Source organism: Peromyscus maniculatus, chromosome 5, assembly GCF_049852395.1.
Source record: "Peromyscus maniculatus bairdii isolate BWxNUB_F1_BW_parent chromosome 5, HU_Pman_BW_mat_3.1, whole genome shotgun sequence".
Taxonomy (NCBI): Eukaryota; Metazoa; Chordata; class Mammalia; order Rodentia; family Cricetidae; genus Peromyscus; species Peromyscus maniculatus.
Genome location: NC_134856.1, coordinates 130,110,393 through 130,232,288, shown reverse-complemented (window position 1 = coordinate 130,232,288; position 121,896 = coordinate 130,110,393). Strand labels below are relative to the sequence as shown.

At 49.9% G+C, this 121,896-nt stretch overlaps 1 protein-coding gene across 1 annotated transcript; it reads left to right on the top strand.

The window, feature by feature from the left end:
* The first annotated feature begins 5,297 nt into the window (after nucleotides 1-5,297).
* Phf2 (PHD finger protein 2) lies at nucleotides 5,298-77,204 on the top strand. The gene is made up of 22 exons (XM_076573275.1): nucleotides 5,298-5,474; nucleotides 40,971-41,056; nucleotides 44,480-44,594; nucleotides 48,333-48,493; nucleotides 51,443-51,584; nucleotides 54,199-54,385; nucleotides 55,963-56,125; nucleotides 57,157-57,244; nucleotides 57,634-57,740; nucleotides 58,144-58,235; nucleotides 59,353-59,442; nucleotides 59,932-60,300; nucleotides 61,262-61,381; nucleotides 61,747-61,862; nucleotides 63,808-63,986; nucleotides 64,072-64,142; nucleotides 64,782-64,942; nucleotides 70,955-71,226; nucleotides 72,956-73,051; nucleotides 73,512-73,621; nucleotides 74,168-74,549; nucleotides 75,257-77,204. Exons 1-22 carry the CDS (start codon nucleotides 5,377-5,379, stop codon nucleotides 75,343-75,345), a joined length of 3,294 nt encoding a protein of 1,097 aa, XP_076429390.1. The 5' UTR covers nucleotides 5,298-5,376; the 3' UTR covers nucleotides 75,346-77,204.
* The last annotated feature ends 44,692 nt before the right edge of the window (nucleotides 77,205-121,896 follow it).

The following is a 121,896-nucleotide window of genomic DNA, read 5'->3' as shown; positions in this document are numbered from 1 at the left end:
AGGGGAAGCTTCTGAACCCATAGTAGGGTCACTTCTGCTCACCCAGAGCCTATACGTACCCCCACCCTGCACCCTCCGGCTTCTGGGATTAGAAATGGCTCAGGGTAGAATGTGAACAGTTTTGTGGTTCCATAGAGAATGAATATACCTAAGGAGCCAAAACTACAGTGGTCATGTTTTTGGACAAGGGGAGATGGGATTTCAGGCTGAGGGTCTGAACCATAGTGAGCCCCGCACAAGCACCCCCAAACCCATAGATCAAAAGGCCCGATTTTCCCTAGGTAGAGGGATACCCATGCAGTCTTCGATGCCCTGTCTGGTCACTCCAGGAGAGTTACAGGGCTGCAGAGGGCACAGTTCTCTGCGGCTGGGAAACGTCACCTGAGTAGGGAGAGCAGGAGCAGTTATACAAACACACAAGTTAAAAGGAATCCATGTTTAAGAGAGAGAGAGAGAGACAGACAGACAGACAGACAGACAGAAGGGGTAGAAGGTTCCAGGAAAAACAGCAGAGTGAATGAAAACTTCCAAGGTACCAGGTAAGCCACACTAGGGGACACTCTGGAGGACAGGAGTTAGGCAGAGTGCATGTGTCCAGGATAGCTCTAAACACTATACGTGCATGTGTGTGCACCCTCACACAACACCTTTTGTTAAAATACATGACTTCAGTAAAGAGCAATATACAAGATCAACATGGAAAGTCAGTTTTGTTTCCATACACTAACAATGAATAGCCTAAAATAAATAAATGAGAATTCTGATGCTAAAGATGTAGTTCAGTTGGTAAATTGTTTTCCTAGGATGCATGAAGTCCTGGGTTTCAGTCCCAGCATACCAAAAGCCAGGTGTGGTGATACATGACTATAAGCCATAAACTCAAGAGCTAGAAGTGGGAGGATACAGGGTTCAAGGTCATGTTCAGCTACCTATTAAGTTGGATGCCAATCTACATTACAAGAGACTTTTTAAGAAGGGGGGGGATGTTGCTGAAGTGGTGGTTCTGTGGTTAAAAGCATTGGCTGCTCTTCCAGAGGACCCAGGTTCAAATCCCAGCACCCACATGGCAGATAACAATAGCCTGTAACTCCAGTCTGAGATCCAACACCCTCTTCTGGCCCCAATGGGCACCAGGCACAGAGCTGATGTACAGACATATATGTAGGCAAAACACCCATACACATAAAAACTAAAAAAGACATATATACCAGGCAATGGACCAGTGTAATGGCTCAGCAGATAAAGGTGCTTGCCGCCAAGCTTGATGGCCACTTGAGTTTGAACACTGGGATCCACATAGTAGGAAAGAATAGACTCCTCCAAGTTGTCCTCTGTACCCCCCCATGCGCACATACAGATATATACACACACACATTAAGTAAATGTTAAAAATGAATGTAATAGTTAAAAAAAAAAACCTCAAGAATAAACCAAGGAGGCAAGGCAAATGACCAGATTTGCTCAGAGTAATTAAATGGAAAGACAGACTGTGTTCACAGATTAGAAAACTTCACACACAGCCACTTAAAAGCACTGTATAGTGCTGTTGAGATGCCTCGGCAGGTAAAGGCATTTGCTGCCAAGTCTGACAACCTGAGTTTGATCCACAGGCTCCATAAAGTAGAACAAGAGAGTAGTTGTCCTCTCCAAAATAAATAGTAATTAATTAATTAATTAAAATCTATAGCTTTTCCTATCCATAGCAAAATCTCATTTTTTTTAAAAATAAGTCTTTGGGTGGTGGTACCGCATGCCTTTAATTCCAGCACTCGGGAGGCAGAGGCAGGCAGATCTCTGTGAGTTTGAGGCCAGCCTGGTCTACAAAGCGAGTTCCAGGAAAGGCACAAAACTACACAGAGAAACCCTGTCTCAAAAAAAAAAAGTATTTATAAATCCTTTGTGTGTGTGTGTGTGCACATGGCATGCACCCATGTGGTGATCAGAAGATAATTTTGTGTAGTTCTCTCATCCACCTTAATGCAGTTCTGGAGAACCTATCAAACTCAGATTGCCAGCTTTTCATGACAAACACCTTTACTTGGCCCCAGCAAAAATTTAAGGAAGAAAAAAATCTATGTTCAAATTCATTTTGTTTGAATCTTTTATTTTGTTTGTTTGTTTGTTTTTGGTTTTTGAGACAAGATTTCTCTGTGTAACAGTCCTGGCTGTCCTGGAAGTAGCTCTGTAGACCAGGCTGGCCTCGAACTCACGAAGATCCGCCTGCCTCTGCCTCCAGAGTGCTGGGATTAAAGGCTTGTGCCACCACTGCCCAACTCCTAAGGAAACTTAAGGAACCACAAATAGCCATAGAAATCTTATAAAAGAGTTAGAAGATTCACACTTCCTGGTGACAAAGCTTACTACAAAGTACGGTAATGAAAACTATGTAACATCAGCATAAAGAGATACATTGACAATCTGGATACAAGGAAGTGCCCAGAAACAACCCACCCATGTCAGAATTCTCAATAAAGGAGGGGCCAGATAAGACGGCTCAGCCAGTTCCGTGCTCGCCACTAAGCCTGACAGCTTGAGTTCAGTCCCTGGAACCCACATGGTGGAGGGAACTGGTGACTGCGTAGTTGTTCTTTGGCCTCCAGGCACACACTGTGTCAGATGCATGGTCACACACATACACTAAACACATAAATGGGGTTGGGGGAAAACCTTGACAAGGAGGCCAGCACTATTCCAGGAGGAAAGGTCCATTTCTTTAGGAATGGTTCTGGGAAACCCGGTATTTACAAGCAAAACAATAGAGTTGCTCAGTGTGCCTCAGTGCGGGGAGGCTTGTCTATGCCTAGAAGTTGAGGTTCTGTGCGGTAGCAAGGTCATGGTGCCACTGGAGTGCCTGGGTACAAGGCTGGTGTGGGGATCACATAGCCAATGAGCCAGTTCCCCTTACAGGGCCACAGGCCAGGCCAATGGGGATGAATGGTGGTGTGGGAACCCAGGCACTTAAGGAGTGGAGGGGGTAGAAGCGCCAGTAGAGGGGGCCACCAGATCACACTGCCCCTGCTCTGGAGCGCCTCTTCCTCTTGGCCAGCAGGAGCATCCCACTGTGGCCTCCTTGTCCCCTCTCCTGGGTCATGCTCTCAGAGGATGACTCACCTGTTCAGCCTTTCCATGCTTTCCTCCACTGTCTACTCAAATTGAAAGTCCATCCCTGGCTCTCTCTACTCCACAGTGAACAGGCAAGCTGACTCTTCTCAGCTCTGATGTAAAGCTGTCAGCATACAGTAGGTGCTCAATAAACATCTAAAGATAGGAGGTGGGAGGAGAGGTGGAAAACAAAGAACAGAAGTTGGAGGCAGAGGCCTGGGATGGGGTCTGTTTGCTGCCACACAGTGCAGTAACCCCGGAAGAGCTCCGAGAATCAGGAAAATATCTGGCCCCCAAGCACAGGGACAGCTAGAGTGGGCACAGCCGGCTGCCAGAGAGAACATCAGAAGGTAGGGAGAGTAGATGGAGGCATCGAGTGGCCAGTACCCCACAAGGAGGAGGACAGGCTTTCTAAAAGAAGAGTGAGGTGAGAAGCACAGGTTCAGGACTTCCCTCTGCCCCAGCCCTTGGCAGGCCACTTCTCACCTGCATTAAACTGCTCTGAGCTTCAGTTTTCACTTCTGCTAAATGGCATCAGCACCACCTCTTGGGAAAACGGAGGGTCCCTTAGGTAACAGGGTAGTGTCTGCCCCTACCTGGACTCACTCTGGGTTTCCTATAGACCTTTATTTGCGGGGAATTCACACCTGGTGCTGATGCTATCCAGGGACAGTGGCTTAATAGTTATTCCTTGCCTTCTCATGAGAAGAACCACCAGGACAAAGGAGACCAAAGGTGACAGCTGGAATTCAGGCAGGTGGCTTGAATTGAGTTCATTCTGTATAGTTTTGAGGGGTACCCTGCCTGGCCCCAATTTCCCAGGTTGTTTTTCCTATCTTCCCTTCCACATGTGTGCCCTTAGCTAACGCACTGTTTGTCCTGGTCCAGATCCTTCCTGAGTTCACAAGTTTGGGGAGGGGAGGGGGTGGCTGAGGGCAGATTCTGGCTCAATGAGATGATTTCCAGCAATGGAGCAAATGGTTGCTTGGCAGCTGCAGTTTGGGCAGGGATGTTGAGGACTCTGCCTTGACAAGGTAAGCAGAGGCCTGAGACTCTAGAGTTCACTTGCAGAGACTAGCATCTCCAAGTGTTATGTGGGGACAAGCAGAAAGGAGGCAAATCTAGCAGATAGGTTTCTTACTGGGTATGTGGCACACTGCTCAACAGGGACGATCTGGGTAGGGGATAGAGGACCCCCCACTCGAATCCCACCAGCAAATGAACAAACAAGCCCTAAGTAGGACAGGTGAGACCAGAGAGCCAGTTGAGGGCAAGGCTGCAGGGGCGAGAGTGACAACAGAACCCCTTGTCTTCTCCCCAATCCTGTGGCTCAGATGCGAGTCACTGGACAGTCCTCCGCCCCTAAGGTCGGAGGGTCTAGGGGCTGTAATGAGGGCTCTGGGCGGCACCAATGCCAGGTAAGCTGTGTCCCACAGTAGCTCGCTCTCGGGTCCCCTGACTTTTGTCCTCCACCTCTGGGGGCCGGAGCATCAGGAAAGTTCACCGGATCGCGCGAGGGAGCAAGGCAGCCCCCAGTTAGGGAGAAGGGGAAGGGGAGGTTGTTCAAGAGCCAGCAACTCAAACGGAGTTCGGGATGGGAGGGAAGCTGCCGGGCCCAGGAAGAGGAGGAAAATCCCCCTGTCCATCCCACTTCGGGGTCAGAAGAAAGTTAAGGCCAAGGAGTTGCTTCTGGCTGAGGCAGGGCTCTGCGGACTGTGCCCACGCAGCCGGAGGCAGGGGGCTCCGCGGCTCGCCTCCCCTGTCGTCCCGGGGCCACCTTCTCCCCGCCGGGTCCCCCCCGGCCTGGCTGCTGGCTCCCCCGGGCCCGCGGCCCACCTTCTACCGCGGCCCGCCTTCCCGGCGGCGGGAGCGGGGCCCAGGCCGGCGGGCGGAGGCGGCGCCACCCGGGGCGCTGACGTAGCGGCCGCTCGGCGGCCGGGGGTCCCTTCGGTGGGGCCGCGGCTCCCCGCCCGCCGCCCCCGCGCGTCCATTCGCTTTGTGTCCCGCGCGCGGCCGGGCCCCCCGCGCACTCTCAGCCTTGCGCCCCGCGGCCCGGCGGGCGGCTCCCGGCGCGGCCCCAGCAGCCCGCGCCGGCATTGTGTGGACGCGCCCGGCCGCGAGCGCGCGCGCGGGCCCAGCCGAGCGCCCCCGGCCCCGTCCGCTCCGGCCGCGGCGCCCGCGCCCGCCGCCCCCGCCGCCCTCGCCGCGCGGCCCCCGGCCCGGCCCGGCCCGACCCGGGCAGCGCAGCGGCGGGGCGAGCGGCGGCGCGGCAACATGGCGACGGTGCCCGTGTACTGCGTCTGCCGGCTGCCCTACGACGTTACCCGCTTCATGATCGAGTGCGACGCCTGCAAGGACTGGTTCCACGGCAGGTGAGCGCGCCGCGGCCCGCCCGGCCCACCGAGCCCCGCGCCCCAGCCGCGCGCCCGGGGCCCCGCCGGGCACCGCAGCCGTGTTCGGCCGCCGGGCCGCGCGCCCTTTTGTGCCCAGGGCGGGGGCGTACGGCCGCGGCGCACAAAGCGAGGCCCGCGGCCGGGGCGGGCGAGGGGCGCGGGGAAGTTGGGGCTCCGGCAGCTATGGGGCTGGGACCCGGCCGCCTGACAGCGGGGCCGCAGTGGCCGCGGAGGCCCGGAGCCGGACGAGGCCCAGGCCCGGGGGCCCCCGCCGCCAGCCCCCTGCGAAGTTGCAGGAACTTTCCCCGCGCGGGCTCGGGGCGGCCGGGCCGGGAGAGGCGGGCGCGCGGCCCGGCGCGGGTCCCCCGAGAGGCGCGACTGGCGGGCTCCGGAGCTGGCAGGGCTCGGGCAGACCCGGGGACGGTAGCGAGGTGGTGGCCGATGCCCCCAGTCCCTGCCGGAGCCGGGAAACCTCCCCAGGACCTTGTCCTGCTGGGCAGGACCCCTCAGGGGACCCTGCGCGCCTACGGCCCGGGCTGGCCTGCGGGCCTAGGCGCGAGTGCAGTGACAGACCGATGTGAGTGTCTGTCTGTGTGTTGGGGTGGGGGTGTTGTGGCTTGGCCACCTCCTTCCTGGCCTGCTCAGTTCCCCATTTTCCTCCTCTCCTCTCCAAGCAGGGACACCCCAGTTTTGACATGACCTTATGCTCTTTAAGGAAGGTGGGGAGGGGGAAGGAGGTAAGCCCGGAGATACTAAACCCGCCCTCTCGGCCCTTGTCGGTGGCCATGACCTGGCCTTGTGCCTACTTTTCAAGAGCCTAAGTCCCTTCCTACTCAGAAGTAAGAGGAGGAGAAAGAGGTGATCATCCTGCTTAAACTGCTCCAACAGGTTCTCTTGTGTCTGACTTTGCCTGTGGGATGTGCTTGGGCCTCAAGAGGGTTGGCCCGAAGCTGGACAGGTCTGTCTGTCCCCTGGGTGTGAGTTTTTAGCAGCTAGTAGCAGGCTGGAGGGAGAGAAGCGTGTGTAGTTCTGGATGGTCTCTGACCTTCCTTCCAGAGAGAAGACCCTCCTGTTTGCTCACATCCAGGATCTTGAGTAATCTTAAAAGAAAGCTGTGGCCTCTGATCTAGTCAAGTATGGGGAGCTAGGAAGCAGGGATGCGATGGGCCCGCTCACATCTGTAGGCCCTGGGACAGAGGCTGACCCTCATGGGGTAACCTGACTGGTCTTGGGAGGGGTGGCCTTTTATGGCTTGCTGAAATCTCTTGAGTATCCTGTGCTGCCTCCCCCAAATATTTAGGGCTGTGGAGAGCCCTCAAAGCTGCGTGACCCCTGGATTCTGTTCCAAACAGGGCCACTCTAAACAGCAACCAACTGATATCCATCTCTAAGGGGCTGTGGACAGATCACAGTGGGTAAGAGCCTAGAGGCCTCCCCAAATGCAGACATGCTGGAAATCTGGTCCCGAGTAGTCCCAAGAGTGGTGGAGCCCCTTCTTCCTGTCTCAGTCCAGGGCCTGCAGTTGGGTACCTGTCAGCTGGGCTTCGGCACAGGCAGGCAAAGAAAGGGGAGATTAGATCAGTGACCAGTCTTGGTACTTTAAGAGATTTGTTGTCTGTTTTTGTTTTGTTTTTGGAGGCCTAGTCACCTTACTACTTCTCTGAGGATTTCAGTTTGATCCGAGACAGGCAGTTCATTAGCCCAGATGCATTTACACCTCTTTGGGCTCTGGGTTATAAAAGGGCTCAGTTATGGCAGGTGTTTTCTTATGCTCAAGTGCACCCTGAGTGGTGCCTATTCGTGGGTTTAGACCTCTGGCTAGCTCTGTGCAGGGTCAAGGGTTGGGGCCTAAGTGAGGCAGGGAGAGAAAGGCCTGGGTCTCTTCCTGTTGTAGCCTGGGACAGATCCCTGGGCCCCTCTCAAGTCTCCCTTATCCAAGAGTGGAAGGCATGTGGTCAGCTCCACATGTGTCTCTCCCTCCAGAGATTCTTGGAAGACCCTTGATGATTCTCTTCAGAGCTTTGTAGCACCTGGATTGTTAATTCCCTCAGAGTTTACATCTTACCTCACTTTTAAACAGCCTTTACACTTTTGGTCTTGAGGAAACAAGATTTACTGAAGAAAATTTTAAAGCAGTATCCCCAGGAGTGGTAGAGCATACCTATAATCGCAGCACCCAGGAGGTGGAGGCAGGAACATCAAGAGTTCAAGGCCACCCTTGGTTATACATCACGTTTGAGGTCAGCCTCCGGTATACAACCCTGTCTCAAAAGTAGCAAGCAAGGCTGCTGAGATGGCTCAGCAGATACAGGCTCTTGCTGACAAGCCTGCTGACCCCAGTTCCATTCCTAGGACCCACACGGTAGATGCAAGCTGTCCTCTGATGTCCACATGTGCACCACGGCGTGAGCTTCCCTCCATACTAAATTTAAAAAGTAGTAAAAAATGCACCCAAACACCAATAACAAGAGAAGGGTAGAAGTTTGCTGCACATACCCTCCAATCCACTTCTCCTAAGGGACTTAGTTGGCTATGCCAACTTTGAAACCAGGGCGAGAACTTTGGCTCAATGCTAGGGACTGAACGGCACACTTCACTCAGACTTCTTTAGCCAGATTTCGCTCCTTGAAGTACTTTTCCTGTTTCCAGATCCCACACGGAATTGGATTCCTTGCCCTGGCAAATGTTTCTTTTGAAAGGAAACTTTGTGTCATTCTTCAAAATGGAGCATTATTGTAACTTGCCATACACAGTAACCATAAAAATAAACACAGTAGCCAGGCGGTGGTGGCACATACCTTTAATCCCAGCACTTGGGAGGCAGAGGCAGGTGGATCTCTGAGTTGGAGGCCAGCCTGGCCTACAGAGTAAATTCCAGGACAGTCAGAACTACACAGAGAACCCGTTTTGAAAACAAAAACAAAACTCCATAGTAACCCAAAAGCCTCAGTTTGTCCTATCTGGGGTCACATTACACATTTCCAGCAAGCCTTTGGGGACAATTGGAATGAGGATCTCTTAAGACACCTATGCTTACAATAATGGGATGTTGATTCTCGGTTGCTTCTGTGGCCTAGAACTTGCTTGGGATGGCTGCTTACTAAAGCCTAGCTTGATTCCACGACGAGTGTGCTCTACAGCACCCTTGCAGGCAATCTATATGGGGACAGTCCTGGTGGAATGGGATGAGGTGTGTGCCACACTGAAGATGGTTTATCCTGCATTTTTTGGAGAGGATGGTGGGGTTTGGGGAGCATGGGTAAGGACCCTCACCTTTTAGTCCATGACATGTATTGGCTGAGTCTGAGTGGCCTCTCCCTAGGCCCCTGCAGGATTCTTCATCCAATCCTGCCTTGGCTATGATGACTCATATCCCTTTGCTTTCCTGGGACCTCTGTGGTGCCTGAGATTTGGGGCTTGGATTTAGAAGGGATGGATTCAAAGGCAGGACCCTGTAGGAAGCAGCTGGAGGCCAGTTGCCCCCCAGAGGTGTCATGTCTGGTCCATTTGGTAGGAACCTGGAGCCCTACCGAGGCCTTGGGAACTATCTTCTTTAGAAGTCTCACCCTTGTGCAGAGCCTCTGGGGTCGAAGCCCCAGTCCTTCCTCGTGGGGGGACGGGAGCAGACCCCTGTGTAGCACTCCTGCCTGCCACATGTGTTGGAGGACCCGGCCCCTCACTTGTCACTGCCTTGCTTGGGAGAATTTTGACCTCTGGGAGGCAGGGATGGCTGCATTAATTCATCCAACATCTTTAAGCCTGACCCTCTGACCCTCTTATGGGTGCTCATTCCATCAGAAGGTTCCTTGGAGGCATTGCCAATAAAATTGACGTCAGAAAGCTAAAGAGATGTGCAGGTGACTTAGCGACAAAAGTCTCGCCCGTCCCTCAGGAAATGTTTGTCCTGTGTTCTAGGAGGGGCTCAGGGATGGCGGTGAGACCTCCGCGACTGGCCAGGGGGGCCACTTGCCTGTCTGTCCCTAGGCTCCTGTGTGTGGTGTAGACTTGCAGATGGACTTCCAGCTTACTCTGGGTGGTGGGGTGTCTTGTCTCAGAGTGACAGTGAGGTCTGTGGGAGCAGAGAAATGGGAAGGGAGGCAAGGAGGTCAAGGGAGAGGGGACTTAGGTATAGGCAGAAAGTGCACCGTAGGGCCAGGCCGGGGACCGGGGCCGGGGACCTGGGCCAAGCAGTGGCTGGAGCAGGCTCTGAGGATTGCTTTTGTCTTCTGTCAGTCTGTCTGTCTCTCTTCACCTCCTCCTCTTCTTCCTCTTTTTTTTTTTTTTTTTTTTGAGTCAGGGTCTCACTGTGTGTCACTCTTAGGCCAGCTTTTAAGTCTTTGTCCTCCTGCCTCAGCCTCCTGGGTGCTTCACTTAAAGGTTTGTACCACCCTACCTGTTGAGACAGGTTTTGTCAGAATCCTAGTGATTGTGTTAGGACAGATGCAAGGTAGGGGTAGGGAGCCACCATTTCAGTGAGAGGGTGGGGCTCCTGGGGACATCATGTCTGTCCCCCTGGGCTCTACCTGCCCTCTTCTTGGGGGTTCTGTTTCTATGTCCAACTCCCTCAGACTGAGGTGGCCTGTGTGGGCTTTCCTTGTGTCAGCTTAGGCTTCAGGTCCTTGGAGCAGAGCTGCATCTGGGGTACCTGGAGACATGGAGGGGGCTCATGGCAGTGCTCAGCATGCCAGCTCTGTTGTTGGCCAGCAGAGTCCATGTCCCACAGGAAGGAACACAGCCAAGAGCTGTCTGGGCTATCAGAGACGCTGATACTGAATATGGGCAAGAGACCCTCTCCACTGAGATGGCATGGAGATATATTTAGGAGTAACAATTCATCATTTTTGTTAGATTTATTTATTTTATATGTAATGAGTTTTGCTTGTACATGTGTATGTGTACCATGTACATGTCTGGTACTTATGGAGGTCGGAATAGGATGTCATATTCCCCGGAACTGCAAGTATGGGCGTTTATGAACTGCCATATAGGTGCCGGGATTTGAAACCTCTGTATTCTTAACCTCTGAGCCGTCTCTCCAGCCACTAACCCATCGTTTTAAGACGAGGAATTCTCCTTCTGTGAGTTTGCAAAGTTCTGGAAAAAGTGGGAAGAATGTCCACTGTATCGGAGGAGACTAGGGATCTTAGTTGTGTTTCCTGAGAGGGTGCAGATGTCTGGAGAGGAGCAGCTTGGTGTGAGCCTCATCCTAATCTCCATGATGTTTGCTTTTTTTTCCCTACTGGAAATATCTGGCTGGCAACAGGCATGGTACAAGCACAGGATTGCAGCCCATATTTGTTTGGGGCCATTTGGGCACCAGGCGTAATTACAGATGGCCCAAGATCTGGGATGCCCAGTGCCAACTCCACTATCCCGGGCCACCTTCTTCTCTTTACCATCTCCTCATAGTACCTCACACTTGCCAGACTCTGATTTAGAAAGAATGAAGGGATTGCTGTTGGAACCGGGCCACTGTCTAATGCTGCATGGGGAGGTGCCCTGCAAGAATCTACTAACTTCTCAACCTCCGTTGTGAGTAAACAAGTCTACCAGCTGGGTGCTCAGACCATGATGGTGACGGTGAGGCTGCAGGTGCTTACTGTATTTAGGCCATGCGGAATGCCTGTGGGACTCGGCACGCCTCATCCTGTCTGGTCTCCACACAAACTGTGAGTGGAAGAAGTCTGGTCTAGTAGGTCACAGTGTCAACTTTGTTCCCAGCGCTGACCTAGAGGCAGCCAAGTCTCTGCACGTATGGCTTTCCTGACCCCAGCAGTTGAACTGTGAGCCAGGGCAGGTAGAGGTGTTCACCTTTAAGATGCTGTGGTGAGGAGAGGTGCCTTTTTGTGCTCTTCTCGGTCAAGGTTGGAACAGACACTGGGTGCTGATAACCACATGAATTCATGGATGTGGCAGTATGGTGTGGTGTGGGCCCCACGGGAGAGTCACAGGCAGTGCTGAGTGTGGAGAGGTCCCTGTCCAAGCAGCCGTCCAAATGGTTCCTGCTGGGTCTCAGTGTATCCCTACCTCTCAGGAAGGGGCTGTCACCTTTGCCCCCTTCCTTCCCTGCTGCTCATCTCCAGTTCCCTTATTTCTGGTGACTTCCACTTTTAGTTTTGTGGTTCGGTGGCCCTGGACTTCTATAGTAGTCCGCTGCCCGTATTAAAGCACTGAGTTTAAAGAGACAGAAAAACCTGTCTGGAGCTTCAGCTTGGTTGGCCGTCATCTCAGACCCTGATCTCAGATCCCGTTTTCAGGCAAGTGGAGTGGTCAGCCTCTTGCCTCTCTGAAAACACAGAGGTGAAATGCAGTTAGTGTGAAGCTGACCATTTTAAGGTAGACAGTTTACCCCTGCACCACCCAAGGAGGAGTTCAGTGACATTTAGTGCGTGTGAGCTGTGTGACCCTCCCCTCTATCCAGCAAGCAGCCCTGCCTCCTTCCCTGCCTGTCCCCATCCCCACTGACTGGGCAGCCTTCTAGCTCTGTGGGTTACCCACTCAAATATTTAGTGTGGACAGAATCATACAACATTGAACATTTTGAATTTGACACTCATTTCTGTTTCTGAGGCTAATATTTTTGAAGTTCAATTGTTAGTGTTTTTATTTTATTTTATTCAAGACAGGGTTTCTCTGTGTAATGGCCCTGGCTGTCCTAGAACTAGCTCTGTAGAACAGGCTGGCCTCAAATTCAGAGAGATCAACCTGCCTCTGCCTCCTGACTGCTGGGATTAAAGGCGTGCGCCACCACGCTTGGCTCTGAGTGTTTTTTTAATGGCTGAATAATATTCTACTGCCTGGGTGACTAGGCCACAGTTCTCCATTGTCGGTTGGGTTGGGTTATCTCCACACGTGACCGTTGTAAATAGTGTTGCCATGCACATTTGTGCACAAATGTTCGCTTGAACACCTGTTTCCAGTTTTTCTGGGTATACTAACCACATGTGTTAGCGCTGAACTGCACCCCCGGCCCTATATTTAACTTTTTGAGTAACCAACAGGGTATTTGCTGCAGGGCCTGCCCCATGCTCCCATCGGCACCAGTGATTGCTGTTTTCCCGTCTTTTTATTATAACCATCCTCACGGGTGTGAGTGCGAAGTGGTGTTTGCTGGTGGTTTTGACTTGTTGTCCCTGATAATTGATGGTGTTGGGCATCTTGCCTCTGCCGGCTGGTGTTTTGGTCCTTGGCTTTGAGAGACGTCTACCTAAGGTCCCCTGTCTCCCAGTGCTGGACACGGAGTCCAGAATTATGCACTTGGTAGGCAAGGAGTCTACCACTGAGCCACACTCACTCCCAAAGCCCCATTGTCCACTTTATTTAATTATTTATTGATTATGTGTGTTGGGCTGTGTGTACATGCCCGTATGCCACAGCAGCATGTGTGTGGGCAGAGGACAGCTTGCAGGAGCTAGTTTTCTCCTTCCATCGATTGGATCCAGGGCATCAGCCTGAGGTCGCCAGACTTGGCAGCAAGCACTTTTACCTGCCACGCCATCTTGTCTGCCCTTTCCTTTTTCTTTTCTTTTCTTTTTTTTTTTAAATTGGATTGTTTCTTTTTATTGCTGAGCTTTATGTGTTTTAGCTTTATGTGTTCTAGCAATTACACCTTCATCAGATACATGATTTGCAAGTGGTTTTTTTTTTTGTTGTTGTTTGTTTGTTTTCTATTTCCCTGGATTAACTTTTCATGTTCTTTCCTTTCCTTTTCTTCTTTTGGTTTTTTGAGACAGTGTTTCTCTGAGTAGCCCTGTTCTTGAACTAACTCAGAGATCTGCCTGCCCCTGCCGCCCAGGTGCTGGGATTAAAGGCACGTGCTGTCAGCACCCCAGCTACTTTTTTGTGGTTTGATACCATCTGTTGGTGCGTAAAAGTTTTTAGCCTTAATTAAATCTAACTTACTTATTTATTTATATTTCTTGTTCATGCTTTTAATGTCCTAAAATCTCTTGTCAAATCAACTGTTATAAGGTTTACCCTAGTGATTTTTTCGAAGTTTCATACTTTTAACTCTTTATTTAAAAACATTATTTATTTACTTATTTTGTGTGTGTATGCACATGAGCACATGCACACCATCATGTATGTCAGTGTGTGTGTGTGTGTGTGTGTGTGTGTGTGTGTGTGCTTGTGTGTGCATGCATGAACACCATCACATACATGTGAAAGTCAGAGGAACACTTGTGAGAATTGGTGCTGTTCTTTCTATCATGTGGGACCCAGGAATTGAACTCGTATTACCAAGCTTGGCAGCAAGCACCACTTAGCCACTAAGCAGTCTGCCTGGCCCTCAACTCTTTAATTTAGGTTTTAAAAATCTTTTATTTGTAGTTGTTGTTTTTGAGACAGGGTCTCACTATGTGGTCCTGACTGGCCTGGAATTTGCTCTGTAGACTAGGCTGGCCTTGAATCACTGAGATCCACCTGTCTCTGTCTCCTGAGTGCTAGAATCAAAGGTGTGTGCCACCAGGCTTGGCTTTTAAGTTTTTTTTTAAATTTCATTTATTTATTTGTGTGGCAGGAGGCACATGCCACAGTGTGTGTGTGTGAGTGAGAGAGAGAGAGAGAGAGAGAGAGAGAGAGAGGGGAGAGAGAGAGAGAGAGAGAGAGAGAGAGAGAGAGAGAGAGAGAGAGAGAGAGAGAGAACAACTTGCAGGAAGGAGTCAGTTCTCTTCTTCCACTGTATGGGTCCTGGGGATTGAACTCAGATCATCAACTTTGGTGGTAAGCATCTTTAGGTATTTGATCTATCATGTGAGGTAGGATCTTGGGATATTCCTTTTTTTTTTTATAGGCCATGTTCACTGCAGTGGTGAAATTCTTAAGGTAGATGCCTAAAGGATGAAAGGTTTTTGGTTCCTGGTTTTTGAGTTTTGTGACATAGTTACTTGGCCACATTGCTTTAGGCTTGTGTTATTCATGCTTTCTACATGTTTATGTGTGTGCACACACGTGTGCAAATGTGAATGTGGAGGCCAGAGGTCAATGTTGAGTAACTCCTATCACTCTCTATCTTTTTATTCTTTTTTAGAAATTTTCTGTGTCTTTCTGTCTAGACAGGATCTCTCACTGGCCTGAAACTCCCTCATTTGGCAGGATTGTCTGGCTAGCGAGCCCTCCTGTCCCCATCTCACCAAGCGCTAGGACCACAGGGTGAAATACCTCACCATGGGTTTTGTTTGTTGGTTTGTTGTTGTTTTAACATGGGCGCTGGGGATCAGAACTTGGGTCCTTGTGGCAAGCACTTTAACGAATGAACCATCTCCCCAGCCCCAGCTGCCCTGGTTTTTTGAGACGGTCTTGCTGTGTAGCCCTGTCTCTCCTCAAACTCATGGTCCTTCTGACTCATCTTCCCTAGTGCTGGGATTATAAGTGTGTGTCATCACTCAGCTTCCCATGGTATTTTGAAGATAACTTCTGCTCTATTGAATGTCTTCCCTTGTTGAAAACCATGTATATACATGGGGTTTATTTCTGACCTCTCAGTTCTGTCCTCTAGGTATTTATGTCTCTATTTAGGCCAGTGCCATGTGGTTTTGAGTACTGTGGGTTTGTAGTGTGTTCTGAAACCAGAAGTGAGCCTTTATGCTTCATCCCCCCCAGAATTATTTTGGCTATTTGGGAACAAGTATTTAGCCCCTTTCTGGTTTCATATAAATTTGAGGATTGACTGCTACATTTCTGCAACAATAAAAGAAAAAAAGGCAGCTGGATTTTGACAGGGATTGCGGTGTTTATAGGTTGCATATTGCACTCTTGACTTCTGACCGTGAGCAGGACGTCTCTCTCCGTTCATGTGCGTCGTCTTTAGTCATTCCCATCAGTGCTTTGTGGTGTCCGAGTCTTTGACTTCCTTGTCTTATTCCTAGATATTTTGAGGGTAGTGCTTCTGTAAGTCATTCACTGTAACAAGTCTTTCTCTGTCCCACCAGCCAGCTCCCAAATAATGACATGGAACTTCTCATTAATTATGAAAGGTTGGCCTGTAGCTTAGGCTTGTTCCTAACTAGCTCTTATAACTTAAATTAACCCATTTATGTTAATCTATGTTCTATCACATGGTGTTACTTCTCTTCCAGATTGCACCTCTTGTTTCCTCCCCATCTGGCTGGTTACTCTGCCCCTTCTTCCCAGTTCTCTTTCTCTCTGTCCCAAAGTCCAGCCTATACCTCCTGCCTAGCTATTTGTTGTTTAGCTTTTTTATTACACCAACCACAGCAATACATTTTCACACCGTGTACAATTATCCCACAGCAATTCACTGGTGGTGCCTGGTTTTATTTTATTTTTTATTTATTTATTTATTTTTCTTTCTTTACTGTTAGACATTGGGTCCAGGGCCTTGTGTATACTAGACAAATACTCTACCACTGAGCTATACCCAACACCATTTCTGGCCCTTTTACTTATTTTCTTTCTTTCTTTCTTTTTTCTTATTTTTTCTGAGACAGGTTTTCTCTGTGTGGCTTTGTGCCTTTCCTGGAACTCACTCTGTAGCCCAAGCTGGCCTTGAACTCACAGAGATCCGCCTGCCTCTGCCTCCCGAGTGCTGGGATTAAAGACTTGCACCACCACCCTTTTACTTATTTTCATAGTTCTCTTGTAACATATAACTGGATTTTTAGAATCACACACGTGCCCCAGCCCCCTTTGGGTTTTATGCCCATGCTGGTATGGCACACCCAGATACTGGGTGCACAGTGCATGCCCTCATACCTTTGAAACAGGGTTGCCATCTTCCTTTTTAACCACAAGCTTTGCTGGGCCCCTGTGCCAGGTGCAGGCCTAGGCACTTTTGTAGGCGTGGGACTCCTTTTGTATCGCGCATTCTGTCTTCTTGCACAAGTCTCCATCTCCTTGCTCAATTACCATCATCCTGGGGGTTGCCTTTATGGCTGAAGCCATGTTGGGGACCCCCAAGACTTAGGCCGGTGATGTGTTTGAGCTGTGCTGGCTGCTCCTTGCAGGCAGTGTGTGGCCTCACCAGCATGCAGGCTGCCCTGAGAGCTTGGTGGGTTACTCTTGCCAGGTGGACAAGCCAGCTGAAGCTTAGTGGGTTCAGATTGCTGGGTCAGTGCAACCGAGTACCATATGCAGTCTGTCCCAGGTCTCTGCAATAGCCCCCTCCGTCCACAGTGACAGGAAACCCCAGGCTTGAGCACAGGACCCTGTCAGGCAAGGAAGAACACGCCAGCAATGTTCTGGGCGGAAATGTCTGGAGTTAGAACTAGGCCGATCCACTGAGTGTGTAGGCCGGATAGACTGTAGAGTTTCTTCAGGGGCAGGCCGAGACATGATTCGAGGTGCTCTGGAGGGAGGGGTTCAGGGACCCAAAGACCTTACAGGGAGTCTAGGAAAGTGACGTCATTCCAAGCCTGTAGTAAAGTCTCCATTCTTTCTCATCTCTTCTGATGCTCCTCCAGGCTTAAAGACCCAAGTGAGGATCAGGGAAGGGTCCTGACTAGCTGCCTATTGTCCAGCTGCACCGCTGGAGAGAGCGATCGAGAGTGCAGGTGCTGCAGTGGTGGCCACGGGCAGGATGAGGACAAACTGCTGCCCGTTCTGTCAGTCTGTCTGTCTGAGGTACAGGCCTTCCTGTGTCCCAAGAGCAGCCCGAAGGAGCTGAGAGGACGGAGGCTGGCATGTGTGCTGGGTGGGGCTGTGTCCTGGGGAGCTCTGGGACACATTCTCTGACTGTGCACGCAGACCTGGTCCCACAAGTGGCCCATGTGGAGTGTAGATAGCTAACCCCGAGAGGGAATATAAGGCCGCCACGTATTCTTAAACCCAACACTGGGCTGGCCACAGGCCAACATTTGGGCAGGTGTGAGGGCTTGAGTGAGGATTGATGAGCCACACCTGGGGGGCCAGGCTGTGGCAGAGACCCTGGGCCAGTACTCTAGCAGTGTGGTGGTGGTGGTGACCTCGGGAGCAGACAAACACAGGCTGAAAGTCTGTGATGTTGCCTCTCCATCTCCTTTCCCCTTAGGAGTCCCACTGAGGCAGCTGTCTGTATTCTGTGACACCTTGGCAAGCATGCAGGGCAGGCGAGAGGTGCTCACGGGAATGCATGTTGGTCACAAGGCCCTGTTGTGGGACAGGGGGTCCTTTTCTGGGAGCCTTGTGCCCTGACTCACTGGCATAGAACACTACCCTGGAATTTAGGCCCTGTCTCTCTGTGGGAAGAACTGTGAACCCGAGTTCTGAGACCCTTGACATCCGGGAACTGTCCAGAATCTATTTTGAGCCTGTCTGTCTTGTAGAGGAACATACTGAGGAAGGGATGTGGTAAGCTTGGCGAGTGGGGAGGACCCGAAGTTCTCACATGCAGCAGGTCACACAGCACACGATGGCCCACCGGTGCCCTTCCCCTTAAGTGTGAGGACTTGTCACCATGAGCGCCTGTGCGGTCTCTGCCTAAAAGAGGACAGAAGTCTGCCACCCTCTGCCTAGCTGCCTGTGACAGGTGCTGTAGGACCGCCCCCTGGGATCAGCCTTTCCTGCCCATGTTTTGCATACGGCTCTGGGCACCTCTGATGCCATCCTGAGCTTGCAGCAACTTCCCAGTTGACCTTGGGTATGAGGCTGCTCAGAAGAAACCAGCCAGCCAGGTTGCCCTGAATCGTGGCCCCACTACTTGTGGTGGCCAAGCAAGGATCCTGCCGCCCTTGGCAGTGCCTGGGAACTACACGTCATGCACAGTGGTCCCTGAATCCCAGTGGGCACAGATACCCTGCATAGGCCATGCTTAGAGTCAGGAGGCGTAGTGGTAACCTGGCTCCTTATTTGTCTGTCCATCTAGATAGCCACATTTCCTGGGGTGAGGGATGAAGGACTCCCAGGGTGAAGGATGACAGTGACGGTCCTGAGTTGGATGACAGAGGAGCTCCTCTGTAGTAGAAAGATCACCTAAGAAGGTGTCTCCTCCTGTTTGCCTCTTGGTAGGTCTGAGTCTGCCGGGCCCTGTCCTGGTCTCCTGCCCACTAGTGTTCTTTGGAGAGTGGAGACAGTAGCTGCCTTTGGCATTGAGGTTCTCATGGTGTACAGTGTTCCCGGGTGAGCCACTTAGTCCAGTATGTGTATAACTGACCCTTAGTCTCCCAGCACTCTCCTGTCACTGGTGCCTGCTGGCCTCTCTGTTCTGTCCCCTGCCTGCTGGGGACCCAGATGGGGCCTTGGAATTGTGCCCTCTGGGTTGGAGGTAATCCAGCTGCTGGGCAGTCTCCTTGGTGGCTCCCCACGGCCTGGTAGCAGTCTTGTATTTGAGCCTTCCTCTCCCACTTCTGAACCACTGCTGGGGTGGGTCCCAGAGTCGCAGTTTCAGGGCCGTTTCAGACACTCCAGAGCTGCAGGATAGAAGTGGACAGCTCAGGTCTGGAGAGATGGCTCATTGGTTAAGAGCACTGACTGCTCTTCCAGAGGACACAGGTTCAATTCCCAGCACCCACATGGCAGATAACAACTGTCTATAACTCCAAGATCTGACACCCTCACATAGACATACCTGCAGGCAAAAGCACCAGTGCAAATAAAATAAAGATAATAAATTAAAAAAAAAAAAACAGTGGACAGCTCCAGGGGTGCCTGGTATCAGCCCTGGAGGGTTCAGCTCTAGCCTGGAGCTGTGAGAAACAACTGCCTTGAGACTTGAGAGATTGCTCAGCGCTTGAGAACTTATACTGTGCTTGCAGAGAACTCCAGTATCACTACCCAGCACCCATGTGGGTGATTCACAGCTGCCTATAACTCCTGTCCAGGGCATCCAACGCCATGTCCTGGACTCATGGGCATCTGTACTCACATGTACGTTCTCATCCACAGACCCAGACACATACACACGTAATTAAAAAAAATAAAATAAAAATCTAGAAAGGAAGAACAGGAAGGATAGACAGAAGTAAGGACATGTGGACTGCCTGGGCCAGATGCTGCCCTTCTCAACTTAAGGCACAGGCAAGTTTGAGAATAACTCAGAGTCAGGAGAGAAGAACCAGCTTGACGGATGCCTTTCCCTTCTCACCTCTTGAACTCTAATGCTTAATGAGGCCCTGAAGGCAGTTCTGGGAGTGGCTTGATGGGATTTATGTGCAGGGCTATCCCTGTGGATCTTCTGGGGTAGTGAGAGCCTGAGGCTGCTTCCGGGGGCCTTGGGCCCCTGGGCTGGGACTTCTGCTTTGTGCCTCATGCCCCTTGGATCTTCTTTTGGTTCCTCCCACAGAGCGCCATCTCATCTGCAGAGCTGGGATGAATCTGAGAGAACAGGTCCAAGCATGGAGATGGCAGGCTTTAAAAAGGAGAATTTGTGTTCAAGTTGGGAAGCTTTTAATAATTGACACTGCTCCTCCCCCCAGGACACCATCTAGGGAAATGAGGTCTATGGTGGACAAGGGATGCTCAGTTTTGTGCTATTGACTAGAGGATGTTTTGGAGTGGGGCCTGGCCTGTGCACTGTAGTACATATAATTCTGGTCTCTGTCATGCAGATTCTGGGAGCACCCCAAGCTGTGATAACCCAAGTATCTTCAGTCTTTACCACGGGAGGCAGACATGGTGGCACCCAGGGTCAGGACAGGCCCCACCCTAAAATACTCTCTCATCTTGAGCCCCGCAGTGCTGGCAGGTAGAGACGAGGACTTGTCCACTTACTTCAGTGCATGTTGGCAGGGGTGTGTGCCATAGAAACAGGCACTGAGGGTGCGGAGTCGCAGGATGGAGCACCCCAGGTTGTCAGGTGACCACAGGTCGTACTGATGCTGCTACACTCTGGCAGCTGAGCCTTTGACATCTGCTGCTGTAGGTTTATTTTGTGATTTCCTACCACTGCCATCCATTCACGTTGAAATCCTTCTTCGCCAGAGCCTTCTACCCACAGTCCTGATTTTTTTCTGATGACAAAGAGCCAGCAGGTTCAACGTGAGGTGTCTGGGCTGGCCGCTTCCCACCTGTTCCACTGCTGTTTTGTTTGAGCCTTGTCTGCCTCGAGGTCAAAACTCACTTGCTTTTCAAACCTTATCCACTTTCCTCCCTTCCCCCTAAGACTAGGTCTCATAAAGTCCAGGCTGGCCTCGAACTTGCTGTATAGCTGAAGATGACCTTGAATGTTTTCCCTGGTGCTTCTGCCTCTACCTCCCGAGAGCTGAGTTACAGGCATGTGACATCAAGCCCTGCTTAAATGGTACTGGGGACGGAACCTATGGCCTTGTGCATGGTGAACAAGTGCTCAACCAGCTGAGCCACACTCCAGTCCTTCTGTAAACTTTTAAGGTTAGAGATGCTTTAGATTTGCAGACAGGTTGTGTAGATGGCACTCAGTTTCCCTGACTGTTCACATCCTACACCACTAGAATAGGAGCCAGCATCATCATTGCCGTCCATGGTCCGGGCTGACCCCTCTGCTGCCCTCCTCACAGGCTAACACCACCCCTTCTGCTGGAGGCTAAGTTGTGCTTGTACTCTCTGCCCCTCTGGCTGTCACGGTGACCTCCCTGTCTCTGTCCTATGACTCCGGAAGGTGAGACAGCGGTGTAGGCTGGATCTGAGGATCCTTTTGCCTTTGAGGGGCTGCTTTTCCTCAGGTAGCCCCAACATACCCTGTGACACCTTGACAGCTCGTGGGGCCGTGTTAGGCCAGCCAGGTGGTAAGCTGCCGTGACCAGGGGAGAGATCCAGTGTCACTTGGCAGATATCATGGTGATATCAATATACACCTCTGGTCTGCTGAGATGTGGGTCATGAACCCACTCTCCACCTGTGACTATCTGGTTCTGACAAGTGGCCAGACTACAGTTTATGGGCCTGGAGCATTTCCTATTTACAGTTTCTTCTGCATCTCACTTTCTAGAAAGGAGAGAATTAACTCCATGAGTCTCATCTGGCAAAAACAGGACTCTGGGACAGTTTGGTTTGGCTGTGACTCTCCATTGGGTGGGACTCTTTGTTGGATGCAGGTTTACTGTCTTGAGACATTTGGTCCAAGCTCAGCTTCTAACAAGTGGGAAACCGGCACTGTGCGGGAGATGGTGACTGTGGGGACCAGGGTCCTTGCCGCCTCTTGTGGCCCAGGGCTCCTTCCTTTGAGCTGCTTTGCTGAAGGAAATCACTGTGACAGAAGTCAGCTTTCATCTGAGAACACCCCAGACGTGAGGCAGGCAGTGTTGGTTGGCTGCCCCAAGCCTGCTGGGCTGCAGCCATCGGACTGTGGTGTGCCTCCTGCCTCTCCTCTCCTCTCCTCAGCCCTGCTCCTCACTGGGGAGCCTGGGTCCTGGGTTTGTTCCTTGTCTGCAGTGATGTTGAGGGTCAGGCTGTGGGGACACAGGAACCACTGAAACTCCTTCGTCCGCTCTAGGTCTCCCTCACTTCCCACGGCCCTGGCATCTCTATATTTGAATGTTTACAGTGATGTTGGACCTCTGAGCTGGGGGACGCAGGAACCACTGGAACCCCTCAGTCTGTTCTGGATCCCCTCACCTCCAAATGGCCTCGGCTTTTGAACATTTGGATCTTTACCTAGGTAGAGGTCTGTATGTCAAAACCTTGGCCTCAGCCCTTATCCAGGTCAACTCAGAGTGTCCTCATTCTGGGAAAGCCCCAGTTCTGTCACCTTGGGGTGGGGGGCAGGAAGGGCTCTGTGGACCTCTCAGGTGTGCTTTTCTACTGGAGCAGCCTCTCTGGTTTAAAAAAAATTAGATTTATTTATTATTTTATTTTATGTGTGTGAGTATTTTGCCTGTCTGTATGTTTATACACACCACCTGTGTGCCTGGTGTCCACAGAGGTCAGAGGAAGGTGTCAGATCCCCCCCTGTAAATGGAGTTATAGACGGTTGTGAGCCACTTTGTGGGTGCTGGGAATCTAACCAGGGTCCTCTGCAGGAACGAATTCTCTTAACCACCGAGTCATCTCTCCAGCCCCACGCCTCTGCTCTTGACCCATCCGCTTTTAGGGATTTCAGGGTTTTTCTCACTCCTGGGGAGGTTTGTGATGGTGACGTTGTGAGACCACCACAGGATGGATGGTGGCAGTGCCATGCCTTGGTGACTGACCAGCCTGAGTGGACTGTTCACTCATGGCATTCAGTGTCCCCACCAACCCATTTGGAAATACTGTCCCCTGCTTGGTCCCTCACACAGTACCCCATAGCCTGTGGGCCCTGGTGAGAGTGTCAGCCAAGACAGTCCCTGAATGCCCCTCTGATGGCCAGGACTCAGGGGCCAGACCTTGTTCTCCTGCCTGCTGTGTGTGTCTACATCTGCTCATCATATGTCCCTTGGTGTTAATTACCTGATGTGTGGCTAGGTGTCTCACCTGCTGTCAGCCACCTGCTCCTGGCCCGGTGAGTGAGGCCATGTTCCCACCAACCACAATTATGAAGGCTGCAAATGGCGAGAGCTTTCCTGGGCGTCAGGAGGTTGCAGAGTCCTGGCCTATGCCAGCTCTCTGTTCACTGACTGTTGCTGTTCCATCCTAGAGATCCCCACCCCATCCTTCCCGTTCTAGGCTCCTGATTAGTCACCTTCTCATGGAATGAGCCACCAGAAGGCACCATCTCCCCCCTGTACCACCTGCTCCAGTCCTGAAGCTGTACCTCTAGTAGTCAGGGGCAGGCCCCATCTGGAGGCCCATTCTAGAGAGAGGCTCTCAGGAGCCAGGTCTCCACCAATCTTTGTGTTTCTTATCTTTCATGGCTTTAAAAAAGGTCAAAGAATAAGTGGTAGAACATTCTAGCAAGATGAGTCACAGAGCTCACCCTCTAGCATCAGGGATCTCTTGGGGCTGTCAGAGGTCTTCTGACTGCAGGGGCCACAGGACACAGCTGTCCCCAGGGTCTGTCCCTTGCCCAGGGCTGAAGAGAGTAAGCTCACCTCCCTTGTCCAGAGTCCTTATCTCTGTTAATCGGACCTTGGACTGCATTTGCTCTCCAGTCAGGTTTGTTTGCTGTCTCTGAGGGTTTCATCCAGGGAGAAGGCTTTAATTCCCAAAGCTTCTGGGAAGAGATATTTGCTCTACATCTGCATACAATTGGTTTCCTTAGAAACCACTGGAATAGATGCTCTGGAGCCTGCTTCAGATTTTTAAAGAGACCCTGTCCTATATCTGGAAGATCTAAAAAACCCAGAGTGATTTTAGAGTACATACAAAGACATTGTGAATATTCATTTAATAAATCAAACTCCTAGGCTGTGGAATGATAGAGCTGAGGAGTGATTAAATAAATGGCTATGTGCACGCACAATGGGAAATTATCCAGTTGCCAACAATGTGTTTACAGCGGGTTTAATGACTGGGGGAAATGTTTACAATGTAACACTAAATGACTTGCTGTATTTATTAGTAGGGTGACAGCTGCTATTAATTAGTTAAAATAGGCTCAAATTTTAAAATATTTAAATTTAATATTTTAGTACTAAAATTTTATTTTTTAAAATGAAGGGTTTAAAGGGTTATGATACTTTCCCTCAAGCATGTTTATACTTTCCAATGGGTTTTTCAGATCAGTTGTGAAAAAGAATGACTTGAGGACATGATGCTCCTAGGTGTGGGTTGAGGAGAAGGTTTGTTGTAGATACCAGAGAAAGGACAGCCGGAGGCATCTGGAAGGGTCCAGATTGAACCAGGTCTTGAGAGGAGAGTCGGGGAGTGAGCGAGGGAGAGAAGAGAGAATAACCTGGGAACCCAGAGACCCAGAGGCCAAGAGGCCAAGAAACTAGCGGAGCCACAATGGCTGGGTTATATAGGAATCAGGAAGGCTGGGAGAAGGGAGGCCCAGCCCTGGGCTGCAGAGTTGAGGGTCAGGGGACCTGCCAGGATGTCTCTGTGACTGGTATTGGCCATGCTGGGAGAGTCTGAGAGGCTGAAGGACAGTGTCCACTTTGATGTGTTAATGGGGACCTCGGCTGTTTGTCCTGAGTGTGAGACCTAACACTTTTATAGTTAGAAATTGAGTAAACTGGGTGTGGTGGTGCACACCGGCTCAAGAGGCAGAGACAGGAAGATTGCCATACATTTGTGGCCACCCTGCACTACATGGCGAGATTGCTTCAGAAAACTAAAAACAAAACAAACAAAGCAGAGAAAGAGAAACAGAGTAGGCAAGGAAATCAGCTTGCGGGTGTGTACTGTCGGGCTCCTTCTAGAGAAGTTTCTAGACGCTGGTGTGGGAATAATTCTCCTTGTCCCACAGCTGTTGGCCACAGGCCTCTTGATGCTGAAGGCTGAGAGGGGAGGGTAGCCCCACTCTTTTGGCACACCCTGTCCCTTTACCACTGTGACCTCACCCCCAGAGTACTTTAGCCTACTGCCTGCCTTGTCCTCAACCCCCAAGGGCCTGGTTGCTGCAGGCTCTGCCCAGCCTCGGGGGCTCCTTTCTTCCCCAAGACTGATAGATCCTCCCTCTCCCCTAAGAGCAGAGGCCACTGTGCAGAGCGGTGGGGCGGGGCCATCCTGTCACCAGCCGCACTCCTTGACCCAAGCGTGCACCTCGGGACCCAGTGCTAAGCCTTGCCACCAGCTAGGGGACTGAACGAGTCAGTTCTGGACATGCTAAGCACGGCTTTCCCCAGCAATGGCTCCTGTGTGGCTCTGGGGGTGGACTTAAGCTTCTGTAGGACTTGAGGTGCTAGGATGGCGTCCAGCGGGGAACCCACACTTGCCAAGATGACATGATTCCTCACAGATGCTAGGGTACTTACAGATACCAAATGGTTGCTGGCAAGCAGGTTCCCGAATACTTCCAGATGCCAACGACTGCTCACAGATATGGGCTCTTCCGAATACCACCCAGTTACTCCCTGGTACTTGGCTGTTTGCAGACACTGAACAGTTACGTGTAGGTATTCAGGTCTCAGTGGCTCTAAACAATTATGAGCAGGTATTTGAATGCTTAGAGAGGCTAAGTCATTGCTTGTGCATGCTAAAATGCTTTGGGCAGCTACTCCGTCTGGAAGCAGGGTGACCCAAGGCTGAAATGTAAGGAGCCTTGTCCATAGGGCCACTCTCCTCCAGGAACTGCCATAGAGAACTCGTCATCTGTTTGTTTGTTTTGTTTTTTGAGACAAGGTTTCTCTGTGTAGCTCTGGCTGCCCTAGAACTCCCTCTGTAGCCCAGGCTGGTCTTGAACTCAAGAGATCCGCCTGCCTCTACCTCCCTGAGTGCTGGGATTAAAGGTGTGCGCCACCACCACCCAGTGAGAACTTAAGAATTTTTATGAGCTTTGTGAAATTGAGGATTTTGAGACACAGAGAATATTTTCTGTCTACCTGCATTATGTTAACATAACACCCAACTCTGGAATAGCTTGATTATGCTTTAGAACCTTTCCGAGTGTGCCAGGCGTCTTTACCACCTTAGTTTTTGAGACAGTGTTTCTCACTGTACTGGAACATGCCACTTCTGCTAGCCTGGCTGGCCAGTGAACCCCTAGGACCTGTCTTTCTCTGCTTCCCAGTGCTGAAGTCACAGATGTGCCCCTTCGTGCCTCTTTGTATGTCTGTCCTAGAGGTCCCAACTCAGGTTCTCAAGCTGACGTGACAGGCACGATACCTACTGAGCCATCTCCCCAGCCCAGAGGCACATCCTGTGTGAACAGGTTGAATGTGGCTGGCTGCCTGCCCCCCTGCATGTGCATGTGTCCTTTACAGGTGTGTGTGTGTGTGTGTGTGTGTGTGTGTGTGTGTGTGTGTGTGTGTGTGTGTGTTGCAGTGGCCAGGTGATATGATAGGACCCTACCAGCCTTGTCTAGTTCTCTGAGATTCTGAGGGAGGTGGCTGTCATCTGTGGGTCTTGGCACCAGTCACTTCCTCTGGGAAGAAAGGAGCAGGACCTGAGGGGTGGACAGAGCTTTCTAGAGCAGCACATCTGTGATTGTCACCTGTGAGAACTCTACTGTGGCCACCTGGAGCCGCTTCTGTGAAGCCCTCCCTACATAGCGTTTTCTTGCAGTGTGGGCTGCCTTGCTCAGCCCCCTCAACTGGGGTCTGAGAGGACCCCCACCACCACCCCGAAGATGACTGTGACACCCTGCATGCCATCTTGTGGATCAAATCCCTGCCATATTTTCAGGACCAGGCAGGCAGCAGACATTCTGGGTTCACATCCCAGCACCCTGTTGAGCCCCAAGGACAGGGCTCAGTTCTGTCTGATGGCCCAGAGTGGCTGGGCCGAAGGAGTGGCCCTTCTCAGAAGCCCTTGCAGGCTCCACGGGAGGCTGAGCTGCTGCTGGAGGCATTTGTCCTGCCTTGGAATAGCAGCTAACTTGCAGCTTTGTGCTCTGGCTGTGCCTTTGAAGAGGGATGACCTCAGAGCACTGACAGGATTCCTTGTGAGGAAGTTGACAGGCCAGGGAGACACCGTTTGCTGTGGGAGGGCTTCCTCCTTGGGCTTCTGTTAGAGTTAGGAGAAAAGAAAAGGTGTAAAGGACAGGCACAGGACCCCAAGCTTTGGTCCCCGAGACTGTCCTGACTCCCCCGACTCCCTGCCTGCCCTTGAGCCCAGATGTCCTGCCTGTTGCCTGCATTTCCACCCCCTTGTTTCTTCCCTGGGGACTTTCCAGACTTACTGAGGACTGGGTGTTTTGTGGGGTGTTTGCCCACCTGCCCATGTCCCTCTGCGGGCTGCAGTTAGGGTGCATCTGGGCTGGAGGGAGCCATGCCAATGCCCATCACCCACTCAGTTCTGTGTGACCCAGTGCAGGCTCTCAGGGCACACAGGTGTTTACCCTTGGTTTCCACCAGGGTGTGCTCATGATGGCACCCAGGACTCGGGCCCAGCCTCCGCACGCCTGGCCCCTCTCTTCTTGCCCCATCATAGACCTGCTTCTCCTTCAGGAAAAGGAGTAGCTCTTCCCTGTATCTCCCACATTCCCAGCTGACATCTCTGCAGGTGGGCACACACAATGTTTTTTCTTCCCTTCCCTTCCCTCCATTCCCTTTTTTCATTTTTGGGAATTGAACCTTGGGCTTTGCACACACTAGGTAAATGATTTTGTATCGAGCTGTATCCTTTTTCACGTTTTTGCTTTTGAGACAAAACCTCCTAAGTTACTCAGGTTGATCTTAAACTTAAATTTGCCATCCTCCTGCTTCAGCCTCTTATGTAGGTGAGGCTGGAGGTTGTGCTACCAGGCCCAGCCTGACTTTTAATAGCCAAGTTTTAGATCTATTTTAAATTTATAAAAGCAGGAAGAACCAAGTCCCTGAATGCCGCCCCTCCCCTGCACAGCACCCGTTTCCTCGTGAGAATCTTTTACATTCATGTGTGTATTGGTGACAGTCGATGGACCAGCATTGGTGTTTTAGCACTAACAGAGTTGGTAGTTTGTTTTAGAAGCAAGTGATTCTTTGTTAAATTATTTTATTTTTATAAAATTATTATTTTTTATTATTTTATGTGTATGGGTATTTTGCCTGCATGTATGTCTATACATCACATGTGTGCCTGGTACCCGTAGAGGCTAGAAAAGAGTGTTGAATCCCCTGGGACTAGAGTTACAGACAGTTGTGAACTGCTATGTGGGTGTTGGGGAACGATCTCAGGTCCTCTGGAAAAGCAGCCATTGGTCCTAACCACTGAGTCATCTCTCCAACCCCTAGAAGCCATTCTTTCTATCACATATCCAATTTTTAAAAATCTCTTGTGTTTTTGTGTGTGTGGTGTGTGTGTGGTGTGTGTGTGTGTATGTGTTGTGTGTAGTATCTTTCATGTTTGTGTTTGTGTGTATGTGTGTGTACACGAGTGCTCATGTGTCGGAGGACATCCTCAGATGTTGGTCCACACTGTCTACCCTGCAGACAAGGCCTCTTGTTCACCACTGAGTGTGCCAAGCCAGCAAGCTGTGAGAGTCTCCTGTCCTCACCTCCCCCCTTGCTGTAGGGATGGATGCTGGGTTACAGACGTGCGGCTGCGTCTGGCTTCACATGCGTCCCGTTGATCCAAACGCGGCTCCTCACGCTCACACAGCAGGTGCTTCTCTGCTGAGCCGTCCCCCAGCCCCACCTCCTGTGGGGTTTGACCACAATGCCATGTGTCCACCTTTGTAGGACAACACAGAACAATTTCCCTGAAGCCTCTGTGCTCCATCTAGTCACGCTTTCCCCTAACTCCAACCCCTGGGAACTGTTGATCTTTTTTTCTGCCACCCTAGTTTTTCAGGGAGTCCTACAGTTGGAATCACACTCTGAAGACTTTTCAGACTGGCTTCTTTCACTCTGCAGCGTGTGTTCAAACTTTCTGTGTCTTCATTCCAGCTCACATTCCCTTTCCTGGGTTTCCCACGGTTCAGCAATTCATTCTCTTCCTGGAGAGCACTGTGGTTGTTTCTACATTGTAGTGCTTATGACTGTGCACAGGTTTTAATGGCGACATGGGTTTTCAGCTCCTCCTGGTAGGGATCGGGGAGAGCAACTGTGAAATCACATGGTAAGAATGAGTTCATTTTCCTGAGAAATGGCAAAGTTGCAATACTCAGTGGCTGTGACACCGTTGACAAGTGAGTGTCCCGGTCGCTCCCTTTCCACACCAGTGTTTGGTGTTGTCTGTGTTCTGGACCATCTTCATGGGCATGCTGTGGGACCTTGCTTTAATTTGCATCTCCCGATGACGTGATGTTGACAGCCTGCTCATGTAATGGCCGTCTAGAGATCTTCTTGGTGAGGAGCTAGTTGAGGTCTAGGGCCCACTTTAAAATCAGGCTTTTTTCTTGTTGAGTTTTAAGAATTCTTGCCAATTTTGGATACCAGTCTTTTAACAGATATGTTTTGCAAATATTGTCTCTGTTTGCTGCTCATCTTTTTAATTCTCATAACAGCATCCTTTTCAGTGCAGAAGTTTTAGATTTTAACAAAATCCAACTTGCCAACTCTTTCATAAATCATGGCTTTGGGGTTGCATCTAAGTCATCACCAGTGCTGGAGAAATGGTTCAGCAGGTAAAGGTGCTCACTGCAAAGTCTGGCGCTCATGAGCAGGTGGAAGGACAGACTGACTCTGCAGAGCCGTCCTCCATATGTGCTCAGTGGTGTGTGTTTGCTCTCATATGCATGCACACCCCTCCCCCTGCACATATTAATAATGCTAACTTTTAAAAAGTCATCTCTAAATTTAGGCTCATCTAGATTCTCTCATGTGTTATTGGAGGTTCATGGTTTTACATTTTACACGTGGCCCATGATTCCTTTTGCTGTGAAGTATATTCGGTCTCTGCTTGATTCTCTTTTATTCTTTTGCACGTGGATGTCCAGTCGTTCATCAATACTCTCTTCTCCATTGTATTGTCCTTGTTCCTCTGTCACAGGCAGATGATTGTGTCTGTAGGGTCTGCTCCTGGCTCTGTATTTCATTCCATGGGCCTGATCCTTTATGGCCACGTGGTTTCCATCATTGCTGCCATGGCTGGAGCTAGATGGTGCTTGTTGTCTGTTCTATTGTGGTAGCTGTTCTGGGCCCTTTGTCTCTCATAGAAACCTTGGAATCAGTGTGTTAATCTCCATAAAATGACGTGCTGAGGTTTCTCCTATGGCTCCTAGAGACCAAGTTGGGAATAGCTGACGTCTGACAGCATCAAGCCTTGCTGTCCATGAACATGGATTATGCTTCCATGTTTTTAGTTCTGTGATTCCCTTCATCAGTTTTGTGGTTTCCCTTATGTTTGCCTTCTGTAGAAATTTACACTTTTCTCATTTCATTTTGATAGTAAGGCCATGGAAAGGATGTTCCATTTCTTGATTTTAAGTGTTCATCACTGGCGTATAAAGGGAAATTGATTTTGTTAGCAACCTTCTGTCTTGTATCTTTGTCACATACTTATGCTTTAGCTTCAGGAGACAACCATGCATCTGTGAACAGTGACCATGGGATTTCTTCTTTCCCAGGCGATTTTCCTTTTCTTGTCTTATTGCACTAGTCAGGGCTTTCACATGGAATTGCTGGGAAGCAGCAGGGAGAGAGATGCTTGCTTCTTTCTTTTTTCTTCCTTTCTTTTCTTGAGATCATAATTTTCTTGATCTTGGCAGGATTCTGCTTTCTCACTGTGGGGTTTTTGGTTCATGGTAAATGTTCTTTGTCACAAGTTTCTGTCTGTACCCAGTTTGCTGAGAGTTAATCATGCATGAATCTTGCATTTTATCAAACATTCATTATGTACTTTTTTTCTCTAACCTGTTGATATATTATGTAAATTTACTTCCAAATGTTGAACCAGCTGTGCATACCTGGAGTTAATCACAGTTGATCATGGTATATAATTCTTTATAATGTTGTATTGAATTTGCTAGTATTTTGCTGAAATTTTTGTATCAATATTCAATATTCATGAGAGATTCTGGTCAGTGGTTTTCTTGTAACATCTTTGTCTGGCTATGTATTAGGGTAAGACTGCTCTTGTGGAATGTATTAGGAAGGATTCCCTCTGCTTTGATCCTTTGAAGTAGATTGTAGAGACAAGTGTGATTTCTTAGTAAAATACTTGATAGGATTCACTAGTGAGCTCATCCCCAGATGGTGCTTTCTGTTTTGTAAGGCTGCTAATTACTGATTGAGTTCTTCAGTAAATAACGGTCTGCTCAAATGTCTGTCTGTGTGTGCATTTTAGCAGAGTATATCTTTAGGGAATTGGTCCATTTCAGGTAAGTCAGTAAACTTTGAGTGCATGGAGTTGTTTAGTTTGATTTAGTGTGTTTGAGTCTTCACATACAAAGTAGGTTTCTGCTAGAACACAGATAGTTGGGTCTGCTTTTATCTTTTTCTTTTCTTTTCTGGTATCTATTCTACTGGTCTCTGCCTTTTGATTAGTACATTTAGGACATTAATATTTAAAGTGGTTATTGATATAGTTGGATTACTATTTACTGTTTCTATTACTGTTTCTTTTTTTGTTTTTCAAGACAGGGTTTCTCTGTGTAGGTTTAGAGCCTGTCCTGGAACTCTCTCTGTAGACCAGGCTAGCCTCAAACTCACAGAGATCCGCCTGCCTCTGCCTCCTGAGTGCCACCACCACCCGGCCGTGGTTCGGTGTGTCCCACCTGGAGCTCCATGGTGTCTGTTACTGAGGCTGTTAGATTTTGTGTAGTATGTTTCTATATAGAAATGTGGTATGTGTATGTGTGATGTTTGTGTGTGCTATGTCTGGAGTGTATTATATGTATGGCGTGGTGTGTGTGTGTGTGTGTGTGTGTGTGTGTGTGTGTGTGTGTGTTGCAGTGGCCAGGTGATATGATAGGACCCTACCAGCCTTGTCTAGTTCTCTGAGATTCTGAGGGAGGTGGCTGTCATCTGTGGGTCTTGGCACCAGTCACTTCCTCCGGGAAGAAAGGAGCAGGACCTGAGGGGTGGACAGAGCTTTCTAGAGCAGCACATCTGTGATTGTCACCTGTGAGAACTCTACTGTGGCCACCTGGAGCCGCTTCTGTGAAGCCCTCCCTACATAGCGTTTTCTTGCAGTGTGGGCTGCCTTGCTCAGCCCCCTCACTGGGGTCTGAGAGGACCCCCCACCACTACCCCGAAGATGACTGTGACACCCTGCATTAGAGTTGTACCCTAGGAAGTGTCTCTCTTCACACTCGACCCCTCACGTGGTGTGATGGTGACGGCCCAAGGAGTCAAGGTGTCCTGGGCGACCAAGTCTCTTGCTTGGGCTTCATGAGCTCGAGTCGCCAGCCAGAGGATTGAGCTGGATGAGTGACAGTCGTTTCCTTCGTGGCTCAAGAGCGCCCTGTTCTCGCTGCCTTGAGCCACTTTCTCTGGAAGCTCTGCACGTACCAGCACCCGCTTTGGCTTGCATTCTGTAAAGACTTATTTGTGAGTGTCAGAGAGTATGTATTTGAGACAGGGTTTCACTCAGTAGCCCAGGTTGGCCTCGAACTCAGAGATCCACCTGCCTCTGCCTCCCAAGTGCTGGAATTAAAGGTGTGCGCCACCACACTCAAACAGAGAGAATATTTTAAAATAAATGTATATATACTTATAAATTCAGATAGCTCCAACTGAAACAAAATCAGACTTTCATGATTAAAAATCTTTTAAGGGCTAAGGGTATAGCTCAGTAATAAAGTACCTGCTGAGAACGCATGAAGTCCTGGGTTCAAACCCTAGCATCACACACTCAGAGGTTTTACATTTCCTTGTGTGGATGCTAACAAATATGAACTTTGGGGGGTAGGGAGATGGCTCACTTGGTAAAGTGTGTGCTGTGTGAGCATGAGGATCTAAAGTTGAGTCCCCAGCACCCACTTAAAAGCTAGGTATATGCCTGCAACCCCACTTGATAGATGGTTCTCTGGAGTGGGAGGACAGGCCAGCCTACCGGAATCAGTGAGCTCTAGGTTCAGTGAGTGACCCTGTCAGAAAGGAAGGTGGAGAGCAAGCAAGCAAGATGTCTAGTAGTGTTGACCTCTGGCTCCACATGTATGCTTACACTGTACATTTACACACACACACACACACACACACACACACACACACACACACACACGGACATGTGCACACATATATACCTCATGCATACACAAACAAATAAAACGCCAGCTGTCCCCACCCATGAACTCATACATGGGCTCCTGCTAAGACTGATGCACTTGCTTGTTCTTCTACAACATCAGTGTTAACGTTTGGAGATTAACGTCCCCCAAGGGCCTGCATGTGGATGCTTGGTCGCAGCCTGTCACGCAATCGGGAGGTGTCAGAACCTCAAGGAAGTGAAAGCCAATGGAAGGAAAGCAGGTCTTTGGGGGTGGTGTCCTGGAAGGGTATGCCCACCCCTCCCCCATACCTCTCTCAGTCTGCTTCCCAGCTGTGCTGAGGAAGACAAGCTTTCTTTGCTACTGTTCCCACCTTAATGCTCTGTACCACAAGCCCAAAGTAGTAGACCAGTGACTCTGGACCAAGACCTCTCAAACTACAAGCCAGAATAAGTCTTTCCTCTTTTAACCCAGCGCTTTGATTTTCTCAGGTGTTTGCCACAGTGACAGAAAGCTGACTCACAATCAGCAACACCCTTTTAACTGCAGGTTCCAGTGAGCATTTCTGACTGTGGTGTGTCCTTTTCTATAACTGTAAATTACAACTTAGTCATTGGTCAGCCAGATACCATTTCCTCACCCAATTTTCTTACAGAAAATGGTCTTTTCACAGCTACATCCTTAACACACAGTTCAGCATAGACCAAAGCCTCTCCTAGGCACTTGTGACTCATTTGCAAGTGATCATTTATTTTGGTTCCTGATGTTTTCCATTGTCCTGAGTTGTCTTCATTACTGTGCTCAGGAGGGATGCAGTGACCCCATTGGGCTTGGGGGGGCGCAGTGTCGTTTGTCTGTGTCTGTGTGGGTGGGAGGGGATTGTGCTCTTTCAGGTACACATGCAGCCAGCCCTGACCTGGCTTTTTCATTTTGTTTTGAGATAGTGTCTTACCAGGGAGCTCTGGCTTTCTCAAAACCCACTATATAGACTAGGCTGGCCTTGAACTTCTGCCCCCAGAGTGCTGGACTTGCAGGTGTGCACACCAGAGCCAGCTCTCAACCTGGCTTTAATTAGAATAACAAGTGTGGGCCTTGCTGACTTCTTTCCAACAAATGCTGCTTTAAATAACCCTGTAAATGTGATTTTACACCTTTAAATGAGTTGGAAGTCAGATTTCCTGAACGCAGTCCTTAAAATTCCTGTCAGCTCAGTCATCATGAACATCCTGGCCCTCGGTGTCATGTCTACTCATTCTCCCAGCTCCGGTTTGCTTCAAGACCTGGGGACATCTCTGCTGTGTCCTGTAAGTGCAAGGATGGTGGCAGTGAAACTTGAAGTGACTTGAGGCTTCTCCCTTCCTCTGGGAGTGGTACAGCTGCCTCTGGGAAGAACTCAGCTCACCCTGAGTTTCTTAGAAAGGTCACAGCATTGTCATCAGGGATGTTTGAGAGTACCCAACAAAACACATGGCTTTAGAGCTGAGTAACAATAAGTGACTCACCTCATACTTAGGGAAGTGTGGTTTCTACCTACCCTGCTTGGGTTTTCTATAAGCAAATCCATTCTATAAATGGGTCCTACAGAATAGAATTCCCTGATAAGCAAGTCAGAGCCAGACCCTTTGCGCAGGCTCCATGATAGTGTGAATACTTCCTGGCCAGTTTGAATGCTCCATGGCTGGTGTGAATGCTCCATGACCAGTATGATGCTCTGTGGCTGGTGAGCGCTCTATGGCTTGTGTGAAAGCTCCATGGTTGGTGTGATTGTTCCATGGCTGGTGTGAATTCTCTGGCCCGTGTAAAATGTTCTGTAGCTGGTGTGGATTCTCCATGGCTGGTGTGGATACTCTGAGGCCAGTGTGAAGTGTGAATATTCTGCAGTTGGTGTGAATATTCTGTGGCCAGTGTGGATGCTCCAAAGTGAGTTTGAAGGCTCTATGGCACTGTGCCAATGTTCCTTGGTCATAAACTCACTTCCCATCAAGCTGCAACCCCAAATCCCTTCTTTTCCCACCCTCTGGCACCTAACTTGCCATGTGTCTCTCTAGACTTAGCTGTTGTAGATATTTTACCTGAGAGTTGTTATACAGTGTTATCACTGTGTATTGGGCTCCCCACCCCAACTAATCTAGTTTTTTCTATTCATATGTGCTGCTGAATATGTAAACTTTAGGTCAATTAATGTGTTATTTGTATGATCACATATTGTTGATCCATCCACCTGTCCTTGGATATGGGATGCCTTCGGTTACTGAACATCCCCCTGTTTTTGTGGATACAGCATTGAGGGGTACCAGTTCTTAAATCTTAGATATTTAGCTGAGTGAAACCACTGGCTCATATTTCATTGTACGTTTATTTTCTGAGGCAATCAATCTTCTTTTCCTGTGTCTGCACCATTTTACGTTTTTCTCAATTGAGGAAATTATGGAAGGGTCACAGTCTCTCCACATCCCACTGGGTGTGAAGTTGCATCTTGCTGGATTTTGATTTGCACTTCTCTAATGACTTGAATGCTCGGTGTCGTTTCATGTGCCTGTTGGCTGTTTACTCATCCTCTCTGGGGAAATGTCTGTTTGAGTCATTTGCTCATTTTAAAATTAGATTATTTTATTATTGAGCTATAAGAGTTCTTTCTGTATTTGGATGCTAGACCCTTCCTTACCTGATGTGTAACTTAAAATTTTCCTTCCATCTGTAAGTGGCCTTTTCTTTTTCAACAGTGTTTTTGATGTACAAAAGTATTTTTTAATTGAATTGAAAAAATTACTGGACAGCCTCCTACATATATACGATGAATTTTGGCCTTTTCCACACCCGCCCATTATATGTTCCCTTCCGTTCCCTCTCCACTGAAGCTCATCTATTTCCAATGAGCCCTCTCCTCCTCCTCCTCCTCCTCTTTTGAGCCACTGAGTTTAGCTGGGATTCCTCGCACAAGCATGGCTGAGGGGTTATTATCAAAGGTACAGTACCGAAGAAAATGGTGCTCCTGCCGCTGCCTGGTAACCATTAGCCGCCAGTGTGCCCTCAGGAAGGGGTGGGGCTTCAGGAGCCCCTCCCCCATCCATGACGAAATGTTGCCTGGCCCAATCTTAGAGGCACAAACGGTTTTTAATTTTGATAAAGCTCAGTTTATCATGTGTAGTTGCTGCTGCTGCTTATTCTTTGGGTGTTATTTCTAGTCATCCATCGCCAGATCCCAAAGCATGAAGATTTTGTTCACGTTTTCTTCTAACAGTTTTATCATTTTAGATCTTATATTTGGTTGATCAGTTTGTTTTCAGTCAGTTTTTGTGTAGGGTGTCAGGTGGACATTAAGGAGTAGAGACAGGCAGACCCTGAGAACTCACTGGCCAGCCAGTCTAGCTAAAATGGTGAGTTTCAGGGTCAGTGAAAGACCCTGCTTGCTCAAAGCAGTAAAGCAGAGGACAATGGAAGAAGACACCCACTGTTCAACCCTGGCCTCTCCATGCATGTGCACAGGTGTGTGCATCTGCAAACCCATGTGCATGCAGTATAACACACACACACACACACACACACACACACACACACACACACACACACACACGGAATAGTCTTTCCTTATTGAATGATCTTAGAACTCTTGTCAAAAATAAATTGACCAGGGTATGTGGGTTTGTTTCTGGGTCTAATTCTATTCTGCTGTCTATTTCTAGATAGATGCCAGGACCACACTGTTTGGGTTACTATGGCTTTGTTGTAAGTTGTGAAGTATATGTTCTCTTAACTTCATTTGTTTTTGAAGATTGCTTTGGTTATTTGGGGTCCTTCACAATTCCTTGTGAGTTCAAGGTCGGCTTTCCTCTTGTCTCAGCAGTGTACAAATCTTGCCTGTATTCGAGGTACATTTCCCCTGAATAGTTTATCCTGCCTGATGCCAGTGTCTAGAGCACGGCTGTGCTTGTGTGCTAATCTTGCATCCTAAAACTTCCCCTTTTATTTATTAGTGCTAACATTCCCCCCTCCCCCACCGGAGCTGAGGACCGAACCCAGGGCCTTGTGTTTACTAGGCAAGTGCTCTACCACTGAGCTAAATCCCCAACCCCAACTAACATGTTTTATATACAGGGCTTCCATGTGATTTTCTGAATATTTAAGCAAGTCATCTGCAAATGAAGATAATTTTACTTATTTCAATTGGAAGGCTTTTTATTTAGTTTTTGTTGCCTAATTGCTCTGACTAGTACTTATTATTATTATTATTATTATTATTATTATGAGATTTTCTATTTATTTTACATACCAACCACAGATTTCCCTGTCCTCCCTCCTCCTGCCCCCAGCACCCCCCAACTCACCCCCCCATTCCCACCTCCTCCAAGGCAAGGTCTCCCATGGGGAGTCAGCAGACCCTGGTACATTCCATTGAGGCAGGTCCAAGCCCCTCCACCCTGCACCAAGGCTGCACAAGGTGTCCCACCATAGGCACTAGGCTCCAAAAAGCTGGCTCATGCACCGGGGATGGGTCCTAATCCCACTGCCTGGGGGCCCCCTAAACAGTTCAAGCTAAACAACATTGTGTTGAGTAGAAGTAGCAATGGCTGACATCCTGCCTCATTTCAGATCTTCTGGGGAAAGGCTTTTGGTTTTTCATCATTCTGTGTAATATTAGCTGTGAGTTTTTCATATTACACCTTTATCTTGCTGAGGAAATTCCCTTCTGTTCTTAGTCTATAGATTAAAAAATGTATTATATATTTATATAAAAACATACACACACACACACACACACACACACACCACATATATGAAGAGCTGGGTTGTGGCACATGTCTTTAATCCTACCACTCAAGAGACAGAGGCAGGCTAGTCTCTGAGTTCAGGGCCAGCCTGGTCTACAGAGTGAGTTCTAGGTCAGCCAGGGCTACACAGAGAAACTCTGTCTCCCACCCCCAAGTAAAATAAATACAATTATGTATAGGTGTTGGATTTTGCCAAGTGTTTTTTTCTGTATAATTGAGGTGCTCACGTGGTTCTTCCCTGTGTTGTCTGAGGTGAGACCATCTTAGGGAAGATGGGGTTTGGGGAAGGACTGGGAAAGATGTGAACAGAAGTGTGAAGGAGAAAGGGCCACGTGAGCTGTGCACCTTGCCCTTTGCTTCAGAAGGGGTGAAACTTGCACAGTCCCTGCTGCTCTGTGGCCTCCAGGGTGGGGCCCCAGGGCACACTCTTCCCTTGTGCAGTGTGATGCTGCAGGGATTGAAGCACAGGTCTAGGTTATGTATGGAACTGTCCTTGCATTCCTGTGATAAGTCTCACTCTGTTGTGGAGTACCACCCCCTTGTACGCTGCTGGATTTTACAATATAGGCTTTTGTTTTTGGTTTTGTTTTTCCCCTCTGAGACAGGGTTTCTCTGTGAAACAGTCCTAGCTGTCCTGGAACTCACTCTGTAGACCCAGGCTGGCCTCGAACTCACAGAGATCCACCTGCCTCTGCCTCCCAAGTGCTGGGATTAAAGGCGTGTGCCATCACCACCTGAGTTACGATATAGTTTGCTGAGGATTTTTATACTGCTATTAATAAGAGATGTTGGTCTGTTTTTTTTTTGTTTGTTTGTTTGTTTTTTTTCTTTTTTGTATGCCTTTGTCTGGCTTTGGGATCAAGATATTATTGATCTCATAAAAGGAATCAGGAGGGCTGGGGATAAATGATAGAATCCTTGTCTAGCATATCCGAGGCCCTAAATTTCATTCCAGCATCAAAAGAGGGGGTGGGTCAGGAATATTACTTTCTTTTCTATTTGTTTCTGAGACAGCTTGGTATTATTTTTTATAGAATTCACTAGTGGTGCTTCTGGACTTTTCCTTTTTGTTACTTTATTACGTGCGTGCGTGCGTGCGTGCGTGCGTGCGTGCGTGCGTGCGTGCGTGCGTGCGTGCGTGTGTGTGTGTGTGTGTGTGTGTGTGTGTGTGTGTCGGTACACCCGGGAATCACACTCTCATTGTTAGGCTTGTGGTGAGTGCCTTTACCCCGAGCCATCTTCCTGGTCTCTGAAATTTTCTGAGGGAGGTTTTTGAGGCACAATGACTTATAGATCTGTTCACTTTTTCCTATTTTGTCGGTGTGTGTACGCTGGGTGGTAGGAATCAGTCCTGGCTTTAGATGTGCTCAGCAAGCACTCTGCTGCAGAGTTACAACTTACTCTGCTCTTTTTGAATTGCCTTTTGTAGTTTGTATGTTCCTAGGAATTTGTCCATTTCACCTAGGCTACCTAGTTATTAGTCTGTAAGTAAGTCTGGTTTCAGTAATCTTTCTTTTAACCCTCTCTTTGTGTCTGGTCAGTCTAGGTAAGAGCCTGGACACTTTGGTTTGATTACTTCTCTCTGGTGTTCCTTGGTCAGCTTGTACACATTCTGCTCCATCCCCAAGTCCTTAGTTAATATTGGGTGTGGTGGCGCTCGCCTTTAATCCCAGTACTAGAGGTAAAGACAGGCAGATCTCTGAGTTCCAGGCCAACCTGGTCTACAGAAGTGAGTTCCAAGACAACCAGAGCTATACAGAGAAACCCTGTCTTGAAACAACAATAACAACAAAGATGCCCTCATTTGATGGGAAAGCAAGCTGAGACACAGAGATATGCTGCCCCATCAGGTGATGTTTGAGGAACCAAGAAGTCAGGAAAAGGCCCTCCCCTTTTTTGCCCAAGGGTGGCAGAGGTCAACCTTGTCTGTTACTTCCTAGAAGACGATCACTTGTTTTTTGAGACAGGTTCTCTAATTGCGACCTGCAGCTCACTGATTAGGGTTGGTCATCCACCAGTGAGCCCCCTGGAAATGCCTGTCTTCACTGCTCCAATACTGGGTTATAAGTATGTGCCACGACTTCCTGCTTTTCTTGATCAGTTCTGGGGATCTGATCGCTGATCTTGGTGCTTGCCCAGCAAAACCTTAACTGACTAAGCCATCTCCTCAGCTCTCCTTACTCATTTTTAGTAGGTATAAAATTTATAGTGGTTCTCTATGAGCCAGTACACCATGAGCCCATATTAAAAAAAAAAAAAAAAAAAAAAAAGACAAAAGAGCACGTTTGAAAAGTCATGCTAAATACAGCTGGAGGCAGTCTGGGAACTTTGACTTTTGGTGGATTTGTAGAGCTTGCCCTATGCGAAAGTCGTCTGCAGAGTGTATGGTGGTGGCTTCCAGACAGCCAGTTCCCTTAGCCCTTCCTGGGTGGAGACTCTGTGGCTGCCCTCAGGTCATGCCACTTTAAAATATACAAGGTAGCTCCATCCATGCGTCTGTGCTGGCTGGAAGGTGGGTTGGTGTGTTCTCCAATCCAGTGATTTTTTTCCCATCTGTCCCAGCACCCTGCCCATGCACTGAATTCTCACCATGTCCTTCCGCTGCCTCCTTTACCTTAACCAGAGTGGAAGGGGTCGGAATAGAGCCCCATGCTTTCCTTTTGCTGGCCGTGATGTTAGAAACCTGTTGGTATTGAGGGTGGCATCCATTGATTCCGTCCTCGTTCCCTAAGGGGCCTTTGGCTGCCAACTGACTGGTGCCAGTGGCTGTCTCCTGGGCAGGTTTTCAGGCCTCGAAGAACCCTGGGAGGGAAGAAGGGGGGACACATGGGTCACTGTCTCTCAACCTTGCCCTGGCCTCCTGAAACTGAGTGGGGTGAGTGGTTGTGGTGTAGCTCAGGGTTCGCCTGTCTTCCCAGGTGTGTTCTGTTCCCTGGCTACCACCAGAGAGGCTCTGCCACTGTCCCTCCCAGGGTGATGATGGAGGTGGTCCTCATCGAGGCAGGCTTGCCTGATGAGTGGCACAGCGCTGGGTCCCCATAGCGAGCAGCTGCAGCTGCATGTGGATCCCACTGCAGATTCATGCTTGAGGAGGGCGGCTCTGCAGCCTTTCTCCCCTCCGTCCCCAAGGACCACAGTCCCACACTGCTCCCCTGGCCTCAGTCTCCGGCAGTGAGCAGGAGCTAGCCCTGAGCTTGTGGATGGAAGGTGCTGAGGGAGGCTGACTGGGAGTGTACTGATGTCTGTCTCCTCCTGTTTCAGCTGTGTTGGGGTGGAAGAGGAGGAGGCACCCGATATCGACATCTACCACTGTCCGAACTGTGAGAAAACCCATGGCAAGTCCACGCGTAAGTACCTCTGCCCACATGGAACACCAAGGTCACAGCCCGGCCGGCGGCTCTGGTGCTGGGGACCCCTCCAGCTTAGCTGACTGCCTTCTGCGACTCTTTCCCCTAGAGGCAGCCATGCAGATTCCACCATCACAAGGCCTTGCCAGGGCCACCCCTAGCACCTCTAGTGGGCAGGTTAGCCCATGTTAAGTGTGGGCTTGCGGCTCAGGTGATAAAGGAGGTGTTCAGGACTCCAGCTCACCCAGGCTGCACATGGATGTTTGTGAGTAGTTCTGTTGTCCATCCTCCAGGAGCTCAGCTTAGCCCACCCAGCATCCCCACCGGAAGTCTTTGAGGGTCTGGCTTCCCCACAGTGCCTGCTGCTGTGTATCCGATGCTTCTCCTTCCCACCCCTGTTCTCTGGGCCCTACTGTGCAGCAGGTGCTAAAGGAACACCCAAGGTGTAGGCTCAGCTCATACTGTGCAATTTCATCCAAGTAGGCTTGGAGCTCCAAGGCCGAGGCCTAGTTACAAGTAGGGAGCAGAGCTGTGGCCTGTAGGAATACAGGGACTGGACCTGTGTATGCGTGCGTGCGTGCGTGCGTGCGTGTATATCGCTGTCCTCAGGGCTCCTGCCTACGCTGGTGTTAGAAGTGCTCACATACACTACAGGTAGACATGCTCCGGCCGTTTCACTGTTCACATCCCGTGCCCGGGGCTGGACTGGGGGATCTGGACGGGTCAGAGGGGACTGTGTCCAGCCGCCATCATACTCACTGCGTCGTCCCCCTTTCAGGAGAACCTCACCCAGGTACTCAGTGCAAGCCGAGAGACCATATCCCCTGCTTAAGTGCTGTGAAGAGAGAGAGAGACGAAGATGGGGGAGATGCAGACAGTGGGGTGGGGGTAGTGAGGTAGGGATGCAGGCAATGGAAGAGAAACGGGCAACTCAGGAAGTGCGGGACAGAGGCACCAGGACTCAGTGCCACAGGGCTCCGGTAACAGTGGGACAGACAGTGGAAGGACATGGGCAACAGAGGGTCCACACTCCTGTCCAGTGAGCCAAGGCTCATCTGAGAACCTGGACTATTGGAGCCTGGAACTAGGTGGGTGGGCACCCCCTGTTCCAGGCTCTGTCTGCTGTCTCCTGGCCCTTCCAGGGCCTGGCCTATGTGCATTGTTGGAATGGTGGGGCAGCTCTGGTTTCTGGTCGTGCCCCAGCACATCCTTAGCACCTGCCAGTTCAGGACTCCTAAGGCACCTTCCAGACCTTCCCAGGAACACAGCACCTATGCCCAGAGTGTCTTGCCAAGGGGTCAGCTAAGTCACTGATGAGAAAGACTCTCCTGGTACCTTGTTAAGCTCAGGGTCTTCTTTATCTTTTTATTAGAAATGAGACAAACATGGAGAGCTTCTACCAGGACCCAGAGCTGTTCTGTGGGGCCTGGGAGGCTGGGTCACGGCCGAGCGGGGTTAGATCAAAAGACACCAGCAGGCGTGTTCTTAAGGAGGATGGGGTTAGGTCCCTAGTGAAGGTGATCTGGAGGATGCTGGGGTCACGCTACCCTGGATGGTTCATGGTGTGTCAGGGAGTCATTTCCAGGAGACTCCAGACTGGAGAGGAAGAAGTGGGAAACGGGGGTGGAGCCTCTCCCAGCAGTCACGAGTGTGTGGAGAGGTCCTGACTGGGACGCTCTTGCCTGAGTCTGCCCAGGGTGGAATGAAGGTGTGGTGCGGGGCTGAGCAGGTTGCATCGGTGGTGAACAGTCTGATTCTTTTGGTGCTGTCGGGCATCCTCAGAAAGAGCATTTGCACGGTGTCAACAACCTATGCACCGGGGAAGGCGTGCGTACCTGCCTCACCAAGACCCAGCCCCTGGGCTTGGCTGGGGTTTGAGCAGAGGCTCCACAGTCAGCCAGGAGCCCGGGTACCAGCTCCAGTTCCCATTCCCACCACCAGCTCCTAGGGGGTGAGTGACATGGTCATTTTACCTGTGTGCCTACATGCGTCTTTGTCTGGTTTTGCCGCTAGAACAAATGCCACAGGCTGGGATGCTTAAGTAGCAGGAAATCCATTTTGTGCCGTTCTGAGCACAGAAAAGTCCAAAGTCAAGGTACTCGCTCCTCCGGCATCTTCCCGCAGGGTAGAGGGTGAGGGAGCCTCCCGTGCCTCTGTCTCCACCACCAAGACTTCAGTTTCATGACTTAGTCTCCTCTCAGGTGCCCCACTTCCTAGTCACCCTGAGGACTAAGGATTTCAACATATGGGTCTGGGGCACAGACCAGTCAGAGCCTGCTCAGGTGTGTGTGCGCACATATGTCCATTTGTGTGTGTGCTCAGAGGGGGCTGTGTAAACACTGGGGTTTGGACTCACTGCTGTTATTGAGAGTCTTGTACTCCGTCAGACGCCATGGTCCAAAGTCCGAGCCGTTTCTCTCCCAGCATATGGTCTCAGTTTTGAGCTGAGTGCCTCTGAGCTCTGTGAGCAGTGCCTGTCTGTGACACTGGTCATACTTCCATCCCCAAAGCCTTGGTGACAAAAGGCCCTTCCATGCTCCTGGGAAGCTCCGGCCTGTGGCTGGTACTGGGAGCCCTCTTGAGGTTGAAGGCCTTCCTCCCCCTCTGTGTCCCTTCCACCCTGGCTTGGGGCAGGCCCTGCAATGGCTGGGTTCAGGGAAGAGCAGGGACCAGGGCCTCCCATGCTGCTTTCTCTTCCTTAAGCCACAGTGGTGTGGGTTGTAAGCCCAACCCCACACAGTCTCTCTGTGTTCTTTGAAGTGATTTTGGCCTGTGGGTCTTGGTCACGGCCATGAGACACGTTTATTCGACCAACAAAAATTTGGTACAGGAGTCTCAGGCTCCTAGACACGAGCCTTATGTGGCAGAGGCCAAAGGAGCAGTGTTGCTCTGTGGCCACAGCAGAGTCATATCCGTGGGAAGTGTACTCAGCTGGCTGACGGGACCCCCTCCCCGTCCCTAACTCAGGCTGGCACTGCATGACATCCCTGCCCTTCAGGCCATCTCCAGGGGTCTGTTCATGGGTACACTGACTGGGAGGTGGGGAAAGAGGGATTGGATAAGGAAGGTCCTGACGGAAAGGTGGTAGCTCTTCATGTGGAGGCCAAGCAGGATGTGTCCTCCCACTATGGTATGGCAAACACCTGGGCTGAGAACCTTCCAAGAGATGCCTGAGTGAGGAGGGCCAGGGCTGGAGTGGAAGCGTGACCTCCATTGTGAGAGGTGGGGATGAAGAGAAGGAGGTGTAGGTGTGGGCTGGCAGGCTCTGTGGGAGAGGTCTTGAGTTTGCTGTGTTGGGGACTCCCTAGCTTCCTTTCTGCCCGCTGTGGTGCCCAGCTGCGATGTCTTCTTATAGGTGTGGGGGCCTCCAAAGTTGGGTGGGAGTTGTGCTTGGAACAGACCCATCCCCTGTCTCCTCTATAGTCAAGAAGAAGCGGACCTGGCACAAACATGGCCCTGGGCAGATGCCGGACATGAAGCCAGTGCAGAATGGCAGCCAGCTCTTCATCAAGGAGTTGCGGAGTCGAACTTTCCCCAGGTGGGTGACCTTCCTCAGGTGGGTGGCCTTCCTCGGGTGGGTGGCCTTCCTCGGGTGGGTGGCCTTCCTCGGGTGGGTGGCCTTCCTCGGGTGGGTGGCCTTCCTCGGGTGGGTGGCCTTCCCCGGGTGGGTGACCTTCCTCGGGTGGGTGGCCTTCCCCGGGTGGGTGGCCTTCCCCGGGTGGGTGGCCTTCCTCGGGTGGGTGGCCTTCCCCGGGTGGGTGGCCTTCCTCGGGTGGGTGGCCTTCCTCGGGTGGGTGGCCCGTCCCTGTCCTCACCCATGTGGTGGTCCTTCATTGGGTGATTGGACCTTCTCCAGTTAACTGCCTTCCACAGATGACTGGCTTTTCTCAGCTGGGCAGACCTTCCACAGGTGGGTGGGCCTTCTGGGGGGGTCCAGGCTGTGCTGTCTAAGGGGCGGACCCATCCACTGAAGCCCTGGCTCCTCCCTCCATCTTCTGATCACCGCACCCAAGGCTGTGTGTACTGTCCCTTGGTCACAGGCCTTTCACTGGGGACTCCCATTGTCAGGAACCTGTTGTGGGGCTAGGCCTTCTGTAGACAGGTCACTTCTCTCCTCTGTCTGCATCTCTTGAGGACACTGGCTCTACTCTTGACCTTTCTTCCTCTGGGTGGAAAGTACCTGTCTCCGTCCTGGTGTCCGGCCACCTGCCCCATGCCCTTGTCACCTGGTGGAGGCCCTTGCCCTCCCTCTATTGCCTACACCCTGTTCTGTCTGAGGTCTGGCAAAGAAGTGGCCAAGAGCAGTCTCAGGAAGCTGTTCTGGGTCAGCCACAGCTGTGAGGCTGGTTCTGGTTGTCTGACGGAAATCCTTATTTCTCTCTTACTTTGGAAGGATAGTATGTATCACTGGGCAGAGAGTTTCCAATCGCTGGGTTTCTTTTGATGCTTATTATGTGGCTTCACATGAGCAACTGAGCTGCAGTTTACTTGGGTCCTCTGAGCCGGGCGCTGCTCCTCCAGCTCCCCTGACCTTCATTGAGAGGTAGTTCACTTAGTGTAACGCACTCATATCAACTTCAGGAGCTCTTGGTATGTGTGCGTATCTTCACAGATGTGTGCATGTTCACAGATGCGTGCATGTTCATAGATGCGTGCATCTTGACGAACGTTTGCATTAGTCAATTTCAGAGCCTTTCATCTCCACACAGAAACCCTGTCACCTCTCTTTCCCCATGGCCCTGAGGAACCACGGGCACCTTTACCTGCTGAGCCCATTTTCTCATGTGTAAATCTGCTTGCTGAGACATTTCCTAGAAATAGAACCACCCAGGATTTGGGTGGCTTCTTTTATTCCGATTATTTTCAAGGCTCATCCCCCCTGTAGCATTAGTCAGGATTTCATTCTCTCTTTGGCTGGATAGTCTCCCCTTGTCTGGCTGGACCACTGACTGTTTATAGCGTTCAGCTGATGGCCATTTGAGCTATTTCTGTTTTTGTTTTTATATTTTTACTTTTTGACTACTATGAATAATTGTGTCTAAATATTTATGTACACGTTTTTGTGTGGTCATATGTTTCCATTTCTTAGTGTGGAGCCTCTGGGTCGGATGGAAATCCTGGGTTTAATTGTCTGAAAACCGCCGGCCGGGCGGCTTCGCAGGGCAGCTGCCTCCTGTGACATCCCTGCCAGCCTTGCAGGGAGTTCTCTGTATCCTCCCAGCTCCCCTGACTGCCGAGCCTTTGAGTCTGGCCGTCCTGGGGTGTGAAGAGGTCTCTCAGAGTTTGGTGTGCATGTCTTTCCTGACTAGAGATGTTGAACAACTTTTGTTCGCATGTGAGCCTTTCTGTCTCTTCTTAGAGAATCTCCTGAGGGCCTTTGCTCATACATTATAGGTGTGTGCACACACGTGTGCATTTGCAGGCCAGAGGGTAACCTTAGGCATTGTTTAACAGGCATGATTCTCTCTCTCTCTCTCTCTCTCTCTCTCTCTCTCTGAGATGGGGTCTCTCAGCCCTTTGCCTCACACTTTAAACATTACTATATTTATACGTTTATTCATGTACATGTGTACATGCATTCATGTGTATAAAAAGGCCTGGTGGCAGGTACCTTTATCTGCTGAGCCATCTCACTGATCCTGCCTCACGCTTAAAAAAAGTTTTTTTAGATTTATTTTATGTTTTGCACATATATGTATATCCCACATGCATGTCCAGTGCCCATGGAGGTCAGAAGAAAGTATCAAATCTCCTGAATCTGGAATTATGAATGGTTTTGAGCTACCATGTAGATACGAGGCACTAAACCTGGGTCCTCAGCGAGAACAACAAGTGCTCTTAACCACTGAGCATCTCTGCAGTCCCACCACCTCACACCTTTTAAAATAACCTTTTTGTTGTTGACTTATAAAGGTTTTTTTAAAAACATATTTTAATGACTTTCAAAAATTCTGTGTATGTGTTTGTATCTGTGTGGCCAGATGTGCTCATCAGTTCAGGTGCCTGTAGAGTCTAGACGAGGGCATCGGCCCCCTGCAGCTGGACTTAGAGGCAGCTGTGAGCCACCCGACAGTGTTCTTTCTTAGCTGCTGAGCCCTCTCTGGCCCCTCTTTCCATAGTCCAGATGCATATTCCTTGCGCGTCATTGGCAGATACTTCCTGCCCCGTAGTTTGTCTTTTGACTTTCTCAATGGTGGCCTTTGAAGAAGAAAGTGCTTTTATCTAATCCTTTACTTGTTTCTCCTGCTCTTGTTACTATCTAAAACCTTCACCAAATCCAAGGTCATGACGATTTATCTTCCTGTTTTCGCCTAAAGACTTTGCAGTTGTAGCATTTAGTTTGTACCTGAGTACATTTGGAGTTAATTTTTGCACATAGAATGGAGTAAAAATCTGCCTTCCTTCTTCTCCCCAATATCACTGTTGAAAAGACTTCCTTCTGCTGTTAGTGGCCTTGGCATCTCTGTTGAGATCATTTGTTCATAAGTGTCCTCAGTTAATGTCTGGACAAAGTTCTAGGTACTGGCCCAGGTCTGTTCTTGTGCCAGGACCACACTTGACTCCTGTAGTCAAGGTTTGAAGTGAAGAGGTCCTGAAACTTGACTCTGTGTTTTTAAGACTGTGTTTGTTATTCTGGCCCTCTCACGTGGTTCCCTCATGTGGCTCCCTCATGTGGTCCATGTGGACTTTAAGATCAGCTTGTGAGTTTTGACAAGAAAGTTACCTGAGATTCTGCAAGATGAAGTAGAGGGATTTGTTTTGCTCTCTCTTTGCCATGCAGGGGAGAGAGAGAGAGAGAGAGAGAGAGAGAGAGAGAGAGAGAGAGAGAGAGAGAGAGAGAGAGACAGAGAGAGAGACAGAGAGAGACAGAGAGAGACAGAGACAGAGAGAGAGAGACAGAGAGAGAGAGACACAGAGAGAGAGACAGAGAGAGAGAGACAGAGAGAGAGACAGAGAGAGACAGAGATATCGATCTACCCAGGTGATGGTGTCTCTCTGCCTGCCTATGCTGCAGTGGAAAGGGTGGCCAGCACACAGGAACATAGCAGAGCTTTGCTGTCCGTCATCATTGTGGTACCAGGCTTCCACCTCCCCATCACAGTTACCAATGGACCTGTGTGCCATGCTCTCAGTGATGGGTTGCTGGACTCAGCACCACAAACTTGCCTACAGCTGTCTCAGTAGTTTTCAGGGTGCTGCAACAGGCCAACCTCCAGGAGCACAGGAGGCACATGGCCAGGTATCCTGAGGCCCCCGACCCACCCTTTGTCCACAGTGCTGAAGATGTGGTGTCCCGTGTGCCAGGCAGCCAGCTCACTGTGGGCTACATGGAGGAGCATGGCTTCACCGAGCCCATCCTTGTCCCCAAGAAAGACGGACTGGGCCTGGCTGTCCCTGCCCCAACATTCTATGTGAGTGACGTGGAGAACTATGTGGGTGAGTACTATCCTTTGTGTATCTTGTAGGACCATAGAGTAGGAGCCTGGAGTAGGGAGGTGTTGGGATGAGGAACTGTGCTGTGTATAAGTACCCGGCCTTATCCATGATCTGATGAGGGTAGGTAAGGCTTAAGGCTCTTGAGACAGGATCAGTCACTGAGCTTGGAGCCCCAGTGACCCTCCTGGGTCCATCCCTGCTTCTCTCTCCCAGTGCAGGCATTATAGGCATGAATGGCCACTCTCCCCACTTTAAATGAATGCTAGGAATCTGAGCTCAGAATATGTAAATACTTTGCTTTACCCAATGATCCATCTTCCTGACTTTCATGAAGATTTGTTTGTTTTTGTTTATTTGAGACAGTGTAGGTGTAACCATCTTGTTAAATAAGAAACACAGAGCCAATGCAGAGATGAAAGCCCAAGAGGACAGAGCAATAGCTAAGAGCTAAAAACCTTACCCTTCACTGCCGCTGCTGTCCTCCTCAGCAAGAGACCTATATCTTGTGTGTTTGTCCTGTTTATTGACTTTCTATTCTGCCCTCTCATTGGTTGTAAACCCAACCACATGACCTCCTTGTCACTGCTCATCTATACAGACCTCCAGGTCTTCTATGGTTGGTATTGAGATTAAAGGCATGTATCTCCATGCTGGCTGTATCCTTGAACACACAGAGATCTGCCTAGCTCTGCCTCCCAAGTGCTGGGATTAAAGGCGTGCACCACCACCACCCAGCTTCTGCTATGGCTTGCTATTAGCTCTGACCCCCAAATAAAATCACATTTCAGTACAAATAAAATATCACCATAAGACAGGTCCTCCTCACTGGGTAGCTCTGGCTAGTCTAGAACTCTTTATATAGACCAAGCTGGCTTTGAACTCCCAGAGCTCTGCCTGCTTCTGTCATCACACCTGGCACATGGAACATTTTAAATTCACAAAATGAAGGGAATAAACAGCAAGCCTGTGTACTTGACTGTTGGCCACACACCCACCAGCTTCGTGTTGATTTTCTCCCTCCCAAACTTCTTTCCTCTTAAAGTGTTTTAAGACCTACCTTCCCTACCTCTTTTTGCCCATTAACAACAATGCTAGCTGAACATGGTTTTAAACATAATTGCAATTCAGCCATTGCACCACATTTGTCTACAAATGTGTTGGGCCACATTCTTGGGTATCCTGGGACATATGTTCCTGTGGGCTGCAGGTTGGATATGCTTATACTTTGGCCTAATTCTTCCAGTTCCTTCAGAAAATGCCTGTTTAGAGTTGTGGAGAAGGCTTGCCATGTAGGTCTAATGACCTGAGTTCACATTCCCAGAACTCACATAAAAAGCCAACGTGGTAGTGTACATCTATAATCCCAGCACCCCTACTGTAAGATGGAAGCCTAGGACAAGAGAGTCACCCAGACGCCCACAGGCCAGCTGGTCTGGAGTATGTAGCAGCAAAGAACAAAGAGAGCCTGCTCAAACCAAGCGGAGTTGAAGGTGTGGACCAACTCCTGAAAGCTGTCTTTTGGCCTCCACATGCACACTTGCATTCACATACATAAGACTTATGCATGCATGCACTCGTTTACCTGTGTAAGGTCCTGGGTTTTATCTCCAGAAATACAAAGGACTCTTTACATTTGGCCATTTGTCTCAGACTTTAAACAGGACCCGTGGGTAGCATTTGGTTTTCATGTCCCTTACATTTTCTTCTGTGACAGCCTCACACCCCTGCCATTTTGTTAGTTTGGTGGGTCCTCCAGAATTTCTCATATCCAAGATGTGATTGGTTGTCAGAGTCCCTGCTATGGCATCCGGCAGATCAATGGGTCCTGGGTGTTTTCTGTAGGCTTCAGCTTGCAGCCCTTCTTGCATTCCCACTCAAGGATTTGTGGCTCCCCCTTCCCAGCGGGTACACCTCCACCTTTGAGGACACCTACAGTGCCTAACACACACCTGCAGTGATGCTGCCATGCTCAGTGGGGCCTGGTGTCCAGGCTTCTTGTCCACGGATGCTCCAAAAGCTTCCACCTTGTGTTTGAGCAGGACTGTGGACCCCGACAAAAGGGCATGTTTGCCTGTCCATTCTGTATTGTTTCTTCCTCTCTTGAGCATGACTCTTTTGTAAAGACTGTTCTATTCTTGATTATTTGAAGAGCCTCAGCTTTTCCTCGTCAGCTACAGAAAGGGCAAGATGAGTGTTCTCCCCTTTAGTCATCAATTGATCAGAACAGGAAGTTGGTGCCTATATTAGTTCTCCTATATTAGAGTTCTATCACTATAATAAAATATCTGAGACAAATAATTTATAAAGGGGGGAAAGGGTTATTTGAACTCATGATTCTAGAGCTGCAAGTCCACAGTCATCAGCCCCAAAGCCTTGGGTCCCTGATAAGGTTGTGTGTGATGGAGAAAACTGCTCATATCATACACTATGATATGAGGAAGCAAAAGGAAGAAGGAACCAGGGTCCTGCAGTCCTCTCCAGGGACTTGTGACCTAGGATTCTCCCCACTTCCTAAATGTTCCACTGCTTCCAAATAGCAGCACAAGCTGGGACCAAGCCTTTATATATCTATACCAAACAAATGCCCTTGAAATGCAGGGCTCCTGGCTTTTTATTTTAATATTGTCCTGGAAGTATTTATGCAAAGATGTTTGTTGTTACCTGAAGCTCAACTTGACCATGTATCTATCTATTTATTTGCTGATGTGGTCTCACCTCATCACTACCTCACAGTGTTACTGGGTCCAGGAAAGGAACTTAAGTTACTCCAAATTCACAGCTATTATAGGTAGAGGAGATAAGGTCAGCCCTTGTCTGTTCTATGGGGTCACTGCCCATAGGACAGTGTACAAGGGCCACTGAACACATGTAATTGTCCATCCCTGTCATGTCCTTCAGGGAGGCCATAGCACATTCCTCCTGTGCTCATGTCCTCCACTTCCTCCCCAGGGCCAGAGAGAAGCGTGGATGTGACAGACGTCACCAAGCAGAAAGACTGCAAAATGAAGCTGAAAGAATTTGTGGACTATTACTATAGCACCAACCGCAAGCGTGTCCTCAATGTGACCAACCTTGAATTCTCAGACACCAGGTGACAGGCTGCTCTGGGTTGGGGCTTGGCGGGTCTGGCTCAGGGTCAGTGTCACTGGTCCTGAGTTCTCAGGATGGTGTTGGGCCGTCCTGAGGTGAGGGTTGCGAGAGCTGGCTCTGGTACCTGCATGGGGTCCTGGGGTTGTGAAGCCTGGTTCGGGGTTCAACCCTGGTGTGGGGACTGTGAGGCTTTACTTGGGGTTCTGCCCTGGGTGGAGGCTGCAAGGCCTGACTTGGTGTCCTGCTCTGCATGGCCTGCTGCTGTCCTGTGAGCTGCCCAGGAATCACCATGCAGGCTTGGTTCCCCTGTCTCTTAAAACACAGTGAAACAACTCGGATGAAATAGGAGCAAACGGAGAAACCACCCCCCTCCCAGAGAAAGCCATTGAAGCAGTATGAATGAGTCCCTTCCAGAAGCACATGCTCCTCATCCACACTCATGACGTGCTGAGATGACACACTGGCACCCACACTTGTGACACACAGAAACTCACAGAAGTATGACACACAAACCCAGAAGCACAACACATTGACATACACTCATGACACACAGACAATGCACACACCCACTCACGCTCGTAATACACTCATGCATGCCTAGGGACACACTAAGACAGCACGATGACATACTCTCATGACACACTGAGGCAGCACACTGACACACGCATAATCATGACATACTCATAGAACAAGATGTAGACACACTCAAGACACATACTTACAGACATTCACACTCATAAACACTCTGAGACACAGCACTGACATGGTCAGGATACCCGCAGCATATTCCCTCCTGACCGTACCATAACCACTGAAACTTTCAACACACTGTGACACTCACTGGCACTACACTCAACACTTCCATGGCGTACTCCCCGCCACATGTACCAACACCCTTGTGTGCACACACTTACTTACTCATCTACGTGGAATCGCACTGTGGCGGCTGCTCCGCACCTCCCAGGCCTACTGCTTGCCTTGAAATATGAGGCCACTCACAGCTGTCCCAACAGGCCCCAAGTGTTAGCATTAGCACGATCCCTGTGGGATGGGGTGTCTGTGGGTCAGTTATGCACAGGCTCTGCCCCATCTCGAGGCTGGGGCAACAGGGCCGAGCTGTGATTGGGGGGCATTTTCATGGAGATGGAGAGCTCCCATGCACTAACCGGGAGCGACACAGCAAGCCTGGAGGTTACACCACGAGGAGCAGGGAGCGCAGACAGCAGGAGGGGCCTGGGGGCTGATGCCTTTATGGGTCCTAGGCTTCATCCAAATGCATTGGAAACCTAGGAGGGGTTTTATTGGTCTGTTTACTGGAGACGTGAGTTCCCTGGGGGTCACTGAGAGGGATTACTGGGACAGGTGTGCATCATGCCCACTGAATGTGGGGGTCAGCAGAGTTGGACATATAAGGTGCCTGTCCCACAGAGAGGGAGTCCCCAACTGCAGAATTTCTGTGGGTCATATTGAAGATGTGGAAGGAGGGTAGGGACTAGGGGTTGAGTCAGGGGTGCTGGAGTCCTACCTAGGTATGGAAAAGACTAGCTCATATGTAAGATGGATACAGAGGATGAGGAGGCTACACGGAGCTACTCCAGACAGGGTCAGGGTGTATGTGGCCTTCAACAGAGGCAAGGTAGAGATTTGCGGGGCATAGGAGTTGAGGCTAGGTGGAGAGGTGTGAGAGACCCTGTTAGGCCCGAGGCAGCAAGAACATTCAGATCTGGTTCTCTGTCACTGCACCTGGGTGCTGACATTTCACTAAACCCAGGTGTATTCGATTACTGTCTATTGCTGTGGTAAAACACCATGACCAAAAGCAAGTTGGGGAAGAAAGGGTTTATTTCATTGCATAGCTATAGTCCATCATGCAGGGAAGTCAGGGAGGAGCCTGGAGGTAAGACCTACAGCAGAGGCCGTGGAAGAGTGCTGCTTACTGCCTTGCTCCCCAGGGCTTGCCCTTATACATGCAGGACCACCTGCTCAGGGGTGGCACCACCACCCACAGTGGCCTGGGCCCTCCTATATTGGTTATTAGTCAAGAAAATGCCCTACAGTCTCGCCCACGGGCCAGTCTGATATAGGCATTTTCTCAGCTGAGGTCCCCTCTTCCCAGATGACTCTGGCTTGTGTCAAGTTGAAAAAGAAACTCACCAACACACCGGGTCACCTCTGCCTTTTCCCACCTTCGTTGGGAGTGATGTAACTGATTTGACAGCAACTAAATGTGACAGGGAGTCCCTGGGCGCCTGTGTTTGCCCTGGAGGGAGGTGGTCTTTCTCCAAATGGTACAGGAGGCACTGGGCCATGTGTGAGAAAGATTTCTTCTGAAAGTCTTGTGGTACCAACCCCAGTGGACCATTTTAAGGGCTCAGCTCTCTTTCTGGGGTAGAGAAAAATCTCCATGGCCTCTGCAGCCCTACAGAGTGGTCAGGTTCCTTCCATCCTCTGGAGCCCTTGGTTTACTCCCCTATAAAGAGAGATGGCTGCCCAGAGCCTGCAGATTTATGAGGTAGCATGTGGAAGGAGCCTTGTACTGTTCCTACCTTAGAATGCATTAAAAATGGAAGCTCTGGGCCCTATCCCCCTGACTGCTCTTCCTTTTATGGCCCTAGAATGTCCAGCTTTGTGGAGCCACCTGACATTGTGAAGAAACTTTCATGGGTGGAAAACTACTGGCCTGATGATGCATTGCTGGCCAAGCCCAAGGTGACCAAGTATTGCCTGATCTGTGTGAAGGACAGCTACACTGACTTCCACATAGACTCTGGGGGTGCCTCGGCCTGGTACCATGTCCTCAAGGTGAGCCACACTCCTCAAAACATACCTCACCCTTGACCTCCTATTCTCTGTCCTCAGGATTACAGCCCCTCCAAGCTCTGTCTGTAGCCAGGAAGTTACCCACTTGCAGAGAAGGGGGACCCTGGGATGGCCAGTTCTGGGGCAGGAAGCCAACAAGATGTGTATGGGTAGAGGAGTGTCTGGGGCCAGTGACAAACATGTCCTTGGGCTCATTAACAATTAGGGGAGGCCACTGGGTCACCAGTGCCCCAAGTAGAATGCAGAGGTGCTGGGAAGACTTCCCAGCAACCACACTGATGTCAGCAGGCCAGATGGCAGGTGCCTGAGCCAGTAGGGAGGGCTGAGGGGCTTATCACTGAGGCAAAGGGGGAATTCAGAGAACAAGATGTATAGAACAACAGAAACCCTGAGCTCTGGCTCCACAGCAGCAAACTATACTTCTCCAGACCAGTTCTGCTTGAGCTGGGGTGGTGGACTCATATTCCCTTTCTGGCCCTGTGAGACTCTGAGCAAGCCATCATGGTGTCTGTTCTCAGAACATGAAAATGAGGCTCTTTCTGCTCTGGATGCAGAGCCTGGCCTGGGCTTGCCCATGACCACCCGGGAAATGATGACTAGCTTTTACTCCAGTCTAGAAGCCCAGAAGCTCTTGAGAACAGAGCTGCTAAGGACTCGCTGTAGGGCACTTTGCATTTTTATTACTCCCTGAGCATCACGTAGTGCCGTGGAATGTGTGTACTGCTCCTGACCATATTGGGCTCACACACCTAGAACCTTCCCAACAGGGAAACTTCCAAAATGCAAAGCAGCATTGCAGATGGGAGTGGAGAGCCTGAGAGGATGCTTTTCAAGTCAGAACCCCTCACCGGACCCCAGCAGGTTGTGAAGGGCTCCACTCCAGACCCATTGTCCCCAGCACCTCCTGGACTCTGATGTCTGTCTCTGTGCTCCAGCTTCTAGTGGGCTGTATCCCCTGGGAAAGAGTCTCTAGCACCTGGTAGTCTCTACCCCCATCCATAATGTTACCAGAACCCTGTGGGCTCTGCCCTTACCCCAGCATCTTCAGCACCCAGTGGGCTCTGCTCCCCACCTCAGCATCCTCAGCACCCAGTGGGCTCTGCTCCCCACCTCAGCATCCTCAGCACCCAGTGGGCTCTGCTCTCTATCCCAGCATCCTCAGCACCCAGTGGGCTCTGCTCCCCACCTCAGCATCCTCAGCATCCAGTGGGCTCTGCCCCCACCCCAGCATCCTCAGCACCCAGTGGGCTCTGCCCCCCACCTCAGCATCCTCAGCACCCAGTGGGCTCTGCACCCCCATCCCAGCATCCTCCCCACCCAGTGGGCTCTGCCCCTACCCCCCCAGCATCCTCAGCACCCAGTGGGCTCTGCCCTCCCCACCCCAGCATCCTCAGCACCCAGTGGGCTCTGCCTTCCACCCCAGCATCCTCAGCACCCAGTAGGCTCTGGCCCCCACCTCAACACCCAGCAAACTGTCTTCCACCTCAGCAGCCCAGCACCAGGTGGGCTCTGCCCCACATCCCTGGTGTTGCAGCTCTACCACTGGGCTCTTTTGGCAGGGGGAGAAGATCTTCTATCTCATCCGGCCAGCCTCAGCCAACATCTCCCTGTATGAACGCTGGCGGTCAGCCTCCAACCACAGCGAGATGTTCTTTGCCGACCAGGTAGACAAATGCTATAAGTGCACCATCAAGCAGGGGCAGACCCTCTTCATCCCCTCAGGTGAGTGCGCAGGGTCCAGGCTGGCTGTCCATCATACTCACTGCCTCCGTCCGCCACCCCCACTGCATCCCCCTGACTGGAGTGTCTGGCTTCCCTGGCTGGCCCCTGCCCTGGCCCAGTCCTTATGGAAGGACCAGCAGTGGGCCTTTCACAGCAGGAGGCCTGTGTGCGGGACCTGCCCTAGTCAGCACCAGGTTACCTCAGGGAGGTGGCCAGCTGGCTTTGGCATGGGAGACCTGGCTCAGTCAGTAGCTCTGGAGGAGGAGGGTAGGATTTAGAAGTATTCCTAAGGAATGCTTGAACTAATGGAATATAGTATGCCCTGAGCAGCCGAGGCTGCCCTGTTCTCCTGGAAGGGTGAATCTCGGAGCTGAAAAGTCCCCTCTAAAAGACTCCTTCCCTCTAATGTAACTTGACCACATCCTGAGAGTAAAGCACAGGCCCCCCACTGTACCGTGTAGGAGCTGATCTGCCTGCAGGTTTCCTTGTGGTTATGTATATGGTTTTTCACTTACAATCAGGATCCAAATGAGGCCCTAGAACCCGACTAAACGTGGCCTCTGACCCCAGCTCTAGGGCCTCCCCTTCCCCGAAGACATCCTCACAGTTACTTTGGGAGGAGTTATAGGTTCTCTGGAGTCCGGCCCCAGCTCCGTCCCCTAGAATAACCTAAAGCCAAATCTCAGCCTCTGGGGAGAGTGGCGGTTCCAGCCGTCTCTCCTCGCCCCTGTGTGGGCAGGTCTGAGGCTGGGCTCCCTCTCCTGCTGGCAGTGCTGCCAGGGGTGTCCTGACTATGTCCCCTTGGCTCCTAGGCCCCAGTTTCTATCTGTCTGGTAGCAGGGTGTTCAGCAGACACACCACGTTACCTCAGACACACTCCCTCCTCCATCTTTCTCGGAGGTTCCTACCTGTCGTGAGCAGGGAGGACCAATGAGGCAAAGGTCTGGGATGGCAGGAGCTGGAGTCCATGGTGGGTGGGGGAGGTGAAAGCAGTCATGGGAGCAAGGTAGAAGCTAGCGTGTCTCTCCCAGGCTGGATATACGCCACGCTCACGCCCGTGGACTGCCTGGCCTTCGCTGGACATTTCCTCCACAGCCTCAGTGTGGAGATGCAGATGAGGTAGGGATCTCCTGCACTGCTGTCTACCCTTGGACCAGGTTTCCCAGGGGGCGTCACGGCCAGACTCCTGGCTGGGCCCAGCTGCGGGGTGCTAGGCAGGGTGCTGGGTGGACATCTTTGTGCCGAGGGGAAGGAGGGATGGGTTCTATGGTCTGGGCTAGAGCAAGCCCAGTGGTGGTCTGGGATCGTTAAGGCCGCTGTCATCTTCCTGGACTATGGCCAGCCTCTCTAGTAACCACAGCCCACTGCTTCCACCCATGGTGGCCATCACTTGGGGTTACGTCGGGCCCAGTGGGGAAGCCTGAGCTGGCTCGGTAGCCTGGATCCTCCCTTTGATGTGGCCTACTTGATGCTTCCTGCACTGATTAATTCTTTCCTGTGGCTTCCAGGGCATATGAGGTGGAAAGAAGGTTAAAACTAGGTAGCCTGACTCAGTTTCCCAACTTTGAAACTGCCTGCTGGTACATGGGGAAGCACCTATTGGAAGCATTCAAAGGTACCTGTCACTCCAGGTTGGGTGACTTGAGCCGGCAGCCCTGGACTAAGGGACATCTTGGTGCTTTGTGAGCCCTGGTCATGACCCCTTAGGACACAGGAGAAGAAGGTCCCTGGGGCCTTGGTGTAAGCTCTGACCCACTAAGACAGGGCTGAGGGTTCCTTGGCAGAGAGGGGGAAAAGAAGGGGCCTGCTCAGGGGCCTGTTGGGTAAGCTTCATGTGAGATGGGAGGAGACGGGAGGTCAGTCATTCCCCTGCAGGGCAGGTGCCAGGTGGGCGGGTACCCAGATTCCAAGGAGAACCGTTGGCAGTTGGACGGGTGGCCTGGGGCAGTGGCCTCTGGAAGGCCTCTTGCTGGGGCAGGCTAAGCAGCCACCACACTAACCTGTCGTGTCCTTCCCAGGTTCTCACAAGTCTGGGAAACAGCTGCCCCCACATTTAGTTCAAGGAGCTAAAATTCTCAATGGTGCTTTCAGGTCATGGACGAAGAAGCAGGTAGGAAGCAGCGCACTGTGTACTTGTCTGCGGGAACAAGGAATTGGGGGGAGATGCCAAGGGTGTGTCCCACAAGTAGTAGGCACTGTCTCCCCAGGCTGGCCTAAGCTGGCCTCTGACACTCGCCTTTATCCCCTGAGGGGTGTGTTGGACAGATGGAGATTGTCTGGGCCAGCCTGGGGTCACTGGCCCCAGGCCTAGATTCCCTCAGGAGTTTGGGCAAGGACAACTTTGTTAATCTGGAAAGGGCAGAAAGGGCCCCAGGAAGCAGCTGGTACATTGACCACACATCTGGATCTGGACAGGAAGTGCTAGGGATGCACATGTGGCTTTTTCCACTCAGCTGCTGTAAAGCCTGGTGTGGATGTAGCCTCCCAGCCAAACTGCCTTGTGACCTGGGGACCCCTTTCCCTCCTCCTTATCCTCTCCTCTGGTCCTGTGCACTGGTTTCCTCCAGCCCCTGGGAGCTGTTTCTCAGACAAAGGCCACAAGGATGCCAGCTTCCCACTTACTTTCTCCTCTTGCCTGGGTTGTGGCTACAGGGTCTGGCTTAGCTTAGGGTAACCTTGTGATGTTGCCTCCCATTGAGGGCTCTCACTATTCAGAGCACCTGTCCACCTGCCACTTGAAGGACAAGGGGTCCCTTCTAAGTCAGAGAAAACAAGTTAGGAGGCCTTGAGGGCCTTGAGGCAGAGGCCAGGTAGGGAACTATGTCCATGGCCTGTTTCCACCCGTGTGTGGGCCGGATGAGGTGGGCTGCCAGTGTTCTCCTGGGACCATCCTGTGGCTAGCATCTTCTTGAGACTCAAAGCTGGGACAGTCCAGGGGTCCCTCCCACCTCCCCTTCACCACATGGTCAGGAAAAGAGAGCTGGCTTACATCACTCACAGCCAGCTAGCTAGCTGGTGGTGGCATCAGGCAAGGCCCAGTCTTGATACATTTTTCACTAACAGAAGTGACTCACAGAAAGCTGCCTCACTGGGCAGGGCCCCAGAATCCTATGCACCAGGCCTTGCTCCACGGCAGCTTCTCACCCCAGGGGGTGGCCCTGGCGGGGTGGACAGGGAATGGCTGGGGTACATGTGGCCAAGTTGGCACTGGCCCCACTGTTCCACAGGCTTTGGCAGATCACGAGGATGAGCTTCCCGAGCACTTCAGGCCCTCACAGCTCATCAAGGACCTGGCCAAAGAGATCAGGCTCAGCGAGGTAAGGCCATGCCAGGGTTGCGGGCCCCTGGGACAAGGGTGGACCCAGAGCCTGCCAGGGAAATCTCTCTGCCTTAGTGTCATGCCCAGGGCTTGGAGAGTGCTTGGGGAGAAGAGGTGAAGGGAGAGAAGGGTGGAGAACCCGGAGTCTAGTCTTTGAGTCCCAGTTCTCCTGAGTCTGGAGGAAGTGGGCAGCCAGCCTCCTCCTGGGCCTGGGGAGAGCAGAATAGCCCCAGGAGGTGGGGACTGAGTGATGATGCTCTGGGACAATGTGAGTGTGTCACACAGGGCTGTAGATTGTGTGAACGTTTCTTGATGTTATTGGACAGTGTGATGACCATGCCACTTGACAATGTGGAACAAATATGAATGTGTCACGTGGTATGGGCTATGCGTGCTGACAGCCTCTCCCAACATGGCTGTGAGGGTCCCCAGAGTCCTGGCATGGTCTAGAGGGAACACAAATGACCCTTTCCTTTTCCCATACCAGAACACCTCCAAAACTGTCCGACCTGAAGTAAATGCTGTCGCCTCCTCAGATGAGGTCTGTGACGGGGACAGGGAGAAAGAGGAACCGCCATCTCCCATTGAGACTACCCCGCCTCGATCCTTCCTGGAGAAAGTGTCCAAAAAAAAGACTCCCAAGACTGTGAAGATGCCCAAGCCATCCAAAATCCCCAAGCCTCCCAAGCCCCCCAAGCCCCCCAAGCCCCCCAAAACCCTGAAGCTCAAGGATGGAAGCAAGAAGAAAGGGAAGAAATGCAAGGAGTCGGCCTCACCCACCATCCCCAACCTGGACCTGCTGGAGGCCCACACGAAAGAGGCGCTGACCAAGATGGAGCCACCCAAGAAAGGAAAGGTGAGGCCTGAGCTCTTCCCCCTGATGTCCTGAGGCCCTGCAGCCCCTGCCTTGGCCAACTAGGGCTGACATGTCTTTGCTCTCCTTTGTCACTGGGTGGAGAGGGGAGACCAGCTGTGGGGTATGGACTCCAGAGAGTGCAGGGGTCCAGGGTCTGCCTATCAATACATCTGCACAAAGTACTTCCCTGTCTGTGCCAGCTGCTAGGCCTGCACATGGGGCCAAAACCCCAGGCAGATCCTGCAGAGCAGTGAGGCCCCCTGGAGAGAGGTAGCACAGCCTGTTTGTTCTGAGGCAGGGGTAGCACTCAGGAAGCCACTGGATTGATGTGGGGTGGTCTCTAGCCAGAGTCCACCCTGCTTAGTTTTCCCAAGTACTAGAACCCACCCCTGGGCTAAGGCCCTGAAGATATACAAGGCATCCATTTGAGGAAGAACTGGGAGAGGGCAGAAGGTTAGGAGAAGGGATTGTTAGGAGGGCCTCAGCCACTGAGGACAGAGAGATGGGCTCACTAAAGGGTCTTACTGAACCTATGAGATTAAGGACTGGTGGTCATGAACTCCTTCCAGGACGGGTACACTTCTGTCCTACATCTTGGGGCCATCCTCATAGCTTGTAATATTCCATTGGTGCTGTTCTTCTGGGGCAAGGAGGGAAGGGGGAGAGAGGGGTGGATGTATGAATGGGTAGGTGGATGGGTGGTTAGGTCACTGATGGGCAGTGGATGGATAGATGGACAGGTGGACAGGTGGATAAATGGATGAGGGACAGATAGGTAGGTGGATGGTTGAATGAGAAATGAAAGACTAAATAAACAGATGGATAAATGGGCAGATAAAAGAACAGATGGATGTGCTGTGTGTGGACCAGCAGGAGTGGACCACTGGGTTTCTGTGACATTGTAACCCAAGCCCATTCGCCTTCTATGTCTACCTTTGGGTCATGGCTGCTCTGTTTGCAGACCCCAAAGAGTGTCCTGAGTGTTCCCAATAAGGACACAGTCCACACACAGAATGATGTGGAGAGGCTGGAAATCCGAGAGCAAACTAAGAGCAAATCAGAGGCCAAGTGGAAGTACAAGGTAAGGAAGGGGTGTAGACCTGTGGTAGGGGATGTCCTGTCCCCAGGAGGCGGGGCCTAAAGAAAGTCTTGTGAGTCTGGAGTGCCCATGACCTCCTTTAAACCATCCCCTGGGTATAAAACCAAACGTGCCTTGCCATTTTTTCCTCCATTGTCTCTCACCTTCTTCACAGTCCCATTTCTGGTCCGTGTTCCCATTCCCTGAGACTGGGCAGCATCCCAGCGTGGGTCCTGCATGCTGATGGCTAGGCCAGCCATCTGTGAACAGCTTTCCTGGGAATGTTCTGGTTCCCAGTTATGTCCAATAACATGGGTTGGACTACTAGCCCCTCATTGGACTCAGGGACAACCTTGGTCTTCTTTCAGAACAGCAAACCTGACTCTTTACTGAAGATGGAGGAGGAGCAGAGGTTGGAGAAATCACCCCTGGCTGGGAACAAGGACAAGTTCTCCTTTTCTTTCTCCAACAGAAAACTTCTAGGGTATGTGAGAGCATGGGAATAGGTGAGGGTAAATGTACAGATGTCCCACATCACATACATGTCCCCATACTGTGCATGCAATCCACACACCCAACAAATACTGTGCGTCATCCTGTACCCACAGACACATCTGTCACATACACACTCCAGTGGACGTTCAAAATTGTACTTCATACCATGCGCCCACATTTATATATGACATGCACACACAAACATATACATTGCATCATAACCTCCACCAACACTGTCCATAGCAGGCATGCATATCCACATACCATATGTATACAGATAGTTATATACCCTCATCACATACCCATTCCATACATATGTAAGTAATGCAGTCATCCCATAGGCATCTCACATCTACACTCCATACATGCCGCACACTACATGTAATTCCCACATCATAGACGCGCACGTACGCACGCACGCACGCACGCACGCACGCACGCACGCACGCTCGGTTGACACCCTTGAGTGATTCTTTTCCAAGCCATTGATCTCACTCACAGCTCTGTTGCATTGAACACCTTGGTTTCTGCTTCCAGAACAGTCTGCAGGGTACATGGAGAGTACAGTTGTAGTGAGGGCCAGCAGGGCAGCAGGGGACCCTGACAGAGTGGCTGCTGGCATGAGCTGACACTGAGGATATGAGTAGGATCAGGGCACAGGTCTCTGAGCCCAGTGGCCAGTAGGGCAGGACGGTGCACTCAGTAAATTCATGACTCCACATGACTTCCATGGGGAAGAATGTGTGGATTTGGGTGCTGAGGGCCTCAGGAGAGGTGCTGAACTCAGAGAGGGGAGCCACCAGCTCTGGAGCTGGGTGAGCCTCAGTATGGCCACTGCGGCCTCGGTTTCAGTTGTGGGCAGGAAGAACGACCACACAAGCACCTTTATTGCATCCATACATCACAGTGTAGGGTGACGAACGTGTCCTGCTGAGATATCCCATTGCCTGCAGGAGTGGCAGCCTCTGCTTTCTCTTCTGAGAATGGAGGGACAGGCCTGTGGGTGATGGAGAAACAGGGTGTAGCCAAGTGGGTGCCCTCAGAGTTACTTGGTGGAGTAGAACCCACACAGGCCTGCTCTTGCTACCCTGATTTGATGAGTCTGCTTGTCATTTCATTACAAGTGTCCCTTCTGGGTCCCAGAGCAGCTTTCCGCTAACATCAGTTCTATGACACGTAGTTTAGAAACGCACACAAAATAGATAAGCCTCTAGAGCCATATGTATGTATATACATGTGCCCAGGGGTGGTGGTCTGTGCTCTAAGTCTGCAGTGCGGCGGCCTTTCCTGAGGCTGCTGGAGGCTGCTATGGCCTGGTGTGCTGTCTGTCCACACAGCTGGCATTTTGTTCAGCTTGCTGTCCTTCCTACTGAGAAAAGTCTGTCCTGAAGGCCCAGAATGGCCTAAGTCTGACCTTCTCCTGGGGAAAAAAACATCATCCTTGCCTTGATGTATCAAGAAGAGAGATACACAACATTTCATAGCTCAGAGGAGGTGCACTGTGGCCCAGCCCTGGGTGCTTCTGTTTTGTTTGTTTGTTTGGTTTGTTTTTCAAAAATAAGTATGGAGAAAAAGGCATGAGGGTTCGATTTATTTAAACTCTGGCAGGCTGGCAAGGAGGGTGGAGGCTGTGCTTGTCAGAACCAAAATGGATCGATCATTCCAGAACTTCAGTTGCTTAGATCTTTCTCTACAGTGCTTGACTGTATATCCTGAGCCTCATACCGGGTGGCATGGAGGAAGGACGAGGCTATAGGGTTGGGCCATGTGCCTCCCCGTGAGCAGACTTCCCACAGTGGAACTAATGGTTGTATAGCCCCTAAGCAGCTGCTTGCCTTCCAAGTGGATGCTTTCTTCCAGGTCCCTGTAAGGTTCTGTTGCCTGCTGGCCTCAGGGCCCTGGGGTCACCTGCTGATCTATCCCTTCTACTCCAGCTCCAAGGCCCTCAGGCCCCCGGGCAGCCCTGGTGTGTTTGGGACCTTGCAGAGCTTCAAGGAGGACAAAGCCAAGCCTGTACGCGATGAGTATGAGTATGTATCGGATGACGGGGAGCTGAAGATAGACGAGTTTCCCATCAGGAGGAAGAAGAATGCCCCCAAAAGGGACTTGTCCTGTGAGTGTGGTGGTCGTGGGCGGGAGGTTCCAGGGTCTCGGCAGACCCTGGAGGCCTCACTGACGTCTGCCTGCTGTGCTTTCAGTCTTACTGGACAAGAAGGAGGCTCTCCTCAGGCCCGCCGCAAAGCCAAAGCTGGACTCTGCGGTATACAAGGTGAGTCAGCCAGCTGTGCCCTCAGCCTCTGCAGTCTGCTTCTGCTTGATGTGCCAGGATACCCACCCTCGCCCTGCCTGTGGACTGGGCTCAGCTGTGGGGTTGGCATAGGAAGGGCAGGGTCTCGCTCAGTCCATGGTACCAAGACTAGCTGCACCTCTGGGCCTGATCCATGGGAGATAAATGCAGCAAGCTTGTCCCCGAGTAAAGGAGTGACAGGGAGTGGTTCCCCGCCAGCAGGGCTCTCATACTAAGATGACCTCCAAGACTGGCTGAGATTCCATGGGAGCCCAGGAAGAACATGAACCACCTGCTGGGATAAGCTTATCCACGCCAGAGGCTTTTAGTCACAGCATCCTGATGGAATTCTGGGACTTCCTCTGGGAAAAGCAGTATAGGGTGTGAAGACAACTATAACCTCTGTGATTTCAAGAACCCAGGAAAGACTTGGCACTCACATCTGTCTCATGAGGGCCTTGTCCATTGCAGGAGCCTGAGACTGTTCTGTAGCGTTCGTTAGAACAGAGCTCTTGAAAACTCATTTCCCCTTGAAGGGACGAAGCCCCCCCTCCCCCGCTGCCCTCCCCCGCTGCCCTCAGCGCCCTGTCCTGACTGGCTGCTCTGTCCCCGGCTCTGCAGAGTGACGACTCCTCTGACGAGGGCTCTCTGCACATCGACACGGACACCAAGCCAGGCCGCAACGCCAAAGTCAAGAAGGAGAGCGGGAGTTCTGCAGCAGGCATCCTGGACCTGCTGCAGGCCAGCGAGGAGGTCGGGGCACTCGAGTACAACCCCAACAGGTGGGTCCTGGCTGCATCGTGCAGCACTCAGAGAGCGTGGCTGGCCCGGGGCACCGGCCGGGTCACGCAGTGGGACTCAGGCTTGCGGAGTAGCCAGGATAGGCCTCATCTCACTCGTGATGGTCCCACTTCCTGTCACACATTGTTGGTTTGAGTTTCAAGCTCTTGTCTGTTATTTCTCATTGAAACTTGAGTGGCATTTCCAGGTGTGGCATTGACTGGTGACCGAGGGGGCACAGCCTGCATTCCCTAGGACACCAGCAGCAGTAGTTCCTCCCAACTCTCTAGTCACATGACAGCTTTGTACTCTAACTATATATAGTTGAAGAAACCGAGGCTCAGGGAACTTAGCCTTCTTAGGGCCCCACAGCTTAGAGGTAGCAGAGACAGGCCCAGGCTCTGGATTGTAGTTGGTGTTTTTTCAGTCTTTGGGGGTCCACCATCCAGCTCCCAAATAAATACACGGAGACTTATTCTTACTTATAAAGGCCTGGCATTAGCTTGGCTTGTTTCTAGTCAGCTTTTCTAACTTAAATTATCCCATTTCTCTTTAACTACATTTTGCCTCTGGGTTTTTTACCTTTCTTTAGTCTATATATCTTTCTTTCCTTCTTACTCTGTGGCTGGATGTGTGGCTGGGTGGCTGGCCCCTGGTGTCCTCCTCTCCTCTCCTTTTCTTGCTCCTTCTTCTTTTTTTGAGCCTAGATTTCTCCTCCTATTTATCCTCTGCCTGGCAGCTCTGCCTATTTCTCTCTCCTGCCTAGCTATTGGCCATTCAGCTCTTTATTAGACCAATCAGGTGTTTTAGGCAGGCAAAGTAACATAGCTTTACAGAGTTAAACAAATGCAACATAAAAGAATGCAACACATCTTTGCATCAGTAAAATAAATATTCCACAGCATAAGCAAATATAACACATCTTAAACTAATATTCCACAACACTGGACTGACCTGACTCAGGAGCCCAACTTGGGGTTTCTGAAGAGTTGTTGGGTTCTGGCCTTTGTCCACTTGTGAGTGCCAGTCCCTCACGGTCCCTCACATTCAGGAAGGCCCCTCCTGGGTGCCTGCTCCCTCATCTGCCTGAGCAGTTTTTCGATGACTGCCTCAGGCAGCCGCTCCCACCGACTCCAAGGCTGCCCCGGCAGGTGGAGGCCTAGGTCAGGCCTAGATGATATGAAGATTCCAGGAAGGTGGATTAAGGGCTTGATTGGAACAAGCTTTTGCTAAATTAGTTGGCCATATTTTATTTCATAGATTGCTGTTTTGAACGCAGTATCATGTTCACAGCCAGCCAGCCTCAGGCGCTTTCCGAGTGAGAGTGAAGCATGATAGGAGACGTGTGTATGGCTTTGGGCACAGGATCCTGGCTCAGCCTGACATGATGCGGTGAGGGCTTGGTGGCCGCTTGGTGAAGCCTGGCCGTGGCCTCTTCCCCATTGGGGGCGACAGCCCCTCCACATTCCAGACTGTGGCCCCGTGCAGGACTTTACAGTCGATGGTGGTCGGGATGCCTGGCTTCTGGTAGAAAGTACATGCTAACTAACACCTCAGTGACTCATCTTGGGGTCTGAAAGACTCCTCAACACCCTGGATCCCCCATGACCTCAATGGAAAGGTCTGGGAAGTTAGAACATGGGGTGAACGTGGCACCACCCAAGATGAAGGCAGACAGGGACTGGGTCCTAGCCATCAGGTACCTTGTTATGGGTGCTGTGGAGAGGGAACTCTGGGTGGCATTGAGATGGAACACAGATGGGGCCATTTGAGCCCTTATCTGTGAGGCCAGGAGGGGACCGTCTGCTAATGAGAAACCGGAGCTGCCATGGCCCCGTGCCCCAAGTCTGGGGAGAGTGCTCAGCAGACACTGCATGTATCCTCACACATGTGCCTGCTCTGTCTGCCGGAGCCTCGGAGGCCAGCCAGCCCCCTCAGCCTGCCGCGGGCAGTTCCTCTCCCAAAGTCTCCCATTTGGAGCATAGGTCAGTTTTTGATGGTCCAATTGCTCTGTTTTAAGTACTGACTGTTTGGGGAAAAACAGCTGAAGAAAACGGAGGAAAATATGTTAATTTCTTGTGAATGGTTTGCTTGGTGTTTACTGCTGTGGGAAAAGGAGGGGATTTGGGTATGGTAATTGGAGGATTAAAGTATTATTTTCCACGCTGACTGGTTAAACTCTGTTCATTGATTCTCCAGCAACCTTGCAGATAGATGGGCCAGCTGGGTCTGGGGTCACCCAGATGGCATGGGTAGGTAGAGCTCATGCCCAAATGGGCTCTCGTGGGGGTCCTACCCTCAGTGTTTAGGACCCTCATGGTGGATGTCTTGGCATTTCCCTGGGACCTGCGTTTAGGGCTCTGCACCTAGAGAGTATAAGGTGAGCAATTTGTTCTTGACAGTGATCTGCCCCTGCTCAGAGAAGTCCATGAATCTGGCACAGCTGGGCAGTGCCCAGGCAGCTGCTGGCCTGTGAAACGTAGCCCAGGCATTTTGCAAGGGCAGGGCTGGCTTTACGAGGGAGGCTTCAGCATTGCTTTTTGCAGAACTCAGGGCTGTGGGACTTGACCCTCCATTTTGACTTCAGACGAGGAGGCCGCTTTGGAGGGCTGTGGAGACAGTGGCTCCCTGCTCCTCCTCAGGCTCAGGACGTGTCCCTCGGTCCATGGGGCATTAGCCTAGGAGACAGCTTTTGTCTAAGCTTGCCTGTCCAGCCCCGGCAGGGCTGTTCCATCTCTTCTGACACCCCTTCCCCGCAAACAGGGCCTTTGTCTCCAGAATCCTCATGCTTCTGAGCAGTGGCTTTTCTAGGTTCCTTCTGCCTGGGTCCTTCAGCCTGCACATAAGGGGGGGGGGCGGGGGGGGGCGGGCGGGGGTCTGCCCACCTCTGTCTCACATGTGTGTCATCTTGAGCAAGTGGAAGGAGGCGTGGAGGGGTTACCCGGTCTGCACGGTGCTGTGTGCTCTCACTGCCATTTACCATTCTGGTCCTGGGCTTGCCATGAGATCATCTCCTAACACCCTCTTCCCAGAGGCTGGCATGCTTTCTCCTGCAAAGGTCTTTCTAAAAGTGCTCCAAATACTTGGATGCCGTTCCCAGGATATAGCAAGGTAGAAGCTGGAGACAAGAGGACTTTGATGCAAGAGTCTTAGGAGAAAAGGGACCAAAGAGGGTGGGGACAGTGGGATCTTATGTGCCTCCAGTATGGACCACGATGGACTGATGTAGGTGGCTGATGTAGCTGGTACCCCTGGTGCTGGTCGAGTTTTTCTTCACCAGCTGGAGGAAGCCATTCTTTTCTAGGCTGGGCTCAGGTATAGGGCTGCTGAGCTAAACCAAGTACCAGGAAGTCCCCCGAGGGAGCTCTCACTGGGCCAGGTCACCATGGAGTCCTGGGAAGTTTGGCTCTTTGTCTGGGCATCATGTGGACATTTGGATCTGTGCTAGACCCTGATTCAGAATCTCCTGGCAGGGCCTAGGTGTGAGCATTTTTAAAGCAGTTCAGGTGGCTCTGGCTTATACAGGTGGCGAGTCTAGGCTGGAGGAGGTGAGCAGGCTAGGCCAGCCCAGGGTGCTGAGGAAGCAGGAGCTAGATGCTGTTGGAAGATCTGGTGGAGATTGTGGAGACTACCCAGGAGCGGCTTAAAACCTAGCCCCAAGGGCCTTTGCAGTTCAGCAGCAGCCAGACCTCAGGTCTGTGGTATAATGGTAAGCACTGCTCCCTGAACCTAGTTTGGCATGCTCTTTCTGGAAGTCAGGGCACCAGTGCAGCCGAGTGAGGGCATGGGACAGTAGATAAGGGCATTGCTAGACAAGCACTAAAAGGGCATGGCAACAAGGACTCCACAAAGATTGCACATGGAACTCTGTGGGCATTCCTCCATGGAGCTAGAGGAGAGGAAGACTGGGGAGCAAGGGAAAGCTTGCAAGTCTGCATGGAGGGACCCAGAGAGGGGAGCCTGGCTGAGCTCAGATGTGTTGTTGCAGATATAGCTATGGGTGTGCATATAGGTGTACATGTTGAGAGTGCAGGGTTGAGTATAGGTAGATGAGTGTGTGGAGGCAGGTGTAGGTGAGGGCATACATGCAGGTGTAGGTGAGGGTGTACATGCAGGTGTAGGTGAGGGCATACATGCGGGTGTAGGTGAGGGCATACATGCAGGTGTAGGTGAGGGTGTACATGCAGGTGTAGGTGAGGGTATACATGCAGGTGTAGGTGAGGGTATACATGCAGGTGTAGGTGAGGGTGTACATGCAGGTGTAGGTGAGGGTATACATGCAGGTGTAGGTGAGGGCGTACATGCAGGTGTAGGTGAGGGCATACATGCAGGTGTAGGTGAGGGTATACATGCAGGTGTAGGTGAGGGTATACATGCAAGTGTAGGTGAGGGCATACATGCAGGTGTAGGTGAGGGCATACATGCAGGTGTAGGTGAGGGCGTACATGCAGGTGTAGATGAGGGCGTACATGCAGGTGTAGGTGAGGGTGTACATGCAGGTGTAGGTGAGGGCGTACATGCAGGTGTAGGTGAGGGTGTACATGCAGGTGAAGGTGAGGGTATACATGCAGGTGTAGATGAGTGTGTACATGCAGGTGTAGGTGAGGGCATACATGCAGGTGTAGGTGAGGGCGTACATGCAGGTGTAGGTGAGGGCATACATGCAGGTGTAGGTGAGGGCGTACATGCAGGTGTAGGTGAGGGCGTACATGCAGGTGTAGGTGAGGGCGTACATGCAGGTGTAGTTGAGGGTGTACATGCTGGTGTAGGTGAGGGTGTACATGCAGGTGTAGGCGAGGGTGTACATGCAGGTGTAGGCGAGGGTGTACATGGAGGTGTAGGTGAGGGTGTACATGCAGGTGTAGGTGAGGGTATACATTGCAGGTATAGACGAGGGTGTACATGCAGGTGTAGGCGAGGGTATACATGGAGGTGTAGGTGAGGGTATACATGCAGGTGTAGGTGAGGGTATACATGCAGGTGTAGGTGAGGGTATACATGCAGGTGTAGGTGAGGGCGTACATGCAGGTGTAGGTGAGGGCGTACATGCAGGTGTAGGTGAGGGTGTACATGCAGGTGTAGATGAAGGCGTACATGCAGGTGTAGGTGAGGGTGTACATGCAGGTGTAGATGAAGGCATACATGCAGGTGTAGGTGAGGGTGTACATGCAGGTGAAGGTGAGGGTATACATGCAGGTATGCGTGGAGGTTTAGGTGCAGGTGCAGATATAGATGAGGGTGCAGGTGTGGATGAGGGTGTAGGAACAGGTGTAGATGGATGTATATGCAGGTGTAGGTGTGGATGTAGATGAGTGTGAGTATAGGTGAGTGTGTGTGTATGTACAGGTGGACATGAGGGTGCAGGTATAGATAGGATGGGGTATAGAAATATATATCTACAGGTGTGGGTAAGGGTATAGGTGTCGAGGGTGTAGATTCACACTTGGGCGTGGATCAACCTTGGTATAGTGTGTCATGGGAGAGAAGTGGGGACTTCTCCATTTCAATGTAGGAGTGAGGAGAAGGAATGCCCCTGGCTAGGACTGAGGTCAGGGTCAGCCGTGGAAGGGCATAGAGAGCTGGCAGGGTACAGGACTCAGGCAGCTGAGCCTCTGGCCAACTCACATTGTGAGAACCAGTGCATGACAGTGTAAGACCTAAGCTGCTCCATCTGCCCTCTTGTGCATTTCCTTGTGACCCAGCTCCATCCCAAGAGCCTCTTTCCCTCCCCAGAGTGCGGCTGAGTGTACAGAGGAAGGAGCCTGACAGGCCTTTCCCACTGTTACGTCACCAGCCCGTGCACATCGCTCTGTCATGACTGGCTGTCCAGGCCGAGTGTGTGTGCAGCTCTGGGCGTTGGACTCGAGTAACAGCACCTTTGTTACTTCAATTGTACTGTACTACAAGCTACAAATTGTGGATCGTGGGCTACAGGCTCTAGTCTGTGATCCAAATGTCCTGGGCTGTGGGCCAAGGGCCACGGCTGAGTGCTTGTTGTCTCTCTGTGTCCCCAGCCAGCCCCCTGCCTCCCCCAGCACACAGGAAGCCATTCAGGGAATGCTGTCCATGGCCAACCTGCAGGCCTCGGACTCCTGCCTGCAGACCACATGGGGCACTGGCCAGGCCAAGGGTGGGTCGCTGGCAGCTCACGGTGCCCGGAAGAATGGCGGTGGCAGCAAAGGCACGAGCAAACGCCTGCTGAAGAGGACCGCCAAGAACAGTGTAGATCTGGAGGACTACGAGGAGCAGGACCACCTGGATGCCTGCTTCAAGGACTCAGACTACGGTGAGTGTGGCTGCAGGCAGGGCTGCTGCCTGTAGGGGGCAGCACTGGCTAGGAACAGGTCAAGGAGGCCGGTGATCCACAGTCCAGACTGTAAAATCCATCTGGGGCTGGGGTGTGGTGGTGCATGCCTTTAATCCCAGCACTCCAGAGACACAGACAAGGCGGATCTTTGTGCTCTGGGCCACCCCGATCTACAGAGTAAATTCCAAGGCTAGCCAGGGCTGCATAGTAAGACCCCGTCTCAAACAGAATACGATCCTTTGGTGGCCTGGGTACTCCAGCGATGGTCCCTTTCAGAATGTCTGCCCTATGAGGAAACTTTGTCCCCATCCACAGTTCGTCGCTCTCCAAGCCCTGACCACTTGTCAGGTTCTTCAGATCTCTGTGATCTGTTTTAGATACATTATCTAAATGGATCATATAACATATGACTCTTGGTGGAGCCCTCCATACCATGGCATGTGCCAGGATTTCCTTCCTTTTTCAGGCTGAGTAATATTCTTTCTGGTGTGTAGGAAGTGCACTGTAAGTCCATGCATGCGTTTATCCCTGGCCCTGGCCTCTTCCTTTGGCTGATGTGAACCTGTGGGTACAGGTTCCTCTTGGGACCTGTACTCTTGTCCCGCTGCTGTGTTTCTGAGTGGGCCCTGCTGGGTCAAAGGCCACTGTGTTTTGAGCTTTCTGAGGTCTCACCTGACAGGTGTCTTTGCAGCTGGACATTTAGCAGTGACAGGGCTTCGGGGTCATTGTACCCACCCTGTCTGTAGGATGGAAAAACTGAGGCCTGAGGATGACCCTGCAGCCATATGTGAGGTCAGACACCAACGAGGCTCTGGCCTCTGCCATGGGCGCAGCCACCAGGCCTCCTAGCAGCAGAATCTGCCTGACTTAGACACCTGATTTCTTCACCCCACCTGAGGGAACATTCCAACAGTGTTGCTGGCCCGGGCTTCTCACCCCCATGGCTGACTGGGTTTAGTCCAGTACCTTCCTGGTGGCCAGAGGCTGGGATTTACTGATCTAGGCCCCTGTGAGAGCTCCTGAAAGAGGGCTCTGCCCTGCAGCTGCTGCAGATCCAGGCCCCATGTTGTGTGTGCGCGCGCTCTACACTGATGGACAGACTGGCAGCAAAGCGAACTCCCGTTTCCACTGTCTTTGTGGGTTTGGAGGGCCAGGTCCTGCTGCCACCCACAGAATCACCAGTGTTGGAGATTCCTCATTTGGCCTTGTTGATCGGGGAAGTAGGACCCACAGTGCAGGGGTCACTGGGGGAGGGGTGCCCCCAAACCAGGGAAGCTCCCCAATGGCCATGTAAGCTTCGAGGCAAGCACCTTCTTCCAATTTGCTAGGAGGGTCTTGGGGCCTCAGACATAGTGGAATTAGCCCAGCTGCCTCAGTTTCTCACTCCCCACTGTAGTGGCCTCCAGAAGGACTGCATGTCTCAGGCTCCTGAAGCAGCTGTGAGCAGTGATCCCAAGTGCTGAGGGCTTTTAGGCCCAGGCCAGCCTGGGGTGGGTGCGGCTGGCAGCCTGTGCACACCCGCCTGCCACGTGTAGGTGCCCTTGCACACCCGCCTGCCACGTGTAGGTGCCCTTGCTGTGGCCGTTTCAATAGCACAGCGAGTCTGAGAACCTAAGGACAGATCCCTGGGTCCCTGCAGCGGCACCCCCTCCCCAGCCCTGGCTGCACCCAGCCACTCAGGGGCCTGCTCTCTTATTGCCTCCTTCAGTTTACCCCTCCCTGGAGTCTGACGAAGATAATCCTGTCTTCAAGTCCCGGTCAAAGAAGAGGAAAGGCTCAGATGATGCCCCCTACAGCCCCACAGGTAGAGCCGGGCTGGGGGTCCGACACGTGGCCACTGAGGACGTAGGCGCGGCTCTAGGCATGTCCAGAAGAGTTGGACAGCTCCCCATAGGGCCCTGACCGGGGCTCTACTCTGTGTATTGGGACCTCTGAGCCTAGACCTTACTCTAGAACCTTCTCACTTGGGCCCCTCCTTTCCAGTGTCCTCGGTTAGACACGTGCTGGGGTGGTGGGTGGGATCAGGCATGCCCACCCCTTTCAAGGTCCCCTGCCTACCTGGCTTTCCTTGCCCAGTTTGCTGGGCCTCCCATACTCCCTCGTAGATACCTCAGCGTGGCACCAACCTGGGGAGAACAGATGTGATATGGCTTCCCATCCAGAAAGTTAGATGCTTGTGGTGCCCCAGACTCAGAGATGGTCTGGGGTAAATGGGCCACCACTTCCAGAGCCTGATTGGTTGGCCTTCCCCGTGTCTTCCACAGCCAGGGTTGGCCCGTCGGTGCCAAGACAGGACAGGCCTGTGCGTGAGGGGACCAGAGTGGCCTCCATTGAGACTGGGCTGGCAGCTGCTGCAGCCAAGCTATCCCAGCAGGTGAGGAGACTGAGGGCCCTTACAAGAGTGAGTCTCCATTGTGTGAAATTAGGCTGGCCTCCGGACACCTCAGCCACTGCCTCCTGTGTGGAGATCGCCAGGGCTAGGGACTGTCACGCCGGATAGTGGCTCCAGATTCCGAGGAGGTGCACAGCCCCATGCCCCTTACCCCAGACAGGCACCTCTCACTAACACATGGTTGCTCCCTGGTGCCCAGGATGCCCTCATTAAATGCCTCTGGGAACTCCTCCCATCCCCAGGGGTCCTGGCGCTTTAAGTGGTGCACACAGGCAGGAGCTGGGGCCTGTCTCCACCTGCTCCTCCCATGTCCTCTCGTTGGTCATCTCTTGGCAGAACTCACATGGGCCAGACTTTCCGCCTCGTTGGAGAGGCCTCCCAGCCACTGTTCTCTGTGCTCCCTACCTACCTGGTGGAGGTCCGAGCCCCCTGAAGCCTGCATCTGGGTGCAGGCAGAGTTGGCCGTGCCCCACTGTGGTGTATCTGGGGCAGCTGATGGGTAGCACAACTTCCACACTTTGTTCTTAGGAGGAGCAGAAAAACAGGAAGAAGAAGAACACCAAAAGGAAGCCGACTCCTAACACTGCCTCCCCCTCCATCTCCACCTCCACCTCCACGGGTACCACCTCGGCCTCCACCACCCCAGCCTCCACCACCCCGGCCTCCACCACCCCAGCCTCCACCACCCCGGCCTCCACCAGCACAGCCAGCAGCCAGGCCTCACAGGAGGGCAGCTCACCTGAGCCCCCACCTGAATCCCACAGCAGTAGCCTGGCTGACCACGAATACACAGCAGCCGGCACATTCTCAGGGGCCCAGGCTGGCCGTGCCTCCCAGCCCATGGCCCCCGGAGTCTTTCTCACACAGAGGCGGCCTTCTGCATCATCCCCCAACAACACTGCTGCCAAAGGTACCCCTTTTGCTCGTTCTGCCCCCGCCCTTAGGAAGAGCACTGTAAGGGGGGTTCTGGCCTCAGGATGGCAGGTGCTGGGCACCTGAGACAGTTACGTCCATGCATCTGCACGGCCCCCACCCTTCCCACGAGTGTTTGCTGCTGGCCTGCTTAGTCGAGTGAAAGAAATAGGCTAGAGTCAGGAGATACGGCCTGAACAGGCCTTATCAGTTACGAACTGAAGGGCTGACTGGTCCTCAGCTCAGGGCGCTGACTCAGGCCCGTGGCCAGCCATTTGCCACAGGTGAAGATGGGTATGATATGAGCCAGGCTGGGGAGTTAAGCCCCTCTGTGGGTGAGTGTCACACCGGCCAGGCCTGTGGCACCCCTGTAGCCTCCTTCACCCCACCTACCTACGCTCCAGCCTGAGCCTAGTGGTCAAAGCTTGGTGGCATGGTTGTTTACTGGTGGCCCTTGAGATGGCCCAGGGTCGCCAGGGGTTGGGGCCCAGGGTGGCCTCACATCCTAGCCACACCGTCCTGAACCAAGTCCATGATGGTCTCTGTACCTCCAAGCACTTGGGCTCCATGAGGGACTTCTGAACCCAAGGCTCGGCCTAGCTGACTGGCTTTATAGAGGTGGGTGGCACTTAGGGGCCGGTGGGATCCCTTCCTGCTCTATCTGTCACTCGTGATTAAAAAGAAAATCTCTCCTCACCTCTGCAGGAAAGCGTACAAAAAAGGGCATGGCCACCGCCAAGCAAAGGCTTGGAAAGATCTTGAAGATCCATCGGAACGGGAAACTGCTCCTCTAAGGCTTGGGAAGCCAGGATCCTTCTGCTCTGCTCAGGACCCCCGGAGCCCCGCTACATCAGCCCCTCCCAGGAGGGTGGCTGTGCCGCCTGGCCCAGGAGGGCCTTGCCTCCTCCCAGCCACCTCTCCCCAACACGAGCCTCTGTCCCTTGAGCAGGTGGAGCGAGCGGAGCATTGGCCGTCCCTTGTTGTGAACATGGACATCCTTTCTCAAGTTGCTTAGAGTGACGAGTTCCTGAAAGTGGCCCTGCCAACTTAAGGACCATTCCGGTTTCAGGACAGCCTCCAGGCACCCCACCAGAGCCTGGTGACCTCTATGGCTCTGCTTGGGAGCACGAGGCCTTCAAGGAAGGCGAAGTGAGCCACGCTCACCAGCCCGAGTCCGAGCTGGCCCCAGGCTGGCAGCCTCCAAAGGCGTAAAACAAGGCAAAGAAAGAAAGGACACAGAGAGAGGAGCTGTGGGCTATTGAATGTCCCCTCCCTCCTCCTCCTGAGTGAGTCTCACGGCACTCGGCCAGTGAGGAGAGGTCGCCCCAGCTTCCTGGCCGGCAGGTAGCAGGCTAGATAGTGGGTGTCACACCCCGAATGCCTGGGGACATTTGCGGTTGTCAGGACCCACAGTTAGGTTGGTGTGTTAGTGGGTGGAGGAGCCACTGTGGGGTCCCAGGGGAAGGGTGACAGCTCAGCCACGTCTTAGGGTCCAGGGGACCCAGGCTAAGCCACGTGGAGGGGCCCCACTCTGGAACAGCACTTCTAGGCCGAGGCACCCTGCCCTGAGCGGGCAGACAGGTGGGCAGGGCCACAGGGCTGGAGCCAGCATGGCAGCGCTTGTCTGAGCCCCTGGGTGGCATCATGAGCATGGGCCAACCCAGGTGGCGTGTCCACCCATCGACACAGAGGGGCTGGGTTTGTTTCTCAGGCAATCCTGTATTTTCATTTTAGATGTATTTCCGGAAGCATATTTTTCATAGAATGTAGCGTGTAAATAGCTTTTTAAATGACTTCTTTTTTATAAGAGCAAAAGTATCTCTAGGAATTTCTTTCTATAGAGTCCTTCATTAACCTTTATACGAGTTTTTGCTCCCCTCACCCTGGCTCTGATGGATGGTCGGGTTCCGGCCCCCACCCCCTTCTCTTTCTTTCTCTCTTTCTTTCCTTCTGTTACTCCTCTTACTTTCCTTGTAGGAACTAAGGTATTGCCTGAAAAACAACGGCGCCTGCGCAGCCTTACACTCTGCCTCTCAGAGCGGATAGTACACAGATTCCCTCCCACATGCCCTGAAGCCGCGTCTCCAATCTCACACCAGCTCTTGGCTCTCCTTCTTGTGTGACGAGGGGTCGGGGATGCAGTTATTTTACTAGCACCTTGTGAAGTATTTGTGTTTCGTGATGCTGTAATTTATTAATGTTTGTAGCTTTTTATATTTGTACATTTCTTATGAGGTTTGTTTCTACACCCGTTACCCGGATGTGTTGTCCATGAGGAGATGCAGCTTGGCGGAGGCCTTATCCACTCCCATTTGACCTGTTTGGAGGGACGCCATCCCCAGGGCCCGGGGCTGGGAGAGGGGCATCTCGCGGGCCCCAGGCTTACTCAGAACTGGTGTTTTTAAAGTTTCCTTGACCCTGTCCTTGTGAACATTTCTATAATCTTAACCCGGGCATCAAGCTGTTTTCTCTCCTTCTCTTTTTAATTTTATTATTATTTTGGCGACATGTACATTTCTAACAAAGTTTATCGTGGCTATTAAAGTGTTCTATTTCCCAGTTCATATTACTCTTGTATCGAGTCCATGAGGTCTAAGGCAACTTGGACCAAAGTTTTAAAAAAGTAAAAAACTATTTCAGGTTTTGTACAGAACCATGTCTCTGTCGTGCTTGCCTCCTTCACCACCCTTCTGTCACCCCATGGGGCACGTGAAGATGGGACCAGCTCCCCTGCCTGGGCCGTGGGTGCAGCGCTCCCCGGGGAGAGCCTCAGATGGTACTCCGAAGCCACCTTGCCTCGAAATGTCAAGCAGGAGTGTGCACTCAGAAGAACTCTTGGGGTCCCCAGGGTGGCAGCCCAGTGAGGAGGCCTCCACCCTTCCCGTGCTCCCCCACGGTGTGAGGCTTACTTGACTCCAGTGGGCTCTGGCTAGAGGGGTCCCTGGGGGCCTCTTTTGGCCACCATGGATGTCATTTGCAGCAAGGCTCCAGCAGCTGCCCTTCCGGTGCCATTCGCTAAAATGTCATCACGGGGTGTCCGGTGTGCAGGTGAGGAAGCTCAGCAAAGGCTGAGATGAGGCTCAGTTCTGTTTCGGGAGGAAGCTGATCACAGCAGGCGGACAGCCACCGGACAGGTGTGAGTCTCTCAGGCAGCACCTCGACTGTGTGAGAAAGAAGACCAGCCCCTGACGAGCAGGTCACCCAGCGATAGTGACCAGGGCTGGACATGAGGGTGGGCTCCCGTTTTCTAGATAATGAGCTGGAGGCCAGTATGTAGCCAAGGTCATCTAGATACAAGGAGCTAGCAGGAGACCTCCCTGCCAACACCCTTAGCAAGCCTGGAAGCAGATGCCCAGGGGAGGGATATGGACTGGTGGCTGAGATCCCTCGTGCCTACTGGCATGTCACACATCACGTGACCTTGGCTGAGCCCCTCTTTCTTTAAGCATTATGTTCTCTGGAGCCTGCTGGATGCTCAGAAGAGAGGCTCCGACCTGAGCTGTGACTGAGCCCTGTGGTGGGGGAGGGGCAGCCACACCCCCTTTTCCATAGGGGTGGGTCCCAGTGTTGCCACTAGGTGGCGCCTTGGGCCCATGCTGAGCTGCAGGCTTCAGGCACCTGGGTGTGTAAGCCCTCTCCTGCCCTCAACCCTAATGAGCCACGGGGTGGTCTATGGCCCTCCTCCCACCTCCAGAGATTACTCTGGGTTGCCCCCACCCTACCCCTGAAACATAGGAGTCAGCACCCAGCCCGGGGTACCTCCATGCAGCCATACCCCCAAGTCCAACATCTGGGCCTCACACCACCCCTCAGGTGGGCAGGCTTGGAGCCCAGGATTCCTGCAGCAAGGCTGATCTATCCACCCCCTTCCCAAGGTGGCCCTGAGGGCTGTCAGGGGGCTGAGGATCTTGGGTCTGGGAAGAACTTCCCAAGGCTACCCAGCATTTCCCAGGGCCTCCTCCAATCCACGCTGCTTTCCAACCAGCCTGTGCCATGTAGAAAGCTTTTGCTGTGTGCCAGGCAGCCTGTATGTCTGTGGGCAAAGAACACAGGAAAGACCCACCAGGCACGACCCCTTCCTTCTCCGCCATCACTGGCTTTTGTGAGCTTCTAGAAGAGCCTCAGTGCAGCCCAATTGGAGCTGACACTTTCCTGGTCAGCTAGACCTTAGGCTTCTCAGACAGACCCATGGGCCAAAATAAAATGAGGGACATGGCTACCCCTGAGCAGGCCCCAGGGAGCCCACATTGAGGAATTGGCCCAAGTAGGCAGAGGGAGCAGAAGTGAGCCAGAAGCAAGGGACCCTCCCACCCCATCCCGGCATGTTCTCATTTTCCCTATGCATGGCAGGAGAGCAGCAAGATGGTGGCTCTCTAATCCCATGTGTCCTCCTTCTTTAGATACCTAGACCCTTTGTCCGCCTGGTCCTGAAGCCAGTCCCTGAACCTGTTATTGGAAGAAATCGATCTTATTGAGAGCCCGTGGGGGGGGGCAGTGCTCAGAATGAACACCAGGGGGCAGGGCAGGGCTGGGAACAGGCCAGTGACCAGCGGTTACTTCTCCCCTAGGGCATAAAACAAAGTTATAAGCACATACCGGGAAGGAGACAAGAAAAATGGCATCGGTTCAGTCAGGAGCTTCCCTGAGCACAAATGTCAATATCATCTCTTATACACAGGACATCACACATGACACAACCACTCTCTGAAAAAGGTCTTGCAAGAGTGTTTTTTACTCGTGGGGAAACTGAGGCACAGTGCTTCACAGCTGCTAGAGCAGACTTGCCCAATCAGTTCCACCACTTTTGGGCCTTTGAGAGGTACTCTCCTGCAGATGGTGGCCGGGAGGCAGGCTCTCAAGGTTTCCCTGAGGCCTAGACCCCTGCAAGGGTCTCAGTCGCCACCCTCCACCACTCCCGCCCCTCTGGGTCCTTTTCTGTCCCCAGACTGACCTGGGTCTGCATCCACCCTAGACTGCTCTGCCTTAAACAAGGGTCGCACTTTGCAGATGTGGACACTGAGGCAGGGCAGGACTGGGATACATGGCCACCAAGGGTCCATGGCATCAGAAAACTGGACACTGGTTCAGTAGGAGAGTCGAGGGTCCACTGTTAAGTGTCCTCTGAGAAGGTGCCACAAGAACTTGAAGTAAGTCATAGGGGATCAGGACTGAGAGTCAGAACTTTCCTAAGTGTCCCTGTAGCTGGTTTGGTCACATTTCCCATGTGTCTGCTGTGTGCTGGCCAGGGCCCCCACACATTCTTGTGACTTCCTTTGCTCTTAAGCCTAGGCCCATGGAAGAGGAAGCTGGGTACATGTCAGCCTTTCTGACGAGCACACAGAGCACTGAGACCCTGAAGGGAGGCAGCGGGCAAAGGCTCTGGGGCAGGATCAAGTTTGTTGAGGAGGAGCTGGGAGGCGATGTAGATGGAAAGAAGAGGTTGGGAGCCCCCCTTCCCCATCCTTTGACAAGCCCTCGCCCACTCTGGCTGTGTAGGCTCAGCTCTGTCATCTGCAGAGTGGGCAGAATAGCCCTGACTTCCCTCAGAGAAACTCTAGGGCTAACTTCTCCCCATCAGGACTCTGTAGGAAATGATCATGCCCAGAGGACCTGGCTTCCTTTGTGACTTTGGGCAGGGCCATTTCCCTCTCCTGGCCATTTCTTTCTTTTTTAAAGATAGATTTAATTTATTTGTTTGTTTGTGTATTTATTATACAGTATCCTGCTGACATGTATGCCTGCATGCCAGAAGATCTCATTATAGATGACTGTGAATCACCATGTGGTTGCTGAGGATTGAACTCAGGACCTCTGGAAGAGCAGCCAGTGCTCTTAACCTCTGAGCCATTGAGCCATCTCTCCAGCCCCTCCTGGCCATTTCTTTCTTTTTCTTCCTTCCTTCCTTCCTTCCTTCCTTCCTTCCTTCCTTCCTTCCTTCCTTCCTTCCTTCCTTCCTTTCTTTCTTTTTTTTTTTTTTCCTGAGACAGGGTTTCTCTGTGTAGCTTTGGAGCCTGTCCTGGAACTCACTCTGTAGCTCAGGCTGGCCTCGAACTCACCGAGATCCGCCTGGCTCTGCCTCCCGAGTACTGGGATTAAAGGTGTGCGCCACCACGGCCGCCTGCCCCTCCTGGCCATTTCTTGCATTGCTGTCTTGATGAAAGGTCGTTTCCAGCTGGAAGAGGAAGGAATCAATGTCCCCCTTCCTGTGGCCGGGTCTACCCCGAGAGCTTCTGCAGCGGGATGGCTGGTCCTGAGACGTGAGGGCAGGTGGAAGCTGCCTCCAGCTGTGTAGAGATGCCAAGCCACCTTGAACCCCTGTGGCCAGAGCCTTCTGGGGTGTTCGCCCGACTCAATGCTTAATTAAACACTTAGTGTTCCTGGGTCTCGGTGTCCTTATAATCTAGACTTTGTCACATTTTGCAACTCTTTTTTTGTGTCCAGACCCACCCCCCTACCCTGGCCACAGGCTCTATTGAGAAGTGGACATGCTGGGTGGTGGTGTCCACTGTGGAGGGAGGGAAGGCCATGGGAGGGGAGCCGGCCAGTCTGCCTGCAGCCTGACAGATGGTGTCCTCTCTCTTGAGCCGCCCACTGCTCAGTCTGAGTCCAGCCAGCCTCCTTCTCATCCCCCCCCCCCCAGGGATGCCACCTCGGCAGAAAAATGATGCAGTTCCATTAACATCTGACACGGATTTGCTGGCCCCAAACAGACGAGTACGGTGTAAACACCCGGCGCTGGGCCCTAGCCCGGCCTCTGCATGATCCCAGTAATTAATTGTCCTCTGTTGGCCGGGCCACACTGGGCCCCTTGATGCAGCCTGAGTAGTTTCCAAATCAGAATCCGGCCCTGCCCCTGTGCATGGTGTTTACCAAACAGCGGATGTACTGAGGATGGCAGGAAGGAGCAGAAAGAGGGGGTGAATCTCACTTCTGGTACTGATGTCAGGGTGGGGTCCTTTGCCTTGCCCAATCCAGTGAGCAGGAACCTTAGTTTTCTCTTTGTAAAATGGGACAATAGTGCCATTCTCCCAACGTGGTTGAGCTTGAGCCAAATGCAATGGGGTCTGAGTGTAAATGCCACCCACAACCGATTTCTGGGGCTGCCTAGCCTTGAATGGGAGAGGACAGACTGAGTGTCACACAGGAGGTTGGAGATACTTCCATTCATGTTGGTTAATTTAATAAGCACACAGGCCACCTAGATATCATTTCAACTGTCTTTTATTTTTTCCTTTTTGCCATAGAGGGACATTTCTTTCTGTGCATTGTCCAATAGTAATAGACCAATATTATTTCTTTTATGTGTCTCATAGGGAATTTTTTTCTTATGAGACAGAGTCTCATATAGCCCAGGCTGGCTTCAAACTCTCTATGTAGCTGAGGATAACCTTGATTCTTTTGTACCCATCTCCTGAGTGCTGGGTTTACAGGTATGTACCACCACACTGGTTTAATGTGGTACCCAGGGTATTGTGCAGGGTAGGCAAGCACCCTCCAGCTGAGCCACATGCACATCCAGGGACTCTTATACAAACATGTAGAGTCCCCGGGCAGTGGGATTGGTTCCAGGGTGCAGCTGGCCCTGGCTGGAGAAATGTTAGTGTTTCTTTTCTCCTTTGGCAGTTAAGGAGAACAGCATGCCCCTTTTTCTAGGGCCCTTCATGATCTGGGAGCTCTGACCACTTGGGAGGAGTTCCCATGAGCTGCGACCTGGGAATAACCATGATCCCCTGGGGCACCACCAGGATTACAGTGATAAGCTGCATCGTCTCTATGCCAGCTTCTGGAAGGGCCACGTGGGGTCACTGGGTCCTTCTCACTGGTCAGAAAGCCACCCCTTCACCTTTGAGTTGGGGAGACAAAACCTGCTTCTTGGCTGTGAGCTGCGTGGCTCTGCCTTCCGGACACAGTGCAGTTCATGGCTGGGGGTCAGCATGTCCCGCCCACATTTGGGATCTATGTGATGTGTCATACTGGTACCCCAGGGGACCTGGTTTCCCAGTGGGCGGGTTGCTCCTGCCGTGGAATCGCCATCACTCTCTGGGTGCTGGGTTAGTGTTGTCTGTGGTAGCGGCCTGCCAGAGTGGCTGGCTCCTGTTCACAGGGAGCAGCTAGGGCCGGGGGCACACCCAGGTGACAGTTCTGGGGTTTACTCTTCCGTATTTTCCCTCTGGGCTTGTTTACTTATTGTTGTCATAAACTCTATATCATTTAGTTGTTTCCATGGCTTTATGTGTGTCTTCAGCCCATCAAATCCTTTGCCCTTTCCTTGGATGGACAGACTGCAGATCTAAGAGACAATTCTGAATGTTGTCCAGAGCCTCAGGCTGCGTTCTGCTGGTTCAGAGAGGAGGGGCCCAGTACAGAGACCACACCCCCAACAAGGGCCTGTTTGGGTCTCACTGCCTCGTCACCCCGATATTCAACTTTGACACATCATCTCTTTTGGTCACCTTCCATCTCAACCTGCCAACATTCTGCTCCCCCACCTTCTCAAGAGTCACAGCTAAGCAGGGAATGACATCCTTGGTGTGGTCAAGTGCTGTGGAATAGAATATTTGTTTAACTATGTAAAGATGTGTTGCTGTTTCACCTTGCCTGCCTAAGGTACCTGATTGGTCTAATAAAAAGCTGAACAGCTAATAGCTAGATAGAGGAGGATAGGTGGGGTTGCTAGGCAGAGAGAAAAGGGGACAGACAGACACATACAGAGGAAGTAGGAAAGCAGGACAGATAGTATGTCAATGAGGTAAATGAGCCCCAGGGCAGCACATAGATTAATAGAAATGGGTTAACAAGTTAAAAAGGAGCTAGTTAGAAACAAGCCTAAGCTAAGGCCAATAATTCATAATTAATAATAAGTCTCCATGTCATGATTTGGGGGCTGGTGGTCCAACAAAGTTTTCTACAGTCAAGCAAGCCTCCCCATTGCCCAATTTGTCTCAGAAGACAGTCTGCATACTTGACCCTATACCCAATGGTATGGAGCCAGGATGGTGGACAGGACATTTAGTTCACGGAGGTTGGAGTGATCAGGCCCCTGGAAGAGACAGAGTAGAACAGTAATGGTTTTTAGAAGAGGACCTCCCTGAGTGGGTCTTACAAAGAGAGATGGTGGCCTGCCAAAGAAGGACGGAGATTCCAAGCAAGAGATTCCAATCCCCTACAGTTTACAGGAGGAAGTGGGGACATGGAGGGACAGTGGACAGGTATGTCAGCCAACATGAGTGACACTGGGAGCTTGGATAGGTTCTGGGGCGGCGGGGGAGTAGGCTGTGCTGAGCCAGACCAGCCAGATTAAGACAGACAGCATCCGGGTGGCCCTGCTGAGGTCCGGGGTTATCACTGCTTCCTCCTGTGAGGGCCGGGTGATTCATGGGCTCTGGGCACTGGACGGGTGGTCAGGGGCCTGAGCGGGAGGCAGATCAAGTTGCTTGCACCTCTGGTGGGCAAACCAGGGCCCCCCAGAAGCCCAGAGGCCACAGTCTGGAAATTACCAAAGTACCTATGGCACACAAGCAGTCTCTGTTCTCCCGTTCCACGCTCAGGCCAAGGTGTCACTCATTACCTCCTGAATAGTCTGCGTCACCCTGAACTTGGCTGAGCTCAGTGAGATGGAAGCCGTCTTTCTGGGCAGCCCAGGGTGGGATGTGTAAACCAATGCCACAAGGAACTCTGGTTCTGCCAGCTCCTGTCCCTAGTTCCTACCCTGTTGGTCATAGAGGGGTCAAAAGTGACATAAATCTACTCAGTGCCCATCCCGTCCATCCCTTCTAACAGCAACTATGTCTGGGGCCTGTGGGAGAGTCATGTCTCCTCTGGATGGGGAAGCCCACAGGAGCCCAGGTCCTGGGAGCCGTGAGTCAGGCAGGGTGATGCCTGTGACTCTCTGAGAGAGGCATGCCTCTGGAAGCAGAAATGAGAATGGAGAGCAAAATCTGAAGATTAGGAAGGGCCGGGCCGTGGTGGCACACGCCTTTAATCCCAGCACTCAGGAAGCAGAGCCAGGTGGATCTCGGTGAGTTCGAGGCCGGCCTGGACTACCAAGTGAGTTACAGGAAAGGCGCAAAGCTACACAGAGAAACCCTGTCTCGAAAAACAAAAACAAAAACAACAACAACAACAAAAATGAAGATTAGGAAGGAGGGAGGTGGCCACAGGTCCAAAGTTGGGTCCAAGGCCGGGTCATGAGAGAACAGGATGGATTTGAGAAGTCCTCCTAGAAACCTCAGGGAACTTAGAAAAGATGCTGAGCTAAGAGAAGAGGGGTTGCTTGGAAAGTGAACGCCACCCTTTTGCAGCAGGGTCATTGTTAGCATTCAGGCATCTGCACTGGCCTGTCCTTAGGGTCCTGACAGGATATGGCCTCAGCTTCAGCCACTAAGAGCACCCCCTGATCGTTCCCTATGTTCCCTTATAAAAGGCGGGCCTTGCCCACCTCCTGTCTCTCTCTACTGCTGCTCTTGTCCCCAGGGAAAGATCTCTGCCCCCTTCTCTGCCCCTTCTCGTCTTCCTCTTCTTCTCTCCTCAGCTCTTATCTCCCCAGTAAACCCTCCATGTGAGTTGTGTTGTGTGGCGTGACTTTTTGGGGTCCCTTGGCTCCAACCCACCAAGGTCGCCTTCCACCATTTTAAAATAAAGTCATCACCCCAGGCCCAAGTGTGGAAATGTTCACACCACTCCAGGTGGTACCAAAGATGTAGCTAACAGGACTGAATGTGGAAGTTGAAATTTTTACTTAGTTTTAATTAATTTGCTTTAAATTAAAACAGCAGAATAAAATCCAGTGGAATAGAAGATAGAAAAACAATAGGGGAAAAATCCATGAAAACCAAAAATTGATATTTTTAAGATCCATAATATCAGTATAGCACTCCCTGGAGAAGACAAAACAAACAAAAACCAATACGAACAAGACAAAACCCCAGAGAGGATGCACATGACAAAGGACACAGACAGAAGCTTGGCTGTGAGGCTTGTAGATTCCACAAGTTTAGTCAAGGCTGGAAATAGCAACAGGACTGGACAGATGGCTCAGTGGTTAAGAGCCCTTCTTGCAGAGGACCTAAGTTCAGTCCCCAGCACCCACGTCAGGCGGCTCACAACCACCTGTTACTCAAGCTCTGTGGGGGTCTGATGCTCTTTTCTGGCCTCTGGCCTCCCCTTCTCTCTCTCTCTCTCTCTCTCTCTCTCTCTCTCTCTCTCTCTCTCTCACACACACACACACACACACACACACACACACACACACACACACACATGCAGACACACAAATAAAAATGAAAATAGCAACAAGTGCAGGGCTGGGATGGTTGAGCAGGTAAGAGCTCTTGCTGGCAAGCATGAGGACCTGAGTTCAAATCCCCAGCACCCACATAAAAATCTGGGTGTAGTCACCCACGCCTTTAACTCCAGGGCTGTGGAAAATAGAGACAGGAGGATTGCTAGGGCTTGCTGGCCTCTAGCTTAGCTCCAGTGAGAGACTCTGTCTCAAGAGAATGGTGTAGACAGTGATAGAGCAGGGTACATGATACCTTCCTCTAGTCTCCCCGCACAATGGATGGATAGACGTTCACATGTACATGCATGTACACCACACACATATTCACAGACATGTGAATAAAATAAAAAAATAAAGAACCCAAAAATCACAACAGTGAAATATTATGATCAACTGAGTGTGGTGGTAATCTAATTGTATTGAAATATTATTTTGATTTGTACTGAAATATTAATTTGATTGTATGTTAATAAATAAAGTTGTCTGGGGGTCAGAGCTATTAGAGCCATAGCAAGAGTGTGGCGGTGGTGGCACACGCCTTTAATCCCATAGATATCTGTGTATTCAGGGTCAGAGCTATTAGAGCCATAGCAAGAGTGTGGCGGTGGCAGCACACGCCTTTAATCCCATAAGATCTCTGTGCGTTCAGGGATACAGCCAGCATTGGAGACATATGCCTTTAAGACCTAGGGGGCTGTACATTCAGACAGTGACGAGGCAGTCATGTGTTTGGGTTTACAACCAATGAGAAGGCAGAACAACATACTTTAAAAATACGAACCGACAGGAGGTAGGTCTCTTTTCGCGAAGCTGGGACAGCAGGAGGAAGGGTGAGATTTTAGCTCTGAGCTCTGACCTCTCGGCTTTCTCTTTTACATTGTTTCTGTGTTTCTTATTTAATAAGACGGTTGGTTACATCTACATCTGGCGCCCAACGTGACAAGAATCCATTAAAAACTGCTTGGCTTGGCGGCAGGTCCGCTTTCCCGCAAGGGCGGCAGGCAGCCCGCGGCGGCGGCGGCGGCGGCGGCGGCAGCGGCGGCACGCGGTGGCCGGCGGCGATCGGCTTCTTAGTCCGAGCTGCTGGCGTCCTAGTCCGGGTAGCAACTTCTAGCCCGGGCCTAGGTCTGTGAGCAGCTTGCCTAAAGCCGGTGCTACAAACAACTCAGACCTGCCCGTAAAGCCAACGCACGTGGTCGGAGCTTAAGGAAGCCAGACCCAAGCCTTGACTCGGCACAAGAGGGAACACGTGGCTGCATTTAAGCTTTAGCCGGCTACGCTTTCTTGTGCGTTCTCTCTCTCTCTCTCTCTCTCTCTCTCTCTCTCTCTCTCTCTCTCTCTCTCTCTGGATTTACACCTGGGACACTAGGTGGCTGCTTTGAAAATCCCCTCGGATTTCTACTGTTCTACGCAGATTTGGTAAGTCATAATATATCAGATATTTTAAAGGAAACTATCTAAAAGAGAATTTTTTCCACATTAAAAAACAAATGGGTTTTATGTGTGCATTGGAAGAAAATTGGTTTTTGTTCGAAATTTTAGGCAGTCTGGCAATGGAACAACTATATAATATTAGTATTGGTGGAATTATGCACCTCATCACTATAATAATCCACATTTTAATATTTAAAAAGATAGTCCATTTAAGTGCCAGGATAACAGCGTTAGAAGAACTTGTTAAACCTGTAAAAATTCAGACAGAAGAAATTAACAGTGAAGTTGTTTCAAGTCGGGATCATAAGGTTGCAGAAAGAAAGCCTGTTTTCACACAGTCACCCTTAATTTATCCTGTAACAGTACAGCAGATGCCTGATCAAATGGCTACACAAAATACTTGGGCTCCAATTGAAATGTTGGATTTAAAAAGGTTTAAGGAGGCAATAGTATCTTATGGCATGCATTCCCCATATGTAAAGCAAATGTTAAACACTTGGTCAACATATAATAGGATAGTACCACAGGACTGGCGGGACCTCGCACAAGGTGTTCTGGAACCCAGCCAGAGACTTCAATTTCTGACTTGGTTTAAGGAGGAGGCTAAAAACATAGAAAAACAGTGGAGGGATAAAGGAGTACAAGTTTGCCAGGATCAGCTTATGGGCGAAGGCCAATATGCTTCAGCACAAGCACAATGTTTATATGATGTCCAAACCCTAATTTTATGTCGAACGGCAGCCTTGAATGCATGGGACAAAGTTGAGGAACCAGGAAAAAAATCTGAGTCATTTACAAAGGTGAAGCAAGGCCCAAAAGAGTCTTTTACAGATTTTTTACAAAGACTGGCTTCAGCAGTAAAGAGAACGGTCTCGGATTCAGAAGCTGGTAAGGCAATAATTGAATCTTTGGCCTTTGAGAATGCGAATGCAGCATGCAAAAGAATAATCAGGCCATTAAGGGCAAGATCTGCACCTATGGAAGATTGGATTAGAGAAACAATTAATGTTGAAGCTGATGAGCATGATGATACATGGGTAGGAGAAGTAATTTCAAAAGGTTTGAGGAGTGTTAGATGTTTTGGATGTGGAAAGCAAGGACATTTGAAAAGGGACTGTAGACAGGTCATTTCCAGAAACAATGTTTCTTCAAGGAACAATGGCAACAGAATGCCCCTTCCTTCTGGAGTATGCAGAAGGTGTGGTAAGGGAAAACACTGGACCAACGAATGTAGATCAACAAAGGACAGACAGGGTAATCCTTTGCCTCAGTCTTCGGGAAACTCCCAGAGGGGCCTCAGGCAGGCCCCCAGTGCAAATCCAGTTCAAACCTTTCCGGCAGCCATAGAGGAAATGCCTGCTCTGGAGAGCGATTAAATAACCAAATGCCTATTGGAATAAATCATGCTGGTCAGAATGATGAAACAGAGAGAATAGAAAATTCAGGAGAAAACATAAAGAAAATTTTTTGGCAAACTTCTATTAATGAACAAAGACCAAAATTAACGATAAAAATAAATGGTGTTTTGTTGTCTGGTCTCGTAGACACAGGTGCGGACGTTACCATAATTGCACCAGAATTTTGGCATCCAACTTGGCCTCTTCAGGAGGTAAACGTTCAACTGTTAGGAATTGGGACATTATCTCAGGTGAAACAGAGTGCAAGATGGCTCGAATGTATAGGTCCAGAAGGACAGAGAGGAAAATTAAAACCATATGTGGCTAACATAACTATGAACCTGTGGGGTCGAGACTTGTTGCAACAATGGAATACTCAGATTAACATCCCTCCAATCTCAGAAACAAATCATAAACTAGCACATGTTACTGAGAGAAATATTAGAAGATATTGTTCTAATGAGTGGTCACCAGCCATCCATATTATACAAGAACAGGGCACAATAACTGATGATCTTCCAAAGACACCAACAGCTCTACCTTTAAAATGGTTAACAGACAAGCCTGTATGGGTCCAGCAATGGCCTTTAACAACAGAGAAACTCCAGGCTTTAGAAGAGCTGGTAGAAGAACAGTTAAATGCTCAGCATATTGAAGAATCAACCAGCCCTTGGAATTCTCCTGTATTTGTTATTAAAAAGAAATCTGGTAAATGGAGAATGGTAACAGACCTTAGGGCAATTAACAAAGTAATTCAGCCAATGGGTTCTCTACAATCTGGGATGCCTTTGCCTACTCTGTTACCAAAAGGATGGCCTCTCATAGTTATTGATTTAAAAGACTGTTTCTTTTCAATACCCTTACAAGAAAAAGACAGAGAAAGATTTGCTTTTACAGTGCCTACTTATAATAATTCTCAACCGGTTAAAAGATTTCAATGGAGGGTCCTCCCACAGGGAATGTTGAATAGCCCAACTCTGTGCCAATATTTTGTACAACAGCCATTGGAAGTGATACGTAAAAAATTTCCTAAATCTATAATTTATCATTATATGGACGATATTTTACTAGCTGACTCAAATGCAGATACTTTAGAAATAATGTTTGAAGAAGTAAAGAAAATTTTGCCTCGCTGGGGATTACAAATTGCTCCTGAAAAGATACAAAGAGGAGATTCTATTAATTATTTAGGATATAAAATAGAGCTACAAAAAATTAGACCCCAAAAGGTGCAAATTCGGAGAGATAGACTACAGACTCTTAATGACTTTCAAAGATTATTTGGAGATATTTCTCATCTACGAACTATTGTTGGGGTAAAAAATGATGAACTGACTAATTTGTTCAAAACCTTAGAAGGTGACAAGGACTTAAATAGTCCAAGAGAATTATCACCTGAAGCTGAGAAAGAATTAGCCTTGGTAGAAAAGAAAGTGCATGAAGGACACGTGAATCGTATTGATCCAAAGCTGGATTGCATTTTGGTTATCTTACCTTCTAGGCGTTCTCCTACTGGAATATTAATGCAGAGGGAAGATATTATATTGGAATGGATATTTTTACCAAATAAACCAAATAAAAAATTAAAAACTTATGTGGAAAAAATCTCTGACTTGATTTACAAAGGAAAATTGAGACTTCGTCAATTAGCAGGCATAGACCCAGCAGAAATTGTCGTACCATTAACTAAGGAGGACATTGAAAAATTATGGACAGAAAGTGAACCTTGGCAAAGAGCTTGCAGTAATTTTTTGGGAGAAATTAACAGCAAATATCCCAAAAGCAATAGAATTGATCTTATAAAGAGAGCTGAATGGATCTTGCCTCGAATTGTACGGCAAAAACCCATATCTGGAGTTCGTACATTTTATACAGATGCCAACAAAGAAGGAAAGGCAGGTTACAAATCAGAAAATTTAAGTAAAGTGGTTCAAAGTCCGTATAATTCAGTGCAAAAATCAGAATTGTATGCTATTCTGTTGGTATTAATGGATTTTTCAGAACCTCTCAACATAGTAACTGACTCTCAGTATGCTGAAAGAGTGGTGTTACATATTGAGACTGCAGAATTTATCCCTGATGCTTCAGAATTAACTTCACTATTTATTCAATTACAAGATACAATCAGGAAAAGGAATCATCCTTTATATATAACTCACATTCGATCCCATACTGGTCTGCCAGGCCCTCTAGCACAAGGCAATGATGAGATTGATAAATTATTGATAGGAAATGTGCTGGAGGCCTCAGAATTTCATAAAAAACATCACGTTAATAGTAAAGGTTTAAAAAAGGATTTTTCCATAACCTGGCAACAAGCCAAAGAAATAATAAAGAAATGTCCTACTTGTTCCTTCTACAATCAGACGCCATTACCAGCAGGATGTAACCCAAAGGGTACTCAGAGAAATGAAATCTGGCAGATGGACGTGTTTCACTTTGCAGAATTTGGAAAATTGAAATATGTACACCACACTATCGATACTTATTCAGGATTTCAATGGGCAACTGCTTTGAGTTCTGAAAAAGCTGATTCTGTAATCACTCATTTGCTAGAAGTTATGGCCATCATGGGTATACCTGCACAAATCAAAACTGACAATGCTCCATCATATGTCTCTGTTAAAATGAAACAGTTTTTTGCTTATTACAATATAAAGCATATTACAGGCATACCACATAATCCTACAGGTCAAGCAGTTATAGAAAGATCAAACAGAACTCTAAAGGATATGTTAAATAAACAGAAATGGGTAACAAAAACCCCCAGAAATAGACTGCATAATGCTCTTCTAACTTTGAATTTTCTGAATGCCAATGAGAAAGGAACAACAGCTGCAGAGAGACATTGGATAATAGAAAAAACTACAGAATTAAATCAGCCTATATACTTTAAGGATGTGCTGACCTCAGAATGGAAACCAGGGTATGTACTACATTGGGGACGTGGTTTTGCTTTTGTTTCTACAGGAGAAGATAAGCTGTGGGTACCATCAAAATTGATAAAGGTTCGATTTGAACAAGAGAGACCTCTTAATTAGAGGAGGTGATAGTTCATCAACCAGCATGAACATCCAATTTAAACTAACTTGTATCAATAAAACATGCCTTTTCATTTCATCAGATAATAACTTGCCAAAAAGGAACATCCCCAAAATTAGTCTTGGGGAAAGGTTTTTGTTTTTGTCTTTTAGGAGAATGAAGGTTAAGGAATCTGAAGAACACTGGACAAATGAGACAACTGAAGAAAAGGGACAAATCATCTATCCCAAGAAACAGAGTGAAACGGTGTATGGGTATATATTATCTAAAAAAATTTTATGTCTTCCTAAATGTTTGTTTCTGCTTTTCTCTAAAGATTTAACACTATTGGTCTTCTAACAGTCCCAGTTCAATTAAAATTTAAAGCTGACTTTGGAGTTGGAGAATGGCTCTCTCCTTCTTTAAAATCAAGCATGTTGTTAAAAGGAAAATGCAAACTCCCTGTATCATGCCAGAATAAGAGCCATTTCTGCTATGGTACAGGACAAAAGCAAAATTAATTAAGGGACTATTCTATTACTAATCTCAACTCTTTGATTCTATTCTGATTCTTTAAACTTTTCTCAAAGTATAAATTTTATATCAAAATTTACAAGATTAATATATATATATACATTTTAAACTTTGTTAAGATATGAATGGTCACATAGAGTACTAACTAATTCTAGAAAAAAGGCTAGCTGCATATATATGTTTTTGTGTTCGAGTCTCTTATCAGTTTTCTGCAGGAAATCATGGCCAGGCCTAACATCAACTGAAGTCTCCAGAAAGAAGATGGGGCCCCACAACAACAACAATTCCACGTGGACAATAATAATATCATTAAGCTGACAAACATCATCCATAGATCAGCTTTGAACTACAAGGTGCTCAGAGCAAATTTGAGATGACTAGCTGAGATGATCCAGTCTCAAAGACTACTTGAATAAGGACTTGAGATAAACCCTCAACTTTGGCATTATACACAGACTGGATAATGAAGGATATAGTTACCTCTCCTAGAATTTGACAATTAACCTAAAATTTTTCTTTCAGGATAAAGAAAACTTCGCCCATACCCAGCAGGAAGCAATTTTAAGAATACGACGCCCACATTCCCAAAGAGGTGGTGTGGGGCGGGTGGTTTTTTGGTCTTTTTAATGGGTTTTGGGTCTGGGATAATTTTCAGTATTTAGGGGGGTTGGTTACAAGTTATTGTCAAGGGTTAGGAAAAAGGCTAAGCAAAGGAGATTAGATTTAAGGTTCTTGTTTAAAAAAAAAAAAAAAAAAAAAGAAAGAAAGAAAGAAAGAAAGAAAGAAGGAAAGAAAGAAAAAAAAAGAAAGAAAAGAGAAAGACAATTACTAGTTTTAAATACTTTACATTGGATTGAATTGTTTTATATTGTACACAAATTTGAAACTGATATTGTTAGAAAATGCTATATGTATATTTCTAATTGTATTTATTCCATCCATTAACAATGTAATGCAAATTTCTGGTCCTTGAATGCTATTATTATCAACTATTAGGATATAAAGAAATGAAAGTTAGTAGTTAGACATTACAATAGAACTTGTAGTCATATTAGATATGTTTTAAAAATTGAGCAGAGATGTTTTAGACAGGTCATCTTCAAACCCTTCAGAGATCTACAGAATATGGCATTTAAAATGTTTTAATAACTTAGAAAATTTTTCTTTTTTGAGACATGTCAGCTCCTGGCAGTACCAATCTACTTTAGAGAAAATATGGGCATTGAAGAAACTGCATATGGAGTCAACTTTCATTCTGGCAAAAGTTAGCCACTGGACAACAAAGTATCCTCGAATCAACAGGACAAAATGGACAGACAGATCACGAAACAAGGGACTACTGATTCTTGCCAAAACAAGTGTGGTTATGGCTTTATCAAAAGGCATCTTCTGAGGCCAGGACAATATGGCCCCATCCCTGAAGTGGCCTTCGCATCCGGAAAAGGTACGGTGCCCTTTTCTTCGAAGGCAGCTTAACAGGCAGAGGGCCGATGGATTCTGTTGTACAATGGAACAGCAGCTGAAAGCTCATGCCTCTCAAAAGTAGACTGGCATTTAATAGAGGGATGTGGAGAAGAAGGGGATGCTGAGATGAAGCCATATATACACAGCCAAGAAGAATGGACAGCTGAATTAAAAAACTGTCAACAATTTCCAGAATTTAAAATCCTGAATCATGACAGGACACTAGTGGAATTCAGGTGTTTCTGGTACGTGGACTGCTCTCACCCAATGTGAGGTTGAACTGTTGACCTTGTGTACATCCTACTTCACAAATGAGTCTGTCAGATACACTAAGCCTATAGGCTGAAGATGATGCCCCAACACTGCGGAGAAACCTCAGGTGACTGCCCAGGCAGCTGGCTGTTTCTGTCAACTCACAAAATTTTTTGGAAGTTGCTTGCATGCACTTCCTGTTTTTATTTTTGTTAGCTAATATTATTCCCTTCTTGGGTCTCTGAGGGAGTTGAAGATTAGTTAGTTATGGTTGAAGATTAGTTAGTTATAGTTGAAAATTAATTAGGATAGAAAGTACATTAGATACATCTTGGAATTATCAAAATAGGATAGATAATGGAATTATTTTCTCTGATTCGTCAAATACCTGTTTAGGTATTTATTACTTGTATATATTGTATATAGTTATTGTACTTTTGTATATAGTTTTTCTTTTGTTAGTCATAACCTTTTGCTTTTTTTCTTTTTATTAAAATAGAAAAGGGGAAATGTGGTGGTAATCTAATTGTATTGAAATATTATTTTGATTTGTACTGAAATATTAATTTGATTGTATGTTAATAAATAAAGTTGTCTGGGGGTCAGAGCTATTAGAGCCATAGCAAGAGTGTGGCGGTGGTGGCACACGCCTTTAATCCCATAGATATCTGTGTATTCAGGGTCAGAGCTATTAGAGCCATAGCAAGAGTGTGGCGGTGGCAGCACACGCCTTTAATCCCATAAGATCTCTGTGCGTTCAGGGATACAGCCAGCATTGGAGACATATGCCTTTAAGACCTAGGGGGCTGTACATTCAGACAGTGACGAGGCAGTCATGTGTTTGGGTTTACAACCAATGAGAAGGCAGAACAACATACTTTAAAAATACGAACCGACAGGAGGTAGGTCTCTTTTCGCGAAGCTGGGACAGCAGGAGGAAGGGTGAGATTTTAGCTCTGAGCTCTGACCTCTCGGCTTTCTCTTTTACATTGTTTCTGTGTTTCTTATTTAATAAGACGGTTGGTTACATCTACAACTGAGTTTGACCATTTGTCAACTTAGATGACCTGGGAAGTTCCTTGAAAAACGCAAATGATGAAAAAAGATCAAGAAAAAACAGAAAATCCAGTTAGCTCTCTGCACATAAAAAGTTTGCACTCATAATTAAAAGGCCCTCTAACAAAGAAGCCTAGGCGCAGATGATGTCATTGGTGAATGCAGTGAACATTTTATGATGATATATTATAAGTCTTTTTCTGAGAACAGAGATGGAGCAATACTTCTCACTGTATTCTACATGGCTAGAGTTATTTCAGTCTCAAAAGTAGAATTAGGCTGGCTAGTGTCTCATCGGGGAGTTTGCTGCCATGACAACCTGGAGGTAATTCCAGGGACCCACAAGTAGAAAGAGTTAGGTTGTCCTCTGACTTCTACACATGTGTCAGGGCACGTGTACCTCTCCTCAAAAAAAAAAAAATTTGTTTAAAAAAAATGAAAACCATTCTTTGTGTATACAGACAGACTCTCATAAAATAACAGAAAAAAAGTCCAACAGTGTGTAAAAGGTAATGTGTTGTGTTTCAAGACAGCTAATGTCCAGAAGGCAAAGCTGATCTAACCATCAAATCAGTTCCGTTCTCCATATAGGGAGAATAAGGAAGAAAAGCGTAAGATCAAAACTGCCTGATAAATTATGTAGCCATGCAGCACAATGGCTTCTCAGAGCATAAGAACAGAAGGGTTGTCTTTGTCTTGATTGAGATGATCTATGCATGCTGTTTCATGGTGAGGAAGCCAAATCTTTTCCCTTAAGAACAGAATTGAGGTAAGGATGTCTACTCTCAACCTTTTTATTCAGTGTTGTACTTTGCCAGTGCAATAAGACAATAAAAATAAATCAAAGGCATACTGCTGTGGGATGTTCTGTATGTCCTGTGGGAGCCCATTCTTAGGTTCCTCGTGGCTTTACCCAGCAGGTCCACATAGAGGATGATTACCACGGGCCTGAGTGCAGGTGTCTGAGATGGTCTGCACTTGGCTGTGCTGGGGGATGGTCTGTATGTCAAGTTGTTCTGATTGGTCAATAAATAAAACACTGATTGGCCTGTGGCTAGGCAGGAAGTATAGGCGGGACTAACAGAGAGGAGAAAAGAAAGAACAGGAAGGCAGAAGGAGTCACTGCCAGCCGCCACCATGACAAGCAGCATATGAAGATACCAGTAAGCCATGAGCCACGTGGCAGGGTATAGATTTATGGAAATGGATTAATTTAAGCTATAGAACAGTTAGTAAGAAGCCTGCCAGGGCCATACAGTTTGTAAGCAATATAAGTCTCTGTGTGTTTACTTGGTTGGGTCTGAGTGGCTGTGGGACTGGTGGGTGACAAAGATTTGTCCTGACTGTGGGCAAGGCAGGAAAACTCTAGCTACAGCACACAGATTACACGACACCCACAGATGGTGCTACCATTTTCAAAGACGTTTTAATTCTACAAAAGACCTTCTGGGACAACTGTGCAAAAAAAAAAAAAAATACAGAGCATAAATCAGCTGTGTGTGTGTGTGTGTGTGTGTGTGTGTGTGTGTGTGTGTGTGTGTGCAAGTGCATGCTTGTGCTCTCATGCAAGTGTTTGCTAAGATGGAAGATATGGCAAAGGCCAGCATGTTGAGGTTCTAGGATGTAATACCAGCACCAAACAAATTGATTGTATTTCTACATGGGAATAGCAGTATCTGGATACTGAAATGATACACATATTTCCATAAATATCATTAAGAATACAAAACATGCTTATGGATCAACTCAACAAGAATATTTGCAAACCTATAAGGTAAACTACCAAAGCCAATGAGAGAAATTACAAAGGATTTAAATAAAAGAAGAGATAAAACACATGTGTTGGTTGGAAGAGTCAGTGCTTTTAAGATGTCTGTTTTCCCCCAAACCGCTCTACACAGCTATTGTAATTCGTTGGCATGGAAATACAAAGGACCCAGAACATTTAAAAGAGTTTTTTGAAAAGAGCAAAATGGAATGACTTCACAGTGGTTGATTTCAAAACTGGATGTGATGGTTTTAAGGCTTATGTAAACTAAGTGAACAGAACAAAGTAGTAGCTATAGAGAAATGGAACTGAAGATGATATCTAGAAATTAATCTGCACGGATCTTTCAACAGAGGACCTGGGAATGTAACATGAAAAAGAAGAGGTCTTTACAAAGAAGGTATCTGTGTGGGGGTGGGGACTTAACTTCGATTTTTCAAAGAAACTTTTTCAAGATTTATCTAAGTGTATGAGTGTTTTTGTTGCGTGCATGTGTGTATGTGCGCCATTTGTGTTTGTTGACAAAGGGCCACAGAAGAGGGTGCCAGATCCCCTAGAACTGGAGTTAAAGATGGTCATGAGCCTCCATGGAGGTGCTGGGACTGAACCTGGGTCCTCTGCAAGATCAGCCAGTGCTCTTAACTGCTGAGCCATCTCTCCAGCCCCTAATTTTGATCTTAACTCATATCACTTTTAAGAATTAAGACCAATGACTCCAGGAAACTAAATGAAATGTTAAAAGAATGTATTTTCTTAAAGACACAGTGGAAAGTCTCTACATGTGGGTTAAGTTTTAAGCTACACACACAAACACACACACCACACAAAAACAAAACGTAAATTAAAAACTGGCAAACTGGGCTTCACCAAAATGAATAGAAAATCCTTTTGCCAAATCATAATAAGAAAGTCTCAAAGAAAATCCACGAAAGGCAAAAACCTGGAGCCCCGGGAGACCAAGAGAGTCTCATACAGAACAGCCTGAAGAAATCGACTTCAACAAGGAATGCCAGAAGAAGCTCTGGAGACTAAAGATCTCAAAAACATCAGATTTCAGTTGGCTGTTACCAGCAAGGAAGGGCCACTTCTCAAGGAAGGCAGACTTCCCATCAGAAACCACACTATTCAGGTAGAAGCAGTCCAACCATTTCAAGTCTTTCAAGAGAAGCACTGACTGTGGGCAGTGAACCTGTATGTTATGACAGAAAGGAGGCAAAAACAAACAAACAAAAAAACAAAAACAAAAACAAAAACTCTGCAGACTGGCACACTGATGAGCATCAGTCTACTGAAGGACTCAATGAACCTGTTGTTCGAATCTTAGATGGCCTTTTAATAAAAAACCTAGAGCCAGATATCAGGGTGAAAGCTGAAATATCAGAGAAGCAGAGCAGCCAGCCACTAGTTCTTACCTCTATGAAATCCTCAGCCTAAAGAGAGTGAGTTCCTGTCTTCTCACTCCTTATATACCTTTCTCTGTCCTGCCATATTACTTCCTGGGATTAAAGATGTGTGCGCTTCCCAAGCAAAAGCATGAGATCTCAAGTGCTGGGATTAAAGGTGTGTGCCACCACTGCCTGGCCTCTATGTCTAATCTAGTGGCTGGCTCTGTCCTCTGATCCTCAGGCAAGTTTATAGGGTACACAATATATCACCGCACGAACCTAAGAGTTTAAGTGCTAAACAAGACAGCTTCAAAGCATCCAAAGCAAACGCTGATAAAGCAGAAAGAATAGACAGATTCACAAGTGTTTAGGACCTCAACACTAGACTCCCAGCAACTGATGGAACACAGACCACCCTGTCAAATAACCACGGAATGCGGGTTTTTTTTAAAACAGCCATGTAACATTAAACAAGATTGACTATATTGTGGGTCATAAAACACATTTTAACAAATTAAAATTGAAACCATGCAGAAAGTGTTCTCGGACTAAATTGATTCAATTTAGAAATTATAAGGCAAAGTCAAAAGAAAATTTCAAAATGTATGAAAAATAACATTTTTTTGCAGAAAGAAAGAGACTCACAATGAAAATTCAATAATAGCTGGACACGGTGGTGCACACCATTTATCCTGGTGCTCAAGAGGCAGAGGCAGACAGATCTCTGTGAGTTCGAGGCCAACCTGGTTTACATAGAAAGTTCCAGGACTACATACTGAGACCCTATCTAGAAAGAAAGAAAGAAAGAAAGAAAGAAAGAAAGAAAGAAAGAAAGAAAGAAAGATCAATAATAAGTGGAAATAAGTAAAAATAAAAGCATATTAAAACATTTGAGATTTATTTAAAAACATGCTGAGGGAATTTATGGCAGTGAACACTTGCAGCGACTCCTTTTGATGGTGCGAGAGTTTAAACCCAGAGCCTCATACAGTGCAGACAGTCACTGGACCACTGGAGAGGAGACTCTTCAGCCACAAAGTCCTAGAGCAGAAATGGGACAAGGCTTGCAAATTAACTCTACAAACTCACTACGGAGAGAATGTTTGCACCCCTCCATCCCAATCTGTTTTCAATGGAAAAATCTAGCCAACAATTAATGAGTGATTAGCATTATTGTTTAAAAGCCAATCAACACAATCCATTGTTTTGATTGGTTAATAGAGAAAACTCCTATGAGTTTGTCAACTGGTGATAATAGGCTTTTGATGAAATCCAACTACCATTCATGGGGGGAAAAACGCCACAAATTAGGAGCAGAGAGAACACCTTCAGTTGGCTAGAGGCATATACAGGCAGCCTATAGTTAATTATTGTTGGGGATTTTTGGTCTTTTGGGGGGCCCCACCCAGCTCCCAAATAAATCACACATAGAGGCTTATTCTTAATTATAAATGTCTGGCCTTATCTTGGCTTGATTCTTGCCAGCTTTCCTTAATTTTAAATTATCCCATCTACCTTTTACCTCTGGGTTTTTCTTGTTCTCTTACTTCTGTAAACCTGTAACTCTAACTCTTACTCCGTAGCTTGCTGTGTAGCTGGGTGGCTGGCCCCTGGATTCCTCCTCCTTCTCTGGCTACTTTCCTCCTCTCACTCTCCATTTCTTTCTTCCTTTTCCTCCCAGATTTCTCCTTTTATATACTCTCTCTGCCTGCCAGCCCCGCCTATCCTTTCTCCTGCCTTGCTATTGGCCATTCAGTTCTTTATCAGACCATCAGGTGTTTTAGACAGGCACAGTAACACAGCTTCACAGAGTTTAACAAATGCAACATAAACAAAAGTAACACACCTTAAAATAATATTCTACAACAGTTAATGGCATGCTCTTCCACACACACAAATTACAAAGGAAGAAATAAAAAACTGTCCCTGTTTACAGACGACATACATGTATAGAAAACCTAAAGGAAACAAATCAAAACAAACCTCAAAGCAAAGTTGAAAGCTAAAAGATTAACACAGAAAAGTTGGTGTTTGCATATACCAACGATGAGTGCTTAGTGATCGAAGCTGAGCCAACAGCTCTGTTCACACCCCAAAGAAAAGGAAGCAGGGGTGGTGGCGCACGCCTTTAATCCCAGCACTCGGGAGGCAGAGGCAGGCGGATCTCTGTGAGTTCCAGGCCAGCCTGGTCTACAAATAGAGTTCCAGGAAAGGTGCAAAGCTACACAGAGAAACCCTGTCTCGAAAAAGAAAAGAAAAGGAAGCAGGAACACTAGGGTCCCAGTGGAAAAGGTGGGTTGGGGCTCTGAAATGGCAGCAGTCACAGAAAGCTGACGGGACCGATCAAAGACAATTAGAACACATGGGGACACATCCCACATTCATGGAGTGAAGAACCCTCAGGGGCAATGATCGCAGCTTGACATATAGACATAAGGTAATTTCTATTAAAATCTGAAGGCAATCATCGTCTAAATGTATATACAAAAGCATAGGACACTGAGCATTGTTAGCTGTGGAATTGTGTCATTCCAAAGCCTCCCATTGATTTCTTAACTTTCAGTACCTCAGAATGTGATCTTATGTAGAGACAGGGAAAGAAAATGAAGATGAGGTTATTAGGGTGGGTCCTGACACATCCCACTGATGCTTGGGGAAGCTTGGATGGACACACAAACACACACATGCACACATACACGCACACAGAGAATGCCAGGTGAGCACGGAAAAGGCCATCTGCATCGCCATGGGGAGAGGACTGGAGCGATCCTTCCCTCGCTGCCGCCAGAAGGAGCCGACCCTCCTAGAAGGGAACATGATTTGAACATTAAGTCTCTAGAACTGTGAATACATTTCTGTTTCTTAAGCCACCTGTGTTGTGGCGCTGGGCTACACCAGTGCTAGGAAACAAGACAATTAACCAAAGCAACGTAGAACTAGAGGGATGGAGTGGGAGGAGCTACCTGGGATCAACTCAAGAATTTCGGCACAGCCCCAGTGGTCGAGACATGTGATCAGTGAGATGGAAGAGAGCATCCAGAAGGAGAATCTCCCAAGCACATGTGACTGGCTTTTGGCAGAAATGTAGAAATAACTCCAGGGAGGAAGGATAGCTTCTCAACAAATGGTAACGCTCATGGGGGAGACAATGAGCCTGAATAATCTTACATCTTTAGAAAAAAGATTCACTTTGTAAATTCATGTACGTGTTTATGTGTGTCTGCATACGCACATGTGAGGTTGGGTGACTGAGGCCAGACAAGGTGTGTTGGATCCCCTGGAGCTGGAGTGACAGGCAGTCTCATGAGCCACACAACATAGGTGCTGGGAACTGAATTCAGGTCCTCTGCAAGAACAGCAAGTGTTCTCAACTGCTGAGGCACCTCTCAATACCCCTGACTATCACCTCTTATTAAAAATGAAGTCTAGGCTGGTAAGATGGGTCAGTGGGGAAAAGGCACAGACTGCCTGCCTGATCACCTGAATTTGATCCCTGGAACCCACATGGTAAAAGGAGAGAATAAACACTTTCCTGCAAATAGTCCTCCGACCTCCACATACGCCATGGGTACAAGCACATGCATGCACACAAATAGTCAAAAATAGTAACTCAAAACAGATCACTTTAGTATAAAAGTATAAGAGTTTTATACTTTACATTTATTGGCTTTGGTTCCCAGTTCAAACAAAACAAACACTCCTGTGTGAGTTTTAGAAAAAAAGAAAAAAGAAAAATATCTCTAGTTTTCAGACTCATCCAAGGGTCCTTGGATTCAACACCAAACCAATCCAGGAAAGGAAAATTGGTGAAAACAAAATGCCTTTGCTCCTCTAAGAAAGACACTGTTAAAAGGATGCTGGGCAAACAGTGAAGGTACACAGACACAGAGATCCCAAGGACAAGATCTAGAACTCAGAAAGATCTTCAAAATGAACTGTGAAAACAAGCCGTCTCGTTGGGACACTAGCGCAGGGAACGACTTCTGTTACTGTTGTTGAAGATGGAAGCCAGGACCTTCCAAATACCTTGGAGCTAGGCAAGTACCCTACCACTGAGCAACACTCCCAACCCCATGAGGCATTTCCCTAGAACTGCTAAGCACATGGTAAATGCTAAAGGAATAAGTGGTCTGGCATCACCAGCCAGCAGAGAACACAGACGAAAACACCAAGTGTATCACTCTACACCTATCACAGCAGCTGGTCTGAAAAGTGGGGTTCACTTAAGGCTGTAAGGACCTGGGGGACTGTGTCACTCAGGATCTTCCTGCTGCACGAATGGGAAATGGTGGGGTCACTCAAGAAAGCACCCTCAGTTTTTTAAAGCAGAAGACATACAGCTTGCATTCTGGGGCACTGAGGAGAAAAATGAACATTATTGTCATTGGAATATTTGTATCAGTTTTCTATGGCACAAAGTCTGGAAACAGCCTCGATAACCTTACAGATGAACACTGACATACATGGCGGAGCATCCCCAGCATGGATAGTCTGGAGGATGAAAAGGAGTTAGGGACTGGGTGACGGCTCAGTGGGTAAGAGCGCTTGGGGTGCAAGCATGGAATCTTGACTTTGAATCCTCAGCACCCAAATGAACAGTCAAGCATGGCTACACATGCCCATAACCTCACACTGGGAGATAGAGAGGGAAAATCCTGAAGGTTCTTTGGTCAGCCAGCCTAGCTGAAAACCTCAAGCTTCTGGTTCAGTGAAAAACCCAGTCTTAAGGAGAGAGACATCCTGCTCTGGCCTCTGCATGTGCACAGTTGCACACACACACACACACACACACACACACACACACACACACACACAGAGTTTGGTTTATTTGTTTTCTGTGCTGGATTGAACCCAGGATCTTGCACATCCTAGGCAATCACTTTGCCTCTGAGCTAGATCTTCAGCCCTTATACTTTTTATTATGAGACAGGTCTTACTAAGTTGACCAGGGTGGCCTTTACCTTGTTCTGCACCCCAGATAGGCTTTGAACTTATAATCCCCCTGCCTCAGCTTTCTAAGTAGTTGGAATTGTAAGACTGGACTACCGGGTCAGGCCAGTACTGATTGATGTTTGAGAAATGTGACTCAGGGGAATTATTTTGAGCCATAAAAGCCAGTTTCAACAGGACATGTCTGGTATGATTCTTTTTCTAGAACATTCATTAAGTAACATAATTATAGAGATGGAGGCAGATTAGAGGTTGCCACCAGTCAGGGATAGAGTTAGGCAAGGTTGTTATGGGACAGTCTTTATAAGACAGTATGGATGAGAGAGCTGATTCTTGGGACAGTCACCTTAAACTATGCAAGATAAAACTGCAGAGCCCCAGAGCATGTACACATGCAAACACATGCTCATGTTTAACATTAACTGATGTCCATGTCCTCATTTTAATATCCTGCTCTTCTTCTATGATCCATTCCCATTGGGAGAAGGAAGTGTGTGCAGGATTTCTCCTGTACAGTTTTCTGAAAATTGTTTGCAATCAGTATCCAAATTAAAAAAAAAATGTAAAAAGTCACATTGTAGAAGAAAAAAAAAATCTAACTAGAATGTATAGACCCCCAAAGTGACAAAGAACTCTTACAGATTAATAGTAAGACACACAACACAGTAACATTGGATGCAAGATGTTTTAAGAAAATATACAAATAAAAATTAGCATATGGAGAAGTACTTGAAATCATTTCTTAGGGATATGCAAATGAAAACTACGCTAAGGTTCCACCCATTAGGCATGCACTAGAGAGATCAACATGGACATGACTCTTGGGCAGTACAGGTTGGGAAGGAAGCAGGCCCACTGTGTGAGACATTGTGCTGGTTGCCTGTTAAGTTAAACACACTGTAGAGGCCATCTAAGATTTTTGGGGGTGGGCATTTCCCCCAGAGTAGCTGGATTTATGAGTTAGATGGAGAAGCCCAACCACATAGGGGTAGAAGGGTAAGTGAGAAAACTGGTCTGTCAGCAGCGAGTCTGCTCGGTTCTGAATGGATGAGCAGCTGACGGCTTCCCACAGGTGTGGGTTTGGGGCTTGAAGAGGTAACAGAGCCCCAGAGCAACACCAGAGAGCCAAGCAGGACAGCATGGACTTCAGGGGACATTTTAAGGAGATGAAAGGACTCCCCACCTTCACAGTGGTGACATGACAACTCGTCACAGAATGAGTTTTGTGGCACCTAATTCACACCTTGTTTTTGGTTTTTGTTTTTCCGGCAATGCTGGGCATGGGATTCAAGACCCGAGCCTTCTTAGGAAAGTGGTCTACCCCTGAATTATAGTTCTCTTAGCCCAATATAGTTGGTTTTAACACTTTCCCATGTGTCCCTGAACCCTTTTCTGATCAGATCTGAAACACATCCTGAAAGTCACTTCCAACAAGGGAAGGACCAAGGTCTGGACCAGTCAAAATCTGATGTGACAGCATGTTGCCTCTGTCTCCTGTGGGCAGACCGTATTAAACAACTACCTACTCACTGGCTCACCCACCAACACCTTTCTGGGGCTTGATCTCCACATCCTTCCCCTTCCATCTCGGTCAGCTGGATCCTTTTTTTCCTCTAGTGTCTGTGACAAGATTGCCTCCTCCAGGAAGCCTTTCAGGATGCTCCAGGCTGAGGCTGGTTCCCTGTGGGTCCCTCACAGCCCTTGGTATCTCAGGATTGAGCTGTTGTTTGGTGTTGTTTTGATTCCTCCTAGAAAGCCATGCTCTGCTCCACGCTCCTCCGCTGGGATCCCTCTTCCAGGCAGGGATCTCCACTGGGACTCCTATCCCCTGCTCCGCAGGACCCGGTGCTAGGCAGGAGATCTGCATCCAATCTCAGAGGCCTACCTGTGTTTGGAAATTCAAGCCTGGCAGGTGGGGCGGGCCCAGCAGTTGGGGAGGGTTCTGAGCTGATTCGTTAAAAGGTTTTATGAAAGCATGCTAAATAGACCGTGCAATTGCGAGAATAAGTTCTTTTCTGGTGGAAATTACTCAGCCATTTGGTTCTTATTTTGGCGAACGCGGCTCGGCCCTTTTGAACGCACTTGATACGCCTCGGCTGCCAGAGCAACAGGAAGATATGCTTTGAATTCCCTGTAAACCCCGTGTAAACACCAGGCTTACGGGTAATTGCAACAGAACCCGGCTCCGCCCCGCAGCCTCTGCGAGCCACCCCTCCGGACTACTGCCAAGGCCTGCAGCCCCGCAGCTCCACCCCGGCTTCAAGGTCTAACACGTGCCAGCCCAACCAGCACCCAGACAGATGCTGGGCTTTAGAAGGGCTTCCTCCTGGCAAGAAGGAGCTGGTAGCTTCCTGGCCTCAGGCCTTTGCCTCCTACCAGCCGCTCTGGCTTGGTGCAATCCGCCGTCTACGGCTGGGCTCCTAAGCCAAGTCTTCCTTCCAAGGCAGGAAGATTCCTGCTCCAGTTTCAGCAGAGAGGCTTTGGTCTCTGGGCCCCTTTGTCCTGTCCATTTTCCTCAGGCCTGTGTGTTCTACACCACACCATGGGGCCCTCAGCTAACAGGACGCCCACTGGCTCCGACTTTTGGTGGACACCAGGACTTTCGGTGGGTCTGGCATTCAGGGTTGTGCCTCACATCAAATCTGAAGGTGGGATTCTTGTTTCCTAGCTTCCAGAATCTTGTCAGGCTCCCCTAGACCATCCCTCAGGGCCAAGCTGGATCAAGGCACAGATCTGGGGCTGAGCAGCGCTGGCCCCAGTGTTCAGACTGGAGTTTGGGTCCCCAGCACCCACATAAATGCTGTGTGGATATAGCAGCCCACCTGCAGTTCCAGCACTTACGAGGAGGAGATGGGAAATGCCTTGAGCAACCTGGCTTGCTAGGCTAGCCAAACTCTCAAGCTCTGGGTTTAAGGAGACACCCTGCCTCAATATGTAAGGTAGAGGGCAGTTGATTAAGACACCTGATGACAACCTCTGGACTCTACACGTGCATCCACATACATGAACACACACACACACACACACACACACACACACACACACACACACACACACACAGGCTGCACCCGGCCCCCATAAAGAGTGACAGAGAGATGAAGAAGAGATGGCTATTCCAGAATACCACCCCCTTTCAGATGGCATTGAAGCTCTTTCTAAGGGCTGCAGGCAGTCCTCAGCTCACTGGCCTTTCTGCCTTGTCATTGGAGGTTCCAATGCCCCCCCCCCAGGATGAAGCATTGGGTACCATCTTGGGAGCAGAGACCAAGCCTTGTAGGCCCAGGTGCCGCTGGTACTTCATCCTCAACCCCAGCCTCCAGAACCACGAGAATTCAATCTCTGTTCTTTATAAATGGCCCAGCTTCTGGCATTTTGATACTGCAACCTTCGTGAACTAAGGACCAGGTCTTGCTGATGGGAGTGCTCTGGTACCCAGCAGCACCTGGGATGTGTGCTCCTCTCATTCTGCACTCTGCTTCTTCAACTCTCTTGGGAGCCATGGCCATCTCAGAATCGATTTCTCCCCATATCTCCATGGCAAGTAAGTGACTCAGCCCAGGAAGGGGCTCGACACACTGTAGCTAGGAACTGCCTTGAAAGATGCAGGCAACTGGATGCTTTCGGATCATTTAGAGGCTTCCTTGCTCACACATCTAGCTGGGGGTGGGGTGACCCTGTGAGACTTGGGCTGCGTGGTGGTATGGTGACCTTCTTTAGATAAAGGCTGTTAGGAGGTTCCAGGCTCCGTGGGAGAACTTTCGGGAGCCCAGGCAAGGTTTATGGCATCTGTAGCCGGGAAGGCTGTCACTGAGTCACCTCCCCCCCCACTCTGTTGGTCAAAGACTTCCCAAGCCCAGACACATTCCAGGGGAGGGATGTGGACCCCACTTCCCTACTTCTTGATGGAAGACACATCAAAAGTAGCAACTAGTTGCAGCCAAATGTCCCATCAGCACATATGGCAAGAATAACATGACCTTTCCCAGGGTTGGGCCTGGGCTTCATCCTGGCCTGTGCCCCTGAACCCTGCTTGTGCACTAGACCTTATGAGTGGATGCTTCTATCCCTGGGGTCCCTTTGAGGCAGCAGGCATGCAGTGCAGGCAGGATTTGGCCCTGGTGCCTGCCTCCTGGGGTGCAGAACGCCCTCTGCTTGGGCAACCTCTGCTTATTAAAGTCACATGAAAAACATTCATTCTGAACACAAATGTTCACTGTGTACCCGTCCCAGTGGCCAAGCTGGACGAGGCTTGTTTCCTGGAGCTCACCGTGGGGGTGTGAGACAAGAAAGCAAGGGGAACACACCAGTCCCAGGCAGGCAGGATGGGATGGAAGCGGCAAGAGAGAGAGGGTCCTTAGAAAGGACACCAAGTGGAGAGGAGCTCAGACCTGCGGAGGGACCCTCCAGGAAACAGTTATAAGCCACAAAAAGGTCCCAGGGGCCAAAGGCGCTGGGGTGCCACCAAGCTGGAAGGATCCGTGGGCCAAAACAAGGAAGTCAAGAGGGGTGTGAGAAGCTTGCCCCTTGGGGCCATCCAGAGGGTTCTGGGGATGCTAGTAGAAACGAGAGGACTGAGTTACTAGGGACTCAGCGAGGCCCCTTCAAACCCAGCCTGTGCCCTTTCCTTCTACCCCAGGTCACATACTGAGGTCTACCAGGAGCACTGGGATTTTGTTCAGGCAGGTCAGTGCCAAGACCAGCCTCAGATTCGCCCTCCCCACCCCGCCTCCGCCTGGGTGCTGGTGGCTGTCAGGTAAAGCAGGCGGCAGATCAAACGCCCCCCCAGGGCCTGGCCTTGCCCATCAGGAAAACATCACGTGGCACTGGAATGAGGTGATTTCGAGCAGCCGATGTGAGGAAATGGGTATTTATGTAGCTGTGGGCATGGTTTTTATTTTCCCTAATTTTCAGATTACTTTCGATTAGGCCTCTTCGGAGTAGAAAAGGCTTGAAGTGAAATCGATCCTGCCTAAATCATTATGGCCAGCTCAGCCCCAGGCTGCCTCTGTAGACAATTACCCCAGACCCTGGGGTTAGGGGGCAGACTCCAGGCAGGGGACACTTCCCGGGGCTCACCCAGACTCGAGCAGGCCCAGGGCCTTTGTGCCTCGTGGCACACAGCAGCCATTGATTCCTGGTCTCTGGCAAGAGGGGCAGGGAGGCGCTGAGCGTGGAGTAATCCCCACCACCATCTGGACTCTATCTCTGTTCCCGCCCCTAAGTCAGGACAGGGAGGGGGCTGGGAGGGGGAGAAGGGGAAAATGCCCAGGCCAAATTCAAATGCTTTCATGAATTTCGCAGTAGAAATGTTTTGACGTGAGTATTTTTGTCAGTCTCTCGAGTTTGCCAAAAGAAACTCAACTCCCCACCACAGCTCGAGTGTGGCCTGCAATTGGCTCCGTCGCCACGGCAGGACAGGCAGTGGGCCCCAGCACCTGCAAGGCTGACTGGGGTGGCATGTGGGGGCTCAGGGGTCCCAGTGATACACAGGGAAGACCCCATGGGGCACTTTGCCTCCAAGGAGAGCGTTCAGAGGGGTGGGTTCAAATACAGGGGCAGCTGGGAAGCTGGAGGGAAAGTGGACTTGAGAAGGCCCCTGAGACAACAGGGCTTTGCTTCCGGGAACTTGGAGGCAAAACCAAACTTTTCTTCTTCTTCTTCTTCTTCTTCTTCTTCTTCTTCTTCTTCTTCTTCTTCTTCTTCTTCTTCTTCTTCTTCTTCTTCTTCTTCTCCTCCTCCTCCTCCTCCTCCTCCTCCTCCTCCTCCTCCTCCTCCTCCTCCTCCTCCTCCTTCTCCTTCTTCTTCTTCTTCTTCCTTCTCCTCCTCCTCCTCATTACAGAGTCTCATGTAGCTAAGTGTTCTCAGACCGTCAGTGTAGATGTTGACTTTGAACTTCATCCCCCTGCCTTCACCTGCTGAGCACTGGGATTACAACCATGCACCACCATGCCTGGTTTACTGGGTGCGGGGGAGGAACCCAGCTTCATACATATTAGGTAAGCACTCTACCAGCCGAGTTACATTCCCAGCCTCTATATGCTTTCTTTTTAAAAGTATAAACTTTGGAGCTGGGCTGTGGGAACACATGCCTTTAATTCCAGCATTTGGGAGACAGAGGCAGGTGGATCTCTATGAGTTCCAGGCCAGCCTAGTCTACAGAGCAAGTTCCAGGACAGCCAGGGCTCCACAGAGAAACCCTGTCTTGAAAAAACAAAAACAACAACAAAAATATAAATTTCTATTTATTCATTTAAATTTTCACACACGTATACAATGTAATTTGAGCACTTCTACCCCAAACATTCTCCCTCCAACTTCCTCCTAACTTTGTGTACTCCTTTCATAATTATTTCTTCCTCCTCCTCTTCCTCTTCTTTTCTTCCTTCCTTCCTTCCTTCCTTCCTTCCTTCCTTCCTTCCTTCCTTCCTTTCTTCCTTCCTTCTTTCCTTCCTTCCTTCCCCTCTCTCTCCTCCCCTCCCTCCCTCTCTTTTTAGCCCCCTGAGTACAATTTGTACTGCCTGAATGCTCATGAGCATGGAGTCACCCACTAGTCATGGGAACCTACTAGTGTCCATACTCTTAAGGAAAAGTGACTTACCCTCCCTCAGCAGCCAGTCTCATTGAGGGGTGGGACCTTGGGAACCCCGCCCACTCCAGGCTGAAATTTGTAATTGGTTTGATCTTGCGCAAGCCTTGAGGGGGATTGGTTACCCCCCTCAATTGGTTACATTGAGAATGTTTGGGTGTGAGATCTTGTGTATAACAGCTGTGTACTGTCCAGAAGGCATTTCTTGCTCCTCCTCATCTTCCAGCTCTTACATTCTCTCCAGCCACTCTTCCGAAATGTTCCCAGAGCCCTGGGGAGGTGGTTGATATAGATGTTTCTGCAGCCAAGCATTCCAGTTGTTCTCAGCCCCTAACAGTCTTGAATTAACCACTCCCCACTGCAGCCACAAGCTTCTGTGATCAGCGTTGACAACTGCACAAATCTGGCAGCAGCGAAGCGAAGTGTAGCCTTTCTTATTGGTTTCCACTTTTGCAATGAGAATGAATAAATAAAAGGACTTGGAGTACAACGTTTCTTTATCTCCCTGAAGAGATCAAGCACAGAATTGACATGCGACACAGCCGTTCTGCCACTGAGGGTTTAAGCTGAAGAATCGGAAGCAGGGACTCAGATGAGTACTTAATATTCGCAGTGACAGACTAGGTGGGCCATCCTTTTGGATGCAAACATCCTTCTGGATGTTTGGCTGTGATGAGGATCCCTCTCCAAATGGGAGACTAGGACAAATTACAGTGAGTGATTATAATGGCAGAGACCTCCTCAGGCTACCCAGGACACAAGAAAGGACCACAACCTTGAGGTGTGCGCAAGAAATCTGGTTATGGCCTGGATTAGTTGAGCCTATGGGAGGCTTACTTCAACCAGCTCTGGTCGACTACTTGCACACAGACTCCACTGCTTATAAGGACTCTCCACTCAGAGACTGATATTTTCCTCATTGAAGAAAAACTCAGTCACCTAGTCCTGGAACCATCTGATACCACGAGCCACTGAACCTGACTGTTCAGCTGCCTTCATGCCTTACCCTTATTTTTTTCAATTGTGACAAAATATGCACAACATGATTTTCTTGGTTTTTCCATTTTTAATTATGTAGTTGAGCAGGATTAAGAATATCACAATGGTAGCCAGGTGTGGTGCGCACCTTTAATCCTAGCACCTGGGAGGCGGAGGCAGGAGGATCTCTGTGAGTTTAGGGCCAGCTTGGTCTACAAAGCGAGTTTGTAGGACACCCAGAGCTGTTACACAGAGAAACCCTGTCTCAAAAAACCAAACCAAACCAAACCAAACCGACCAAACAAACAAACAAACAAACAAACAAAAGTGCTTCTCACATTAGCATGAGGCCCTGAGTTCAAATCCTAAGACTCCACTCACAGTACCATGCCCCTGTCATCCCAGAGCTCCTACTGGGAGATAGAAGGTGGAGACAGGAGACTCCCCAGAAATTTAGGGGCCAGCTAGCTTGGTATACACAGCTATAAACAACAAAGAGACCTTGGTGGAAGATAGAAGGGGAGGAAAGACATCCAGTGCTGTCCTCTGACCTCTACATGCACACCGTGGCATGGATGCTTTCACACATGCACACATCATACCCCCCGAGACACACACACACACACACACACACACACACACACACACACACACACACACACACGCACACACACACGCGCGCACACAAAGACCGTATCGCAGTATTGTTTACCATTCTCTCCATCTATCTCCATAGCTTTCTCAGCATCCCCAGCTGACCTCTGCCTCCATTTGCAGTTACACCTGGGCCCTGGCAACCACTGGCAGTTGCTGTCTCTTAATCCATCTCCTCTGTGTACTTCAGGTCAGGAGAGTCATGCAGTGAGCATCCTTCAGTGACTGCCTCTTTTCACTTAGTGCAGTGTCTTCAAGGCACATCTCTTCCATGGTGTGTCAGCATGTCCATTCTTTTCACAGCTGGATAATATTCCACCCCATATCCAAGTCACCTCTTACTGCTCTATGGATCCCTCGATGGACACTTACTTGTGTTGCCTTGGCTCTGGGCTGTTGGAATGGCACTGTTATAGATGTGGCTGTATGTTCTTCAAGTCCTTGATGTCTGTTCATTTCGAGGGGGCATACCCAGAAATGGAATTGCTGGGTCACATGATCACTCATCATTTGACTTCCTGAAGAACGACCAGGCTGTTGCCGGGCAACATGCCACTCTCGAGTTCCATCGGCAGTGCACAGAGGTGCCAATTTCTCTACATCTGGCCCGCATTTGTTTTTTTCCATTCTAAAAGCAAAGCTGTGCCAGGGGTTGTGAACTGCTTACTCCCTATGTTCTGAGTGTGTTTCCTTCGTGATGAACAGTGTTGAACACCTTTACGTGAGTTCATTGACTATTTGGATGTCGTCTTTGGCCAAACATCTATTCAGTCCTTTGCCCATTTGTAAGTTGTGATTTTTGTATGGTAGTAGGTTAAACATTTTCTTTGCATGCATGTGTTTATTGTATGTGCGTGCACACGTGTGTTGAAGTCAGAGGACAACTTGCAGACGTGGTTTCTCTCCTTCCACCAGGGGAGTCCTGGAGGTCAAACTCCGGTGGTCAGGCCTGGGAGCAAGTGCCTGATGAGTCATCTCCCCAGCCCCTGGCAGCAGATTTTCAAATGTGTCCTGGGCACGAGTCTCAGTGGTTCGATTTGCAAATCTCTTCTCTTGGAATGTGTGTTGTCTTTTCATCCCTGTGTTTTTAGTTTTAGCCCTGAGGTTTAGGTTTTTGATTCATTTGGAGTTAATTTTTATAAATGGTATGAGATAAGGGCCCAATGCTGGTCTTTCTTGTGAGGAGGATATCGAGTTTCCCCAACATTTTTGGTTGAAGAATGCTTTTCCCAGTGAGTGGTCTTGGCAGCAAAATAGAAAATCCCTCCCTGTGCATGGGCAGGCCTAGCTCTTCTTCTGGGTTGCATCCCGCTGGTCTGTGTGTCTGTCATCCTGCCAGACCACACACTTCTGGTGCCTGTAGCTTCCTGGTAAGGTCCTCCAATTCTATTCTTTTTAGAGATTATTTTGTTTCTCTGGATTCTTTTGAGGTTCCCCATGAGTTTAAATGTGGGGCTTTCATTTCTATAAAATGCCATAGAGACCCTGGAAGCAGTTATGGCCATTGGTGATATTGACAGTGCGCAGCCTTCCAGAGGGTGCAGGGCATGCCGGGTGCCTCCCACTCACACCTTCTCTGGTTTCTTTCTGCTGTACTTTAGCAGAAAGACTATACATGTGCACAGGTCTTTCACGCCCTTCGTTACAGGGATCTCTCAGTACTTCATCATTTTTTATGTCAATCAAATAATTTTCATGATTTCATTTTTGTTTTTAGTCTCTAGATACGCAATGTATTCTGGCATGTTGTTTTTGTGTCCTGAATTTTTGACAATTCATTTCTTGGTTCTGATAGGTTTTTTTGTTTCACTTTTTTCCCCAGGTATAATTTCAGTCATTTCTATATAGAATATATATACATTATTTAAGGTATTATGTGTTATCTAATATATAAATAAGGCATTTCTATGTATCTTATATATAGGGTGTATATTATATAATATGCATTATATAAAGTCATGATGTTGAATAAAGATAATTTTACAAGAAGTAATTGAATTTGAAAGCCTTTTATTTCTTTTTCTTGCCTAATTGTTCTGGCTCAGACTTTTTAATTTTATATTTTGAGACAGGCCTTGATACACAGCCCTGGCTAGCCTGATATATACTGTGTAGCCCAGGCTGGCCTCAGACTCATAGTTATCTCCTTGCCTTAGCCTTGGTGCTGGGATTGCACCATGGGTCACCACACCTAGGTCAGGCTAAGAATTCTAACACTGTGAGGAACAGAAATGGTGAAAGCGGACATGCTTATTTCATTCCTTTTATTTTTATTATTTTTAGTTATGTATGTCTGTGTGTGTGGTATATTATGCACATGAATGAAGGTGCTCACACAGGCCAGAAGAGTTCCCCAGAGCTGGAATTAAAGGCAGTTGTGAGTGGCTGTGGTGGTTTGAAAGAAAATGACCCCCAAAGGGAGTGGCACTATTAGGAGGTGTGGCCTTGTTGGGGGAAATGTGTCACTGTGGAGGTGGGCTTTGAGGTTTCCTATGCTCAAGCTTCCCTCAGTGTGACTGTTCAGTCAACTTCCTTTCGCCTGAAAGATACAGGACTCTCAGCTCCTCCAGTGCCACATCCATGATGATAACTCTGAAACTGTAAGTGAGTCACCCGAATGAAATGTTCTCTTTATAAGAGTTGCCATGGTCATGGTGTCCCTTCACAGCAATAAAAACCCTAAGACAGCGGCCATGTGGGTACTAAGAACAGAACCCAGGTCTCCCGCAAGAGCAGCAGGTGCTCTTGACCACTGAGCCATCTCTGCAGCCCCAAGTTATAGCAATCTAGTTCAAACTGACACCAAATTGACTTTCACAGTGTGTCGTGCTGTGCTCTACACAGCTCTGTCCCCTCCTGCAGGTAACTGACGTCACAAACCACGTCTCTGCACATTGTGTGCTCAACAAAGTAGGTGCGCACTGTTTTATTCATTGGTCTTTCTGATCCTATAGTAAATAAAAAAATAGAATTTTAAAAGTGGTCTGGTGTTTATATTTTCCCGTGAATTTATCTTCATTGGAAGTTTTTATTTCTTTCTATTGCTTCAAGTTGTATTTGGTAGGCTTTTATTTCAGACTGATCAATCCTTTCAGCATTTCTTGCAAGGACACTTTGACGGCAACAACTCATTTACCTGACAATGTCTTACTTTCAAGACAGATTTTTTTTTTCTGTGTAACTAGCCCAAGCTATCCTGGAACTCACTCTGTAGACCAGGCTGGCCTCAAACTCAATGTCTTACTTTCAAGACAGATTTTTTTTTTTCTGTGTAACTAGCCCAGGCTTTCCTGGAACTCACTGTGTAGACCAGGCTGGCCTCAAACTCAATGTCTTACTTTCAAGACAGATTTTTTTTTCTGTGTAACTAGCCCAGGCTATCCTGGAACTCACTCTGTAGACCAGGCTGGCCTCAAACTCAATGTCTTACTTTCAAGATAGATTTTTTTTTTTCTGTGTAACTAGCCCAAGCTATCCTGGAACTTGCTCTGTAGACCAGGCTGGCCTCAAACTCACATAGATCCACTCACCTCTGCCTCCCAAGTGCTGGGAGGCCAATCAGCTTTTTATTAACAATGAGAGCAACACATTTTCACAGTGTACAGAAGGAGGATTAATACACAGAAGTTCTTTGTTGCTTATACACAACTTTCTAAACTTCTCTATGTATAATCATTAAATTTTTTGTTACATTTATTTATTTAGTGTATGTGTGGTGGTGATGGGGACATACATGCCAGGGTACACATGTCGAAGTCAGAGGGTAAGTTGAGGGCATTGGTTTTCTTGTTTCATATGGATCCTGGAGATGGAACCCCTGTAGTCGGGCTTGGTGGCAAGTGCTATTGCCCACTAGTCTCATGATCACTTTTGAATTCCCTGATTTCCCAAACACTCTGACCAGAGCTTCTTTTTGGGTCTTGGGTGGTTTATTTTGTGTTTTGACCTATGACCTCTTACCCCAGGCATCTGTGGGTCTTGGGTCTACAGTGAAGCGTCTACAAAGTGGCATCTACCACTTTCCTGCCTGAGTCAGATGGGTGAGGCCAGTATCTGTCCAGTCCTGCAGCTGTCTGCTCAACTTGTTAGAACACACACACACACACACACACACACACACACACACACACACACACACACCAGTTTGACAGTAAGGGTGTCTCTGCTTTATCTGAGGGTCCAGAGAACACAGACACACAACAGTTTGTCAACAGGATTGTCTACACTCTATCTGAGGGTCCAGAGAACATAGACACACAACAGTTTGTCAACAGGATTGTCTATGCTCTATCCGAGGGTCCAGAGTCTTGGTCTGGGTCCACAGACAGTCACCACTTCACAATCGAGGTTATGGATGATTGTGATGGAAGGCAGCAACAGGTGAACAAAACACCTTTTCCTTCTGGAACATTCCCTTAGATGCTGTAAGCCCTTGCCTCATCGCAGAGTTCTGACAAAGTGGATCATGACAGCTGTTTGTTTGTTTGTTTTGCTTCTGCCTTTCTGTCTGAAAACAGGAGCTCGCTCGGAGCCCCCAGTCTGTCCTTCCTGAGCACCCTTTCTTGATTCTCCCCTGCCTAGAGCTAAGGCCCTGTGACCATTGGGCTGCAGCTGGGTGCCAGTGTCAGCCAGGCCTTGAGTGGGTGTCCTCAGTCACTACAGGGCACCAAAAGGCAGAAGTCTTAGCACTGAAGGCATGTCCAAGGAATGCTTGAGTGGGCTGGGATTGGTCCCTAGAGGACCCAGAGTGAGGGTGGAAAACAGTATAGTGCTCAACTAATAATGTCTGCCCAGGAAGGAGAGTGAGTAAGCTGTATATTTGTCATTTATGTTCTGTTATCACCTTAGACCCCTGCACGTGGGAGACTGAAACTCAGATTTGCCCAAATGGTCCACGGTGGTGTTGGATCTTGGGCCAGTAATCCTAGTTTCTGATTATCTTTTGCTACATAGCGTATAACCTCAAAGCTCTGCTGCTCAAAATAGCAGCAATGTTATTCTCCTGCGTTCTGTGGGTCAGAGATAGACAGGACACCATGGTGATGAGCTCTCTCTATTCTGACTATCTGGTGCCTCTGCTAGCAGGACTGGGGATTTGTGTGCTCCCTGGGCTGTGCTCCCTGGGCTGTGCTCCCTGGACTATGCTCCCTGGGCTGTGCTCCCTGGACTGTGCCCTCTGGGCTGTGCTCCCTGGGCTGTGCTCTCTGGGCTGTGCCCTCTGGGCTGTGCTCCCTGGGCTGTGCTCCCTGGGCTGTGCCCTCTGGGCTGTGCTCCCTGGGCTGTGCTCCCTGGGCTGTGCTCTCTGGGCTGTGCCCTCTGGGCTGTGCTCCCTGGGCTGTGCCCTCTGGGCTGTGCTCCCTGGGCTGTGCTCCCTGGGCTGTGCTCCCTGGCTGTGCTCCCTGGGCCGTGCTCCCTGGGCTGTGCCCTCTGGGCTGTGCTCTCTGGGCTGTGCTCCCTGGGCTGTGTCCTCTGGGCTGTGCCCTCTGGACTGTGCTCCCTGGGCCGTGCTCCCTGGGCTGTGCTCCCTGGGCCGTGCTCCCTGGGCTGTGCTCCCTGGGCCGTGCTCCCTGGGCTGTGCCCTCTGGTCTGTGCTCCCTGGGCTGTGCTCTCTGGACTGTGCTCCCTGGACTGTGCTCCCTGGGCTGTGCTCTCTGGACTGTGCTCCCTGGACTGTGCTCCCTGGGCTGTGCTCCCTGGGCTGTGCTCCCTGGGCTGTGCCCTCTGGACTGTGCTCCCTGGGCTGTACTCCCTGGACTGTGCTCTCTGGGCTGTGCCCTCTGGACTGTGCTCCCTGGCTGTGCTCCCTAGACTGTGCTCCCTGGGCTGTGCTCCCTGGACTGTGCTCCCTGGACTGTGCTCCCTGGGCTGTGCCCTCTGGGCTGTGCTCCCTGGGCTGTGCTCCCTGGACTGTGCTCCCTGGACTGTGCTCCCTGGGCTGTGCCCTCTGGGCTGTGCCCTCTGGACTGTGCTCTCTGGGCTGTGCTCCCTGGGCTGTGCCCTCTGGGCTGTGCTCCCTGGCTGTGCTCCCTGGGCTGTGCTCCCTGGGCTGTGCCCTCTGGGCTGTGCTCCCTGGGCTGTGCTCTCTGGGCTGTGCTCCCTGGCTGTGCTCCCTGGGCTGTGCCCTCTGGGCTGTGCTCCCTGGGCTGTGCTCCCTGGGCTGTGCTCTCTGGGCTGTGCTCCCTGGGCTGTGCCCTCTGGGCTGTGCTCCCTGGACTGTGCTCCCTGGGCTGTGCTCCCTGGGCTGTGCTCCCTGGACTGTGCTCCCTGGACTGTGCTCCCTGGGCTGTGCTCCCTGGGCTGTGCCCTCTGGTCTGTGCTCCCTGGGCTGTGCTCTCTGGGCTGTGCTCCCTGGCTGTGCTCCCTGGGCTGTGCCCTCTGGGCTGTGCTCCCTGGACTGTGCTCCCTGGGCTGTGCTCCCTGGGCTGTGCTCCCTGGGCTGTGCTCCCTGGGCTGTGCCCTCTGGGCTGTGCTCCCTGGACTGTGCTCCCTGGACTGTGCTCCCTGGGCTGTGCTCTCTGGGCTGTGCTCCCTGGACTGTGCTCCCTGGACTGTGCTCCCTGGGCTGTGCTCCCTGGGCTGTGCTCCCTGGGCTGTGCCCTCTGGGCTGTGCTCCCTGGACTGTGCTCCCTGGACTGTGCTCCCTGGGCTGTGCTCTCTGGGCTGTGCTCCCTGGGCTGTGCCCTCTGGACTGTGCTCCCTGGGCTGTGCTCCCTGGGCTGTGCTCCCTGGCTGTGCCCTCTGGGCTGTGCCCTCTGGACTGTGCTCCCTGGCTGTGCTCCCTGGGCTGTGCCCTCTGGGCTGTGCCCTCTGGGCTGTGCTCCCTGGACTGTGCTCCCTGGCTGTGCTCCCTGGACTGTGCTCCCTGGGCTGTGCTCCCTGGGCTGTGCTCCCTGGGCTGTGCCCTCTGGACTGTGCTCCCTGGGCTGTGCTCCCTGGGCTGTGCCCTCTGGGCTGTGCTCCCTGGGCTGTGCTCCCTGGCTGTGCTCCCTGGGCTGTGCTCCCTGGGCTGTGCTCTCTGGGCTGTGCTCCCTGGCTGTGCTCCCTGGGCTGTGCCCTCTGGGCTGTGCTCCCTGGCTGTGCTCCCTGGGCTGTGCTCCCTGGGCTGTGCTCCCTGGCTGTGCTCCCTGGGCTGTGCTCCCTGGACTGTGCTCCCTGGACTGTGCTCCCTGGGCTGTGCCCTCTGGGCTGTGCTCCCTGGACTGTGCTCCCTGGGCTGTGCTCTCTGGGCTGTGCTCCCTGGCTGTGCTCCCTGGGCTGTGCTCCCTGGGCTGTGCCCTCTGGACTGTGCTCCCTGGACTGTGCTCCCTGGACTGTGCTCCCTGGGCTGTGCTCCCTGGACTGTGCTCCCTGGACTGTGCTCCCTGGGCTGTGCCCTCTGGGCTGTGCTCCCTGGACTGTGCTCCCTGGGCTGTGCTCTCTGGGCTGTGCTCCCTGGGCTGTGCCCTCTGGTCTGTGCTCCCTGGGCTGTGCTCTCTGGGCTGTGCTCTCTGGGCTGTGCTCCCTGGGCTGTGCCCTCTGGGCTGTGCTCTCTGGGCTGTGCTCCCTGGCTGTGCTCCCTGGGCTGTGCTCCCTGGACTGTGCTCCCTGGACTGTGCTCCCTGGGCTGTGCCCTCTGGGCTGTGCTCCCTGGACTGTGCTCCCTGGGCTGTGCTCTCTGGGCTGTGCCCTCTGGGCTGTGCTCCCTGGGCTGTGCCCTCTGGGCTGTGCTCTCTGGGCTGTGCTCCCTGGGCTGTGCCCTCTGGGCTGTGCTCCCTGGACTGTGCTCCCTGGGCTGTGCTCTCTGGGCTGTGCTCCCTGGACTGTGCTCCCTGGGCTGTGCTCTCTGGGCTGTGCTCCCTGGGCTGTGCCCTCTGGTCTGTGCTCCCTGGGCTGTGCTCTCTGGGCTGTGCTCTCTGGGCTGTGCTCCCTGGGCTGTGCCCTCTGGGCTGTGCTCTCTGGGCTGTGCTCCCTGGCTGTGCTCCCTGGGCTGTGCTCCCTGGACTGTGCTCCCTGGACTGTGCTCCCTGGGCTGTGCCCTCTGGGCTGTGCTCCCTGGACTGTGCTCCCTGGGCTGTGCTCTCTGGGCTGTGCCCTCTGGGCTGTGCTCCCTGGGCTGTGCCCTCTGGGCTGTGCTCTCTGGGCTGTGCTCCCTGGGCTGTGCCCTCTGGGCTGTGCTCCCTGGACTGTGCTCCCTGGGCTGTGCTCTCTGGGCTGTGCTCCCTGGGCTGTGCCCTCTGGGCTGTGCTCCCTGGGCTGTGCTCCCTGGGCTGTGCCCTCTGGGCTGTGCCCTCTGGGCAGGAGCATCCACATAGGACAGCCATTTTAGATGACCTGATGGAACAGGCCTGTCATCTGATTGGTTGGGAGGCTGAGGCAGGAGAATTGAAAGTCCGAGGCTTACCAAGGCTACAGCATGAGTTCAAGTCCAGTCTAGGCCGGTAGAGGTGCTGCTCATAAGTCGAGAACCTGAGTTTGCTCATGTGGGACGCACACGGTGGAGAGAGAGAAACGACTCCTAACACAAGCCCTGACCGTGTGCGCACACGCACAATATCAGTAATAAATGGTTAAAAACAAGGTTCTTCAATAAGTGGCTAAACAAGCCGGTACATGTAGCGTGCCACAGAGTAAAAGAAAAGGAACTTTACGCCCTAACAACTGGGATGAATCCCTAGGACATTACGTTGAGCAAAAACACCAATCCCCAAAGTTTGCGTATTACATTCTGGAGATGGCACGATTATGGGAATGGAAGACAGATTGGCAGTTGGCACAGCTGAACTGTGAGGGAGATTGGGGAGCTACGGAAGGACAGCAGGAAGGCTGCTCTGATGGACGGCAGGAAGGCTGCCCTGATGGACGGCAGGAAGGCTACTCTGATGGACGGCAGGAAGGCTACTCTGATGGACGGCGGGAAGGCTGCCCTGATGGACGGCGGGAAGGCTGCTCTGGTGGACGGCGGGAAGGCTGCCCTGATGGACGGCAGGAAGGCTGCCCTGGTGGACGGCAGGAAGGCTGCTCTGATGGACGGCCTCTGCCTCCACTGTGTTGGCAGAGCCACAAACATACACTAGATTTTGCACAGCACTAAACAGGCACATAGGCACACAGGCGGACAAGTCCGCAGAGAAAAGCTGGGAAATTAGAGCATATATACCACCCACTGTCGATACTTTGGCTGTATAGTGTTGTACTGTAAATTTAAATGTTACTTCAGGAGAAGCAGAGCTAAGCCAAAGGTCCACAGAATCTGTCTATAGAACATTGTTATCACTGCTTGGATGGATTTGTGATGACCACAACAAAATATTCAGTTGAAAAAATAAATAATAAGGAACTAGAGAGATGGCTCTGTGGTTAAGAGCAGTGGCTGCCCTTCCAGGGTTCAGTTCCCAGCATCCACACGGCAGCTGGCAACCTTCTATTACTCCAGTCTCAGGGATCTGATGCCCTCTTCTGGCCTCCATGGGCACTGCACACACTCAGTGCACAGATATACATTCAGGCAAAGACACATACACAAAGTAAAAATAAGATCTCAAAAAAAATTTAGAAAGAAAAATAACAAAATGTCTGGGGAATTTTGATGAGGGGGCCAAAGTTATAAATAATATTTTATCCAAATAGGAAAAAAAATCACAAACATTCAAATATTTAGAAAACTTCAAATATCCACTCTAATAGTTGTTTATAAGTAATAGTATATTGTATTTTATTACAAAATCTCCTCCTGATAGAGAACACCTGTCAGCAGCAGTCTTTGCCCTAGAGGAGTTTCTATTAGGTGTCTATTTTTAATTAATTAGCTGATTAATTACTTTAATTACTTTGAGGCAGTGTCTCACTGCGTAGCCTAGTTCTGGAACTTACTATGTAGCCCAAGCTGGTCTTGGGATTGTGGTCTGCCTCCCTCTGGAAGATCTGGGATGCCAGGTGTGTGCCATTGCACCTGGCTTGGGTCTCTGTCAACGCAGAGACTGTAATTATTCCCCGGGTGTCACTGTGCAGTTCAGTCTGTCGGCAGGTGTCTCATCGCCCTCTGCGTGGACTCCGCAGTTTCTAGTGAGGCTTCTCCTGACGTCAGATCAGAATGCAGAGCTCTGTGATCATTTCACTGCAGACACAAGCACGAGGACAGCATCTGTGTGCCGCCAGAGCACCGCCCCTCGGTGAACCTTGTGGGATACAGATGCTGATGTCACAGAAGTGGAGTCACAGAGTTGCATTCTCCAAATCGGCTGAAGGTCTTCCCGTACTGGTTATCTAGTCTTCAAAGATTTAAAGGTGCGAATAGCCCTGTTCTCCGTGGTAAGGAAGACAGTGCCAGGGCTCTGGGTGTAGCTTGCTTGCTCAGCAGGAGAACATTTGCCTAGCACACAAAAGGCCCTGGGTTCGAGCCCCAGCATTGCAAACGACAATGAAACAAATAGCTGGTCTGAGTCAAGATGTGGTAAAATACTGAGATTATTCCTGTCGGACATTAATAACCAGAGAGTGTCTGTGTAGCCAAATATTTGCTACATTAGAACATTTGAGTTAAAATAAGAAGGAGGATGGTACTGAGTGGTTTTTTCCTAACTGAAGGGGACTGGAAGAAAACAGGAAC

Coding starts and splice junctions, on each gene's coding strand:
- Phf2 (XM_076573275.1), top strand. CDS start 5,377: ATGGCGACGGTGCCCGTGTACTGCGTCTGCCGGCTGCCCTACGACGTT. Junction 57,245..57,633: donor AGTGTGGAGATGCAGATGAG/GTAGGGATCTCC, acceptor TGTGGCTTCCAG/GGCATATGAGGTGGAAAGAA. Junction 71,227..72,955: donor CTTCAAGGACTCAGACTACG/GTGAGTGTGGCT, acceptor TGCCTCCTTCAG/TTTACCCCTCCCTGGAGTCT.